This window comes from Cydia fagiglandana, chromosome 2 (assembly GCF_963556715.1).
Source record: "Cydia fagiglandana chromosome 2, ilCydFagi1.1, whole genome shotgun sequence".
Lineage (NCBI taxonomy): Eukaryota > Metazoa > Arthropoda > Insecta > Lepidoptera > Tortricidae > Cydia > Cydia fagiglandana.
The window spans coordinates 10,050,087-10,184,114 of NC_085933.1; the positions used below are offsets into that span (position 1 = coordinate 10,050,087).

A 134,028-nucleotide genomic window follows, 5' to 3' on the forward strand; every position below is an offset into this window, starting at 1 on the left:
ATCGACCGAATTGATTTCGCCATCGTGTCAAATCGTTTCAGTCATCCAACTGTGAAGGTAATGTATAAATAAAAAATATAAGTAACCAGAAATATAATCTATTCTATTATGCCTTTTGCATATGTAATCGAGAATCGAATCTACAATCACGGCTTAGGTCCGTAGTGGATGATTGTCATAAACTAAGTTGTCAATGTATGGGCCCCTTTTATTACCCGACTACGGCAACGCAAAAGGAGGGTTATGATATCCGTTTCAACCTAGCACGTTCATGATTTTAAGAGCCACTTTTAAATTAGAAGTCTTTGTATTGGATAAAAAAATATCATCAAGTTAGTTTGATTTATTATACTCTTAAGATAAAAAATGAATGAGGAATTTTCACTTTTTTTGGAAAATTTAACAAATAAAATTTGCTACATATTAATATAAATTCTTTTATTATATTCCATATTATGATAAAGAAGGTAAGACGTACGTTAGGAAACTGAATCTACCAGTTCAGACTCAGTTTCAAAGTTAACTCTACGTAAGTAAATATCTATAAGTATTTGTACCTACCTAAAAACTAAGTCTGAACTATCTGTCTGAACAGAGTTAACGAGTTTAGACTGAACTGTAAACTAAACCGTTTTTTGCATATTCCGTGCACATTCCGTACTGCTCACGAGTTCCTCTATCGCAAACATTTTTGTCGATACCTACTATTGCATTTCAAATAAAGTTGTAAACAAAATATGAATTTTTGATTCCAACTTCAATTGGATGTTAGTTGCGGCGCGTCCAGCTTTAGAGGGAATGCAATGTTTGTTTCAATTTCCAGGCATATGTTTACCACAGATTTAAAAGTGACATTCCATTTCCAACTGCAGCTGCAATACTGTTCATTTTCTATGGAAATTGACAATGACAGCGACGCGTTTCAATAGTAAAATGAACAGTATTGCAGCTGCAGTTGGAAATGGAATGTCACTCTTAGACTGAGCGTAACTTATTCAAATGGGCAGATGTTTGAGACAAATTAATACCAAACATGATTTAATTCAGTTGCTTGGGTTCTAAGTAATTTAATTTCCCACATACGAATTGCATTCAAGTTTGAAATTGAAAACTAGGGGTTAAGCTAGTTTTAATCCTACACTAGCTGAACAGATGTAATGAATAACGGTATTTTTTACACAAATTTAGTATGTATGCACGGCTAATAAAAGATTCGGATGGCCGAACAAAGGATCATTTTAACATGTATTCTAAAACAGTATTAGTTTTGATATATACATATTTTATTTAAAAGTAGGTATATATTAATGTATTAATTCATGAAAAAATATCTATTTTAGTAACTGAGCAGCTAAAATACAAATTAGGCGACTTTATCTCGAGATCATACACCATAGTTTACGCGAAAATTCGACGAGTTAGGTTGGGAAACTACTGATAATTGACCTATCCAAATAGCCTCAGCTATGCTTGTGTTGTAATCGTGACAATTTTACTTCGTTTATAAAAAAATACTCGTACCTATAAATAAATGCCAATAGGCGACTTATCAATCGCCTCAATACAAAAATACCCAAATAACGTTGTTCACGTTACATTTTTATTCGGCAGAGTCGGGCGCTAACCGATGAGCTCCATTTATGCCGTCAGAATAGCAGCTAACAGTGTTGGTTCGTATCTAGAACATTTTCCCTTGCCTACTGTTTATCCTCAATCGGCTGCGTGTCTGTGCAAATACGTGTCGATAGCGAGAGCGAGTAGATTTAATGGAAACCATTGTGATTTAATGTACCTATTTTATTGGGTTTTGTACCTATGTAGTCCTAAAGAGTTTAAGGGGGTATCAGCAGAAAAATAAGTACAACCAATAGGAAACCAAATCAAAATTTGCAGAATAAGCTTATTTGTTTCATGTTATTTAATACATTACAAAAGTAAAACAGTGTGTTTAACAGCCAACGAGAGCACGCTGACATTTATATCTTTCAGTTGACATAACATGTGAACATGGAAAGTTTGCATGTAAAACTAATTAAATATTTCGTTGGTGCTCGTTTGCGCTAGGCAGTGGACGCAGTCCTGCAACTATTTTCATTACAAGCCGTACCCGTTCAGCGGGGAATAAACTAGTTGTGTATTTAATAACGATTTCATTTGGTCGTGTAGTTTTTATAGGAGTTCTTTTGTTTTCCTTTGATTCTAACGATTACGCGACCATTCGGTATTATTTTTCCCCATGTGAATAACTAGCTTGTGCCCGCGACATATCGTTGATGTAAAATTTACATTTTAAAACTCAAACTTAAAACGGATGGTGTCTAGTCATTTTGAAGAATGTCAATAAGACAGCATAGGTATTTTTCGAAATATTTCGAAATCTATAAGTTTTTCCTAATAAATCTAGATATATTCCAATAAACCATCTTTGATGATTCATTTGAAGACAGTAAGTCAAATTTACCGGATGTACAATTTAATTTGAACCTTAAATTCGTTCTGCAGATGTGGACGTTTTCTCTTTTGAGCACGCTACAACCAATCGAGCAAAAATAAAATATTCGGCGAGTAGCGCGATCTGTCACACTAAGTAAGTCCAAGGGAAACTTCGCAACAAGCTGGTTACATGTTACCAAGATCACATTCCGTATTCATCAAACATCCATTCTAGTCTCAATAGACGTGCCGAAACTTGGTATCGCCGCGGGGTTCATCTTAGTTTCGGAGATGGGGTAGAACTTGTGAACTCCGGCCGGCGAACTTTAAACCACATGTACCAAACAAGCAAGGTCAGAAATAGATTATTATGCTTACTCACTAAACACACATCTCATCACATGACACGACACTTAGTTTGCACTTACTATAAGTAATTACATATTACTAACATGAAATGGATCTTTTGAATTTAACGATTTAAGACTGATTTGTTATGTAATTTTTTTATTTCTTTATGAAGCACAAGAGGATAAAAATCCCAACATCCTAAATTTTTCCCTAAAATAAGAAGTAAGCGGTTTTCACTTATTGACAGTATTAGTACCTAGAGGTAATTGCTATAACTGATCCAAATATTAGACTATCTATATACGTTAGACGGTCTCTGAGAAAAACTCATTTAATCGATTTGCAAGACCGAAGCAATCCGTAAGCAAAGTTTTGAACGGAGCACTAAAAAGTGACAATTTAAATCTGATTAGTTAATTCAAAAGTACCTATTTATTGTAAGCAATTTAAGGGTTATTACTTATTATTATTAACGAGATACTTGGTGTGTGCTAGTAATACGAGCAACAATTTAACCTGTACTCCTCAAACCGACCAACATTTATTCAGCGACTTTTAAAAATAACTTGCATTTTTAACACACTTTAAAGTTTATTCTAAGACGCAATGCATTGCGAATTTTGTTTTGTTTAAAGCATGACAAGCAACGTCATTACACTGATGGTGATGACAGCGAAAAATACGAAGTCGTCTTCATTATTTTTTAAAAGTCGCTGATCTTCGGTCAGTCATGTCATAGTAATATTTTTTGCTCTTGTTACAGGACACACACGGTATATGTGACTTATTAAATGGAATCTAAACCGAAACATTGGCTGTGCTCATAAATACAATGAAGCCAATTAGTGCCAATCATAGATCAGATATTGCGGTACCTATAATTGTCTGTTCATGCCAACGCATTCAAAATGAGCAGAATAATCAAATTTAATTGAAATAATTTCGCGAGTAGGTATCTACTGCGGTTCGATCAAATCATGTTTTGTCACTTAACAACTCCCTGCTTATATATTACCTACATCACAATAACAATGTATTATCAGACGATAAGATTCATGAGTGAGTAAATAGGTACTCGATGAAATAACACTCTCAGGTGAATCATCGTTTTTATCCAAACGTAAAAAGTATAAGTGAAATATTGGATGGATATATGAACAGAATTTTATTTCGAGATGAGATCGGGCGGGTGCTTTCTTGCTATATTCCCGAGTTTTTTATGAGACCACAGGTGCCCTTTATTGGGCACTGTGTTCCTTTTAATACTCCCTAATACCATTGATATTGTATATATATTTGATCTGTATGTGTGTAGACCTTTGCAGAAATGAACCTATTTATCTCTGGGAAACTTCAAATAATCCCAACAAGGGTTAAAATTCCCAGTTAAAACTAAAACTATTGCATAGTACTTAGGTACCTACGTATTTTCGCATTAAATCTAAAAAAATCTAAAGTTACTTCAGAGGTGTTAGTGTATCTAAATAACTTAAAAATTTCAGACAAATTATTGCACTCCTCGATAACGTACCTACGTATAACCGTGTAGTTAGTAGGTTAGGTAGTGTAGGTAGGTTAACTTATCCAATTCTTACAAATCTTGAGCTCACGGTTAAACTGGTTCTAAGTGATATTGTATAAATGACCCATTATTTTCATGTCACAAAAGAGTCGACCATACAATTTTTGCAAGTAATTCGGCCTCGAGCCATTCGGAGCATTTCACTGGCTATTCCCGCTGGAATAAAACATTCAGCCCTGGAGCTAAAGTATGTGGAAGTTTTCGGGACTTTCCATATTCGTTAATTGTTTTATTATCTTCTCGTGCGCCTACAATTTATTATAAATTTTACAACTTAGATATGCGAATTTAACAGCAATCCAGATAGCAAAAAATATTTCCTTAGTTTTTTGCCTTACATCAAAGAAAGGCATATTTGTCAAGAATGCGGTTTGTTAAAGGGTAATTCTCCTAATCTTCAGTATTATTAACTGATCTGAAACTGGGTCGAGAGGCCTGGAGAGCAGTGGTAGGAAGAATAACTCATAGGAGTTACGTCCCTCAGACATGAGGTCACGACCACGAAGAAGAAGAAGAAACTGGGTACGGTGTATTTGTTAATGAAGTCTCTTCCAGCATACGAGGAGGGGCGAGGGTCGGTGCCGGGTACCCGGGCGCGTCGGTCACGTCCCGGAGTGCGGAGCGATGTACCGCCACCGCCACTCCGCAAAAAGAACCCGCCACGCTGGATTTGAATAATACAATATGTTAAAAAACCCTGCACTTGTAACGGAGAAGGATTCTGGGTTTCTAATTCGCAAATGTGCCGTTTGCGATTCTGTTTCAGAAAACACTTTGCTCTTAAATCGAGCATTCCATATACTGAGATTTGAGTAATATTTTACATTATTGTAGAAAGTTTTATTAAATTTTAACCTGCTGATGGTTAACTTTTTTGGATGGGAACCCTAAAAAGGTACATATATCGCAATTTCGTGCATAAAAAGTGAAGTCAAGTTAGATTAAGAGCTTGCAAAGGGCTTACCTGTTCCTAATAGCGATGCTAAATGGACTTTGTTTAAAAAATGTAGAATAACAAAACGGTGCGTCCGACGGATGCTAATAAAAGCAAACTTTTAAGCAATAAAATAGAATAAAAACTTGTGTTGGTTTGAGTTATTAATTCATACAGAAGACTATACACAAGGTAAACATAATGCTTAGTGCCCTCCGCAAGTGCCTTCAGCAAGGTACATAGGAGGGACATTGACCAAATAAATATTTAGGTAGGTACAAGAAACATTTGTGAAAGCGACTTTAACCTATTTTAAGGAACCACAGCTTAATTTATAATTAGAGTGTAAGATAAACCTTAATTTTTGCAATTAAATTCCATATATATTTTGCGCCAATAGACATAAAGGTAATTTCTATTTATTTTTCATTTTACGCGCCCAAACATTGGCGTATTCAAGCTTCTCTAGTAAATAGCAAAAGTATAGTGTAAATTGAATTGAAAGCGGTAAGGTAGAAGTACTAGTGCTCGACGCTGCATAGTATTCGACATGGGCACTTTATGTCAAAGTGACAAGGATAAAATTTGAATACAGAAAAATTTTCGCCGGTTAAATTAAATTTAACCTATATTACTTTGACATAAAGTGCCCATGTCGAATACTAGTGCAGCGTCGAGCACTAGTACTTCTACCTTACATGCTACATAGAGCAATCTTTGCATAAACTTCTGCAGACTACGGCGTAGCGCTACGGAAAAAACCGCGTAGGTTTACGATAAATAACTCGCGATCCGATAAAGTCAATTTATTTTAATTATTAACGTAGATAAGCCGCATGACACACATGCAGCACCGCTTGGAATATAATTCTAGTATTTGTGTATTGAAAAATACTTACGTACCTAATTATAAGTACCGTCTAGATAAATATTAAAAAACCGGCCAAGTGCGAGTCGGACTCGCGTTCCAAGGTTTCCGTACATTACACCATTTTTAACACCCCCCCCCCCCCATAAGTGGCCATATATAAAATTCATTTGTTTATGTTACATGTTCGTCTTTGGGTCACAAACTTACATATGTGTACCAAATTTGAACTTAATGGGTCCAGTAGTTCCGGAGAAAATCGGCTGTGACAGACGGACAGACAGACAGACGCACGAGTGATCCTATAAGGGTTCCGTTTTTTCCTTTTGAGGTACGGAATCCTAAAAATATATACCTACTCAGTACTCACTAAAATAACTACAACCGTACCATTACAATAAAAAGCCCACAGAGGTACTTACACTGAATTCAATATCACGATTCTTATAATCAGACAATAAAACGAAGCGTTAGATGTGAAAGGGCGCCATAAATAAAGGGCTTGAGTAGAAAAATGTTCTTTATGAAGTGTCGCCGCAGTCGCGCCGGCCGGCGTTGATACCTACTTGATAGTCCTGCAATATTGGACCGGGCTGTCCGACTGTCACACAGTGTCGATATTATATTAAGGAATCAATCGATAGATGTAATTTTAAGTCTGGACAATGTGAGCGATACGAATCAAACAAGATTTAATTTTTATTTTGTTTGAAGTTAGTTAGGTATGGAATTCCTTGCCGGCGTCTATATTTCCGTGTTCTTATAACCCGGCAACCTTCAAATCAAGAGTGAACAGGCACCTTCTGGGCGAGCTCGCTCCATCGTAGGCCACGTCTACGCCTCGGCTAGTCTGTGGCCATGAGTAATAAAAAAAAAATAGGTTTGAATATTATGTGGAATTGTGAGAAAATTTGGTGAATGTAGTTTGTGGAACTCAACAAGACCTTACAGGATACGCACTCGTAGTCTGGCTTGTAAAGCCCCAGGGCTTGCGTGTTGCACAAGCCCAAGCCACTGTAGTTACCGGCTGCTACATTGTATGTTTCTATATACTTAAGTACGTTTGGTTTGTGGTTTTGTGTAGGTATTTAGATATTCTGATTCATTTTTATGATACTGACTTATTGGGTACATACTCGTGAAATTAGTATTTTGCAACACTAGTTGATAATATACATATATAATATTGAACAATAATTAGGAGGACCTTATTTCATATCATTAGTTTAATTTACGTATTTATTTTTACTTTATTGCACAAAAAATGCATACCTAGAATTACATTTTAAACCATATTATAATGAAAACGAGATTAAGGTCACAACATACATTCATGTTTCAATAAAACCACGACTATCGGAAACAACGAGCTCAAACTTGTGAAATGCAATATCGACATGGCAACAGTAATATTTCTGAGCATCCCTAGAAAAAACGAGCACGACGACAGAGGGTCGAAGTTGGTCGGCGAGGGAGAAGCTAATAAAATATGTAGATTTGATGACTTGTCACATTTTTTGCTACAAATCTGAGATTCAACGTTTTAGCCTCTTCGCTAAATCTTTCTTTTATAGAGCATTTAATAAGGAAATGTAAGAGCATAATAATGGTCAGCCTTTATGTTCTTGTCCGAGAGGGAATATTTTGTGCAATTTCTATACCTCCAATATGTTTTCGGTGAGGTTCTTAGCAATTTAACATTACTAGCTAATACTATTACGGTCACCCTCACTTAGTTGTCCCTGATACATCGTATGAAAAATAAATTTATTTTCAGGGAACTATTAAGGCCCAATGATACATAACTTACAGACTAACATATTTTCATAAAACAATAATTATCTTAAATAATAAAAATCATTTAGGTTTAGAGCCCAGGGTCCTCTTTTGTAACCTGTAATATCGAGAATTGGCGCCACCACTAGTTTTAATGTAAGCAACGGCCATCTGACTACCCAACTCAGACGGGATACTAAGCCTTATTGGGATTAGCCCGGTTTCCTTACAATGTTTTCCTTCACCGAATATCGTTGGTAAATATAACGAAATGCGCTCCGCATGATCGCACATGTTATCATTGTGGACAACACAATTCACTAATTTGCTACGCCTACGTTCTCCGAGAAATATTTACGAATAATTAATTGAAGACGTGACGACGTGACTTGTAAACCGTTATTGAGAGTTAAGTATAAGTAACTATAAATTTGAAATCACTCGTAGCTGAAAAACTAGCGGAACTATTTGATCTGAGTAGTTTGTATACAAATATTCGACCGGGCAATGTAATGAAGCCATAACCCCTTACTTTACAGAATAGGTACTACCTACACTACTTGACAGAATAGTTACTATATAGGTATTTTATTTACTGTTACGCTTCACTACTACTTAAGATTTGATTACCAATTAAGATCACAATTTTTATGATCTAGGTCAAACTATACAAGCATTAAGCATGTACACAAAGCGTACCTATTAGCTTATTGTACGAGGAAGGGTAGTCGGCAAACTATGTAATAGCATTTGTCGCATAATTGAATATGAATTCTGAATCTATTAAACGGAATACTAATTAGATTTAATGCCATTCAATGTGTTTCCTAACTAGTATATTCTGATTAGTTGAGTTGAGTGCATATACGTATCTATTTTGTCAACATAATAACTATTGTGTAATGCTTTGCAAGAACAATATAAAGATTGATGAGGCAGATGCACGAACATACTTTTGAAGCTACGGGTTGCGTGCTACGTTGTTTTTGAAAAGTTTAACGAAATTAAGTGTTTCCATTAAGGAAAAATGTTTTCGTAATCCTAATTCAGCGGCCTAAATACCTAATACAACCTACACTTAATACCTACATTATTACTGCCTACTTGCATACGGACAATTGATTTTACGATGTAATAGTTTCATTTTACGCAATAAGTAAATAATAAAATTGCCGTATTTTCTCATGTCCGTCTTGTCCGGCTTGTCCGCAGAATACAGACATAATACTCAAACAAAACCATAAACTATATTTTGGTGAATAAAGATGTAACGGTTGTTATTGACAACGCTCATGCGCTTTAAAAACTGTTAACAAGTAGGTAATTATTTCAATAATATCCGTTGTTATTGACAACGCGCATGCATAGTATTGTTTATTTGTGCCTAACCACTGTGGAAATTGAAGAAACTTCATGAAGTTTGACGTCTGTCTTTCAGGTGCGATTTAGGTGGTGGCATTATTGAGATTGATATAATAGCAAAAAAAGGTTTTAAAACAATGGAAAAAATATAATTTATTAGATTTGCCGTAAAAAGTGTCCGAATTTAAATAAAATATCTAATATTTATGATCTAAACATTAACGGGTTTTATTAAATACCTATGGGGTCAATTGAACCACTCCCCTACATTCTCTTTGATTCCCTATCATTACATAACCATAGGCGATTGGGTTTTCAAACAAACATTATCTAAGAACTTAAAATATAAGGTTTAGTATATTACTAAATATATTATGCGCATACCTACCTTTAATACTGTAAAAATGAAATAGTTGCAGGCTATCAAACATAAATTGTTTCAATTGTCCCTAGTCTTAGGTATACTTTTTTATAGTAAATAATGGTAAGTAATGGTAGTACAAATTAATTAGGTCTAAAACGCAGTGTGTGCTTTCCAAAGAGCAAAGCTTTACATGCCGTTTGTTCAGTATATAGACAAATCTACCTATGTATCTATGTACATAATATTATGAAAATGTCCTTACATAGATACACACACTTAACCAACCCGTATGCAGCGGAAAGCCACTCGCAGACGGCATAAATCGGCTGGAGACAGCAGGCGTGCTCCATCAGCGATTACTCAACACCAGGCGGGTATTTTGACAACCTAGCGACTTGCTCATCATTGAGTCATATTATATTATACGAGTATGTACCTACTATAATTTTTCTATGTCACTTTTATGGGTCAACTAAGCATGTAAAGTATCATGTATAATGAATATAATTTTATGATTGTTAACTACCTAAGTTCTATAATCTTACTACACATACGTATGTCAAATAAATATTCTAATTTTACTTACTTTTTAAAATAAAAAAATATCTGAATTAAAAAAAATATTTTGCAAACACGCATGAAGGGTAGTTTCACAAGTCAATACTTACATTATTCACCACATTTACAGTGAAAATTAGGTACATACCAACATATGTAAACACAACAGTCAATAAGTACACTCGTACCTGGGTAAACATAACATTTTAATAAACTTAAAATAAATAACTTCTTCAATATAACAGAGATGTTTAGTCTCGCATTAAATTTGGAGATTTAAAATGTCTCCAGTGTAGAGTAAATACTATTAGGTACTTATAATTGTTTGAGCTTAACACCGTGATACATAGTGAACTACATAGCTACTTATATATGATAATTACGTTCGCTTATTAAATTCTGCGTCTCCAAGTGGATAAAAAGAATTAACTCATATTAGGAAGGCTTTCCTTGCACAATCACGATAGCAAAGAACCCATCGGTATTTAACTACTGCTATTTATACTATGTAGGTAAAAGGCCTAGTAAGAAGCGAATCAATAGTTCAATCGTTGGCAAGCGCGTACCACTCTATCAGCGATTAGTTTTGGTCTAGTGGACCCGCTCCTTGCGTTATAACGGGCTATAGACGGATTGCGATTAACTATTTACTGCACGAATGTATAATGGAAATTGCCCCGTTGTTGTTAATTTATGTGTTGTTACGCTATGACAGCATAATTATTTATTAGGTGTCATATATTTTATCGTTATCCATGTACTTAGGTAAGTACACTAAGTACAAATAAAAATTAAGGGAGTACCTATAAAGGATTATATTTTATGGTTCGTGGAAATGATTAAGTATATTATTATTTTACAGGTGCTTTTGTAGTGTAGGTTACGTACTAAATACTTTCGAATCAGACTGGCAGTTTCGGTTGTTAGTTACACATTTTTTCATTTTTTTCGCATCCTATACCAGCTAGATGTATGTACAGGTATATTTAAGAATGCGTCGTTTCAAATGTTCAACTCAAATTAGTGGTACTTAAGTACAAGGAGTAACAAGCGAAAGCTTGGAAGTTACGAATGAGACCAATACGGTAAGCCCGGAAAGTCTATTTCTAGCGTAATGTCAGCTGGAATCCATCCTCGGCTCACCAACAAAGAATCAGCCGAGGTCCATTATGCTAATGAAAGTGACTCCCGTTTGTCTTAAAGTCGTAGCTCAATTTGCAAGGCGAGAGATAAACGCTGTTAAACTGTCGAAGTTCGTGACAAAGCCTGAATAATGCAGATTACACCGAGAAAAATACGGCCACAGTCAAATCTGCATATTTTATTGGTCCCTTTTCAATGTCCTTTTTACACCCCCCTGTAATCCGGAGCAGTTTCACTACACTCACAGTTCACGTAATCTAATCTCGGAAATAATCTTCACGAATTTGATTGGATGATACTACTTACTCAATACTTACTGAAGCGCAAATTTGATAAACAACTCTTTATTGGATAATTTCTCCTTGTTTGAACATTGGAACACAAGATTATTCTCATTAAATATCAAACACGTAGAATTTTTTTTAGTATAATATTGTGTCTACATGGATAGATATTGTGATTTATATTCCTTCTGTCTGCAGCCAGAACAGATTATCATCTGCAATCTGCAATTGTCTTTAGGCGGGCACGAAAGTGAGAATGAGAGGTGCTTCTTAGTAGATAGGATATTATGAAAAAAATATTACTAGGTATATAAATTTAGGTTACCGAAAATTTAGTAACTACAAACTTGATATTTTCTTCCTTTGAGATACTGGGCTCTCATCTGTAATTTGACAAATTTACAATCAAGAGGAACAATCATTAGTTTCTTAAGTTAAGCTTATAAAAAAGCTAACCCAGGGCGCCGCCAGCAGCTGGGCAAAACCCAAGTTGCCGGTGGCCAGGGCTGAGACCGAAACCCGGGCCGAACTAACTATATAAGCCGTGTCCAAGACGCTTGTACGTGTCATTGTCCCACTTATTTCATTAGATACATATTTGTGTTAAGAGATTTAAAGCGTCTGAAACGTAAAAAATAATTAATTGATTGGTACCTAGCTATATAAACGACGCATAAAAAACAATGCAGTCTGAAGGCTATGTATAAAAGTTTTATAAGTAAGTTCCGTTGTATTTGAGTCGGATAAAGTTGGCGTAGCTCTAAATATGCGTTAGCCTAATACAGAGCCTCAGTCTAAGGCATTGAGGCGCTTAGGAGCGAATTTACGGTTACGAGTTCCGGGCCCGTATTCCTAAATTGTATCGGAAAGGGCGTGATTTGTACCTACAAGAATATCTTCCTTGAGTAAACGGGTCGCTAACGTTTAACAATTTATTTAAAAGTGAGTTTAATGCGCTGATTCGCCAACTCACTATAATCAACAAGAAAGTACGGGCAATTTCCATCCTAATATATAACTATAAGTAGGTATGTATTTGTATTTAGATACCTACATACGTAAATTGTGTTGATACATTGGGAGTGAAAGGATTATGTAAATGTGTTTCGACCCGATACTTATTTAGGAGTGTACCTTTGATTTTACACAAATGTGCTTATGGCCGACCCCTTTTAATGTCTTTAGTTCGGTTTATTCACTTAAAGATTAAATTTATGTAGTTTGTAGCACAGGAAAATACGCACTCCATGCGTGACTGCCTTGCTTACTAAATAATCAGCAGTACGCGAGGTAGTACGTTATAAATTATAAGGTAATAATGAATTGTAAGGTCGCTCAAAACTTAATACCTTCTTAGTAAGCGCGTATTATGAATATTTTTTCCAAAACTTGTCTAAAACTAGTTATTTTTCAATTATAAATGGGTTTTTATCCGTCTATGGAGTGAACATTCTTAAGCTTAGGTAGGTACTTAGTTTATTTCTCTACGGTAGGAAAGTAAAATATCTACAATTACCTAGGTATATACTTTCTTCAGTTATATTTGCTTTAAATTGTTGACAACAAAACATGGTAAACAATAATTTAGTTAGATATGTAGTTTTATATTTGCAGTCGATTGTTCTAGCCATAACGAAATGCAATTCACAAGTCTAGGTAAAAAGCTATCTATAAAAGTGATAAAATGTTTAACACCTACAGGGTAAGCATAGGTTATATATTTATTTTTTCAGATTACAAAATCATCAATCTTTTCTATATGAATAAGTTATGACATTAGTTATATGTATATACATAATACAATATATATTACATCTACACTGCATGTAGTGCCATACATGGCACTAATCATAAACCTTCCCTTAATAAACCCCAAAGGAATCTAACATTGGTAAATGGCACTATTCATTGACGTACAACAAGCCTCAATTAGCTAATAATCGTTTGACTTCATCAGTCATTTAGACTCATGTATTCGTAAGAAAGGGATAAAACATAAATTAACCAATTGACCCCTGTTTCATGAATAAGGCGGAAACTATGGTATACTCTGTTGAAACGACACAGTTGCTCGCATTCAATAACTAAAAAGGAAGCAATGTGTTTATCCTCAAAGAGAAAAGCCAGTCCCGTTGAATACGTACAACATCCGTGATTTATATAGTTATTCTCGTGTAATATTCTCACTTTTCAACAATATCGGGATTTGACGTTTAAAAGGGGGTGGATTTAGAAAAGCCGTCAGATTTCGGGTCGCGGATTACTCTTGCGCGAGGGCGCTATGGAATTTGACTCTGGTTCTGTGTTTTATTGTTGTGATGGAAAACTTTGACTAAACGACTAAGTGAATATTATTTTGTGCTAATTTAAAACTGATTTTATTTTGAATAGTTATAGCCTGGATACGAAGGTAAGTTTTGACCCCCCATACAACGATAAGTACGTTAATAGATAATAGATTCGCCAAAGCCATCAAATTTTTATCCTCTTAAAGTTATCACTGGTGGCGCTATTTTTTTAATATTGCCTGACATGTGATTACATATCTAAAATGCCTTTATACTCGTAAGAGTGACATTTCATTTCCAACTGCAGCTGCAATACTGTTCATTTTACTATGGAAATGCGTCGCTGTCAATGAGCAGTATTGCAGCTTCAGTTGGAAATGGAATGTCACCTTAATGCTGTCATAACAACAATTGTCTCAAACAATCACCCGCTTAGACCGCGGGCCAGGAACAAATTTTCTGGACCAGTAACATCTCGGACGAAAGCTCCTAAATGTGTGATATGGTCGATGTGTGCCGAACCCTAATGGACGTTAGCTGCTGCTACGTTGGTAGGTTGAGGAACTGTAGCCACCTAAACATAAAAAAATGTCATCTGCTCTCGATAGTCGCGATTGAAACTGTGTCGTTATTGTGAATTGAAGAAATGGTTAGCCAGATTGTATCGCGGTGAAATGACCGTCAGCTGGTGGCATAAACATGTAATAAGTTTTTGGAAAAAATTTCATTTTTGGTACAAGCTTTTATAGCTGACTGTACTTTTCTTACGACAGACAACTAATACTCATCGAGACAATTCTAAAAACACAGAGTTTTTCATCACAGAGTTCCTATGGCCACCTCCTGTCTCCATCATCAGATCAGCTCGATGGTACCATAATATTACATTATCATCCGATTTATATATGCATGCAAAATTTCAGCTCAATCGGAAACCGGGAAGTGGATCAAATTTAACTTGCAAGATTTGATTACAGACAGACAACGGTCAGGTGAAAGTAAATAAAAGCTTGTAAAAAAATTCACCTTCACAATCCAAACTGACAAGTTTTTATTCGGAAATGTAAAAAATAGGTCTTCAAAGACTCATCTTTTTTCTAGCATTGTTCTCGATCCCGGAAGGAATCTGGGGTTCGGTCGGCAACCTAATTTTTGACGCAGGTGCCAGTTGGTTTTAAACGACTACCGTCTTTCAATTGTGACCGTGATCTGAGATTTTCTATAGCGTTCATACATGAAAAAACTTCCATAAAAGAAAGAAAAAAATTGGAAGAAAGAATATTTTTTTTGACATCCTAAAAACAAACCTAAGCGATAATTATTGTTATTCAAAGCGAGTGGTCTCCGGCTTAACTTGTGCTTAGAGCCCTACCATAAATATCAGGGAAACCATCGTATTTAAGGGATTGAGATTAAGCTCTGATGGAGGTTCAGCGGGTTATTCCAATTTATAAGTAGGTTAAAGACAACGCTGGTTACATAATCTCCAAAGGATTATATTGTATAATGTGTAAATTTTTAGTTAGTAACTTTAATATCGTTTAGATTATGGATACCCATTGATAGATATACATATCCGAATTCTACAAACGCAGAAAGTGACCACAGGTTGGTGTTAATCCAGTAATTTTGTCAAATTTTGTAATGTGGCTATTTTGATTTTGTGGCTAGTTGCTAAGAGCAGGAAGAAAATAATATAGTATAGATTGGACCTGAGGATCCGACCCTTTCCCCTCTCTTTTTGGGGGGTAGGCACGGTATGATCTTGTGGCTACCGGAACAAATCAGCTTTGTTTGACCTTAGGAACCATCGTGCCAAGCGGCATACCCTGAGACAAAAGTGCATACTCACTGCACTCACTTAGCCTACGAATGTAATTTCAAAAAATTATAAATTTTGAACGGCTTTATATCAGAAACTCCTAGATAAACATAGACATTTCTGGTCTCGTATTGTGGCAGTCTACTTTTAAAATGTCTTTAGAAGATACTATCAAAAACTAGTCCTTTAGGTTATAATCGCCCAACAACAAACATCTGAAAATTATGTGGTTTTTCGATTTTTGACAAAGTTGTGTTCGGCACTCGAGGTCATTGGTCCAACATCATAAATAAGTCTGCAAAAAATAGAACTACCGGATTTGAAGCAAACGCCTGAAACGCCAAATGTATAAAATTACTGTATTATGTACACTCTGCACGCTTACGTACGCTTCAAATTTCATAATGTCGGCGCGTAGATCATCTGTACGATTGTCGGCATATTCAGCGATGATAAAACGTATTCATAGCGTTTACGTTTTGACATCGCGTCGCGTCAGATGCAACAGGGCAGCGATTGGAGCGGTGGAGTGCGCAAGCGCGGGCGGGTCAGGGTGCGGGGGGGGCGGGCGCAGCCTCCACGCTCGTTCTTAATGAATCGCCGCTACCCGCGGCTCGCGCTGCGCTCGTAATTTCGTGCGCTCTCTTTAAAAAGTTACCTAGCAGCGCTTCTCGCCATCTCCCTCCCGCGCTGCCGTGTGCATTAAATAATAACCAGGGGCGGCTGCAGTGGCCGGTGACCGATGTTTCCCAGGTAAGATGCAAACATACTTTCCTTCGGAGTTTGTTGTTAATATACAGTTTGGCTAATCGTTTTGTTAATGCATACAAAAGTTCGTTTTCGCTTTGAAACTTTCATAAAATTGCATTATATTGCTCGATTCACTATAAAGTTCTTCCAAAAGTTATTCCTTGATCTGTTTTTAATTGCCTATGAGTACGTAAACTTAGCAGGTATTTATACTGTAGTTTACAACTTTTCATATTTTAAAGACAGTCAAGTTTGAATTTAATTTTATAAGATTAATTAACAAAAAGTCTTGAAGAAAATTGCAGTCATGATTTTTTTAATGAATGTTGAGTTGCTGCTTTTTATTAAGAGCAATAATAGGTATTTTGTTTTTGTATTACAATTGTTGTTTGTTGTTTTTTCTAGGACATGTGTGAAAACGTAAATTATATTTAGGCACGGCGTGGAAACCTTTGCAAGTTTATAGCGTTTATAAATCCACATGGGAAATGTCTGGCCGCCGCAATAGCCGATACGCGGCCATCCTATATCCGTCATTACGGAATCCGACGATGCATTTACTGAGCATCCCGAAACCATTTACGGGTTCAAATCATAATCATAGATTTCTATGAAGATCTAGTATGATCTTATTAATCACTGGGTAAATACGATCTCTTCGAACGAATCTCTTGAATTCGCTGCTAAGTAAAATTTTGAGGATTTTGAGTATACACTCATTTCAATTTCGTCCTGGTGTCCCTTTGTTCAAGATAACAATGGATCTGTCAATGTTACAGCCGCGATGAATAGCTGTCGATGGATAAAATTGTTCTCGCCGCAGAAAACAAATGAAGCGCTTTTTTGGTGCCAAATGTATCTTTCATACACGTACCTACTACTCTCGCTTTAGATTAAAAATTGGCACTCTATTTACTGACGATTAAAGTACGTCTTTTTAAATTAAATGTATCTAGCAGATAATAAATTACGGTGTCATTTACGGGTGAAACTTATTGAAATAAACACATTTTTCTGTAAATAAACTCCTAAACACCTATCAGCAACTCATTATTAGTAATTTAAATCGTATTGAAAGAGTAATATTATTCCGTGCATTTTAGTACGCAATCTTTAATTTAACGACAGTGAGCTTGCAATTATAAAGAAAAAATGTAACCTGCTACGCAACTTCTTATATTATTTTCATGTGGACCTAGACGTTCAGACCATTGTAACTGAAAACCCATGTAAGTACTATCAAATCTTGTTGGAGCTCACCGCTTCGATTTGTCCACAAATCGCAGTTTTCAGTTTTTCCGTGTCCCGCAAATTAAGCGACGCTTATTAAGAAAATAGTAAGATAATATTTGGAAACTCTTTAAAATATATCAAGAACAAACTAATGCAGAATAATAAGAAAAACTCCAATAAAATTAATCTAAATGGTATTGACTGTTATTACTCGTAGGTATATTGCGTATATGGTCAATTGTACGTATTCCCACAATTGACCCATTCACCTACTTAAATATCCATTTACCCAAACGACCAATGCACCCATCATTCAAACACCATAACACCCATACACCCAAACATCAAGTCGCCCTAACACTCATCGCAAAACACTTAACTACCCAAACACACATTTACCCAAACACACATTTACCCAAACACTCATTCACCCATTGACCGAATCCAAACACTCATTTAAGAAAGAAAATACATTTATTTAACTATAAAAATGACCTCCTACACCAATGATTTCGTAGGAAGGGGGCTGTTCATAAATTACGTCATCTATTTTTCAGGATTTTTGACCCCCCCTATAATCATCCAAAAATCATGCTTCGAATGACCCCATTTCCTCCTACGTCATGCTTCCATCACCATCATCCGGAGGGACGCATTTATGCGTTAGAGGGAGCAAGTGATATTGCTATCTCATTCTACCGCATGGCTGCGTCCCTTGGAGTGGTCGGCGTTGGCCGATCGTGTAGAGGAGCCATGATATACAGTGAAACCTGGTTAAGTGGGACCTGGATAAGTGAGAAATCTCGCTAGGACTCATGGTGCGGTCCCGACACTTTAGCACTGAATTACCTCTGTTAGCGAGATAAAACGAACCTCTATAACTGGGATTAGTAGTTGTGATTTTATAGTCACATTTACCTCTATAATTGAGACAGTGAGTGTATTTTACCTCTTTTACTGAGACTATATTTATAAGATTACATTTTCCTAATTGTTTTTTTAGAATTTTTTTTTTTTATTTTATTATGAATGGGCTTACTAATGGCCACAGACTAGCCGAGGCGTAGACGTGGCCTACGATGGAGCGAGCTCGCCCAGAAGGTGCCTGTTCACTCTTGATTTGAAGGTTGCCGGGTTATAAGAACACGGAAATATAGACGCCGGCAGGGAATTCCATTCCTTGGCAGTGCGCATAAGGAAAGTAGAAGCAAAGCGCTTCGTGCGAATTGGTGGAATATCTACCATGTAAGGATGGAAACCGGCCGTGCGTCTAAAAGTCCGATGGTAGAATGGGGACGGTGGTATAAGCTCGTGTAGCTCTTGGGCACACTCCCCGAAGTGCAGCCTGTAGAATACCGACAGGCTGGCGACTTTCCGCCGATGGGCCAAAGACTGAAGCTTAGCCGTTAGCTTCTTGTCGCCAATCATCCTCCTGGCTCTGCGCTCCACTGAGTCCAAAGCGGCGAGTTGGTATTTAGCTGAGCCATCCCACAGGTGGCTGCAATACTCCATACACGACCGGACTTGAGCTTTGTAAAGTGTTAGAAGCTGTCCAGGTGTGAAGTATCGCTTCACCTTATTTAGGACGCCCAGCTTTCTGGCTTTTCTTTTATTTTATACGAATTACCTCTGTGTGAGATAACGTAAATCTACGACCTCTCTAACTTGGACTTTATTGATCTATTTCCGTATTCTTACTAACTTTTAGTCTATCCAATCCTCTAATTGTGTCTAAACGACTTTAAGTTTCATTTAGTTACTTTATGTAGTTAAAACTATCGAAACGAAAGCTGAAATCTTGATAAGTAACAAAAATAAACAAATTTTCATTAATTAATTTCTAAGACGCAATGAAGTCAAACAATCTCTCACAATCTCTCTGCTTAGCCTTAAGGTGAGGTAGGCCCGGGGAAAATTTTCAGATTCTGTCAAATTACCCCATTTCACACACAAGCACACGTCACGCACACTACCTCACTTTACCGGGACAGGTCAGTGACCCATCCTATTTTTTTTAAGATGCAAATGAGAGTATTTTGAGTTTCGTCTTAACAACTAGCCTCCTTTGAGGAAGAGAAACTCTAAAAAAGTTCCATTGAAAGAAGGAAGACAAAACAATATATTTTATGTTGCTCTCCTTGTCTGTTCATGTCACATGTGACGTACTTAAATGTAAATTAACTAAATAATCGAATTCATTAGATACTCGAACTAAATAAACCGAATAAATACAGAAGTCGTCAAATGAAAAAAGTTATTTAGGTACTACTCTAATTAATAGGGCTTTCGATAAGGCACAAATCAATTCAATGACAATTTCATTAAAATCATATGTGTATTCCGATGATATTATTATTATATAACTTACCTTAGCTTAGCTTCAATTTGTATATATTTAGTTATACTACCTAGCTACTAAGCAAAATTTGCATGCTTCTTCAAGTGAAATATAGGGGAGAGCGGGGACAAAGGTAACTGCGGGTGGAAAGTAACTATTGCTCTGTAGGTTTATCTAATAGACAAAATACCACTCCGCTGCTATTAAGCGATAGACAGTGGTGCCCCCTTCACTCAGTCAGCGCATTCAGTCGAAACGAGCGCCACGTGCTATTAGGTTGTGTGAGAGGACGCAACGTGACGCAAAATTTTTCGAATCAAAAGTACTTTTTTTGACTTTTAGTTCTTTGATGTTTATGTTGTATTAAAATTCATACATTTTCTGAATATTTGCATATCCCCTAGAGTGGCATTGTCTGGCTAGGTCTCTATGGTGGCGGGGAGCCGGGAGATGGACAGATATAACAAGCCGTTGAATGGCGGCGCCTCAGATTTAACGGTGGCTTGAGGTTGAGTGGTGCGGCAAATTTAGAAAAATATACGTCAAGTGGCGGCGCCTCCATGGGTGGTCATCGCGAATTTGACGTGTGCTAGAAATTTGACCAATTCTCAAAAATAATATATGTATGATTGAATTGAATTCAGCATAAAATAGCTTTTTTGATTGTATAGGTACCAATGAATTTCATTATATTTATTTGAATTATGCTGGACTTGATCAAATCTCATATTACCAATTATTTTTTCTTTCATGTATAAAAATATGTATAATTAGGAAATAAAACAATTGATTGAAAAAAAGCAGTCTTTATGACAAAACATTACATTTAACACGATTCACACAGTTTATTTCACTTTTTATCACTGCGTATTCCATTTGTGTACCTTTGTAAGGACAATGTTGTTAGCAAATAAATTTCTGGTTTCTGAATGTTCGCGGCTCGACGGTCGGTGCGTACGAGGTCTGGTGGGGCGTGAACATCACGCCATTTCTAAAAAACATTATTTTACGCGGGAATTCAACCTTTAAGGAATACCATCCTTGTTTAATGAAGAATTCATCTTGCAAAAGTGAGCAAGCAAGGCATAGTTTTAATGGTTTTATTTTAGGCGCAAAATACGGCGTCGTACAGAGGCCGGGAGACGGTCTCTGCCACACACGGGCTTGTTGTGACGGAACCGTCTCCCGGTTCACCGCTAATTGGGGAGTGTCTGGCTCCCGGCCTCTGCCACGCAGGGGCATGTTTTAAAAATGGCCGCGCCATTTTTCCTACCGTTCAACCGGAGGCCCTGCCACCCGAAGGGATATTGATTAGATCGATTGCAATTTATTTTTCTCGCACACGTTGCGTTTCAAATTCAAAGATATCTTTCATGTTTTCAGAAAAATGCGGTCGGGTACAAAAGTAACAAAGCCATACAAAAGTAACATTTACATCCCATACAATAAACCTATTGGATCTATGCCATATTAGTAAACGATGTATGCCATATTTGTAAGTGAAAAAACTCTGACCCCTGAATTATCTGATTAGATAACATGTTTATAAGACAATAATTGATCTCATCACTTGAAATAAAAACAATTTCTAACGAGGAATTAATATTGATTTGTTTTCTTAAAATACTAATGTTTATGTAGTTGAAATGCAAATATTAAAGTGTGTGTGTGTGTGTGTTTTAGTATCAATAATAATTTACATGATTAGTAGGTACTTTTAGGGTTCCGTAACTCAAAAAGAAAAAACGGAACCCTTATAGGATCACTCGTGCGTAGGGGTCACAAAACCGTGCGTATTTTATAAAACCGGTTTTTCGGTTTTTGTGAGATTGCAAAACCGGGTTTTCGGTTTTTTCGGTGATTTCGATCTTACGTATAATTTGTAAAATAAGCAATTATTTTTAGGTTCAATGTTTTGATATTACGTCTTCCACGACATTTCTATTTACTTTACCAAGACCATATCAATAAATTAATCCAAATCCATCAATAAAGTTTTTAACTAAGCAGTAATTCTAAACCGGTTTGCCTAAGCAACCTATTATATGACAACGGTGTTGACATAGTCCTCCTTCTGGAAATACACCGCTGATGATGCCCAACTCGCTAAACGAGATAAAATACCGGGATTTGATTTGGTAGCGGCATTATAATACCATAAACAATTAATATAGAACTTCGACATGCGGCCGGTCTTCTCTTACTGCCCTGGTCAACGTGATTTCAAATAACATCGATGGCAACAATATCGCCACCACGATTATTCAAGTCGGCGGAACGCGGATATGCAGCATATATAATCCTCCACGTAGCTGCTGGCATACTCCACGCCTTCCTTACTTGGAACACCCATCCCTTTACATTTGAGACTTGAATAGCCACCATACCGGCTGGGGATAAAGGAAATCTGACGTCAACGAGAAGGCGATCATGGACTGGGCAGATAGGAACAAAACAACACTGTTTTAGTCGTTTCTCACAAAGGCAAAGGAACTTTCAAATCAGCTCGATGGAGAAGTGAACCCGGACCTATAGTTCGTTTTTTTAGCATTAGAAAGAACTCCACAGAAGCAAGCGTGCAGTTTTTATCAGGCTCTTTAATTGTTAATAATTATTGAATTATCTAATGTAGCATGGTCAATACATATAATTTACTTCAAATTATTACCGCTAAAAGTGCCGAATTTGGAACTACAAGCTTACTTCTGCGAAGTTCTTTCTAATGCTAAAAAAAACGGACTATAGTCTTCACAACAAGAGCAATAGACGGTACCCCAGTGGCCGCCGAGCTGTACGCGCTAGCGGATTTTCCACACTCTCAACACAGCCTAGTATTAGTTGTCATAGGTCTGAAAAGGTCTGAGTCGTATCCTGCCTAACACCACATCGCGGAAGTTTGCTTATGCTGATGATGCCCTTGTGACACAAAAAGACAGCTTGAAAATTGAACTAAATATCCTGGAAAAGGACCTGGATCTATTAGATGACTATTTCTCTCAGTGGCGTTTGTGCCCCTGCCCTTCCAAGACCGAGGTGTTCTGCGTTCACCAGTGCAACAAACTAGCCAACACGGAGCTGATATTAAAATTCAGAGGCAATCTTCTCCGACACAACTTTCTTCCTAAATATCTCCGAAGCATCCTGGATTGAAGCCTTAACTTCAAGGACCATCAAAGCAGTCTATCTGCAAAACTGGGCAAATAGATATAACGTTGGAGACTAAAAAGCTGTTCATTTATACAATTAGTGCGTATAATGTATTGTTTTTTTAATTTGCTCTTCAAAATAATGAAACTATGTTTACAAAAGTGTAAAATCGAAAAACTCGAAAAAGCCGGTTTTATTAAAGTAAAAACCCGGTTTTGACAATTGGCTGTAAACCCGGTTTTTCCGGTTTTTTCGATTTCGGTGAAACCGGGTTTGTGACGCCTACTCGTGCGTCTGTCTATACGTCTGTCACAGCCAATTTGCTCCAAAACTATTGGACAAATTAAGTTGAAATTTGGTACACATATGGAAGTCTGCTACCCAAAGACGGACATGTAATATAAACAAATGAATTTTAAGTATAGGGGGCTATTTTAAGGGGAATATGAGAAAATTAGAAAACCAAGTTTTGCAAACCATATCGTGTTACATATTAAAAGGGCTTATTTTGAGGATCTCAAATATATATTTTTTTATAATTTTATATAAAACAGTTTAGAAATTATTTAAGAAAATAGGCAAAAAATGACCGCCCCCCCCTTATCTCCGATAATATAGGGTCTAAAATTTTGAAAAAAAAAAATACACAACCTTCTACCTCTAGATGACAGGAAAACCTATTAGAAATCTAGAGTCAAGCGTGAGCCGGACTTAAGAAAGAAAACGCGGTTGGGCTGTTTTAAGGACACAGCCGTAATGGTTTACGTGAAACTAGCTGTGGACAGCTTTTTCGAAAGCCGATGGCCGAGCTACGCGTAGGGCCGTAGGCCCAAGCATCCCTCAGAGGCTTTTTAAAACGCACGGCCGAAGGCCGAGTTGCGGGAGGTTAGTGCTCAAACACAGAACAATTATAGTTAAATTGTCTGAATGCGAAGGTCGAAAGCCCTAAAGGCCCGGAGCCTCCGACAAGTGCAAGCTCCCCTGAAAGGAGATTGTCGATTTTGTTCTATCTTTTGCTAAGGGGTCATCCATTAATTACATTACACGTTTAGGGGGAGGGAGGGGTCAAGAAAATGTGACATATTGTGACATGGGGGAGGGGGGAGACACAAACTTTGTGACGTCACTTTAACTTCATCAGTAACCGAAAATTTATTTAAATTATTTTATTCGCTGTACATTTAAATAACAAGTTTTTAAAACGATAATCGTTTTTATTCGTTTAATTTTCTTTCCTTAGCAGTGTTGGGTTATAAAATTACTAATATTTCATCATCTCAGCCATAAGACGTCCACTGCTGAACATAGGCCTCCCCCTTGGACCTCCATACGTGCCGGTTGGAAGCGACCCGCATCCAGCGTCTTCCGGCGACCTTAACAAGATCGTCTGTCCATCTTGTGGGTGGACGTCCTACGCTGCGCTTGCTAGTCCGTGGTCTCCACTCGAGCACTTTTCGACCCCATCGGCCATCTTCTCTGCGTGCAATGTGGCCTGCTCATTGCCACTTCAGCTTGCTAATCCGGTGGGCTATGTCGGTGACTTTAGTTCGTCTACGGATCTCCTCATTTCTGATTCGATCACGTAGAGAAACTCCGAGCATAGCCCTCTCCATAGCTCGTTGAGCGACTTTGAGTTTTGAGATGAGGCCGATAGTGAAAGACCACGTTTCGGAGCCGTAAGTCATCATTTCTAATATTTATATCGTCAAAAATATTTTGATAAAATATTTATAATACTTAGGTGCTTACTTAATTCGATTTGGCGATTTCGTAGAAAAAATGTGACGTCACACTAGGGGGAGGGGTTTGCCAAATGTGACCAAGTTTTTTTTTTTTTTTATTATTATGAATGGCCTTACTCATGGCCACAGACTAGCCGAGGCGTAGACGTGGCCTACGATGGAGCGAGCTCGCCCAGAAGGTGCCTGTTCACTCTTGATTTGAAGGTTGCCGGGTTATAAGAACACGGAAATATAGACGCCGGCAAGGAATTCCATTCCTTGGCAGTGCGCATAAGGAAAGTAGAAGCAAAGCGCTTCGTGCGAATTGGTGGAATATCTACCAAGTAAGGATGGAAACCGGCCGTGCGTCTGAAATGTGACAAGGAGGGGGGGAGGGGTCAAAAAACCTAGAAATTCGTGTGACGTAATTAATGGATGACCCCTAAGCGATTGGGCCCAATACCTATACATTACTGGAAAAACGCGTAAGAAGTCTGCAACTAAGCGTGAGCAGGTTTTGATAATAAGAATTGTGGATAAGCTCTGTCAGGGCCACAACCGCAATTGTTTACGTGAAACGTGGTGCGGACAGCTAGTGCGAAGGTTGATGGCCAAGCTCTGCGTTGGGCCGAAGGCCTGACGCATCCGAGAGAGGTGCACCTCCACGCAAGGTCGAAGCATGACCTTTAGGAGGTTAGTGCTCAAACAGAACAAATAATTGGTTTAAGTACGAGTAGCTAAGTGAGAAGGCTGAACTGCCGTATATCGCGACCATCGAATTTCGCAAATTGCGGGGATTTTTCTATTACACCAATGAAACCGTAGGTAATTAGAGTGACAGAGAGAAATGCCAGCAATTTGCGAACTTCGAGCTTCGATTTCCGCGGTTATAGCCCTGTTATCTTGAATTAACAGAGATACACCTAACAATGAAAAAAAATGTAGGCACTATGCTTAACATAATACTTGAACAAAAAAAATGGGTAACTAACTATCCTAAGATAGCCAGCTGTGTGGACAAATTGAATAAACAGTTGGATGTACTTAAGAACTTCGCTTTGCTCGCTCGTTCAAAAATGTGTGCAGTACGGAACCCTTGGGACGTGAGTTCGACTCGCACTTGACCGGTTTTTATTTTGATTTGATATGTCATATTATATTAAATTACAGCCCACTGTGTCTTGTTACTTTTGACCCACAACGTGTTACTTTCTGCACGCCAACGGGGTGATTAGTAACAAAAAAGGATTTTTTAAAAACAAAATACACAATTATAATGTTAGTCAAGACGTTAATGTACAGATCATGCACTGACGTTATATATGATACATTAAACTCATCAAAATAATAAGGGTTAACCAGAAACTAAGGTCAAAGTACAAAGTGTTACGTTTCTCCCCGCTCTACCCTACGCATCCAAAATTACTGTCCACCTATGTTCATCACTATATGTATTTTTTGCAAATAAATATATGGTTATCTTTATCAATAAATTAAGTCCTGGCAGGGTGGAACTTTCATTTTGGCGGATTCTTTCTCTCTGCATCTGACTGTACCTATAGCTGTTACGGCAATTTTTTGGTAAACTTACGGTTATATGTTCAGACTCTGAATCTCTATAGTAATTTAAGACGAAAATATTTAAAATATATGGACATACCTCTGGTCCTTGAACTACGTCCAAAGAGAGGTATGGGAATGGGAACTGAGAATGACATCTCGCTTCGTGTGGTAGGGCACAGCACAGCGGATGTCATTCCAGATCTAGAGCAGAGCTCAACCTTACAGAAATCTGCAGCCAAATAACACTAGCACTAGACTCTACTCATAGTGTCCTTCCTGCCGGTGAGTATGGTTGCCAGTTATCAACGAGGGGTGCGGAGTGTTAGACTCGGCAACGCGCATGGAGTTGCAGGCGTCCAAAGGCTACGAAGATTGCTTATCATCAGACGGGCCGGGCCGTATGCTTGTTTGTTAGCGACGAGGTATAAAAAATAAAATTAAATATGCACAGAATATCATTGAATTAAAAACTTTGTTTTATTTTATAGTAAATTAGTATAACACTCGATACACAGGCAATCACAATCCAGGCCGCAGCGATTTTGGGCTGTAAGCCTCGTAGGCCAGTAGGTATATATCGGCCTCACAAGCCGCAAAAACTCGCTAGGACTGAGTCTAGACCGTAGCCGTTTATTTATTCTTGATTTCATGAAGGTTTGCAGAACAGTACGTAACCGCATTATACATCTATCTTAGACGGACCTCACAGCAACAAAACAGGTTTACCACTGCACGATTTTCAAGTAGTACACGAAATATTTACATAATGTTCCGTATTAATAGGTAATATTTGAAGATCAAAAGTTCTGTAACATAAATACAAGATCACAACATTGTCTTCACAGTTCATTGACGTTGACGTACAAAAGTACGTCAAATAGGTATGCAATATTAATACCAGCATAATGAAAATTAATTCCAATCAGTAAGTATGAGTCTTCAAACTTTTTTCATTCTAAGCCGGGTTTCAAGGAGCAAATTACTTAAATGATATTGGAATCGTATTGTTTTAAGATAGTTTACTGCCTTTTTCAACCATTATGCCCCAACAAATCAAATCTAAGATGAGACTCGAGCTCCATCTGATGATAATTATTTACCCTGTTTTTTTAAATAGTATTTGTCTACTGGTATACTTTTTCGTATATGTATATGATTTAATGTCGAAATAAATGCCAAAATCAACTGTCATTTTAATTAAATTTGCGATACGTGTGCTTTGATCCGAGCCCAGCGGGCATCTGATCAAAGAAGTTGCGTGCACGGAACCGCTGATATCATATTTTGGAACTTATTTATTGAATGTGAAATTAAAAAAAAAAGTAATCCTGGTAGTCGCTCAAGCATACAATTGCGCGTTATTAGAAGCAGTTTTCATATTTTTATCTTTTGTGCACAAATTGTTACGAATCTTGAAAGTCCGTTTTAGACCTATGTTCGTGATCGTTTTCTATCGAGCAAAAGTCAAAAACTTAGGATTCTAATCACTCTAATCAGTAGAAAAAGCCCTCAAGTTTGCTAATTGAATGTATGGCAGCTGTATCGTGATCCAAAAAAGAGCTACGGCTTTTAAAAAACTCCGTTTTCTGAACTCACTGCACCTTAAGGTTGACTGGTAGAGAATGCCTTATGGCATTAAGTCCGCCTTTTGTACTATAAGATTTTTCTTTTGTGTAATAAAGATTAAATAAATAAATAAATAAATAAAGTCCGTATCAAATTTAATTGAAAAACAAAATGTATTCCTTGGATAATCATTCAAAATAAATTCAAATAAATATTTAAACCGCACTAAAATATTTAGTGACAAGGATTATTTTACCTAAACATTTAAAGATAATTACAAAATATGTACCTTATTAACCACCACTATAACTGAGATATATCCTCTATTTACACCTCTATTAATGGGACCCTCTGTAAATGCGACAGAAATTTATTTGTACCTGGCTAACAGAGAGCCTGGGTAAGTGGAATACCTCTTTAAGTGAGACAAATCTGCTCGTTCCTTGAAGTCTCACTTATCCAGGTTTCACTGTAGATGGTTTACGTTAAGTATTGATTGGTTATTCGAATAATTTTATTAGTTTATAACTTTGCAGCTAGTTTTCATGTCGAATTAACTACTTGATTTTAGTATTTTAGTACAAATCAAAGATATCTATCTATAATACAGTTTAAGTAAAGGCTTAAGTGACAAATGATTCGCACCGTCGTCTCCGGCGATGTACCGCTTACCTATACAGTACAATTTTCCATTTGCCCGTAGCAATGCTATACCTATGTACGTAGCTAAGCTTTATGGTATGCATTAAGTACGTTCACATGTAAGCGGTGTTGTGGCGAAGCGCAGATGCAAATATTGCCAGTATCGTGCGTTCGTCGGAAGCAGTTTGATACAACGAAGCACAATTTCCTTTGCCGCCGCCGCCCGCGTTCTGCAAACTGTTGATAGCGAAGCTATAAGCGGTACTAAAGTAAGATTTAAAAGCATTCGGATGCAGACAATGAGAACCCGCGATTACAAATTATATGGATGATACAATCAACGAGGAATAAAGTGGAAATATTAAGTTTTATATTTAATATATTTATTCCAGTAAGTTAACCTTTTGAATTACAGATCTGATAATGGAAAATATTAACCAACACATGAATGCGTGATGCGTGAATCACGTCTTTTACGTAACTACAAAGCCAAAAACACGGTTAAAATTTTAGCACTATATGCAAGTAGGTACCCTTAGAGCATTAAATAGGAGACGCCTTTCATATTCGATCCCCTTTGCCAAAGTACTCCTCACAAACACGCGTGTGCGTGCGAACGTGTGCGTGCGTACGTGTGCGTGTGTGTGTATGTGTGTGTGTATGTGTGTGTGTGTGTGTGTGTGTGTGTGTGTGTGTGTGTGTGTGTGTGTGTGTGTGTGTGTGGCGTGTACGAGCCGGCTCATTGGTACGAGCCGGGGTTTGAACCCGCGACCTCCAGATTGCAAGTCGCACGCTCTCACGGCTAGGCCACCAGCGTTTTGAGATAAAAAGTACTCTGAATTAGAAAGTACTTCTCAAAATTACCGCAAGGCTTTCTTTGAAAACAAGCAGGCAGTCCTCTTGAGTCTAGAGTGCTATTGAGTTGCTTCCTTTTGCCAACTTTTAAGTGATGGTTTTTAATGATAAATATTTAATTTTAATTTTAATTGAGTGGACGGTTTCGTGCGATCGACCACTTTTCTCTTCATATTGTCCGAAAGGTCAAAAAAAGTTAACTACCTACATAGTGAAATCATCCATAGATTTAATGCTCAGTAAAAGGGGTTTAGCACACAAACCACTGCTTCCAGTAATATTTCTTTTATTACAGCGACATACAGGATTAATTATAAGATTACAAAAGAACAAATCCAACATAACCTCGGGCAATGAAGCGCCGCCAAAATCTGACAGTTCTCCCTCAACAAAATTGTATCTATGGTCACATAGATACAATAACCAAAAAGTATAAAGTCAGCTGCATACTACATGTGAACATGTGATTATTATCAGTATAAAGTAACATACAGGATATCAACTATTGTGATGCTTACAACTCGGCCGTCCTTTTATTTATAGTGAGTCCTCTCACTAAAAACAATTGTACATTAATAACAACAGCAATATATCATAACAATTTTATCGATATCAAACAAACATTCATAAGAACAGTTTTTGTAAACTTCTGACTATAGACTTTTATTAGTCGATCACACAACCAATGACTAGTTGCATATATTAACCTTATTGAGAAATCAGTCTTCACACTTCACAATCTTCACATGCTATAACCTGAGATCATATAAACACTAAACAGTAATTTAATACAACCAGCACCTGGTAGTATTGATAGCCTTCTTTCAATAAACTTTCAATACATATGAACTAACTTACAGTCTTGGTCTGGTCTAGACATCTGCCAAAGTATAAGCCAACATTAACATTCAATCTGCCCTCAAGGCCTGCTCTAAACAGTATGGCAAAGTATAAAACGTCATAAACAATGACAGTCTACCCTTATAAGGCCTGCTCTAAATAGTTTAGCAAAACATAATTCATCATAAACAATCACAGTATTAAGACCATTTAGGCCTGCTCTAAATAGTTTGGCAAAACATAATTCATCATAAACAATCACAGTATTAAGACCTGCTTTAAATGATTTGCAAAACATAATTCATCAAAACAATCAGTCTGCCATTTAGGCCTGCTCTAAATAGTTTGGCAAAACATAATTCATCATAAACAATCACAGTATTAAGACCTGCTTTAAGTGATTTGCAAAACATAATTCATCAAAACAATCAGTCTGCCATTTAGGCCTGCTCTAAATAGTTTGGCAAAACATAATTCATCATAAACAATCACAGTATTAAGACCTGCTTTAAATGATTTGCAAAACATAATTCATCAAAACAATCAGTCTGCCATTTAGGCCTGCTCTAAATAGTTTGGCAAAGTATAATTTATCATAAACAATCACAGTCTGCCATTTAGGCTTACTCTATAGTTTGACAAAGTATAATTCATCATAAACATTCACAGTCTGCCCTTAAGGCCTGCTCTAGATATCATTCCAAAGTATAAATTGTTATGGCCTGCTCTAGACTTGAGTTGTCTAGACAGTCTGCCATCACGGCCTGCTCTAGAAGACAGTCTGCTATCAAAGCCTGTTCTAGACAGTCTGCACATTCATACCTAATTAATTATTTGAATTAATTTGTTTTGGCCTGCTCTAGAAGACAGGCTGTTATCAAAGCTTGCTCTAGACAGTCTGCACATTCATACCTAATTAATTATTTGAATTAATTTGTTTTGGCCTGCTCTAGAAGACAGGCTGTTATCAAAGCTTGCTCTAGACAGTCTGCACATTCATACCTAATTAATTATTTGAATTAATTTGTTTTGGCCTGCTCTAGAAGACAGGCTGTTATCAAAGCTTGCTCTAGACAGTCTGCACACTTCCGACAAAATTGTAGTTTATGACCGCAGGTGGTCGGGCCTTTAACTCATCTTGCGTCGAGTTCGACTCGCCTCTGCTCTTCAAAGGCTTGCACTTTTTATTCACTGTAAACCTCTACTTCTGCCGATCTTGTGCCGAAATCTCCCAGTGCGATGGTTCAATATAGCACCTCTATACAGGTGAAAACAATTAACCAATTTCTATGTGGGCATTTGAATTCACAATCCCGCTTTCTGAGTTGAAATCGTCCATAGATTTAATGCTCAGTAAAAGGGGTTTAGCACACAAACCACTGCTTCCAGTAATATTTCTTTTATTACAGCGACATACAGGATTAATTATAAGATTACAAAAGAACAAATCCAACATAACCTCGGGCAATGAAGCGCCGCCAAAATCTGACAGTTCTCCCTCAACAAACATGACCATAGATACAATAACCAAAAAGTATAAAGTCAGGTGCATACTACATGTGAACATGTGATTATTACCAGTATAAAGTAACATACAGGATATCAACTATTGTGATGCTTACAATAGCAGTAATACTAATATATATAACTGTCGTGATTAAAGAAGTTTTTATAACTGAGAAAGTCAAGAAGAATCAACATTGCTGAAGCGGACTGTCAGGATTCCAATAGAATTCTTTAATTCAATCCCGAAGATAAACATCGACGACGAGGTATTTTAATGAGTTTTTTCATGCAGAACAAAAAAAAATAGACGAGACATAACATGAATAAGTCAAATTCCTTCACGAGCGACACCGCATGTAGAGGGCGGTATTTTCCAATAAAAAGTTCAATAAATGTACAACGCGACGGGTATTAGCGCCGCAAAATTCCTCGTCGCGTAATAATAACATAAAGATTTTCAATACGTGTCCCAATAACAGTGCCGGGGATCGAGATGGCACTGCGGCCTCTGTTGCCTCCGCGCCGGCTTCGATACTCCGCCTGCGGCACTCGTCCGCGACACTTATCAGCTCGGTTCATCTATTTATACTTCAGCATACTGAGTATCTCGAATAACCGTTTAAACATGAAGCTTTATTAAGATATAGAGCAGAGGTGGAGCCTTCATTTTTCGTTGACGCTGGCGATAATAATTTTGGTTTATAATTATACTTTAACTAGTAGGTACATTTAACTTTGTCCATTAAGTGTTAATAAGTAGGTAGGTATGCTTTGGCTGTTGATGGTGGCCTATTGTATCGTGAAATACTATTTACAGTTCTTCTCAATTAATAAAATTAAGTAAGTACAGATATTTTTTCCTGAGTCATGGTTGTTTTCTATGTATTTAAGTATTTATACATATATAATACATACATATATCGTAGTCTGAGTACCCACAACACAAGCTTTCTTGAGCTTACCGTGGGGCTTAGACAATTTGTGTAAAGATGTCCTATAATATTTATTTATGTTCATTATTATTAAGTACACAGTAAATATTATACTTGTTACTACAGATGAAACTTTTAAATATGAAATAGAAACTTTTAAAAATTATTTACGAGACAAGGAAATTCGAAACGAGTGGCATTAAATTAAAACACGACCGAAGTTGAAGTGACATGAGTTGCGAATTACCTATTCGCACGTGTATCGTACAACTTTTTACAGTACATAAATTTAAATACATATGGCCCTTTAAACTTTTGACATCGCACGAAAAGTGCTATTTTACGCACTAGTGCGGGAAAATAGTACCATATGTACTGTAAAGATCTTTTTCAATGTCGACTTAACATTTCCTGTACAGTTCAGTCAGTTCATGAAACGTGACATTAAGATGTAATATTTTCAGAGCTGTCCTGTAAATAATTCGAGTACCAGGAAATCTTTTCTGTGGCCGTTAAGTAAGTACATAGGGTAGTAGGTGACGTTAGTAAGCTGCTTTCGCCTTCCGCTTTTGGTGTTATGGGAGAAATTTCATCAAGCCGCAAAACCAACCAAGTATCCTGTAATTTTGAACACAGCTCTGTTAATCTTATAAGTTAATGTAAGTACTTATTCAAACTTTTCCCGGATAGAGGAATCTGTCTCGGTTACTGACTGCTTACAGTTCGGGATTTCAATCCCTTTGCCGAATTCCTAACATTCCGCCGTGACCCCACTCAAATTAACTCATTATTTTCTAAAATAGTTTCGAGTATTCATTAACAACATTGAAATATCTACGGTAACTATTTTGTGTTTAAGGGAAATTTAATTACAGGATTACGATGATGTTGAGGTACCGATAAGGATTATGCGATCGACAACACAAACGCAATTCTTCCTATTCGCGATTCTACACAATATTTTTTCGACGCAACCGCAGTTTACTACATTCGTGATTCGATACAGGCGTTATTTTAACGCAATCGGGATTCTTCCTATTCGTGATTCTATACAATATTTTTTCGACGCAACCGCAGTTTACTACATTCGTAATTGCACTCAGTTGTTATTTTTACACAATAATACCTATAGCGTTACCTCTTTATAAATTCATATTTTTAACTCGGCCGCAATCAAGAGGCGCTGGTAGGTGGGTAGGTAGTCTAGCGGTGGGAGCGGGCGACTTTCAACCAGGGACTGAAAAGGTACCTTTAAAAATGGTTTTGACCGGTCTTTTAAAGGTACCCGACCGTTAAAGTAGCATTTCGGTATCGATATCAATCGGTACCCGTATCCAAACGAGCTTCTGTTCAAACGGTACCGTTAAATAAAAGTACCTTTTCTCAAACATGCAATGAAATATTGATGTTATAGTAGAAGAGCCGGCCGCAAATTTTCTAACCGACTTGATACCACGATGAAATGCACAATGGTTTCCCATAAAAGTGATGCTAAGTCCGAATTCGATAGTCTGCCACGGCGGAACTTGCCGAAAGTACGAAAAAGAAGGCCACTTCCGGTGCGAAAAAAGGGGACTGATTTAACCCATCTGATACCGAAATAATAGTTATGGCAGCAGTTAGAAATTTACATGTAGACACATAAAAGCGAAGTCTGCCAGTATTTTTTTTGCCGGAAGTGCTTGGCAGACGCTCTCAAAGGTGGCCAGCGGGACCCCTAATTTAACCCATCTGATACCACCATGAAACCAATTCCAGTCGGTAGGTATGAACCCTCATGTCAGGAATATATAAGTCTGCCAAGGCTTTTCCTGCCGAAACACCTTGGCAGACGAGATTATGTAAGCAAGGTCGGCATCGGTTACCCTACACTAACCCATCTGATACCACCATGAAACCAATTCCAGTCGGTAGGTACGAACTCCCATTTTAGGAATATATAAGTCTGCCAAGGTTTTTCCTGCCGAAACACCTTGGCAGACGAGATTATAAACAAGATGACCATCGGTTACCGTACACTAACCCATCTGATACCGCCATGAAACCAATTCCAGTCGGTAGGTATGAACCCTCATTTCAGGAATATATAAGTCTGCCAAGGCTTTTCCTGCCGTAACACCATGGCAGACGAGATTATGTAAGCAAGGTCGGCATCGGTTACCCTACACTAACCCATCTGATACCACCATGAAACCAATTCCAGTTGGTAGGTATGAACCCCCATTTTAGAAATATATAAGTCTGCCAAGGTTTTTCCTGCCGAAACACCTTGGCAGACGAGATTATAAGCAAGATGACCATCGGTTACCGTACAGTAACCCATCTGATACCACCATGAAACCAATTCTAGTCGGTAGGTATGAACCCTCATTTCAGGAATTTATAAGTCTACCAAGGCCTTTCCTGCCGAAACACCTTGACAGACGAGATTATGTAAGCAGCATCCACATACGAGGGATCCGTATTTTGGGATTATACAGATTACGGACATTATTAATAGCTGTAGGCTTATTTATTACTTTATGCTTATACATATTTGTATATTATTATGTTATTAATAAAATATATTTATAATTTATTAAACCTAAACTTAATACATTGGGAATTCATTACCTGCTTACGGCAGTAGTAGGGATAAGTGGGTGAGTTCTGGCTCACTGAGCCAGGCCAACAGTCCCTCCCCCTTTTTTCCCTTGTTGAGGCCCTGCAACCTTGCCTTGAACCCAAACTAATGTCATTGTAGCTCGAATCTAACCTAATCTATTTTTATTGCTTTTAGAATATTTCAATTATCTACTTTTGCAAAGTTAAAGGTTGAAATCTCTATTTCGCAAAATGGAATTTTAATGTGACTTTAATGTATGTGCAGTCTACTTAGTAATTGGGTTTAAAGATATAAAAACACACATTTTATTTCCTATCCTAAGTATCCTATCCTAAGTTTATTCAAATAATATTCTGAACATATATAGTAATTAGACTGGTCATATTTTTCATAAAATCGATTTCGACTGGCAAAGCATATAACTTTTTGGCAACCGGGTTTTTTAACCTAATTAGACCCCGGTGAATCCGGTTGCTCGATCGAAATCTTGACCGGAAGTGAGATATTTGACATTAAAGGTCCCTTTTTTTCGTTTTTCGTAAATAACTCTTAAACGGTGGCACATAGCAAAAAATGCTCTATTACATAAGTATTCTGCATAAAATTTCCTACAAGAAAGATCCAGTACAATTTTTCGCTAGGATCAATATTCAAAGAGATTTTAACGCGGGAAATTTAATTATAATCACTTCTAAGGTCCCGTTTTTTAGGTTTTCGTAAATAACCCATAAACGGTGGCCAATATCAAAAAATGTTGTTAGACGTTAATAATCTACACAAAATTTTGAACAAAAAAGATTCAGTATACTTTTCGCAGGGATCAATATTTAAAAAGATAATAAAGAGGGAAAGTTAATTATAATAAATTCTAAGGTTCCTTGCTTTTATTTTTTCGTTAATAATTTGAAAAGTATGACTCATAGCAAAAAAAAATCTGATACATAAATAATAAACGTAAAATTTCCTACAAGAAACATGCAGAACACTTTTCGCTAAGATAAATATTTAAAAAGACAAAGCAGCGGGTAAGTTAATTATAATCAATTTTAAAGTCCCTTTTTAGTTTTTTGTAAATAACTCGTAAACGGTGTCCCATAGCGAAATAGGTTTTTAAAAATAAATTATTTACATAAAATTTCCTCCAAAAAACATCTAGAACACTTTTCTCTAGGATCAATATTTCAAGCGATATTGAAGGAAGAAAGTTAATTACAATCAGTTCACAGGTCACTTTTTTTTAGTTTTTCGTAAATAACTCGTAAACGGTGGCCCGTTGCAAAACAATATTCTACATAAATATTAAACATAAAATTGTCCACAAAAAAGGTTCTGTACACTTTTTCGCTACGATCAATATTTAAAGAGATATTAAAGGAGGTAAGTTAATTATAATCAATTTCCAGGTCCCTATTTTTAGGATTTCGCAAATGACTCGTAAAATAAGGCTCATAGCAAAATAAGTTCTTAATGTTCTTGTAAATAAATAATCGATATAAAATTTTATATGGAACACTTTTCTCTTTTTAGGGTTCCGTACCTCAAAATGAATAAAAACCGGCCAAGCGCGAGTCGGACTCGCGTTGCAAGGGTTCCGTACATTACCCAATTTTTAACAGTGTATTTTATATATGTTAAACGCGAGTGAATTGCCTTTAAAAAACCTGTAGGGATCGGTTCAAAAACTAAGTAATGTCCGACTCGCGCTTGACTGCATAATTCTAATAGGTTTTCCTGTCATCTATAGATTCTATTTTGTATATCTTTTCAAAATTTTAGACCCAGTAGTATCGGAGATAAAGCCCCCTTCCCCAAAATAAAACATTAAAATACAAAAAAATACCCCCCCCCCTTTATCTCCGAAACTACAGGGTCTAAATTTTGAAAATAAAATAAAATAAAATAGTTCTTTCCCTATATAGACGTAAACCTAAAAATAGGGACCTGGAAATTGATTATAATTAACTTACCCCCTTTAATACCTCTTTAAATATTGATCGTAGCGAAAAAGTGTACAGAACCTTTTTTGTGGACAATTTTATGTTTAATATTTATGTAGAATATTGTTTTGCAACGGGCCACCGTTTACGATTTATTTACGAAAAACTAAAAAAAAAGTGACCTGTGAACTGATTGTAATTAACTTTCTTCCTTTAATATCGCTTGAAATATTGATCCTAGAGAAAAGTGTTCTAGATGTTTTTTGGAGGAAATTTTATGTAGATAATTTATTCTTAAAAACCTATTTCGCTATGGGACACCGTTTACGAGTTATTTACAAAAAACTAAAAAGGGACTTTAAAATTGATTATAATTAACTTACCCGCTGCTTTGTCTTTTTAAATATTGATCCTAGCGAAAAGTGTACTGCATTATTCTTGTAGGAAATTTTACGTTTATTATTTATGTATAAGATTTTTTTTGCTATGAGTCATACATACTTTTCAAATTATTAACGAAAAAATAAAAACAAGGAACCTTAGAATTTAGTATAATTAACTTTCCCTCTTTATTATCTTTTTAAATATTGATCCCTGCAAAAAGTGTACTCAATCTTTTTTGTTCAAAATTTTGTGTAGATTATTAACGTTTAACAACATTTTTTGATATTGGCCACCGTTTATGAGTTATTTACGAAAACCTAAAAAACGGGACCTTAGAAGTGATTATAATTAAATTTCCCGCGTTAAAATCTCTTTTAATATTGATCCTAGCGAAAAATTGTACTGAATCTTTCTTGTAGGTAATTTTATGCATATTACTTATGTAATAGAAATTTTTTTGCTATGCACCACCGTTTAAGAGTTATTTACGAAAAACGAAAAAAAACGGACCTTTAATGTCAAATATCTCACTTCCGGTCAAGATTTCGATCGAGCAACCGGATCGGATTCAGCGGGGTCTAATTAGGTTAAAAAACCCGGTTTCCAAAAAGTAATATGATTTGCCAGTCGCATCAAGAAGGAGAGCGATTTTGAATTTTTTTGCTAGTCTAAATATCATTACTTATTCTGTGTACAGTGGAGAAAACGAATGAAATCATGCAATTTGATTTTTCTATTTTTAAATAAAGAGTAACTAAACAGTATTTTCCACAGTTGTTGGTAATGATACCATCTCTTACAATTTCTCTTCATGAACATTTTATGATACCAAACCTTCCAGTTTTCGCCCGAATTAATCAAAAAATTCACCAACTCCATTTACACCAACCAAATAGAAAACGGGTCCGTGTCCGAATTCGCGATCTCGAGTCCGGGTCCGCGTCCGGGTCCAGGTTCAGGTAGAAGTCGAATTCAAAATCTTGCTTGTTTTGCCAGTGGGGTAACTTGCTTAATAATCAATTAGAAAAAGACAAGTCGTTGAGGAGTTCCGTTCTGATCACCATCAGCTACCACTTCATCAAATGCCACTGTTCTTAATGTAAATCCTTGTTTGCCTGATGAAAATACAAGAGTCACTATACAATGCCATTAAGATTTGTAGAGTTCCCTCGATTCCTTATGGATCCCATCATCAGAACTTGAGCTTCACGAAAATATGACTTAAAAATCTAACGTGCTTAACAAACATAACGAAGAGGACAAATCCCCAAACATGAGCTATGCGTCGTTGAAGAGTTCCATTCTGATCATCATCAGCAGTTTCACTTCATCAAATGTCACAATTCTGAATGTAAATGCTTGGTTTGTTTAAAATACACCAGTATCACTATATGTTAGGGTGGTTCAAAAAACATTTTTTTTCCTAAGGGGCACCCCCTTATTTTGTTACACTTATTATGTTGATAAATTGAGATTATAGTTGAGATAAATTAAGAAACTTGGTGTATAAGTTTCTTAATTTATCTCAACTATACTTTGTTTTTTTTTAGCATTAGAAATTAGGTAAACAATCTTGATGTGTTTTAATTGAAAAACACATTTTAAAAATAAGTTACGGCAAATATGTAACAATTATTAATCTAGTACGATCATTTATATTCGTCTGCTTTCATAAGTAACAGTTTTTGAATTTTGAAAAGCGTTTTTCAATTAAAAGACATGCTAAGATCGCTTACCTTCTTGCAAGTTCTTTCTAATGCTAAAAAAACGAACTATACATTATACAAGGTGGTGCTTAGCCACGTTGAAATTTTGTATGTCGTATGAAACCCAACAAAAAGAGTAATTATGATTCAGAATTTTATTTAAAATATCTGGTTTCACACTATTTGCACATGTGATGTATAAGTTTTGAAATAGAAAAACATTTTCTTTCAAAATAATATCTTTTAAATCACACATTCAAATAATGTGAAAACTACTACTTACATAAAAATCAAAAAAATAGTAACTTATTTATTTTTTTGATTTCATACAATTTGAAAAATTTCAGTGTTTGAGCACCCCCTTGTAGTTAAGATTGTAAGATGCTTGGCGTATTTTGTCAACATAATAAGTGTAACAAAATGAGGGGGTGCCGCTTCTTCTAGCTAGAGTTTGAATTTTTCCCATACAAACGTGAACCACCCTTACAAGATTTGAAGAGTGCCCTCGATTCCTCATAAATCTCACCATCAGAACTGGGTTTTGACAAAGACGGAACCAATCTGTATGTATATACTTACAAGTTACAACTCAACTAAAAAAATAATTTTCAAAATCGATCCCAAAATGACGGAGATATCAAACATTAAAAAACCGAATTAATACCTCCTTTTTAGGGTTCCGTAGCCAAATGGCAAAAAACGGAACCCTTATAGATTTGTCATGTCTGTCTGTCTGTCCGTCCGTATGTCACAGCCACTTTTTTCCGAAACTATAAGAACTGTTGAAACTTGGTAAGTAGATGTATTCTGTGAACCGCATTAAGATTTCAACACAAAAATAGAAAAAAAAGACAATACATTTTGGGGGTCCCCCATACTTAGAACTGAAACTTAAAATGTCTTTTTCATTAAACCCATACGTGTGGGGTATCTATGGATAGGTCTTCAAAAATGATACAATACAATACAATACTTTTTATTGCACGCCTCACATACACTTAGTTTACAATAAATGGACAATAACATAAAAAAAGACAATAGAGGTAACAACAGGCGGTCTTATCGCTTATGATATTGAGGTTTCTAATATCATTTATTTCTAAACTGAATAGTTTGCGCGAGAGAAGTGGTAAAATGTGTGCACCCTCCCCCTTTAACTTCTAAAATAAATTTAACTTCGCACTGAATGATGACATCGTACGGGGCTTAAAGCCCCCGTAACGCAGTGAACGTGTTAAAGTCACATTAAAATTCCATTTTGCGAAATAGAGATTTCAACCTTTAACTTTGCAAAAGTAGATAATTGAAATATTCTAAAAGCAATAAAAATTGATTAGGTTAGATTCGAGCTACAATGACATTAGTTTGGGTTCAAGGCAAGGTTGCAAGGCCTCAACAAGGGAAAAAAGGGGGAGGGACTGTTGGCCTGGCTCAGTGAGCCAGAACTCACCCACTTATCCCTACTACTGCCGTAAGCAGGTAATGAATTCCCAATATTAAGTTTAGGTTTAATAAATTATAAATATATTTTATTAATAACATAATAATATACAAATATGTATAAGCATAAAGTAATAAATAAGCCTACAGCTATTAATAATGTCCGTAATCTGTATAATCCCAAAATACGGATCCCTCGTATGTGGATGCTGCTTACATAATCTCGTCTGTCAAGGTGTTTCGGCAGGAAAGGCCTTGGCAGACTTATAAATTCCTGAAATGAGGGGTCATACCTACCGACTAGAATTGGTTTCATGGTGGTATCAGATGGGTTACTGTACGGTAACCGATGGTCATCTTGCTTATAATCTCGTCTGCCAAGGTGTTTCGGCAGGAAAAACCTTGGCAGACTTATATATGTCTAAAATGGGGGTTCATACCTACCAACTGGAATTGGTTTCATGGTGGTATCAGATGGGTTAGTGTAGGGTAACCGATGCCGACCTTGCTTACATAATCTCGTCTGCCATGGTGTTACGGCAGGAAAAGCCTTGGCAGACTTATATATTCCTGAAATGAGGGTTCATACCTACCGACTGGAATTGGTTTCATGGCGGTATCAGATGGGTTAGTGTACGGTAACCGATGGTCATCTTGTTTATAATCTCGTCTGCCAAGGTGTTTCGGCAGGAAAAACCTTGGCAGACTTATATATTCCTAAAATGGGGGTTCGTACCTACCGACTGGAATTGGTTTCATGGTGGTATCAGATGGGTTAGTGTAGGGTAACCGATGCCGACCTTGCTTACATAATCTCGTCTGCCAAGGTGTTTCGGCAGGAAAAGCCTTGGCAGACTTATATATTCCTGACATGAGGGTTCATACCTACCGACTGGAATTGGTTTCATGGTGGTATCAGATGGGTTAAATGAGGGGTCCCGCTGGCCACCTTTGAGAGCGTCTGCCAAGCACTTCCGGCAAAAAAAATACTGGCAGACTTCGCTTTTATGTGTCTACATGTAAATTTCTAACTGCTGCCATAACTATTATTTCGGTATCAGATGGGTTAAATCAGCCCCCTTTTTTCGCACCGGAAGTGGCCTTCTTTTTCGTACTTTCGGCAAGTTCCGCCGTGGCAGACTATCGAATTCGGACTTAGCATCACTTTTATGGGAAACCATTGTGCATTTCATCGTGGTATCAAGTCGGTTAGAAAATTTGCGGCCGGCTCTTCTACTATTATGTTCCTTATAATAGGCTGCGAAGTATGACGTTTCAGGTGCGGCTAGGACAATAGGTCGTTAATGGAATTTCATACACATCTTGCAGGCCTAGGCCGGCAAAGTCCTCTTTTTTAATTTTCATTTTACAGATATTTGTGACACAGCATCGTGGCATTCATCCATTAAAAAAAACCAGAGGCAGTATTTGCTTTATGGTTCGTAATGATACTCTGCCACTACGCCTATAAAAAAAAAAAAAAAACAAAAAACAATGTTTGCTATAATTTGCAGTTTTATTTGTATAAAATCAACATGAACTTAATAAATAGTACATTCTATAATTTTAAATTATAAATTTAACTACACAAATAAAAACATTTAAAATATTTCATCTAAACGTTAGCGGTAAAAAGGTCTACTCAAACACGCGTAGTTATATTTTAAATTGTTATGGAGGTAAAGTTGAAAAATATTCATTCTGTTTTATTGGATTTATGGTGCATTGTTGATTTTTTGACTTTAATATGAGTTCCGACGAAATAATGAAATTAACATTAATTGTAGGTGTTGGAATTGGCAGCGTAAGCAGAATTGATTTTAAATAAGTTGCTGCCTCTGCCGCCAAGTCAAAGACGAAGTATATGTATGGTTGCTTATGGCAATTTTATTATTTGAGAAACTAAGAAAAATGGCTTACAGTTTATTAGAAACAGTTTTGTGGCATATTTTAAATGAATGTAACTACAAATTCGTCAACACTGTGGAAATTATGCTTATTTACTCCATGCATAAAGCAACGATGTATGTGACACATGATATCAACATGAAAGACTATGTAAACTTATGTGACGAAAACGACAGTCAGACGGATACAAGGCGAAAAAATCAAAGATTCATGAAAATATAAGGATAGTAAAAATACACGACTCGTGTAAAACATTTATTTATTTAACACTGATTTAAACTTTCACGATTATTAAACATTATCAAACTGCACAACGGGACTTAATCGCGTATTTAAGTTTTAAGATTTACCTCCGACGTTTCGAGGACGGCGTTGTCCCCGTGGTCTCGGAGAAGACTGGCTCAAGTTGACATCAACATCTTCTAGCCGCGCGAGTTTTTCGAACTACCCGCACTTGGTCTTGTTTATCAGTTTGAACGTTTTGCGCACTAGGGATGTCACTCTGTCGACACACAACACTAACGATATTCGATTTATCGACTGTCGATATTCGTTTCCGCTTACATTTACTAATGACTGGATTCCATGTGGATGAGATCTTAAAACCCTCGTCCCGATTAAAATTGCAATGTTTTTTGATTTCAATGGATTCCAGTGGCTTGGAGTCAGGACCAAACCACTGGATTGAGCTGCATAACCCTAAAATCCTCTCCACGGATCGCCATTTCTACAGTAGAAAAGTGCGGGAAGCCATTGAAATCAAAAAACATTGCAATTTTTAATCGGGACGAGGGTTTTAAGATCTCATCCACATGGAATCCAGTCATTAGTAAATGTAAGCGGAAACGAATATCGACAGTCGATAAATCGAATATCGTTAGTGTTGTGTGTCGACAGAGTGACATCCCTAGTGCGCAAAACGTTCAAACTGATAAACAAGACCAAGTGCGGGTAGTTCGAAAAACTCGCGCGGCTAGAAGATGTTGATGTCAACTTGAGCCAGTCTTCTCCGAGACCACGGGGACAACGCCGTCCTCGAAACGTCGGAGGTAAATCTTAAAACTTAAATACGCGATTAAGTCCCGTTGTGCAGTTTGATAATATTTATTTATTTTATTTTTTATTTTATTTATTTCATTGCATGTTTGAGAAAAGCACTATACATACCTCGGCGGGCCTTTCGTCCCGGCCTCTGTAGTAATGTACTATTGCGAGTTTTTTTATAGGTATCTGACCGTTAAAGTAGCATTCCATATTGATCTCAATACTTTAGGTAAGTATACATATAAGCTTTAGTCCAAACGGTACCGTTAAATATAGGCTAAAGTCCAAACGGTACCATTAAATACAGGCTTAAGTCCAAACGGTACCCTTCAAAAAAAACCTTTTCGCGTTTGATCTGACACCCCAATTCAAACCGGTCACTCGCTAGAGCGGGAGGGAACGCGTGTCTCCCTCCCAATTTTCACTAGGTACACGGATCCCGATATGATTGTTTGTGAATTATATTGTCATCATCATCGTCATCATCATCATCATCATTGACATAAAAGTCATCATGGGTGTCGTTTCATAGGTTTCAGGGAGTGCAGAATTCGAAAACGATGACTGTTTAGGAATCCAAGATGTCTGTCATTAAAAGTCGTCATGGGTGTCGTTTTATAGGTTTTAGATAGGGAATGCTCCCGGTACTGAGTTTGTATGGCGAGAACCGGGAATTCCCGGTTCCGGTACTGTGTTTGTATAGAATACCGGTACCGGGAGCACTCCCTAGTTTTAGGGAGTGCGGAATTCGAAAATGATGACTGTTTTGGAGTCCAAGATGTCTTCCGTGCACTTTGACATAAAGTGTTCAATTCTCGCGACGAGAAGGGGTTGGAAACCGGTATTTGCTCCATACGAAAATACCGGTATTATTATGTTCTTTTGAGTTCTTTGGTTTATTATTTCATTTTTGATATCGGTACCGAAACGCTACCTTAACGGTCGACCCACCTTTAAAAGACCGGTCAAAACCGTTTTTAAAGGTATCTTTTCAGTCCCTGGTTGAAAGTTACTCGCTTCCACCGCTAGACTACCTACCCACCTGCCAGCGCCTCTTGATTACGGCCGAGTTAAAAATATGAATTTATTAAGATGAAACGCTATAGGTATTATTGTGTAAAAATAACAACTGAGTGCAATTACGAATGTAGTAAACTGCGGTTGCGTCGAAAAAATATTGTGTAGAATCACGAATAGGAAGAATCCCGATTGCGTTAAAATAACGCCTGTATGGAATCACGAATGTAGTAAACTGCGGTTGCGTCGAAAAAATATTGTGTAGAATCGCGAATAGGAAGAATTGCGTTTGTGTTGTCGATCGCATAATTCATTGAAAATAGTACATATAATATTTTTTGTAGGTACATAATAAATCGATGAACACGAAAGTGTCACGTTGTGGACAAATCTTCATGATAACGTTGTGGACGGATCTCCATGGTAACGTTACGGCAATTTTTCATCAACGTTTTCTTACTCGGAGTAATTAACAATGGAGCCGCCATTAGCAGGCGTTCCCCTCTGTCGAAAATAGGCGGCCAATGGTCAACCACATGTCAACCATATGTATGGACTGACGTTTATCTGACATGACGTACCTATACATTTGATGTGCCCCTCCCCCGCAAAAGACGGCAGACTATTTTGTACCGAAAATTTTAGACATGGCGTCTCCGTTGTTAATTACTCCGAGTTTTCTTATGACGTTATCACGCAAAATTATCGTCCGTAAACCGTATTTACAGACAACCATATTTTTTGGTACATTATATTTTATACGTAATTAATTTTGTTTTCCTCTTTGGCATTATGGTAAAAATCTCCGAGTCATATTTCTTCCTGGTTTAATATTTATTTTACAAGGGGCAGAGTTTACAAAGACCAAGTAAAAAAAAGTAAATAACATCTTGAGCGTTGCGAGAGTTCTAGGCATGAGGTTTAGGCATACTTTGGTACCGAGTGGAACACAATTTTTTCGGTACACCAACGCGAGGAAAATACTAATTACGACAACATTATAAATCAAATCCAAATGAACGCTATTAAATATTTATCATTAAATTGTTACCCAAATATCGCTTCTACTATCCAATATGAGGATTTTTTTTGCGTCAAATTATTTTGCCCCTCTTGTGGACAAAATGCAATTTTCTCATCAGTTTCTGAAGAAAAAAGAGAGCCGAGGAGGTGTGTTGAAAAAGTATTTCAAGCTGAAAATTATTGATTACAAATAATTTACTTATCCAGTTACTAGAAACATGGGTATATTGGGTATACATGAGATAAAAAAAGGATAATATATAGGAGATAATTTGTAGGTACATAGCTACAACTACACAATACATGTAATAATTGTATATCATACATACCTAAATTCTTCATCGTCCAACCGTATGTATTCTCGCGTTCCCTTGGGTCGTAGACCAACATTCTATTTGGGTCACTCGTTCACAATAGCTAGTTATTAATTGAATAAAGGAGGATATAAAATGTTGTTTTTCTATTTAAAAGGTTTTTTTTGCATTTTTATTTAAGTAAATATAAACCCCGGCTGTGATTGGGCCTACGTGCCACAAGTGCCACAACCCTGATCAAGGCTGGCCACACTACGGTTTGTCTGCGTCAGAGTTCGGACAATTGATCGCAAAAATAAATATTGTATGGAACATGATACATTTTTAACAGTTTTGAACCGCAGTTTTTGAGTATAATCTGGAAATTTTATAAAGGATACTGTGTACATACTATGAGTTTAATAGATCTTGTCCTATTTTGAAATATAAATGACTTTTTTTATTATTATTATGAATGGGCTTACTCATGGCCACAGACTAGCCGAGGCGTAGACGTGGCCTACGATGGAGCGAGCTTGCCCAGAAGGTGCCTGTTCACTCTTGATTTGAAGGTTTTGATGGTTTTGCGATGATTTGTCTGATCACTGGCCTGCGCCTTTTGCTGTCAACAACCCCCCATTCGTAGGAAACTGCACAGCTGCCACATATGTTCCAATACACTGTTTTGTTTTACATTTTTAAACAACAAAATATGAATAAAAAAAAGATTAGCTGTCACGACTTTTCCCTTCACATTATTTATAAAAGTGCTCTCCTACTTTTCGTAAAGCGCTTGTTCACCTTTTTAATTTTTCTTTGGTAGTGACAGACCAATCTTTCTTTTCAAAAGGCGACAAAGGGATTTAGTAATTAAATTCGTAAAGGATTCGCCGGTAACGAGCAAAGTTCTTAGACTCAATGAATGTAATTTTGAAAAGAAATCCTAACTTCTTCAATTTATGGATTGCAATACTGGATTTACCCATTTCATAAATTTATAATTTTAAAAGTATTAGTTTTTACGGTTATACAGGTTTTACTTAAAGCAAGAAAAGTCTTGAACTTCCTCGTTCTGTTCGTAACACATAAGTATTTTACATAAAATAAGGTACCAACGTTCCATACATTTCCAGATAAACACTAAAACTGCGCTGATCCAACACGGGATTTTATCTTGTGAAAATGCAAATTCGGCTTCTCAAAATAACGTAGAATCTGAAAACTTTATTGTTATAATAAAGTCCCACACAGTTTGCTTAGCCTCAAAAATATTTAAGGGCACCATAATAATATTAATAATGAATTCAAATCTCAGAAAGTAAGTTAACCGCGATTTTGGCTAGTGTAATTTATTTAATCCAAGTTGTTCGTTTATTAAGCAGGGGGTAGATTAACACCGGGAGCTTAACGTAAGATGTGACTTCTCTCCCCGCTCTCCCCCCAGGGCCAGGGGTTCGCGTGACGCAGACAGATAAGCTAATAGTAATTACTTATTGTGATTTACAAACTGGTTCTTAGCAAATTTTATACCTAAATTTCAGAGGGCAATTGTGAATAATGAGTAAACGTCGTCCACCACAATGGCCCCAATTAACCGGACAATTTAACTTTTTAATTGCGAATTAAGAAACCGGGGAGTGCTAAGGCTGAACACGGTCTGTAGATTTTATTGCCATTTTTTGCTTAGTAATTTCGTTCAGTTTTGAGTGACTTTAGCGTTGATATTGAGAAATGTACAAAAATATGTAGATAAATTATTGCATAAACATATCAATCCTTATCAGAGTTACTTACACTGGAGCAAGAATAAGTAAGTTTAATAGAGTGCTCACTCTATACATCAGTTTCCGTACATAATAAGCTGTGTGGAAGATATTGTAAAACGTATTGCTCGACTTGGCGGGGGCACTGCCGTGCCCCCAGATTATTAATAAGTTTAAAACTCGCTTAAAAGCTTAAATCTTATTACAAATAAGTTTTCGCAAATCCCGCTTAAAACTTATTATAAATGGGTTCTTAACTATATAGGGTCAGGTGGAGTATCTATTTCATTCCTATTCCATTTAAAAAGAAGTCTTCACACAAAGCTTTTATGAACTTTTTTTCAAATGTAATAGGATTTAATTACAACAACTAAGACCAATGCCGACAAATGACGCCGGATAGTCGGCTTTCCCGACTAGTCGGCGACGATAAAAAGTAAAAAGAAAAAAGCATTCATTTTAGTATATCTACAATCCACAATCCAATCCATAAAACCATAAGAATAAATACCCACTTACAGTCTTCATTCTGTGGCGACAATCATGATATAAACCACGTTGCGTATTTATTTATAATTATTTGAAAAACTAAATCATCACCGAGTATCTTGCGCCAGTAAAAGTTGTCAGGGTCGCGGTGTAGGGTTAGAACCGGTGGTAGTTTATGGCATTACTTCATCTAGTGCATTATTTACGCCTAAATTGAAGCACGCTTAAAATGCATCACGCATACAATTCTGTGGCCCTAGTGAAAAAGGGTACAAGTCTCACACAGATTAGGTGTAAAAGGGCATAAGTGTTACGTGGAACTTACATCCTTTTGCTCCTGCGCTGCCTGAGACTTGTACCCTTATTCACTAGGGCCACAGAATTATAATAGGTACCTACAAAAACAAGACACCCAAACGCGCTAAAGCTAGTTTCAAGTTCTTTATTTGCATTCATGTTGTACATATAGGTATTAAATAACAAATGAGTTGTTTCAAACATGAGCCCTGCAAGGGCATAGCAATTACTTAACCTAACTTATACCTAATACAAATAAAAATGTAAAATTGTAATCTTAGTAGAATAGTAAAGTAGTATAGTACATTTCGATGCTAGTGCGGAAGGTATGTCATTACTGAAGAATGACATTTCCGCACGTGTATCGAACGACGTTTTTTAATACAGTTGCGAAAAAATAAGAAAAACATTGTTAATCGTACACTAAACAAAAGTGGTAACAGTGACAGCTCGGTTAGACGTCGTCTTTAAGTATATTATATCTATGGGCGTTTGGCAGCTATTCCGTTCCATTCAGTCAACTTATTAAGAACGGAATTTTCAATATTGAATATTAATAAAAAATAAACGTGTTATAATGATGAAGAGGTAAGTAATTAAATATGAAATATGTAATATTTTTCGTATTCTTACATTAACGGTAGGTTTTTATGCTGATTACGACGTTTAAAGGAAACTAATATTAACACTCACCAATAAGTAGTCGTGAATTGGAACAAGTATAAATTTAAAAAAATTGGAAAAGTAAAAAGCACTAGTTCGAGATAACCACACGCACGCTAAACAGCTACGTAAAGTAGCACTTTTTGAGCAACTGTATTAAAAAATACTTAATAGGTACTTCGAAACATAAACGAACTCGAGTAACAAACCTACAACTTTATTTTCAATTTGCCAGACATTCGGCGCGATTCGGGAAATGAATTAGAGATGCACTAGATAAGATATAGTAAAGATATGTGACGTTCCACGGCGAAAGGTACCATTACCCCGACTGAATATTGGAGCGGCGTTAATAATAAGCGTTAGCGCCAGCTGCCATAAGGTACCTTTTGCCGTGGAACGTCACATATCTTTACTATTTCATATCTAGTGAACATTGAGATGGTATTTGGGGTTGATTAAATGTACCATTCTAAATCGGTGGATCATAAAGAGAGAAACTAGATGCAATTATTCTCATATAAAAGGTCTGAACTACTTTGGGGTGTTTGTAGAGAAAATGCGCATGGCGATTTATATACTTGAATTTATTATCGCAAATTTGTACGGTATAGTGCGTTCCTATGAAAAGTTCTATAAGGCATTAGGTGCCTAGAAGTCAACTATTTGTGTTTGAATGTAAACTCAATAAGTAATATTTAAACTGTGGTAATGCAAATGTGAAATGCAAACTATGCCTTTTATTGCTCGAACTATTACCAGAATTTGATGAATCTTTAAACAATAACAAAACTAACGCACATACCATCCTGGGAACATGTATGTAATCTCCTCGTCGAACCAGGAAAAACCCAGGAAAACCTTGGCTCGACCCTTAATAATCAAGATTGTAATGTCTAGATACATTGGTGCTTACACGTTTCAGTTGTCTAACAATAACAATTAACAATCTACTCGTAATTTCCAAGACAGTATACACAGCATAATTGCGGATGACAGTTTAACATGCACATGTTAAAATTAGTCTGTAATACTCAACTGCATAATACAATATCAGTACATATTTCCATTGACAATTCGTTCACATCAAATTATCTGCGGGAACTTGAATCCCTGACTCTATAGATGTATTTAACCGTATGTATTCACAATAATGAGAGTCGAACTCATTGTATATAATTATAGAATTCGCCTTTTAATTCTTGCAATATAGCTAACAGATATCGGGGTAATGTGACATTATTAACCCTTGACTACACGTTAAGATTAGTCTGTAATACTCAACTGCATAATACAATATCAGTACATATTTCCATAGACAATTCATTTAAATATATCCAATCATCTGTGGGAACTTGAATCCCTGATTCTATAAATGTAATTATCCATATTTATTAGGTAACAATAATGAGAGTCGAACTCATTATATACAATTATAGAATGTCACCTTTAAATACTCGTAATATAGTTTGGCAGGCCTAATGTTAGGTACTTAACTGGATTATTCTGCCCAACCGGAACCACTGATTCTAGATCTAATTTTATACATAATTAAATATAATTTACTTTACAAAGTTAGATAACACTTGGCGGTATTTCATAGCAAGGGCAAATCTAATGGTCGCGCCGTCCTCTTTGGTGTCTCGAATCTCAGTGTCCGTCCTTCATCCCCTGTTCTTAGCGAAAAACCTTTACAATACTAGCTTATCTCTACTTAAACTAGGGTCGACTTTATTAACAGTGAATAAAATACATTCTCGCTACAAGTGTCTGCACATCCCGTTTGTCGCGACGTCCCGTCCGAAGTTGCTCGCTCAGGGTCCATTTTGTTTTGTTGTCTTCCTCTCGCACATGGAGCCAGCGTTGCTCAATCTCGCGCCCGCATAAGAATGTCAAGTGCCTCGTAGGCGACGCAAGCGCAGGCCAGGGGTTGTTTCGCACATGTTCACTGAAACATTAGAATTGACCAAAGTAGATACCGCTGCGTATCGTATTGTAGACCTTAGGGTCATGTGTTGAGGTTCTAGATTAGTTTACCGTTGTGTACAGTGACGGCCCTTTATCTCTCCCAGTGAAAGCTAGTATAAACGTTGTATTGCGCTGTTTTTTTGTAGTTTCTTCGAAACTATAAATTATCCTTGCACTTGTTTCTATGGTTTCGCTTAAACTTATTGTTATTTATTTTATCCTGCTGTTTTTGTCCGTCTAACTATTTTAAATTTATTGCTTCCTCATGATGGGGTGACGCTACAAAATTATTAACACTTAATTTGTATCTGATACCAATATACCACCTCAACAATCAACATCTAACGGCGCGATATCTTAAAGTTCGAATCGCGCCGATTGGTTTAGCGTAAGATCGTGCGAGTCCGAACAAGCAATACAACAATCGCCATAGACAATACGAATTTGTAAGCTACAAGTAAGCAAACCTACGCAATTGCACGTCATTAGAATTGAAAACATTACAAATAAGAATAAATAAATAGTCATAAATATTCGGAAAGCTAAGTGATACTTGTGGGATAAATCGAGCGCAGCAGGCGCAATTTAATCCCGGTTCATTTCTTTCGGTGTCCCCGGGAAAGTTACCTGTTTCGACGAGCGACTTTCCCGACTTATCCATACAGAAACTTGAGACTACCAAACATAAACAAGACCGCGTTAGCCGCTCAGTCAGCCGGTCAAAGAAGGTTGTGCGCGTTCGTACTTAAGTTGTACAAACTTATTACATTAGGTACCTATGTATAATTTAATTTAAGATGAAGTGAAGCGTTTATAAGTAGGTATTTTTTACCTACCTAGCTCAAATAAAAACCGGCTAAAAATTTCAACGTCTAAATTCTCGTATAGTAAACGTGTTAACTGTTAATAAAAGCGTACGCGGCTAACCCTGCTGTACCCTAAGCATAATAGCGCGAAACCCCCTTGGACAGTTTTTTAATCCATACTAAAGGCTATCCCTTCAAAGCTCAAATACGAGTAGGTACATATCATAACTAGAATAATTATATATATTTTATCAGCAATGAGCTACATTTATTGAATGTGACCACTTTAGCTTCGCACTAAATGGAATTAGGGAATGAACACAGACAATGTAAATATGACAATGAGAGGGCTGGATGGAACTCATATCGGCAGAGTGCCACCGGTGAGATAACGGAATGACGTCTTTGTGAACGGGTGTAAAATTAAGCAACGGAATGTAGATCCGGAGCCGGTGGTATCGAGGGTTATAGACGTCAGTCGTTAAGCGGTTGCTCAATTTGCTTGTCGGTATACTCAAAAGTTCATTCTCATGCGAAAAATACGATTAGAATGCATCTTCTGAAATTATGTTTGGTTACCTTACCTTCTGTAAATGCGCTTTTTATTTAACCTCTAACCGCCCAGATGTCGGATGTATTGATTAAGACTAATAAGACTCTTCTATTCTAAATAAGACATTTTTATAGGTTTTTCGCGTTAGTTACTACCTATGGATTAAACGAAGGCCAATCCTGGAGTACCTTAAAAGCTATCTACCGATTTGTCCTTCATGTGTACCATTTCCCTAACTAACTATAGTTAGGGAAAATTAATGGTTTCGGAGAAATCTTCAATTTTCTTTAACTGATTAATTGATTATGGAAGATCACATCCTTCTCATCATCCTCACGGTATCTTTTATGGAATAAATAAAAACAAAATTATAAATTCTGTAACGCTTTTCATTTTACAGCCAATTAATCGCATCTTACTGGTTTGGGTTCAGTTTCTATTGTTCCCGGTGCACGGCTGAGTAAGTAGGTACTTACGTTTGTGATTTTGTTCCATATTTCATTCGATTCGCCTTGTTACTTACTTTACAATCGTAATGTTCGTTGAAATAAAATCAAAAAAATACTAGACTAGTTATTGGAAAACACATTGGCCACAAAGTAAACACCATTCAATTTTATTACGTCGAATAGTCTCCCCTTTGAAAATCCCCCGGTGGCAATCCCGTAAATCTCTATTTGTCGCAACTAAAACAGGTCACGGCGGAAGGCTATTACGTTCCCTAAATGCTGCCGAACTCCCTGTAGAGCGCTCAAATCCACTCCGAACGGGCTGGTGTCAAACGCAGGCCAGGGTTGTTTGTATTGTTTATTGTCGCGGCGGTCGTTCGTACGCCAAAGACGCCGTCGCAGGCACGGTAGCATGTTTCAATGGAATCGAACAGTCCTACCGCGCAACTAAGTATTATATCCTTGCCCACGAACGATACTTATCCTCACTTAACGTCTCCTTTACCTTTTCCCGTCGGAGCTTTACATACTATTCAATAGACGTCGCCTTCACGGTGCTTACTCGCATAAGTTGAGTCGATTATTTATCTCTTTACTCGACGCAAGCAATGCCAATAAGAAATAAACTTAAAATCCTTTCTATCCAATTTGTTTTTGTATGAGTAATGAGAAAAGGGGCTCAACTTAATGTAAAATAATTCGTTTGAATTAAATGTTGTTAGAGTCTGTGCGGAAAGAGAAGAATCGTGGAATGTATTGGGCGGATTGGGCCCTATACATTCCATGACTCTTCTCTTTCCGCACAGACTATATAAATATTACCTTCAATCGGTATATACCTAGTTTTTGTTTTGCTAAAGTGAAACAGGTTCGTTGCCTAGGCAAAATACCAAAAAGAGTTAACCGAATGCGGCAACTCTTGGAGCTGTATCGTGACAGAGCAGCAATCATTCGTGTTTTATCTCAGTTTGCCCACGCTGCGCCGCGGAAACTGCTGCAATAAAAAACTACATACAATGTGTTTGCATATGTATATATTATATGTATGGCCTACCCACAAACATGTGACGGCCACACCTGTATTTTAGTATCATTTAGATGACGAGCTCCGTCACTTCCCGTGGGATTTGCTACAACACAGTTCACGCATCCGTCGGATTATGAAATTACGGTGTTTGGAAACCATTTCGAATAAATATGAATTACTTGCACTGGGAATAGGAGGCCTTCTCGGAGCTTAAAAGTCTCAACTTAATTTGATATTGTTATAATACGGGCTGCAAAAAAGCTACCCATACCATATTACTAATTCTACGCAGACGAAGTCGCGGACAAAAGCTAGTACTATAAATGCGAAAGTAGCACTGTCTGTCTATCTGGTCTGTTACCACTTCGCGCTTAAATGCTGAACCGATTCAGATGAAATTTGATATGGATCAAGTTTGCGGCCCGGGGAAGGACATAAAATAGTTTTCATCTAAAACGGTTTAGCGGCTTAAACGTGAAGAGGTAACAGACAGAGTTACTTTAGCGTAATATCTATTAGCAGGGATTTCTTGCTGAATATAAAATGATATGGTTTTATTCATTTACAATACCTAGGTACCTAGTTTGTTACCTACAAATTATATGTTTTTAACAAGTTATTTTTTTTTGTTTCAGAATACATAAAGAAGAGAAGCAGGACAAATGACAGCAAGTGATAAACAATATAAACTGTTAACAATATATCATGTTCATATTTGAGATACGTTAGAGATAATATAATATTTATTAATCTTAAAGATAAAGATTGTTCTGACAATAATAACGAGATGTGAAGAATAGTTGAAGTAGGTTTTTATATGAAATGTTCTGTGAAGATTATTGACATGATGGCGGGGTGCTCCGCTCGAGCGAGATCCGTCGCCATGGAAACCGGGGGCCTGCCGCTGGTTTCCACTTTCGCCTTGTTGACCATCGTCGCAGGTGAGTATATTTTAATCCGGATCTCTGTATACTAAGAAATATACAGTTTATAAGTTGACTCTTCACTCAAATTAAATGTATATTTCTTGTTGAACAACGAGTATGAAATTTGACAATTAGACAACTTTACCATCGCTCATATTATCTAGGTCTATCTGTGACTAGGTGCCTAAGGCCGTGGCCTAACCTTTGGTCTACTTAACTACAGTAACAAATACCAATCCGAGTAATTAATTAATAAATCGAGAGTATTATCTTGATATTTTATTGAGCAATCCTAGGTTAATCAACCAAATATCAAGATAATGGAATATTTTAATTTTTAACAAGCAGAAACGTCTGCGAACGATGCTATTGAGCTTAGAATAAATTTAAAAGTGGAAATATAGTGGAGATATTTGTTCCTGAATCATGGTTGTTTTCTATGTATTTAAGTAAATATTTATATATTACATATATCGTTGTCTGAGTACCCACAACACAAGCCTTCTTGAGCTTACCGTGGGGCTTAGTCAATTTGTGTAAAAATGTCCTATAATAATATTTATTTATTTATTTAAAAATTACTGTCTTGGGTGAGACTTGAATCCAGAGGCCGTGAGATCAAGTCTCACCCAAGACAGTAATTTTTCCACTTTTAAATTTATTCTAAGCTAAATAGGAATATGTTTGATAAGAATAAGAAAATAACCACCTTAGTTAAACATTAAAATAACTTTTGTTACATGTAATGCAATCTACACGCTTTATCTAAAATAAAATAAAACCGGCTAATTGAGAGTCGGACTCGCCCACCGAGGCATCCGCGCAAATTAAACTTTTTTTTTTGAATTTATACTTTTCAAATTTTTGTCTGTGCATGTAGGTACCTAGTATACTTAAGACGATATTACTTAACAAATTTCATAGTTCTAAGTCAACGGAGAGTACCCTATAAATTTTGATTCCCTTAAGAGTGTCCATAGTCTAATAAAACATGGTCTTCTCTTCCCAGAGTGACACAGGCCTACGTCACAATATAGCGCCGCTACATATAGCGCTATCGCATATTATCATATAGCGCTGTCGCATGATGACGTAGGCTTGTGTCAGTCAGGTGACCTAGAAAAGACGGGAAGAGAGTACCAGGCGGAGTATATTATTATACCATGAGAGTGTCGAAATATACGTTTTTCGCAGCATGCATTTTGACGGACGGACGGACAACAAAGTGATCCTATAAGGGTCTCGTTTTTTCATTTTGAGGTACGGAACCCTAAAAAACAAAGAATCGCGTATACTCTAAACTGTAGGTACGTATGAATTTAGAATCATAATTAGAAATAATTCTGAAGTCCGGCAAAAGGGAAATAGTTGCTAATGACCAGTTAGTGACGAGCGTGCCTCAATAACTTAATAATATGTCTCGGCGCTAATTGCGCATCCGAAGGAAAGCATAATATCCTGTGCGCGGCCGTTTCCGTTCTTTGAGGGGCTTAATTCGCTCTTCTGCTTCTAAGTAAACTAACACAAATAGGTACCATTAGTGTAGATCAGAATTGGTCGTATGTAGAAATCTATGCAGCCTGTCACAGTTTCTTAAGCCAAAATATTTCATTTCATTCTGCGGAAGTATGCCTTAATCTGCTTTAACCCCCCTTTTTAGGGTTCCGTACCCAAAGGGTAAAACGGGACCCTATTACTAAGACTTCGCTGTCCGTCCGTCCGTCCGTCCGTCTGTCACCAGGCTGTATCTCACGAACCGTGATAGCTAGACAGTTGAAATTTTCACAGATTATGTATTTCTGTTGCCGCTATAACAACAAATACTAAAAACAGAATAAAATAAATATTTAAATTGGGGCTCCCATACAACAAACGTGATTTTTGACCAAAGTTAAGCAACGTCGGGAGGGGTCAGTACTTGGATGGGTGACCGTTTTAGATTTTGCTTTTTTTGTTTTTTTTTTTTTGCATTATGGTACGGAACCCTTCGTGCGCGAGTCCGACTCGCACTTGCCCGGATTTTTTTTATTCTGCGGAAGTATGCCTTAATCTGCTTTAACCCCCCTTTTTAATGAATTACATAAGTACAAAATAGAAGTCTGAAATTTTGATATAATATGTAGGTAACTAGTTCCAGGGGATAAATCGGACCGCACACGTGTTGTGAACCGAGAAATTTGTTGCACTTTAACGATGAGAAGAAGCTTACGTCTACAGTGCACTCGTATGAAACAAAGGGCATTACAACAATCATAGACTAAGTTCACTTACAGCCTTCCATTTCTATGTAAGCCGCTGCTCCAGATTCCGACGCGCATCAGCTCTGACGTGGAGCACGTCTGATATAAGTTAAACTAAAAATACAAAAGCCTTTTCTTTTTAATTTCATTAACAGAGTTTTTTCTTGTCTAAGCGTTTAAAGCTTTTCATACAGGGGATTTAAAGTTTTACTTACAGTTCACCCGTTGTTCAAGTTTTCTTGTTAAGCAAAGAGAATTTGAAATAGAGGCGGATTGTCAAAGTAAATGTAGCCACAGTAATGGTATGGTGGTATTCCAAAGGTATGGTGCAATCTTTTCGAGCGATGGCGCCATAACCTTTAGGTTGCACCATACCTTACACTAAAGTGTAGTGTCGAGTAGATGGCACTAATTTAAATATTAACAAATTAACACATATAAGTGAAAGAATTAGGATCAAAGTCAAATGGCGTTCTAGCAGTTTTAGTCTTGTATCGAAAGATGGCAGTAAATGTACTGTGGCTACATAATTTACCGTGACAGTAACTCTATACACTCTATTCTCTTTGTTGTTAAGTATTGATATTTTAAGTATTTTGCGTGAATGTAGCTGAAATGTAGAGTAACCCAAGACTAAAATAGTATACTGTACCTACCCCTATTGCTATATGTACAGCACCATTGACACCCCAGGAGTTGCAAGCCGCTTACCATCAAGTGAGGTATTCCAACCCGGTCCTCCCCCCACCTTTAAGCGCCACAGATTTTATACCTACTAAAATTATTTTAAACGAGTCACTCACGTGTTATTAAGTCGAATCATCATCATCATCTCAGCCATAAGACGTCCACTGCTGCATAGGCCTCCCCCTTGGACCTCCATACGTGCCGGATGGGGGGTGAATGCCATAATCGCCACGCTTGGCAGGCGGGTTGGCGATCGCAGTCGAGTACACCGAATTTGAGGGACGCAGCTGCCCGTCCACCGGTGGTTTTGGACGTAGTTTAAGGACATACTCGGGTCCATTAAGTCGAATAGCTCGACATATTTCTATCCAATTTTAATGTTTGAGTCTCACGGGGTTTTTATATTTAAAAAGCCACAGCTTTTAATATGAGCCTCGAACTAAGTATTTGATTATTGCTTATTACATGTACATGTATAAAATAGATATATTAATAAAGATAAGTAAATACAAAGCTAGATTTTGAGTCAACCAATCTATTCGTAACTGCAGTAGGTAAATTCAGAGCAATTCGCGTTTGTGGAATCCGCATTGGATTACATTGAGCTAATCAAAGGATTAATTGGAGGGATCGCATTTGATCATGCGATGAATTTAATACGATTCTATCAGTATGTAATTATTAACATCAATGGATGTCGTTTATGTATGCAAGAGTATTTAAATATTTAAGAGCGGATAACGATAACTCCTTATTTAATCTGTTAATACCTATTCTACTTCTACTTTTACGATTGTAAAATATTAAAAATACATAAATAGATTACCAGGGTCAACTTGAAAAGTAGTCTGGTACATAACTGCAACTTTGCAACACAAATAATTTTATTTATATAAGTATTAGGTGCGTCCCTTACTTTAGTTTTAATCTTACCTAAAAATAATAAACAGTGATTCCAATTTATATTAGAACCATCCACATTCTATGATTGAAACTCCACTAGTAGGCTAAATAGCGCACTAATTAAATTCTGTCACTTCAGAGGTGACAGGTATCAAGTTCTTGGATGAAAGGAACGTATTTGCAGCAATGTTACTGAAGTTACTGACGTTATAGCTTAAACCTTTAGGACCAACCTCGAATGATAGTCATATCGGATACTTATTTAATAGTAGAGATGTCGCAGTCGGATCGTATAATCCGCCGTATTACATTACGGCTAGCCGTTTTCAAAAACAGGGGCGTTTTGAAATGCGGCGGTTTAACGATTAGCCGTATTGAATGCGGCTGAATGAGAATCCGCCGGAATGTATTCGGCGCCATACGTTCTTCAACACGGCTAGCCGTAATGTAATACAGCGAGTCATTAGCCGCCGCTTTGACAGTTTTTAGTTCCCATTTTTAACACTCGTGGCGCTGCCCGACAAACGCTGGGGTGTCCATCAAATCTGGAGTTTGTCGGACTGTGTCTTTTCAAAAAAAAATTTCCTTCGCAACTGAACTAGACGGAGCCCCGCTTCGCGGGGCTCCTATTTCTGAGCGGTTTGCCCTTCGGGCATCTGAAGCTACCTAACGAACCTAACCTACCTACCTATTGATTAAGTGAGACGTCCGTGAAAACATTACACTTTGGGGAAAAAAGCGTAGGTAGGTAATTAGGTTAGGTTCGTTAGGTAACTTCAGATGCCCGAAGGGCAAACCGCCCAGAAATAGGAGCCCCGCTTGCGGGGCTCCGTCTATTTAAGTTGTGAAGGAAATGTTTTGGAAAAGAAACACATGTAGTGCGGTGGGACCATGGTAGAAATAAATTAAATTGCAAACATTGTCAAACTCCGGTTACGTAGGCGACCGAAAGAACTGGTCACTCTACAATGTACGATGCGGCTAAACGTGGGCCGCCTTATTGAAGAACGTATCGCAGTGACAATCCGGCTAATCGTCGCACCGCCGAATTTCAAAACGCCCCTGTTTTTGAAAACGGCTAGCCGTAATGTAATACGGCGGATTATACGATCTGACTACGACAGAGATACCGACACGAAAGAAATCTTAAACTTAGTTTCAATCAGGTATTGTTCTAATTAGGTAAGTGTTGATTAAGTAGCTAATCAATAGTTAAACGTTTTTGACTTTATTTATTTGATAGTATTGTATCGCTAAAAAGTAGGTAATAAAATATAAGCCGTTAAAACTTGAAATAAGAGACACATAAAATAAATACATTGTTTCGGCAGACGCGTGTTTAATAAGTATTTATCGAGCACAAAGAGGTTGATATGAGTATTAAATGGAAATATTGTTGTGGTAATATCTCATCGCTACGGTTTTACGTTTGACTGATTCAAACCTTTAGTGGCTGTTTGGGTAATTTTTCAATGAAATCAAGCCGGCCGAGCGGCTGGGTACCCCCAAATGGGAATTAATAAATGCGGGCAGGATAATGACACTCTGTCGACCGCAGCTCAATTTTATATTGATGCGACGCGAAAAGCAAAATGTAATTAAATTTATACACCTGCCTACCCATTATTATACAGTTGGTTTGAAAAATGCGGCCCACATATTTCGTGTTACACAAATTAAAAATATGTAGGTTGTATTTTACATGGATTCGTCGAAAATTGCCGTGAAATATACGAAAATAGCAAATGGAAAATTATAAGTAGGTAATAAGCCTATACGTATATAAAATATATACCTACTTACATAATTATCAGTGGGATAATTTGCAACTTATTTAATTGCAATTGTTAACAGTTAACAGTTTCAAATACCGTGCTGGACCGTAGGCTACTATGGCTACATTCGATAACCGCTATAGCTGACACCCACCTAAAATATTGTTAGGTAGGTATTTACCTAGTAGAAAGCAAATACGAAAATCAATTTTATTTGACTGCCGCGTGGCTCTCGGCTTTAAGCGAAACGTTAACTTCCAATCCAACTGACCTAAGCATTAGCTAAATTGAACGAAAATATTACGTGTTCTAAAATCCCCTGATTCCCTCTCGGTGCCATTAATCGTTTTGATGTCGCAGTATGGGACATTTAGTGTGACCCTTTTTAACCAACCTTTCTCGGTCCCAGTATGGTTCTAATCGTTGGAATGCCAAACGCCGAAAACGAATCGGGCGTGGTATATCACGGGGCTTAGCCAGCACCGGCAGACGCTAAAGCCTGCGTCCTGCTATGTCGAAAGCTTATTGGAAAAGCGTACCGTGGCGTGCAAGCCACGGAGTATTAATTAAAGACTAAATAGTAACGGTAACTTATTTAAGATTGACTTGTTTTGTGGAGCAGCGTTAAAAGTAAATGGTCAATATACATAATCAATTCAATCAATTATGGAAATTACTTATTTATGTAAATTCCAAAAGCCTCGCAAGACAGTAAGTAAAGTGAGCTGCGAAATTGCATGGAGAAATAATGAATGAATTCATTGAAAATTCGTCATGCACTTTTACGGCTGATTGTACAGTACCCAGTATTACTGAGTATCTAGTGCCAGTACTGGGCACTAAGTAAATTTACTGATTTGTGACTTTATGTGCAGTAGGCTCAGAGAAAGGAACTTTTGACAGAAAACCCGTTGCGCTTTTTTTAATCACAATACGGGTGCCAAATATATAATTAGCAATCTTAAGGCCTTTCCCTATTCATCGATTTGAATCCTGAGTTTTCCACTTTCACTTAATAATAGAAAAAAAAACACGAACACATAAAAATACACAAAAACTACACATATGAAAATTATTTCTAAAAATGAGCATTATTATGCTTGAGGGAACCATCATGTGATCACCGAGGCTTTCTATACAAAACGAAGTATCGGACGCTTCGGCCCGGACCCAGACTGTTTTAGCGTGAGTCATCCTTTATGAGTTACGTTAAACTCATTTACTTACTGCACACTCATAAAAAGAGGCGTAGCGATACGAATGCTTTGTGTAGGGGTGAACGGATTCAAATATGTACAATACCTATACCTAACTGAGACGATGAAATTCTCACTGTCTTTAAAACTGTCATATTAAATTTTTCAAATATGTTTAGAAAGCCACTACAGATTTTGAAATCTAAAGTCAGTACAGAAAGAGGCCAAAAATAATTAAATGTTTTTAAGTCGTGGAAGTAGCCGGCCTAGCCAAGGTGACAATCGCTATCGCTTCGAAAACGAAACGCTTTGTGTCTCTCCATCACTCTTCCGTATTAGTGGGACAGTGACGTGACAGTAGCATTTCGATCGCTACGGAGCGTAATAAGTGATTGGCATGTTGGCTACGCGGCTAGTTGACACAGGTAGGTATGTAAATCGTTCGCCACATTTTACAGTGGCGCATTTACATTCTGGTTCTAGTTTCCTATCCAATAATGTTAGATCGATTGATATCCATTCCTGTATCGTCAGCAATATCCTCACTCTGTTTGTGCTAGACTGACCCAATTTAAACCAATCCGAAAGGCCAATCTGACCTGCGATTCTTGTTTGTATTTGCTTTACACTGAAAATATAGCTGATTTCACTGTTTTCGTTTTGCAAATGAACCAAATGGCAATCGGAAATGACTACCGGTGTGGCTTTTTAAATTAGTGTAGATTTATGTAACAATTTAAAATTGAATCACAAATTAGTATGTGTAATCAATTTGAGTATTAAACAAATAGGAAATTTATTTTAATCAAAATTAAGCATTTGTCAAGTACCTGGTTGATTCTTAAATTGTGTCCAAAAAAAAATTTTTTTTCATAAACGTTTTTTATTTTTCACATATTATTACATATATCAAAAGTACTTACAAAAAGCAATTTTTGATTCATATGGTCAAGCTTAATACCCTCAGGAAAGGTAAATAAAATGAGTACATAAACACGGTTGTGACAAAGTGTCCCTCAGTCGTGACATTTCGGCATTTTGGTGGCCAACTCGGCTATTTTGATTTATATAGTTATTTTAACATAGCCTAAGTCAGTCCTATGACTACAATAAACCTAATGACAGCTCAGACGTTAAAATCCGTCAAATTATAAAGGCTGTAGAGCGTGAGAAAGAATTCGATACACATCATACATACATACAAGCGAAAAACATTTTTTTTGCTTTGGAAGTCGGGGAATAATAGCAAATGATCTGTAGCTAATAAAAATGCAGTTCTGAAAAGTGCATGTGCCTCTAAATTTATCAAACGAATTAAGAATGACACGACCACGTGTCTATATGTCACGAACATGAACTCAAAAGTCCGTGGCAGTGACAGATTTTTGAGGCCACGGTCGTGATAATTTGGAACATGTTCGATATTACATAAACATTTCCTTTGATTTTGCAAATGTTAAATAATTAGCTTAATCTGCAATGTATGAGATATATCTTATGTTACAAACAATAACGTGAAACTGCAACTTACTTTTAAAACTCTAACACGGCGGTGACGCGTTAAGAGCCAACAGGAGTGGTCATTTCTCCATACAAACGTACTCCTCGTTTTCCTCCGTGGTTTTTGAAGCTAGAGCAATGATTTTTTCAACACAGATTAATATTGTCAATATCTGTGTCGGACCGTTTTGCTTTTTTTGATATTTTTGTTTTTTAAGGCGCTAGAGCCCTTCAAAAATGGCCATGATGGCCTAATTGACTATGCCGCAATGAGAGGCGTGGTATTCAAAACTGATATCAATTAGCCAAAAAAGCAAAACGGTCCGACACAGATAATTTCATAATCATTTAGATTTCCAAATTTGGTTACGATTGGTTAAGTTTTGGAGGAGGAAAAAGAGGACTACGAAACCTCGATTTTTGTCATTTTTACGCAGGATTTTTCGCCTCAGCTGCAGTTGTCCCTATCGCACTAATTTTAGGGGCGGAGTCAAGTTTCTAAATACGTACACAGCCAGAAAAGTGATGGGAAATAGTCGACATTTAATGTCGATAATCTAGTGATGTAAAAAGTTATCGATAAACCGTCTTGTGTGAAAATATCTAGATTAGATCCTCCTAAGACACAAGGGGTTTTGCGTTGAGAGGGAACACATTTTTGTAGTTACATAGGTACAATCTATTTTGAACTTTTTGATTCTAATATTTCAAATTAGAAATCAAAATCAAAAATATTTTATTGCATGGTTATGGGTTTACAAAAATTTTAGGTATAGTCACGCTCCGTAATTGTCGAGCAATTTAAGGTCCTAGCTAGGGAATGCAATCTCGCACCAAGATTGGCGATTCGAGATCTCGCACGAAAAATCCGAATCGAGATTGGGTGTTTCGAGATCTCGACAGTCAGATTTTCGGGATCGAGATTAATATCTCGACGAGATCGAATTTGACAAAGTAACTAAAAATGTGTTATTTTAATCAATCATCTCTAAGAATTCCATACATATAGACATCGTAAAATCGGGCGTATCGAGATATTCCTAGGAATATAATGAAACGCCGACATTTCATGATCTGCCTAGCGAACACCAGCCATTTTGCGCAAACCTCAAGTGTGATATTCTGATATTCCTATAGTCTATAGGCAAATTAAACAAAAGTCGTCTCCTTCACGATTTTCGTCGACAACTCTTCTAAATACCTAAAACTGGTATGGACGTGTTCCTCGTGGTCTCCAGAATATGAATAAACCCGTTTTTATTTTATTGGGGGGGGGGGGGGGGACGTGTCGAAAAAAAGGAAGGAAAAAGTGGGCGGCCGACCAGCATTGATATTTGTTCACGTCTTTAGTCCTATGGGACCGATCGGTTCGTGTGAGATGTCGTTTGAAAGAGTATTAAACGTGCAATTATTGTTTTATAATAACCGTAGTCATGACTGTAGTCATTTACAAAATATTTAAAATATATGATTTTTTACCGTGCATGGATGGCATAAGTACTGACAAAACATGCGTCTAACTCAATAAATTATAACTTTACCGCAATTAATGTTATTATAAAATATACGAAAAATTTCATTAGCTTTCCAAAAACATAAGTTTTATTGCTGTATGATATTATACTTATAACAAAGTAATGATGAATTTTATCCCGTCACGTAAATGGCGGGCGACCGACCTCAACTGATCATTATTTCTCGGATTCTATTTTACTGATCAATTGGTGATGCATACCATTAGAAAGAATATTAAACATACTATAATTGGTTTCTAATAACCGTAGTCATAACTGTAGTCATTTACAAAATCATTGAAAATACAGTGAAACCTAGATAAGTGGGATCTCAAGGGACGAGCAAATTTGTCTCACTTAAAGAGGTTTTCCACTTACCCAGGCTCCCAGTTAGCCAGGTACAAATAAATTTCTGTCTCATTTACAGAGGGTTCCATTAATAGAGGTGAGAATAGAGAATATTTCAGTTATAGAGGTGGTTAATAAGGTATTTAGTAATTATCTTTAAAAATAAATAAGGTAAAATAATCCTTGTCCCTAAATATTTTTTAAGTCTGTTTAAATATTTAGTTGAATTTATTTTGAATGATTTTCCAAAGGATAGGATTTCAAAATTTACGAGAAAATTTAAGAGAAAACTAAATTTAAGATACGGACTTCATTGCGTATTAAAAATTTAATAATTGAATTTTTTTTTGTTACTTATCAAAATTTCAGCTTTCGTTTCGATAGTTTTAACTACTTACATAAATAAACTAAATCAAACTTGAAGTTGTTTAGACACAATTAGGCAAATGCGGAATTTGTGGATAGACTTACAGTTAGTAAGAATATGGAAATTGTTAAATGAAGTCCAAGTTAGAGAGGTCATAGATTAACGTTATCTCAGATACAGAAGTCAATTCCCTATAAAATTCTAAAAAACAATTACGAAAATGTAATCTTATAAATATAGTCTCAGTAAACGAGGTAAAATACACTCTCTGTCTCAATTATAGAGGTAAATGTGACTATAAAATCACAATAACGAATCCCAGTTATAGAGGTTTGTTTTATCTCAGTTACAGAGGTAATTCAGTGCTAAAGTGTCGGGACCGCACCATGAGTCCCAGCTATAGAGGTTTCTCACTTATCCAGGTCCCACTTAACCAGGTTTCGCTGTATATGATTTCTCGATCAATTATTTTACAGTGCGCCCGCTATGAAGCTAGGAATATCAAAGAATGCATTGCTTTGATGGATCTGCCGTCTCTTTCATAAGGAAGATCGTGATATGCCTGGGTTAATATTAGATCAGGAAATGGTGGCGTTTCATGATACGCCTAGGATTACGATTTTACGAAATGCCGCCGACATACTACTTATTTAAGGTACCTCATGTTATATTTTGAAAATAACAACGACAAATTAAATTGACATTTAACATAAAATCAATTTTAATTTTTACTTTACTTCTATGAAATGCTATCGATGTTAAACCACTATTTTACCTTTACTTAGAAACTGCGTAACAATAATAGAGCTAAAGCCGGACACATAATAGCACTGCCTGAACAACATGAATCTAAGGTCATATATTACTTAAAACAAAGTATTTCACTTTCAGTCTTGTTCGAGATCTCGAAAATTATAATCGAGATCTCGACCGAGATTGCATATATCGAGATTTCCTGTCAACTAGGTTAAATTTCGAAAATACGTACGAGATCTAGCGAGATCTCGAAATTGCGAGATCTAGATTGCATTCCCTAGTCCTAGCTGAATTGGTTGTTTCATACACTTACTCTTACTCTATAGAATGTCCAATCCTGCCTTACAAAGACGTTAATATTTATATTTGTCATGTCTATACTTCGTTTCTGAGCATTATTGAAAAAAAAAATAGTTACTTGATACTACTAGTAGGTATTAACCACTAAGTACATAAATAGGGTAATTCGCCAGTAACAGGCCACTATTAGGGTTCCGTACCCAAAGGGTAAAACGGGACCCTATTACTAAGACTTCGCTGTCTGTCCGTCCGTCCGTCCGTCTGTCACCAGGCTGTATCTCACGAACCGTGATAGCTAGACAGTTGAAATTTTCACAGATGATAGATGATGTATTTCTGTTGCCGCTATAACAACAAATACTAAAAACAGAATAAAATAAAGATTTAAATGGGGCTCCCATACAACAAACGTGATTTTTGACCAAAGTTAAGGAACGTCGGGAGTGGTCAGTACTTGGATGGGTGACCGTTTTTTTTTGCTTTTTTTTTGTTTTTTTTTTGTGCATTATGGTACGGAACCCTTCGTGCGCGAGTCCGACTCGTACTTGCCCGGTTTTTTTAGTAACTGGCCACGCCAAACCAAATATGAATTCTATTCACCTATAAATAGAATTCATTTTAGTATAAGGTGGCCAGTTATTGAAATCTTATACCTACTAAAATGAATTCTGTATAGAGGTGAATAGAATTCATTTTTAGTTTAGGGCGGCCAGTTACTGGCGAATTACCCTATTCGATATCGAGCTGGGTAAGTAAAAAAGTTCAATCGCAATAGGGTAATTCGTCAGTGGCCACCCCAAACCAAAAATGAATTATATTCACCTATAAATAGAATTAATTTTAGTATAAAGTGGCGAGTTATTGAAGTTATTGAAACCTTATACTAAAATGAATTCTGTTTATAGGTGAATAGGATTCATTTTTAGTTTAGGGCGGCCAGTTATTAAAAGTGCCCAGTTACTGGCGAATTACCTACTTAGTACTTAGTAGTAGCAGTAACAAAAAGTGGCAATGCAAATTGCAATCAGTGAGGTGCGCGCCAGCGCGAGTACGGGCGCACCGCACGCGTCTGTGTGCGTGCATTACACATACAAATACAGTCTCTCACGCCGCGGTTACGCCCCGTCAGAGCGACGGGTATATTCAGCTTGAAATCTCAAAATTGACTTTTAGCTCAGCTCCCGTTTCGTCTTAAGGTTGACCGTTTTTTCAAATGAACACAAATAAATAATTTTCGACAAAACTTCTCCCTTCAGCCATTTGTAAACCTGACAACCACACAGTGTTGCTGTTCTAAAAAAACTTTAATAAGGCTGCCAGTAGTAAAGATAATTTTCTACCGAGTACCGCATGTTTATATTACCACGCGCGGTGGTGACGCGAAAACTATTCACAAAATGTATGTTGTTTAAAATTATATAAAATCGTTATATAACCATACAATTTTTAAACAGTGTTGTAGAACAAGGATTAGTGTTTTATATTTGATATAAATTATTGCAAAATCACTTCATATTTTTTCAAAAAAAAAATCAAATATCACAAAATCTCGGGAAGTCACACTACACGGTCCGTGACATTTCGCACTTGTACTTTTTTTTTAAATATGTTTCTAATACTCTTAGGACAATACATGTAGGTTGACCTAAAAGTAGAGGTAAAATGCTAAGTATATTGATATAGAGTTTATTTATTTTCATAAAAATACATGCTATTCTTACGTGTTACACAAAAAATGCATAAGAATATATTAACTCGTGCATTTGCTTTCAGAAAGCATCAGTATAATGTCATTTTAAACTGTTTTATGAAATCGGATTTTATTTGTTAACATGTTGCATTAAAATCCGATTTCATAAAACAGTTTAAAATGACATTATACTGATGCTTTCTGAAAGCAAATGCACGAGTTAATATAAAAAATACCGAAATTACTTATAGTAGGTGTGCCTATAGTAATCGAAGAGTTCCCTCAATTTATTCAGAATTCCACTATCATTATTCTAACTTGATAACAATGGGGCAAACTATGAAGTTATAAAGTTTTACAAGCAAAAGAATAATTTGCAAAATGGGTCCTATCGTCTTCAAGAAATCGAGGAACATATAAGAACACAAAAAAACTAATCTCTATGTCCCGATTTGCAATTTTTCGTTTTTCTTACAGAAAAGATAAACAGTTAAATTTAGAACAAAATGGCCAGACATACTCCCAAGACAAGTGTACTGTATAGGTTATCATTTAACTGAGGCTAGCTACAGAGTGGTTGAAGGCTTAGCTGCATGTGTTATATTAACTAGTTTTAAACCCAAGACTCAGCTAGCTTCTACTATAAAATCACCGCCCAATGCTTTACTAACGGCTCGAGATAAGTGGTGGACCTATAGAAAATTTCATGAAAAGTGTAGGTAGATTATACTATGACAGTTTTATCATAACTTTAACCATTTTTATAAAAACAAATATAGGTACACTGGAAATTCGGGTACAAATGTAGCGAAAAACCACTTGACGAGTTTTTTTACTTCTATTTTCATACATACTTTAGCTACTCATACATCCGTGGCGTGTTGGGATGGGAAATGGGCCCGTAGGTACTTTTACCTAAAAACTCGTACCTACGACAAAAATTTACGTTCACTAAACTTTTCAATAATAATGGAATGAAATCATTGTTCACAGGTCAGCTGCAAGTATCGGGGTATAATGAGAAGGAGCCGGAGTTCCTGTCACCCTTGGAAAATTTAACGGTAGCACAGGGCAGGGAGGTCTACTTCACATGTACTGTTAACAGGCTGGGCAAGTATAAAGTAAGTTTAGATCAATACTACTAGAAGTATGGCTCCACAAGGCGCTCAGCAAACGCCTAAGACAGGCCACAGGTGAGCAGTTTTCTCGCGCAAAGATTGGCCATAGCAATCCAGCGTGGGAAGGCTGCCTGCGTGATGGGCAACTTACCAAGGACGCAAAATTTTGATAGCTACCTATTTAAGTATTTTAAACGTTTTGGCTTTAGTTATTTTACTTGTAGTTAATTTTAGTTTTAAAACACAATTTACACAATTTTAGTGTTTTTGTTTTTAATTATTATTTTATAACACTTATTATAGGTAGGTACAATAAATGAGTTCAATTTCAGTATTAGAACAAATTATTTTCAGATAATATTTTAATTTGTTTTTATTTCAAGTAGAAACACTACTATATGAATCAGAAAGAAGTGCATATACTTACTTGGAAAAATTCGACCTATGCCGAATGGCACAGCCGCCTGCCGCGATAGCAGAGGTCACTAGTTCGATTCCAGCCTGGGATACTGGAGGCCTTGGTCACTTTTTCTTAGTATGACATTTATTTCAGTTTATAAGTTTAGATCATTTTGACAAACAACACGATAAAGCATAAATATGTTATTAGACGATCTTGAAATCTGTTATTCTCTTTGGACCAAATGTATTAAGATGAAAGTCAAACTCCATTCAAACGTAGTCCATACCTCATTTTCCTCTCTGGATATTTACATTATAGAAAATATTTTTATAAAATCATATGTTTATCTGCCTGTGAAGCCGATGGTCCCGGGTTCGAATCCCGGTAAGGGCATTTATTTGTGTGATGACACAGATATTTGTTCCTGAGTCATGGTTGTTTTCTATGTATTTAAGTATTTATATATCGTTGTCTGAGTACCCACAACACAAGCCTTCTTGAGCTTACTGTGGGACTGGGTCAATCTGTGTAAAAATGTCTTATAATATTTATTTATTTATTTATTTATTAAAGTAAATATTCCTCAATTACAATGAACGTGGTTGACAGTTACTTTTTTACTTTTTACAATCTTGGAATCAGGATTTACCTTAGGGCCAATTACTCAACTGGCTAGAATAAAGCATGGTCATATATCATTAATTAGTTATTGATGTAATATTCTTTTAAGCGCATTAATAGTCTGTTGTTTTATCCTTTGAATTTTAATTTGTAGAAATGAAAGTGAGCGAGAATTATGTACAAGTAGGTCGGTACCTAAAACGATGACAAACTTAAATTAGGTTGTAATGTTAACATTGTCTTTTTTCCACTTTTTTCCATGTAAAAATATACTCAACTGATGTAGGGATATGTTCAGAAACTTCAAAACAAACTCGACTGAAAGTTTCCTAGCATTTCTGTTTTGAAAGCGTGCTGTACATGTATACGTTTTATCCCAAACGAAAGTAGGTAACTTTCTGAATTCAAAACGTGTCAGGTGGTTCTCAGGATAAAATTAAATTACAAATTTTTAAAGGACAGCTTTTAGTACCTACTGCGTGCGTGGCCCAAGACTTTGCCGTTAAAGTAAAACCTACGTTTTTTATTATTATTATGAATGGGCTTACTCATGGCAACAGCCTAACCGAGGCGTAGACGTGGCCTACGATGGAGCGAGCTCGCCCAGAAGGTGCCTGGCCGCGTAGCCAAGATGCAGATCGCTTACGCTCCGTAGCGATCGAAACGCAACTGTCACTGTCGCACTAATATAGATGAGTGATAGAGAGACATTATACTTTTCGTTGTCGAAGCGATAGCGATTGTAACCTTGGCTACGCCGGCTGTTCACTCTTGATTTGAAGTTTTACAATTTTCCATTTTTTATATTCATACTAGGGACATATTTAACCAGAGTATGTGATTCCATTCATTTGCCTATTGTACGTCTTTCTTTCTAAATTTCAATACTTATGCAACAGAAACCTGTCAAAATTATAATTATAAGAATCGTGTTAACATGAGACATTGTAGGTTTCTTTAGTTTTATTTATTTTAAGTATCTTTTGTACTTTATATCAAACGTTTTTAGGTGGCGTGGATAAAGTCAGACACAAAGACGATCTTAGCGATACACACACACATGGTGACGCTGAACCCACGGTTGTCCGTCACCCATAACGGTCACAACACCTGGAAGCTGTACATAAGCAACGTGGATCCGGAGGACTCTGGCACTTACATGTGTCAAGTTAACACGGACCCTATGATGAGCCAGGTATGTGACAATTTAATATTTTTATGTCTAGACCAAACTCCACTTAGCAATAAACCTCTATACCTAAACCACATGAAGGATATGGTGGAAACGTTCGCTGTCAATGCCTACCCATGTCTCGATACGGCTCAGTTGGTAGAGCGGCGGGCTGGTATCCTGGAGTCGCGAGTTGGAGTCTCACCCGAGATGTTGAATTTTTCCGCAAACTATTTGTAAGGACTATCGTAATTTTGACATTTCTGGCAGAAATGAACTGCCAACTTTACTGCAGCTGTGCTGCAGCGCTGGAATACTGACGACTACATTACTGCTGCAAATATCAAAATTGATTTTCCAACAGTAATACTCATATATACTAATATTTTGTACATATATGCTACCTAACCTAACCGCCTAGTTTCTAGTGTCCTCACTACCATTGACCTGACAACGGGTCTTAGGTATACTATGGCCACGTATACATTCTTGGAAACGAGTGTACCTGATCGATTCTACTCATACTAAATAGAAGTAAAAAAATATAACGTACTAAAGTTATCGCTGCACAAACTATCAAAAATCAAAAAACTTTGAAATACCAGGACCCTAACCTCGAGTTAATGTGAGAACTTAGCTTCGCTACGCTCTCGCTCGTACCGGAAGGTAATTAATGCAACAGTTCCATTTGATTATTAGAGCGTCGAATAGCTTATCAGATGAATGGTAATTATAATCAGTTTCCGATCCAGTACGCGAGCAGGATGCTGGCGATCCATGCCACGGCTAATATTAAAATTTATGCAATCGATCTGGTCGCCGGCTTGCATTTTGTACTGCGCCAAAACGACGTCACGGTGCTAGTCGCCGGCTAGAAGCCTCGATTGTTGTTAGTTTTTTACTTCACTCTTCTCGATTTTTTTCATGAGTTTCATTGGTCAGCAAAAATTACTAATAATAATTAGGTAGGTATGTGGGATGTTGACTCGACGATCATTGTTCCGATAGTCGTGTCAGCGAACGGTCTCATAGCGAAGAGTCTCGACCAACACCTAGAGAGACTCTCGCTGGGTGGCTGGATCAAGGGTCAGATGCAGAAGGCGGTAATTTTGGACACGGCGCGTATAGTACGTCGGTTCCTCACTCTCTCTCTCTCTCCGGCGGCACCCTAGGTTAGGTTTTTTATAATGAGTTTATATGTATTTTTTATTTATTTATTTATTTATTTAATCTTTATTGCACATAAGGAAATACACTGTACAAAAGGCGAACTTAATGCCATAAGGCATTCTCTACCAGTCAACCTTTAGGCAAAGCAGATAAGTTGTAGGCGGTGCAAAAAGTAGGTAGTAGATGATACAATTAGGTACCTGTACGAACACAATACAATCATAATAAATACACTAATATAAACATACATAAATATAAATAATATTGATACAAATACATATACCTACTTACATATACATATACATACATACATACATATGAAATCAGATGAACTTACAAAACAGAAACATTCAAGATTTTCCAGTACTGCCAGCAAAGTGCTCACTTAAGGATTTTTTAAAAGCAAATCTGTTCGGACACTGTTTAATTTTGACAGGGAGACTATTCCAAAGGCGAGCTGCCTGAATTGAGAAGGAATCGGACATATAACCAGTTCGGTGAGATGGTATAGACAGAGAAAGATTGCCAGAAGAGCGAAGCTGACGGACACGAGAGACACCATAGTAGTGGAAGAAAGATTTTAGATATTCGGGGGACTGAGGGTCGTTAAGAACAGAAAAAAGGGTGCAGAGCATGCGAATTTTGCGACGAATACGAATAGGAAACCAGCCAAGTTTAGAGCGGAATGAGGAGACATGATCGTATTTACGGAGACAGAAAACAAAACGAATGCAATTATTCATTAAACGATCTAATTTATCCAGGAGCTCTTCATTTAAGTCCGGATAACACACATCACCATAGTCGATTATTGGCAGTATTAAAGTTTGTACGAGCAATATTTTTGTTTTAATTGGTAAAAAGTGTTTAAGCCTGTTGAGTGCATGAAGAGAACCAGTAACTTTACGGCTAATTTCAGCTACCTGTGTCCTCCAGCTCAGGGTACTATCCAGAAAGACACCCAAGTCTTTTACACTTTGGCTGTAGGGAATAGGCGTGCCATTAAAGTATACAGGAGGTGTAATATCGACTTTAAGGAGCTGTCGGGCGCCGCCTATGACAATGGCCTGACACTTGGAGGGGTTAACGAATAGACCGAACTTCTCAGACCAATGTTGGATGTGTCTGAGATCCAGATTTAGCTTATTAATGGTGGCAGTAAGGTCGGCAATGTTACACTGGTCATAGAGTTGCAGGTCGTCGGCGTAGAGATGGTACGAGCAGCGAAGGTCTGGAGTGATAAAATTGACAAATATAGAAAATAATAGGGGTGAAAGAATACCTCCTTGTGGTACACCTGTGGCTAAGTTACACCATTCCGACAAAATGCGGTCGACACGTACTGCTTGCTGACGTCCACACAGATATGCCGAGAACCATTTTAAGGCACACGGCGACACATTGAGGTGCTCAAGTAGGGCAAGGAGGATCTCATGGTCGACAGTGTTGAAAGCATTTGAGAAGTCAACGAGGACAAGTACTGTGACCATTTGACTCTCCATGCCCCGCCTGATGTCCTCTGTCACTTTGAGCAGTGCGGTACAGGTGCTATGTCCCGGTCGAAAACCAGACTGAAAGGGGCTCAGAAGTTTGTGTGAGAAAATAAACATTGACAGCTGTTTATGAGCCACCGCTTCAGCGATTTTCGACAAAAAAGGGAGTATAGAAATAGGTCGGAACTGACTAACCAACGAAGGATTATTTGTTTTAGGCAGAGGTATGACAAATGCTTTGCGCCAAAGCGACGGAAATTCACCGTTAGAGAGAGAGAAGTTAATAATATCAGTCAGCATGGGAAGCACGCAGTCAAGGACAGACACTATCATATACCGACCGATGTCGTCGCAACCAACAGCTTTTGACTTAATGGACTTAATAATGGTCCTAACCTCCGATTGAGTAGTGGGTGAGAAAGAAAACGAGACAGTGTCAATTGAAGGTAGGGCCAAAATTTCGAAAATGGTATTGATTTTAGCATTACTATCAACGGATCGGGCAGACGAGAAATGCTTGTTAAGGTCAGAAAGGGAGAAAGACATACCGTCAAACTGGTTAACGGGCTTGCCAAGACCGAGGGATTTTAAGAACTTCCAAACGTCGGCCATGGAAGAGGAGGTGACATTTTATTGTTTTGTAAGTGTTTTTATATTTTACTTTTATATTCATGTTATAAATGACCTAGCCTAAGAAGAATGATAAATAAAGAACATTAGGTATTTACTATAAAAATAAGCCCCGAATAAATAATACTCGGATACTGGACATTACCAACATAAACGTTAACCCAAAATTAAATAGTAAATTACTTTTCTGACGGTCAGCGGTACCTACCTAACTGGCGGTAACTCACCGCCGACGTTACGTCGGTAAACCCCGTTTGCAGAGGACGTTTTCTTTACTAGAGAAAATATTTAGAAGTTTACAGAACACCACACATGAGGCCTACAAATATATTTAGAAACATTTTCACTTTACTTAGGTACAGTATCTTTAATAGTAACTTTACTTGCTTTAATATTACCATGTGGTTAAATTTTTCAATTTATTTAATATAATATCAGTTAAAGCGTAATAACGGTACTGTTATAAAAATATTTTTTAGCTTAATTTAATAAATAAGTTAGTTCATATATATCTATGTTACTTTATTTTGTAAACGTAAGTAGGTAAGGTTACGTAGGTAATATATGGAGATATACCGATCAGGGATAATCCAAAAGGTCAAAAATAATTATTTAAAACGGCTCTAGGATATCGCTTTGAGGGCCGTATAGAATAGTTGTGCTGCTCACGGGTCGGTCCGGAATTTCGTCAAGTCGAGCTATGCACGCGCTTGCCAAAGAGCCGGCTGGAATGCCACCGCGACATCTTCATGCGACAGAGACAACTTTCCAAATGCCCTCGGTGACAACTGTAACGTGCTCGAATACTCTCCGTGCGGAAATTTGCTATTGTTTTGGTAGAATTCTAAGCGTCACATTGTTATGTGTTAAATTAAACGCTCATATACATAATATTCGTTGAATCCTACTAATTACAACTCACTTAAATCCCTCTTAAGTCATTATATACAGAAGCTCGAGGCAAAATATTTCATACTTCACATTTCATATATATAATTCAAGACGAAAATGGCTTCTTTAAACCCTGCTTGCAATTCAACCGCGCGGTAATTAATTTGTTTCATTATACTAAAGAGAAACATAAATATGAAAACCCATATTAAGTGTAGGATATTACTAGCGAATTGCTCACCTTGCCTTGTCACGTCTGTGTGTTGACTTAGGTTCGATATTACAGCGGGGAGTAAAGGCCTTTTTCTATTTGCATACCGGGTGTTACACTTCTGAAGTAAGAAGACAAATTTGAGGAATTTACCAGAGAACTTTGTACAGTACCTACTGTGAGAATTCGTTACATAATAGTGAATTGAAAAATATGTAATTTATTTAAGCAGCTATTTAATGGGTAATCTTTACAAAATAAATGATAATTAAGTAGGTATAGGTACACACAATAGTGTAGGTACGATTAAATTTAATAATTTCCCATTTTCCAATGGAAGCTTTCATTCGGAGCAAGGATTCGTAGACGTAGAAAAGTTTGATACCTAAAATTCGAATGGGTACCTACCTACGGTTTATGGTAACATTCCATTTCTAACCGCAGCGGCACTACCGGTACTGAACGCGTCGCTGTCATTGTCAATTTCCATAGTAAAATGAACAGTAATGCAGCTGTCGTTGGAAATGGACTGTCACCTTTATTCTCAGATTTTACAACTGTTCAAGAATCAACATTTGATGTGTAATAATTTACAATTGTCACTTACATAAATTCGATCTATTTTTACATAAATACCTGTCTTTGTAAATATTACTCGTCGCAGCATGTTTTGTATATTAAGTAATATATTTATGTTAAAATCCCAATATAAAATTTAACAAGTTTCTTAGAAATTTGCTTTTAGTTAAGGCCTACCCTTAACTAAAATCAAGTAGAAGCAGTGTCTCACCAGCTATGCGAGTATTATCTGTTCAGATGTCGGGGTAATCTTTCATGGCGACCGGTTGGGGCGATTAAATAAATATTGACCTACTAATTGTTTTTGCGGCATTGATGGCGAGCCCTGTTGACAGAGGCGGTGATGGACGAGCTTATTTTTTCATTCTAACCCTTTTCCCGTCCCCGAGTTGACGCGCCGACATGTTGAAATTATGCACAAACCAAAAACATTAGGTACCTCGTAACTTTTTAGGCACCGTTTTAATAATCGCGATTGATTCGGCACTAAAACGAACATATTGTTAAAACTGCATTTAATTTAAAAACGCCACTCGTCATTTATATTTCAAATAGTTAATTAGGGCTGTTTATGCGAAGAGCACTTATATGAGCTTACTATCAAACCTTATATTATTATTTGGTTATTAAAAAATAATATAAGTTAAACACATAATGTCAGAGAAAAAAATTACGTATTCATATTTAATTTCTGAATTCAATGTCCAATGAAACTTGACATTTTGGTTGCACTTTTGATGTTTGAGTTTGATAGGCAATCTTGTACAACAACACTGTTAACTGTCCATCGGTGGACCTTATTACAAAAAGCATGAGGTCCACCGATAAACAGTGTGAGCGATGTTACGTTATAGAGAGTATTAAGAGGCCTTTCGGGTCCTCAGTTATACATTTTTGTCATGATCAGACTAATTATGAAGAATCTTTTTTTCTGATCATTGTTGATAAAGTTGATCCCTGATAGGGTGACTGCTATAGTTATTGGGAGATTAATTGGCCACTCTTAACAAGGCGGCAAGAAACAAGGTAATAGAACTCGAATGAATTAGACTGTCGACCTTGCTTAGAGTGGCCAATTACTAATGAAGGGGCCAACCCAAGTCACTCTACTAATGTTTGATATGCCACTTTGCTATCTAATACGCTCAGTTTCTTTTGTACACATCACCATTAACTACCCCTACCCATGTACCTACTCTACAGCATACTTTCTTGCAAACAAGTTGACCAGTATAGCAAGAGCCCTCATCAAACCGCGTTTTGCCCTTGTAGCTTGATAACTCCTTGATCATGTTAGAACTAAAAAACCGGGCAAGTGCGAGTCGGACTCGCGCACGAAGGGTTCCGTACCATAATGCAAAAAAAACGAAAAAAAAGCAAAAAAAAAAACGGTCACCCATCCAAGTACTGACCACTCCCGACGTTGCTTAACTTTGGTCAAAAATCACGTTTGTTGTATGGGAGCCCCATTTAAATCTTTATTTTATTCTGTTTTTAGTATTTGTTGTTATAGCGGCAACAGAAATACATCATCTGTGAAAATTTCAACTGTCTAGCTATCACGGTTCGTGAGATACAACCTGGTGACAGACGGACGGACGGACGGACGGACAGCGAAGTCTTAGTAATAGGGTCCCGTTTTACCCTTTGGGTACGGAACCCTAAAAATATAATATCTAGACTAATCTCCGCTTTTACCTAATTTAATTGAAATTGAAACAAATGTACCTACCAAATTTGTCGCGGAACAATCACCTATCAAAGAACTTTAAAATACCGAGAGATCTGATACCCCTAGCTTCGATGTTGAATGTTAGAATTTAGTTTCGCTTAAAATTTTAGTTCGATAAAATCCTATGCCAATTATTGTAACGAAACAATTTCGTTAGAGTAATTGCTAATCAATACAGCTAAGTTCTTAAGTCGATCAGGCTTAACAAGAATTATTTATAGGTTCTAAAAGGCTCACAAAATTTAACGCTTTATTCATAAGTAGGAACGGATCTGTTGGCACCAGAGGGTATTTTCAATATGGGTAATTTTGCCGGGAACACAAATAATTTAAGAGCTTTATTGCATGCTCGGGGATTAACTCTATATGAGCACCGAATGAAAAACGAGCGAGCAGCCGAATTGCTCCCGGCGGTTACAATCAAAACCTCTTGATATTTTATCTTAATTACTTCAGGATCTTTTCGAGAGTAAATCCCTACCCTTATGTCGTCCATCGTCGCGTAGCTTTATGGGCGGATTACTTTTATGACCGGGATTAAAGTCCCGTTTGCGAAATGTTTACATCGCAGAACTCGAAGCCGCTAGCGGTTCATGATAGATACTCGTAAATGTTCCACTTATTATCTATATTTTTCAGCTCCACGATTTCTCCCGGACTTGTAAACAACGGCAAATTTTAAATCGCTAACATTCTTTGTACGACCTCTTTGAAAACAAAACTGTAATACAACAGAGTACTTTGAGGATTCTTCGGTAAAGTATTGAATTATTAACGTATCTTTACGCTGTAAAATTAATCTTTAATAATATCTACATAAAGGTGGATTTTTTTCTTATAAGAAAAGGCGTTTGAAAGAAGCAACTGTATTGTATTGTATTTTAATTCGGACAAATTAGGTCCGCAAATAGCAAAACAAACTACGTAAGACCAGCGCTGATTTCACAGAAGCATTTCTCTGCGGTTTAACCGACTTCGATTCCAATAAGAAGGAGGTGTTGTACGCGCTTGTGGTTTTTTCTTATGTACCTGTGTTCACTGATTGTTTCAAGCCTCGTGGTCCGATTTGAGTAATTCTTTTTTTGTTTGAAACGAGGTATGTCTAAGATGGTCCCATATTAATTTAGTTTTGATCTGATAATGGGATCCACGAGGAATTGAGGGAACTCTTCAATTTTTAAAGCCACATGTATTAGGTGATTTGGCTGTTTTCTTAAGCAATATACGAGTAGGTATGCGGAACTTAACTTACATTACTGGATGTATTTTGATTTTGGATGTAGATTGTAGGTGATTAGGAACAGGCAGACTACTATTTATTGTCTAGTGTTTAAGTTTTACGACGAAAAATGTATTTTCTTACTTATTCCTGATTTGAATACGACAATCATGTTGTCGTTAAACAGATTATAAATCTTAATTGTTACACATTGTATGATTGTTCACCTGTTCAATTTTAGTTATTAGTAGCCATGCACGGTTTCGCCGTACGTAGCGCGTAGTCGCTACAAACGGTCCCCGAATGTCCGGTTCTTGGTCCTGAGTGTGTTAAATAATTATGAATTTGGGAGCATGAATTAAGAAATATTGGAATTGAATAATGAAGCCATTTCTCCGCTAAGTAGCTCACAGGCAGCCCCTACGATATGAATCCCCTTCGCTAAGGAGCTCCATTCTTGGCACCGTAAACACATTCTTCGACACATAGTTGCCTCCTGATGTTGCAACTAACGCCGTAACAAACACTTTACTCGGGCGCTCCAGGAATTTGTCAGACTGCTCGAAGGAATCCAGCTCGGAGCTGTAAAATGTTACCCCGCTGCGCCCACCGTACCTCCAACATAAATATCTGGCCTTTACTTTAATAACATAAAGCCAAACCATGGCTTTAAAGCGGCCGCCTAAAACCCAGAGCCGCTTCCTAAATATTGTGGCAAGGTTTAGCTCCGTACCAACGGGATTTATTATACTCAAAGGATTATGCTTAAGCTTGTATTGTGTATATTATTGAGTTACTATTTCAAAGGTTTTTTCATATTATGTATATTATTTATTGATAATCTAGATATCAGGATATTTTTTGACAATTATACTTAGTTGCAGTCTTTAGAGATTTAAGGTATGGTGATGGGGTAAGACTATCACTTGTATGAATCCTCATACTGTTTGTCTTGCCCCCAGCAAAATAAACTATGTTAGGGCCAGTTGCAATAACCACAATTAACAGACTGATCAACTTCATGTAGCAGAGAACTATGAAACTTTCCATAGAATAAAATTTACCGAAAGTTAAAATGGTGAGAGACAGGTCGGTGCAACCGACCCTTAGTCTTATACCATCTTACCTTACATTGAAGCTAACTTTCAACAATTCTTCTTCTTCTTCTTCTACCTAGCGTTATCCCGGCCTTTGCCAGGGTCCGCTTTCCTACTTGCTTTCCTCCACTTTGCGCGATCCTGGGCGTCGTCTCGTGTGAGCCCGTTCACGCTCATATCTGCTTTCACGACTAACGCCTAACGCTTTGCTAACTTTCAACAATTATTTATTCACCTTTCTTATAGATTTCGTTGGTCACTCATAATACATTTTATATTAGAACGTCCGGAAAGAAATGAAAGAGATTTCTGGGTTTTACTACAAAGGAATCAAATCATGTCAATCACTTATGAAAATGGACGTGTAATACGGCGATGCCGATAATGAATAGAGTAAGAAATTAATACACATTTTCACTTCATTTTAGAAAATATTACCAAGAAATCAAAAGCATCAAAAATCCAGGTTCATCTGAACGGCGTGTTGAAATTAAGTAGGTAATTAGGGCAAGTATTCGTAGGTAAAGTTAGGTTGGTAACTTAATATACAGTCATGTGAATAAGGCTATGTAATTATTATATGTAAATACCTATAAAAAGTTATGTTTCAACCATTTATCTTTCCGTCGGTCGGGGACGAGCACTGTAAGCCTGAAAATAAGTAATTAGACGCATCGTGTTTCGGAAACGAATCGTCATTACCAGGAAAAACGGCCCTAGCGCTTTGGTGAGTAATGCGGCGTCATACCTACATAACATCGTTTACAATTTTAAACATAGACTAACGCTGGCAAACAGTAGGGTTTTGCTTAGGACAGACATGACATGCAAACATGCAAACCTTAAATGATAATTAGGTATGATAAATCATAGTTAACACTGAAAGTTATTAGAAACGGCCACTTAAGGCCACTTGGTCCATTCATTAACCGGGGTTAACCGCGGTTAAACCTGGTGTTACCACAGTTACAAAGTACACTTTGACACTGGGTTAACGGTATAACCGGTTGTCCACGGATTAGTGGGTTGGTGCAAGTGGCGCTTAGAAAAGAGGCATATACCAATATGTAAAAATTATAACTCTAACACAACTTCCAATAAAGGACGTTTCCTCAAATGCAGGCTAGATGGCGCTGGCGTGGAGATACATCGTGCAAGCGTTTGTCTTTCATAGAATAGTTTTTTTAGTTCGTAGTTTTATTTTTCTATACTTGACAGATTAGATTTCGATAAGCGACACGGTTTTTAAGCGAAGTATCATTGCTCTATGTATTTTCCTTCGGAAGCGAAAAATATGTGTTGTGTAAATATGTTGTGTGTGACTCCAGTTAAGAATGTAAATAATGAAAGATATTTCGATTAGTTGAAATTATCCCGCAGTTGAAATTGTCCCTCTGCATCTATCAAATCATAGCATATTACGTTAACAGTTTTAAGGCAACAAATACATTTGATGAAACCAGTAGTAACTAAGTTTTCTAATGGTACCTACACACAAACTTTACTGGAAGCTGGATTGAAATAAACAGACAAATAGGCAAGCGTTTTTGCACGTCCGAGTTGCTTTCCATCTTGTTGTTCCCTCCGTCTTTCGTGTTGACCTAACTCAAGTGAAATATTTTTGTAGGATAACAAATGCCTCGCTTACCTGTTGATGCCTACGCGGCATACGGCCGACCGAGGCGCGCGGCGTGACGAGGAAAAGAAACGTGACTTGCAAACGCCCCGTGATTACTTACTTTAATCAAACCTGACACCGGAGCCGTGAATGAAATATTAACGATAGAAAAATCGGTTGGACATGTTATATGTAGGTACATATCATATTTTAATCTGTCAGGTGGATGCATTTTTCTGACAAAATAGTCGTTTCGTTGGTCCAATCACTGGTGATATCATGTGCTTAAACACTGGGATCTGTACACTTTTATTAGGAGTCGAATTTATTGAAAAATAACAATTTTACTATTGAGGTATTCCTATACTAAACATTGCTCATTTTGTATGCAAGCCGTAATATCGCCATTACGGCTGAACCGTTTTTTACAGTTTAGTTCAGTGCCGAATTTGGCTTTTAGGTATTGGGTAGTTTAGTCACTTTAGGTACCTATATCATTTTCTCGAATGAAGAAGGCCCCCCGAATAAAATGGTGTGTCCTTTTACTTTTGTTGTCCGTGGACATATAAGTATAACGGATATTTTATGTACCTAACCTCAACATTTTACAATAGATAACTTAGACTAAAATACTACGTCCTATTTCATCAATAATTGCGTCCATCTTGTATCTTGACTTATTAATACATATAAAGTCATGTATTAAAAGATACCCGTTCTATTAAATCTGTGGGACTGGCTGACTATATTTGAAATACATAATGCGGAAGCAATATTCTCGATGTCATATCATGTGCCGGGCAGAAAATATGTATCCTATTTATTTATACATGCGCTCGGCTGGACTTTTATCAAAGTAGTTCTGATGATGCGTACTTATCGAATTTTTTGGACCTTCCTCGTTTGAGATGTTAATATAACTAATGCCAATAAATATACCACAAAAATTGGGCCAGGGGCTCTTAAATAAGATATGTTTGATAGGTCAAAAGATACGGCATTATTTGTGGTGGTTTGATACGTATAATTTATGCATATTTCTTAACATCTACAGGTATGTACGTTTATAATCCATCTTTGGAGTAAAAACATTTCTTTTTTCCAATCAGGTTTTCATGCGAAATTTCAACATTCTATATCAGCATCTTCAGGTGCCGCATTGAGTTAGAAATTTTGGAAAACTGGAACCTCTGAAAGTTCGTTTGTTCGTGAAAGTGAAGTTCGGAACTGTCTGTCACCTTTTGCGATTAACTGATAGGCTGATATCGTCCGGCGAATTGGTATTCTGGAGGCCCCTTAAGTAGGTAGGTACCTATAGACCATTGATTTACGATACAGGAACGAACAAAAAAATTATCTATCGCCATATGCAGGGATTAACACGCAATTTAATACGGTTATTGATTATGCGATTAATAAGACAAAAATACTTACCTATTAAACACATTGTTCGGCACTGTGTTTAAGTTTACGTCGGTACGATATAATAATCATTGTAAAAATAAAGTGGCGAGTTTACCTGCGCCTGACAAATACTTGGGCCAGCCTGTCGTTCCGCGCGCCCCTGGAATTTTGTCAAAGTCACTCCGCCGCGCACCCTGGAATGTGAACAATATGTCTTCATGCAACATTCACGGACCCCTACCCGTACATTATTAGCCGGAGGGACAACCGTCTTATAAACTATAGGATTCCTGCTACATACCTATTGGAAAAAAATACCTTACTATCACGTTCGTTTGTTCGTATACATAGAGTACCTAGGTAAATACATGCATACGAGTATAGCAGAAGGCTTAAAGATATCCCCCTTATTCTTAAACGTTTACTAAAGTTGACAAGCCGATAATAATCGTTTGTCCCTTTCCATCATACCAATACGTCGGAAAGGGACAAACGCTTATTTAATTATCGGCTTGCCAACTTTAGTATATAACAAACGTTTATGAATAAGGGGGAAAGAGGTATCTAATCCGTTATCAATATAAAAGAACGATTACCTTCTCCTGGAAATGTTGTTATAGCTCACTGAAATAAGTTGTTATGGGTATACATATTACCTACGTTAATAAACGAAATGTTCCCTGTACGAGACTCATTCACATTTTTCTGTTTTTACCTCTACTCTAGCTAGACAATATCATTGTTATAGAGAAAACAGGTTTTAGAGGCATTTCTGGTTCAGTCATGCCACATTAAATGTTAAGTTAGTTGTTTCCCGCGGGCGCGCTGTAACGATGTTTTCCTTTGTCCGCATTGCTGCGCAACTATCTCGTTAATGTTCTCAATTAATATTGTATTCGAGTCGCGTTCGACTTCTAATACGCTTGGTTACATGCCTTTATGGTATTTTGCAGCCGGTATCTAATTGAGTGGAAGCCAAGTTATGGTTACAATTTGTAACAATTTGCTTTGGTGAACTTTGGCCTGCGCCTTAGTTTCCGAGCTGCATTTCTACAAAGATATTTATTAACAATGGGGTTTTAAAATACTCGAGACTTGCTTTGGCGTGTTTTGTTTTATTATTTTGATTACATTTGGTTAGTTAAATTTGGCGCTGGACTTGATATTTTACCGATGTGATACTTATACACACACACAGTCACATAATAAATGTATGATTTTGCACATTTGAATTTAACTTTGGTAGTGGTGAATTTATTTTAGTATCCCATTGATCACAAACGCAACGTCACGATATAGATATATTAAATTCACTATATGCGGTATAATCCGTTACAAATAACATTATTTCAACACTTTCATGAGTAAGTATCGTGGTAATCAAAGATAATATTGAGACCGTTAATATGCTCATATACCTGTAAATAAAAAAACACAAAACTATCACCCACAAGTCCTACGATGACAGCATGGTTGCATTTTTATCGCCTGTCACTGTCGCACTTACTCACTTGTTAGAGTGTGAGAGGCACAGTGACAGGCGATAAAAATGCGACCGTGCTACCGCCGCTGCAACCTAAAGGGGCCCACTGATTAACAGTCCGCCGGACGGTATCGGCCTGTCAGTTGTTCGAAACTGTCAAATTTTTGTTTTAACTGACAGGCCAATACCGTTCGGCGAACTGTTAATCAGTGGGTCCCCAATAGTTATTTGTTTTATAAGGGGGCAAAGTTGTTGTTTAACCGCTCGTGCTAATATTGATACCCGAGCAAGCGAAAGATTCCAAAATTGAACCACGAGCGTGCGAGTGGTTCGAAAAATGGAATCTTGAGCGTTGCGAGGGTTTCAAAGCACGAAGGTTAAACAATATTTGCCCCCGAGTGAAACACAACATTTTTCACCACGCCAGCCTGAAGCAAATATTAAATGTAAAATATCAAACAAAATCAAATCCAAATGAATGGTATTAAATAGTTATCATCCAAAATCATAATTTAAAAGTAAATTCTACCAGCAAACATAAGAAAACAACTCAAAATTTGCATTTGATTACTTTGCCTCACATGTGAATAAAATGCAACTTTGCTATCAGGTTTTGAAGTGCAAAGTAAGCCTTTCCAAGCTGGTGTGGTGAAAATAGTATTTTAGGTAGACAAAGACCTATACAAACTTATGCACTGGTATCTAAAATGTTTGTAATACCATAAGTAAAATGACGTAACCATAATTTTTCTATAATACCTACGAGGCCGAATAAAATAAAAGGAAACAACCGTAGTAAAGCGTTACCCTACCACCCTTAATAATGTGGGAAGGAGCAGAAAACAACGTGCGGCTATACAGTCCCGTAAACAGGGTCGGGGCTCGGGTCAGTCAGGTGAGCCCGACTGCTCGATTCGGGAAATGAATAAGAGATACACTAGATATGAAATAGTGAAGATATGTGACGTTCCACGGCAAAAGGTACCTTATGGCGGCTGGCGCATACGTCGCATAGCGCCGCAATAATATTGGAGCGACGTTAATAATCGTAAGCGCCAACCGCCATAAGGTACCTTTATCCGTGGGACATCACATATCTTTACTATATCGTATCTAGTTAATCTCTAATTCACTTTCCGAATCGCGCCGCGACTCCCGGTATTACGTTACATTATCAACGTTATATTGGGTATTATGAAGGTAACGGGAGATCACGACTTTGTAACTCGTCTGATTTACGTTTTCATAAAAATGCTGCTGGTGGTGGCCGGTTATACCTACTTACGGCTCGATTCGGAAAATGAAATAGATCTCTACTAGACGTCAACAAGTTACGATATGGATAATTTAAAGATATTTGTAAGATAGATATGTCAAATTTGACGTTTCCGCGATTCCAGAGACCGAATTCGACAAGTTATGACTTAGATATCCAAGTCACATCTAGTCGATATCTAATGTAAATCTAGTTGATCTCTATATCGTTTCTAGATCTTGTGATTATCTCGTTTCCCGAATACGCGTGTTAGTTACAAGCGTTGAAGTTTTTGCAAGTAGGTTTATTAGTGTTAATTATTAATTACACAATAATTATTATAACGTAAGAAAAAGCAACATGATAATTTTGATTTTAGGTGGAGAGCTAAAATGTAATGAGTTAATGACTAAATTATGCAACGAAATATCTAGTTATATTAGATTAGGTTGCGATCCTAGGTCTGGGGTTGCGATCCTAGGTCTGGTTCGTACCTGGTCCAGCGTATATCGTTGGCTATTCAGCGCGGGAACGCCGCTGGTATTTTGGGGACGTTTGTGCCGGGTACTTACCGGATTAGGATATAGGTTTATGGCTTGTTATTGTGTTGTGTACCAATTTTCTTTTAAATTTGACGATGCGTGTTGCGGATGACATATGTGAAAGTATACATTTTATTTTGACGAAACCTGAGGTGGATGAGCTATCTGTATAGTGACGAAGCCTGCGCTGTGGATCTGAAGGTACTGCTATTATTATGTTTTGGAAAAAATACTTGTATTTTGCAATAAACATTCGGACGTAAAAGTTAGTGATTACGAATCGTTATATTAGATATATAATAAGTGTATTTTTTATTGCTTCCTACGAATTTTTTAATGGCAATTATTGAAGAAATCGAAACAAAACATGGGGAACATAATGTTATAGGGTATTTTAAGAAGAGCAGAAGCAAATATAAACAACCCAACTAACATTAGGCGCTAAATTTAAGGGTTAGAAGAGATTTATATAAGCGCCTATTTACTCTTTAGGTGTTGGTAGTGCTCTAAAAATAGGAGTTATAGCCGGCTATAACCCCGTTTTAACCCCGGATTGGGCACAAATTTTATCACCATAAGATTTATAACAGTGCTACAGTAGGGTTAGCGGATAAAAAAAGAGACACAAGAGCGGTATAGTGGAGCTACAATAGTGTTAATTAATTCTTTAGGAGCTAGATGGGTTGCATATTGGTGACTACAAACTGTTGTAGTAGAAGAGCGCTAAAGTAGTGTTGTAATAGCGTTGATTAAGTACTTAGGATTTAAAAGGGTGCCAAATAAGCGAGTACTAACTATTTGAGTAGTAGTGTAGGGCCATATAGATGATACTTTCAGCTTTAGAATGGTATATTAGCATTTAAAGTCAATATTTGTAACACTCAAGAAGGTAATTGCACATTTTTTCCTTAGCCCTATCTGTTTTGGTTGCAGATGTTTCCATTTTGTATTATTATTCGTAAGCTTGCTCTGTGACAGCTTGAAGTGAAATGTAATGGCGGATAATTAAAAGCAAATAATTGTTTTAGTTCACTGATGCAGGAGTTATATGCGGATTTATGATGGCGAAATTAATTATACTGTCAAAAACTATACGTATTACTAACAAAATTTTAATGGGCCTCTGATCCTTTACATATTTATCTGATAATAATATTTTTTTATTTGTGGTCCACCGTATTTTATTTTCGAAAAATTTCTCAATATACGTGAAGTCCGGTTTTAAATATAACAATACTATCATTAGGTCAATATTGAGTAAAAGTATCGATTTTTATGAAGTATTTACGTTCTAATTAATAGTTTTTGTTTTGCTTATTTATTCATCGATCATCTTAACATGGCGCTATAGGCTTAGGTTCTAAGTAAGACTCTAATAACAGTATAAGATGTACTAAGGTATTGAATAACGCTCGTCTGCGACTACATGATCGATAATGGTGACTCATAACTTCTCTTTTCGACTGTAAGTGAAACAAGAGAGTTAAGTAGCGATTATGATACACGGAGCTATAAAAGACTTTTTATCTCCTGTTTAGAACCTTAAGTGAAAATTGCAGCTGCTTATTACTCATATAGATATTAAGGTGGTAGAATTCACTTTGAGCTATAACACTAGCGGCTTAAGATGCATTGTAGCGGCCAAAACGGCTACTGTGGATCTTAAAGCTATACATGGACCTCTTAAAAACCTTGATGTCACCAGAGCCTGTAAGCTTAGAATATGTAGCTATTCTACAGCCGTTCTATGTCTTTAGGTGATGAAATAAGTGCTAAGTGTCGCTTAATTGTTTGTTGGGAAGTGACGTTATACTTAGTATTTTTCAAACTTGATGGCTACGCTGACAGATGTCATTTCAATTCAATTTTATATCATCGGGTGACAAGCAAGTCACTAAGTACTATCAAAAAATTTAAGTAACAATGCGCTTTATTACACTTGTAACATGGTTTATTGTCCAATAATTTCAATGGTGTTAGTTAGTGACTTTTGCTTGTCACCCGACCCGAGATGATACCTGTCACCCTTCCCATCGGGTTTGAAAAATACTACGCATAACGTCACTTGTTTTATATTAGCTTCTATTATTGGTGGGCTTGATTTAAAATGCAGCATTAAGGTGATGGGCTCGTCATGCTAATGCCCAATAGATGACACCCTGCTGTCCCCTGTATTGACAGTGAATTAAGTTTCAAGATGACATGTACTGAGACCGCGTCGAGCGCCAGTACCACCACCTTATTTAAACTTCAAACGGTTTTTTCAATTGGTTGTTTTAGATGGGTCACTTGTCTGTGGTGATTCCCCCGGACATCACAGACGACGGGGGCTCCGAGGCGAGCGCGCTGGAGGGCGGCGCGGTCGAGCTGCGCTGCACGGCCACAGGGGTGCCGGAGCCCACCATATCGTGGAAGCGGACGGGAGGGCGCAACATCGTGTTCAGGGACGACAATGGGAAGCAGATCAAAGGTTACTTTTAACACCGTTATGGTAACATGCCATTTCTGACCGCAACTGCACTACTGGTCATTTTACGATGGAAGTTGACATTAACACCGACGCGTTCGGTACAAGTAGTTAGTGCAGCTGCGGTCACCCTTAGACCGGTACCTTTAGACTAATCAAGCTACCCTTCACAAACAGACACACACGCACACACACAAACACACACACACGCATCAGTTTTCAGCCGCGTGAGAAGTAAAATATTGCAATTCTTGTTTGCAACACGTATGTGATTCCACTAAAGTTGTAAGCGCCCAATGGCTGCGGTGGCCGCTTAGCTAAGCATCGTGATAAGAATCACTTACGCTAGCATAGCGCAATGCTGAAAGCTAAACATATATACTTATAGGTATAATTTGACGGGATCTCGATAACATATCGATTGAAGAAGTGAAAAGCTCCCGACGCGGCGGTCGTTCACGAATTTCTGTAAAATGTGCTGGAATAAGCAACATATCGTGGCGCCACATGAAAATGTAATTTGCTATCTGAAAGAAGCGAAATTGTTCTAGTCTTCAGTTGAATTCAAAAAATAGATGGCTTGAACACACAGATTGCAGACAATGCGACACGAATAAAAATACTAATGCTGGTTGTATCAAAGTTTTTATTACATAAATCATTCATAAATAACATAATATATGTATATATTTTGACGACCTGTCTGGCCTAGTGGGTAGTGACCCTGCCTGCTAAGCCGATGGTCCTGGGTTCGAATCCCAGTAAGGGCATTTATTTGTGTGATGAACACTAATATTTGTTCCTGAGTCATGGGTGTTTTCTATGTATATAAGTATGTATTTATCTATATAAGTATATATATCGTCGCCTAGCACCCATGGTACAAGCTTTGCTTAGTTTGGGGCTAGGTTGATCTGTGTAAGACGTCCCCAATATTTATTTATTTATTATATATACTAATGCTTCGGCTATGGAGTTATTAATGCACTATAAGCTTACAGTGGACAGAACACCTGCTTCAAATTAATGACAATAACAATAATCGACGTCCGCCTTAAAAGCATATAAAAAGAAAGAAAGACATAAAACGTCAATTTTCCTTTGAATTTTATTCGCATCGGCGAGATCCAACTAAGTGGTAAAAAAGAAACAAGACTTATTTTGCATTCAAAGCCCGCCTCGAGCGGGCGCAGGTGCCGCCATGGTTAAAACATTGGAGTTTTATGGGATTTATTAAGATATCGCTCTTAGCTTAGTTATTGGAAACAATTTCATATAAATGTGTACTTACATGTTATGCGTGACTACGTACCTAAACAGATACGAACAACGTAAAACGTCATTAAACGTATTATTTTCTTTTGTATCCTTAAATATTTCTAAGAGATTGTCCGGCCTTTTAACGCATTTCAAAAGTGGCACTCGAGGTCGTCGTCGTGATAAAATTAATTTCCGTGGAAAAAACCTTGTTCAAAGAACTCAATTACTACTTAAACAAAATAATGTTGCAATTCGGGTCCCCGCCAGGAAATTAAATGAACGGATTAGTTAGAGTTGGCTTGACAAAAGGTTGTTATCTCTTATAGTTATAATGATAAACCCTTACGATCCATCCGACGCTGTAGGTGAAAAGACAAGAGTTTAAAGCAATTATAGGACTACCTACTCATTTCAACACATACACACGCCGTTGTCATTTTAATCGCATACAATCCTCCAGTGTAATTTATACTTTAAAATTAGAAGGGCAAGGTACAGAGTTGAGAACCCTTAAAGGGGTATTTAAAACCTTTTGTAGGCGTAGTATCGCGAATTTGACCCGTTTTATTTAAGCCATTAAGCGTAAACAAAAGACAGCCAGGGCTCGGTAAACAGAGGGCGGTTGTAATAGTTAACAGAGTGGTGGAGGCTGTACCTTGTATTAATTGGACATGTTATACACGCTCTGCTGAGTAAATATTGGCGATTTGGTTAAACAGAAGCTCTTATTGTTTTTCTTTCTTTTCTTTGGGAGTCTCATTTCTTTTGTTCTAAAGCTGTATTACGGAAGCTTTTGCTAAGTTTTTGCTTTGTTCCTTGTAGAGCTTTTATTAAGTACTTATTTAATAATGGATTAAGTGAATACATATAGATGTTACTTTTTTTTACGTTTGTGTTTAAAAACAAATTTGGAATAATCTGTGTTTTCAAATGTGTATTAGGATATACTATATAAATATTATACTAACCCCCTTATTTATAAAATTTTACGGGCCTGATTTAGTTAAATTATGTTTTATCACTTTCTTACAAATACATAAGTCAAAATGACAGATAAGGACAAACGATTATTAGCTAAATGAAGTTTGTCGCGCGTTTATGGATAAGGGGATAATATAATAAATAGTATAACTTAAAATTTGGACCAACCGCCCTTAAAACACGTTTTATGTTATCTTCCAAGTTAACTACGTTTTGTTTTATTCATGCTGATGCTATTCATTTTCTTGGTAAAATAACTTTAACTACATAGTTTAAATTTCATCACCAACAAATATTTTAACATAAACAATAAAATTATACCCACCCAGTTAAGTACTAAAATATAATAAAAATGCCATTCGGCTCGATTCGGGAAATGAATTAGACATTCACTAGATATGAAATAGTAAAGATATGTGACGTTCCACGGTAAAAGGTACCTTATGGCGGGCTGGCGCTTACGCTATTATTAACGTCGCTCTAATTTTCAGTCGGGGCAATGGTACCTTTTGCCGTGGAACGTCACATAACTTTACTATTTCATATCTAGTGCATCTCCAAATCATTTCCCGAATCGCCCCGATTGTTATGACATGTGAACCAGTTTTGCCACTATGTTTTGCCTGTAGTTTCATTTTATTTAATTTTATATACCACTGCAGGTGTGTATGAGTCAAAAATATTTTCTACACACATGTTGGTAATTAGTGCCGTGTAGTTGTAGCTAGTATGATTAGTTAATTACGTGTCTTCGCTTCTGGCGAGACCACGCGCTGAAGCCTGAAGTCGACTTAATTAAAGCACGGGCGAGTTATAAAACGTAACAAGTACATTATTAAACCCGTTACTCAAATCTTAAGACAGTTTCAGGGAGGGCGCGTTAGTTTATTTTAGTTATCTACTTACTATTAGCTGGTTGCGATGAAGATATCTATTGATGAGTCTTATGAGGGTATGCAGGGGCCCTTTATACACTACGTATGTTTTTTGTTGATTTAGTGTTTTACAAATAAGTAAGGTACAGGGGGCCAATTTCGATTGCGGGATAATTTCAACTAATCGAAATATCCTCCATGTTATTATTAACTTGAGTGCTATATATGTCCAGATCGAAAAATATGTGGTGTGTGACTATGGTTAATAATGTAAAACATGGAAGATATTTCGATTAGTTGGATAATTCCAACTAATGCCCGCAGGCGAAATTGCCCCCCTGCACCTTAGCAAAAATGTATTTCATGAATTTAAATTTTATAGTTTTATTTCGAAGTCTAAACACAGAACAGCTTAAAATAAGAAAATTAAAACTTTACACCTAACTAAGTACCTACTTATCTAGGCCACTTCTTTGAAATAAATCTGGGCCAAATAATACCAAGTATAAAGACGAATGATCTCTCTTGTACCATTTGGATTCTTATTATCACTTTCCACCGATTCATTCAATCATCCGCCACTCACAGGCGCAGTTCATTAGTTCGCTGGCTTGTTCAAAAGGTTGCCTTTGTCGTCTGCCCGCGCCGCGCAACTTCAAATGTGTTTAAACGTAGAAAATTCCGCTCCGATACAATCGGAAAACAATTAGTTTGCGCAGTATAACCCGTAATTTGGCAAATCGCAGCCGACTGGAGTAACAAGTTGCCAACGACATGTCGCAGGCCGACTTTATAACCCCTTAATAAAACACAATTTCATACAATGCCCGCTTTTGATACTGTACGCGTTACGTAGTCGCAGTATTTTATGTTTACGCTCAAGATTTAGGGGCGGGGGTCGTAAGCCTTAAGTAATAAAGTTATAAATTATTTCCATTTAATTTAATTTGACAGCTGATATTAAATGGTGAACTTGTAAGCGTATTGTTAGCTATGGCGTATATACCGATTAACTCTAACGCTACGTCTTACGTAGGCGAACAACGCGCGAACGCGGCGCGGCGCGGCGCGGCGAAAGCGGCCGCCGCCGCGCCGCGCCGCGCCGCGCCGCCTGACATTCGCGTGCAAATCGCGCCGCACCGCGTTCGCAACGAGATCGCTTACGTAGGACACTTCTATGGGCATCAAAGGATTGATTTCGCCGCGCCGCGCCGCGCCGCGTTCGCGTGTTGTTCGCCTACGTAAGACGTAGCGTAAGCACGGCAATAAAGATTAAGATGTTTCAAGAGTACTTATACATAACTACTTATCTTTGTCGACACTGAGAATGTGTATTGAAAACATAGGTATAGCCAATGATGATTCGTAATATAAAGAGTTGTGAGTACTGCGCCATTTCATCGCATCGATTTCCGTTGGCAGGGCGTTCAATCTTAAATCCTGCCATCTAAATGGCCATGTATGGTATTACTCTCGTGACACGGTCTGGCTACGGAATAAACTCCCGGTCAAGGATTTTTCATCCTGACCTTACTGTAATTTGGGATTCTCTAAGATGTTCACCCTTAGCTAAGCAGCATTCTTAGCCTATTAGTGCTATTTGCCATGTCAGTGCTCACCCACAAGCGGCTATGCATTGTACGCTGACGACGTGGAATAAAAAAATAACTTACTTACTTACTTGGTTGGCGCGGTGACCCAAAATGAGTCTTGGCCTCCAACACAAGAGCACGCCAGTTTGATCGGTCCAGAGCGGATTCCGCCAGCTTTCGCGGCGACGCCGAGCTCACGGAGATCTGCCTCCACTCTATCTGCTCAACGGTATTTAGGATCACCAACAGGACGGCGCCCAGTTGGTCGACCCAAGTAGGCCCTTTGAAACGAAAAAAAAAGGTGAACATAAATCCCAACAGTACCCAATCAAAGTGTCTAAGAAAAAATATGTTGTGTGCAGTAATGGACGTCTTCAAGGGGTCGACGCTGGCGCTGAAGGGACTGCAGCGCAGCGATATAGGCACGTACCTCTGCATCGCAGCCAACTCCGTCCCGCCCACGAAGAGTCGCCGCTACGAGGTCTCTGTGCATTGTAAGTAAACATTTCAGATAAAATTTTTGAATATCATGACGTCATGAGTATTTAATACTCGCCCACAAGGTTACCCAACCAATTGTGTACTTGGCTTCGTAAGCAAGTTGACGCAGCTATAGGTTAGGTTAGGTGTACGTACAGTCGAGTTCACAAAAATTGTCGATACGATACTCATGATCGTGATCGACAAACTGATACAAATGTGGACCTAGATTAAAGGATGACTGACTTTAGACCGGGACGTGTCCGGGCCGGAGCTTCGGCGCATTGTTTTCTATGGAAAGCATCACGTGATCGCCTGTCATGTCATATAAAAGTAAGCGCCGGCAGCTGCGGTCCGGACACGGCTTGGTCTAACATGATTGATTCTTAATACAGCATACATTTTGTATACGAATGATGCAGTGCTGTGCAGATAATATCTAAGACACCATTATATTCAAGTACCTTCATATTTCAGATTCACTATAATAGTATTGAACTTGTGCTGCTTCTATCTTATGACTAACAATGAAGAAACCTTTTAACTATATAACTTCTTATCTATTTCTGAAACACTTTAATAGTATTAAACTTGTCCACCTTCTATTTTATGACTTTAACAATGAGACCTTTACCTGAACCTTACGTTTATAACTACCGAGTTCATTTTTAGGGTTCCGTACCCAAAGGGTAAAACGGGACCCTATTACTAAGACTTCGCTGTCCGTCCGTCCGTTTGTCTGTCACCAGGCTGTATCTCACGAACCGTGATAGATAGACAGTTGAAATTTTCACAGATGATGTATTTCTGTTGCCGCTATAACAACAAATACTAAAAACAGAATAAAATAAAGATTTAAGTGGGGCTCCCATACAGCAAACGTGATTTTTGACAAAAGTTAAGCAACGTCGGGCGTGGTCAGTACTTGGATGGGTGACCGTTTTCTTTTTGCATTTTTTTCCGTTTTTTTTTTGCTTTATGGTACGGAACCCTTCGTGCACGAGTCCGACTCGCACTTGCCCGGTTTTTTATTATTGCCTTTATTATTTATGATAGTTAAGCCGAGCGTGGAAGTGGAACACCCAGTTGTGATGCGGGCCGCCGACAAACAAGTGACGCTGCAGTGCCTCGTCGAGGCCTCGCCCAAGTCGCTCAACACTTGGCAGCGGGACAACTCGCCAATCGGTAAGAACTTATTTAATAAGTTCTTATTTAGTTAATAATCATAACTCATACTGGCTGTATATTATGGCTCCTCTACACGATGGGCCAACGCCGGCCACTCCAAGGGACGCATTTATGCGTTAGAGGGAGCAAGTGATATAGCTATCTCATTCTACCGCATGGTTGCGTCACTTGTAGTGTCCGGCGCTGGCCCATCGTGTAGAGGAGCCATTAGAAACACGTTCAATTAGCATATCTCATTCTCACTCATCCTGATGAAACACACTCGAAGAGCTGACAACTGATTGTAAGTATCGATAGTGCATATTCATTAGGTGTAGTTAGTACGTGTTATTAAATAGCATAAAATTAATTTTCTTCGTGTTCTCATTCATTTAGGAATACTTAGTCAGGATCCCATGACATTTTAAATACCTGTCTCATGCAAACTCTCTGTTATTACTTATTTAGCAATGGAACATGAGTTCTATATAACAATAGTAATAATACCTATAGATCTGTCACCCGAAATGCAGGTGACACAGGATCACAGGATCCTCTGCCTCTGGCTTGCCTTAGCCGGTCGTCTAGAGTGGAATAGGTTATATGTTTAAAGTCCAGTCCTCTCTACCCTCATACCGGTGTTACCCTTGAGCCATCCTAGATGTCGGTTTTTGTGGGGCCCAACTTGTGGGGGCAGGGCAAGTCACCGTCTGCCGGAAATAAAATTGCATACCGTTTATTTAGGTAAACGTCCGGTTTTATAAGTATCCCATAGCCCAATACGTAGTCCATCTCTTTCAACCAATACCTAGTAGGGTGGGTCACTCGTGTATGGAGAAAAAAAAAGTATTAGTTATCCTTCGGGCACAGTTACAAAAAGTTGCGTAATAATGCCAATAAACAGTATTTCAAATTATTTTGTAATCGGAATTCATTTTCTGCCTCCGGATCGATTTCAAAGTTTTCATATAAATATTGTTATATTTTGTATGGTCCGCGGAGTATATTTATGTATCGTCTCTTTATTCAAACTTTAGCTAATAAGTTATACCATTTTTAGCTCGAAATAGCATGGTAAAGATTCAGAGCCAATAAATAAATAAAAAGTATTCAAAAAGAAACACTTTTTTTTCATAATGTCCATACATTTAACAAAAACTTTGACTAAAATCCGGAGGCAGTAAAATTAAAGCTAAAAATAAAATAAAAATACGTGCAATAATTAAATACCAAATGGCACCTTTTTTTAACTGTGCCCCCTATGTAATAAAAAAAAAGTAAAAATGACCCACCCTAATACCTAGCCTAGTTCATTTTTGATTCCATCAGCTCTGAATAATCCTTACACTACAGAGCACCCTTGTGACGCGCGCAAGGGCAGCATCGGCTCTGAGTCCCCCTTACATCGCATTATAATGTCAAAAGAGCCTGTACGTGTTGGCTTCGCGCATGCCTCCCAAATGTCCGGAACACCATTCTTCCGTGATGGGTAAAAACATACAAATAATACCTATAAAGCCATTTTTTATTTGGTCTTAATCTACATTACTTAAAGAATAATTATTTTAATGGAATACTTGGGCACTACCTACAATTCAGTTTGAATAATATATTTGCCAACATAGAATTCTTCAGTAAACATGTAGGAAAACTGGTTGCTTCTCTACATTGAAGCACAAAACTTTATTCAAACAAGTATCTTTCGAATGTTTGCTGCTGGGATGTTAGCAAAGTTTATACGTTTTAATGCTTCTTGTTACGGCATAAAGTTAAAATACTCATGATATTTCTCGCTTTATATAAAATACAATACACAATACAAATCCTCTTTATTGCACAACCTCAATAAAACATTTACAGAGAGACATAGGTACAAAACACAAGAAGATAGAAGCAACAAAAAGCGGTCTTATCGCTGAAAGGCGATCTCTTCCAGACAACCTTTAGTAGTGGAGAAATGTTATTATTTTAAACTATATTACTTACTTCCATTTTTTAAATTTGCAAAAAATAATCAAGGTAAACTGGTATGCTTTCGGGATTAAGCCCGCCTTTTGCACGATAAGTATTTTTATAGATAAAGATTAAATAAACAAATAAATGAATCTAAAAATATTTTAAATCGACTATCTTTTGTTTTAAGGTGGCAAGCTAATGAACAGTTCGAAGTATATAATATCGGAGGAGACCATAAGCGAGTACGCGCTGCGGATGAACCTGACTGTTACGCGGCTCAAAAAGGGCGACTTCGGGGAATACTCGTGCGCCGCAGCTAACGCGTTCGGGCGTGCTGAGGGAGTCATCACTCTCAAAGGTAAGCCACGAGACAGACGCACACACACACACTGGTGTTCCCGTAACACTTATTGGTGCTCCCGAAATGCAATCAGAGTCGTCTCATTAGGCATCTCGCTCGATTACTTACGGTCGTATCAAAACAAGATAAAAACCATGGACAGGAAACCCCTTCATTTGATTAATCTTTTCCATAGGGTCACCCAGATGTTATCATTGTGTTAGCCTATCAATATGGAAACACTTATAATATGGCGCAATAGTCAGTTTAAAGCAACTTCATCGATTTTTAAATACACTTGATAATATGGATTAAGTGTTTTGAATATGGTGAGCGCTTACTCAAAATCAACATATTTGATTTGGTAACCCTTTCGAGTTACTCAAAATCAACATTTTTGATTTGGTAACACTTTCGAGTAGTTCCGGGCGGAGAAATCTAAAAAAAACTATTGAATACCCCATCAAAACCATGCATCAAGTCTTCTTATTTCGTTTATTTGGAATTAGCCCCGGGAATCGACGTAGACAAAACTCTACGAAGACAATACGCTACGGGCTACGGTGAACCGCTACGAGCGTACCCTAGTGATACGAGTACATTTATTATAAACAGGAGCAGAATTTCAATGTTAACTAGCGGGTGTCTGCGAAATAACCCAATATAATACAGGATGGGCTAATGAGTAATGACCGACAGATTTTAACCACGGACAGATGTGACCTTCCCCGACAAAGGTACCTTATGGCGGCTGGCGCTTACGTCACATAGCGCCGCAATAACATTAGAGCCGCGTTAATAATAGCGTAAGCGCCAACCGCCATAAGGTACCTTTACCATGGGACGTCACATATATCCACATTGGTCTAATTTTTAATTTTTTTTAGTTTCCTCAATTCGTCATGAAACTCTGAAGCAGAACTGTATTTGGACAAAAATGGGACCATTGTGAAACTATATTATACCTTCAAATAATAATCAAATCCGGCCAAGTGCGAGTCGGACTCATCCACCGAGGAGAGGATTCCGTACAAATTTAACTTTTTTTAATTTTATTTTTAGCAAATTTGTAGTTTTCAGATGTAGTGTAAGACGATATTACTTGCCAAATTTTATAGTTCTAGGTCAACGGAAAGTACCCTATAAATTTTGATTCTCTTGAGAGTGTCGAAACATACGTTTTTTGTGGTATAAACCAAAGAATTATATGACAAAGAACAACTCTCAATCTTCAAAAGTGTGACCAAAAATGAAATGCAAGTGTGTGCGTAAATTGTCTATGTGAGATCAAAAATAGTGATGTCATGTTACAACATATTAATAATCTGTCGATGTTTGATTGCTTTATCGACTACTTTTTCAAATGTGTTATTTTAAACACTAAAATTCTATGACATTAACTATGACGTATAAATAATACTTGCACTGCGTTTGCCATAAAAATCGTTGCAGACTTATCTTAATGTAACTCTTACTGTGTTGGAAAGTGAAGTTATCATGACACGCTAAACATGAACACCTTCAAAAAAGTATAACAATCGTTATTATTTGAAGTCGGTTATAAAAGATAATATCCTAATGATGTCTTGTGAAGAAATAATTATATAGCTATTAATATACCGACAAGTTATCGATACTGTCATATGAACATTTTGTCAACACCTAGCGTAAACTAACAGTTTATGTTTTTACACAAAATATTCTAAATTATTGACTAATATGATAAAATATTAGCACGGAACGGAAGAAAAACTTATAATGAACTGTATAAACCGGCTTCTTACACTTTTTACGCTGTTAATTTGACAAAATATCGCTATGAAAATTTCGCTCGGAATATCATAAATCCTCTGAAATGAGTATTTACTTGGATTATTTGGCCCTGTGACACTGCAATCCGGCACACTACAAGACACCATCTTCACTGAATTACTTTATTTAATACTTTTCGTCCTAATCCGTGTATATTTTTCAATTTGAAAATTACCGTGATACGCTCTTGGCCGTCCGCGGCCGTCGTCAAACTCAAAAGTGGTTACGTTTTCTCATTGGTAGTCTGACTCTTTCGCACTTATGGGATGTTCATATACGTGATGGCTTCCCTTTCGCACACTTAAGCTGTCTGTCAAGCGCAAGCGAATCATCTATGGTATAAACCGTATGGCCGTATCTTTTTTTTAATTTAAACTTAGAAGTTTGTTTTTTTTCACAGATTCAAGGGACTGTAGACTTGAGTACATATATGGTTTTAATTCACAATTCGATACCTCCACGCGTTCCCGAGATAAAGGGTCTTGACAGACAGACAGACTGACGAGCGGACGGACGGACAACAAAAAGAACCTATAAGCGTTACGTTTTTTCTTTCCCAGTTTCGGTACGGAACCCTAAAAATATTAATTTTAAATTGTACGGATGTGGGTAATGTTAAAAGGTTAACCTTGTAAGTTTACCTTGGTAAATAATATAATCAGTCAAACTCATACAAAAAAAAACCAACCAAACCCAAACCAAAAAACAAAATTGTCATTACAAATCGACAAGATGACTGGTGTCACACATAGTTACCAAGTCCTAATTTGTGTGTAAGAATAACAAAACACTTGACTCTTTCAGTGTATTTTCAGTATAAGCAAAATAAATCGAATCCTGAAACTCAGTCATTGGACTAACATCGGAGTGACAGTACTGCTTCAGTATCGGCGAACATTCGACCGAAATGTTCCCATGTTTCTTTTTTTCAAATTCGGACTTCGAGCCGTACTATATGTCTATATGTTAGCCTAGCGATCCCTAGCTGGTTCTTAGTTCGTAATAAAAACATCATTTAGAGGCCTACGATGTATGGTCTACTTAGCTTTCGTAAATTAAATTACATTTTTCGACAGGGCTTATTATTTATTATTATACATTTTTATTTTAAATAAAAAATATAGATTTTAGTAATAATGGTCAATCAGCTGACTATATAGTCTGTCTGTTCGTCCGACAATTGCATAGCTGACTGACTCTTATTTCTAAAGTCTATATTTTAGTAAAATAAAATGTAGAGAAAATAAATTACGGTATCTTATCTAAACTTCAAGTACGGATTAGCGATGAAATATTGCGTCTCGTTTGATAAGCCTTTCGACAACTATTAATACAGGTCTTTATATTAAAAAAAAATATTTTTTTTAATTTAGTCACCCGTTTCTGACATATAAAGTACCTACACAAATTTTGATTTCGTAATATGTTTTAAATGTTGTCGAAGTTTTGTTTGTAGGAACTCATGATCCGAGGTGATCCTCTTCGTCACATTTTACATTTTAAACAGAGCATTTTACAAACAGATATTTTAACATTACCTACCTTTCTATTTTCAACAGAGACGCCGCAGCGTACGACTACAACAACAACGACAACAACAACGACGACAACGACAACACCAGCGCCGACGACATCCCCGAGCACGACGACGCGGCAGCCCAAGCGTCACCACAAGAACCAGAACGTCATCGTCGACGACATACGCCAGGCGGACCTCGGCAACGCCATCAATTTCTACAACACCAACGCGTACGCTCCGCCCAACAACTCGCTCAACGAACACGCGCAGAGGACAGAGAGGAAGAAAGCTCGTCCCTCCGGCCCTCCATACGTTCTGTACAACAGCGAAACCACGCGTTTGAAGCCCTCACTCGCGCTTGCGCTACTTATCAAACTATTTGTATAAAAATAATTATTTTTACCTTAGCAGCATAGTGATAAAATATGGCTGTTGAATTTTGTATTACATATTTTGAGGTTGTTAGAATGTTTGCCCATTAACATCGTTATTTAGACGTTATCGGTCAGGCTTAATGTTAAATGCCTTGATTGTAAATGAAGACAATAAATAATGCGAGGTTGAATTTTTGTTCTACCTTTATAATATTTCCTTAATACTGGATTTTTGATGATAATGTTCGCAAGTGTATGTATCATTTAAGACGTCATATCAGTCAAACGTTAGGTTTTTATACACGTTTGACAACACATTTTGAGTAGTAGTCAATGTTTTAATATAAAGGGAAGTGATAATTTCGTAAATCGACAATATAAATTTATCTAAAGTTTTTAAAATCTTATTTGGAAATGACTGCAAGTGGTGAATGTTACATTACTCATGTTGTAATAATATAAGGTTAACCGTTAATATGATAATAATTAGCGCTATTTTCGTAATACGAGTATGACAATACGATTATAAAGACAATATTTAGCTGTAGAATAAGGATGTATAGAGACCAACTTACTCGTTTAAACGAACGTAACATGCATGTATATGTACGTAGGTGTAATGTAGTTACTAAATACAATATATATGTAGTCGATCTTTGGGTTATGTACGGCTGAATGGACTAACAGATCGATATCGAACCACTCGGAGTATTTTTTGTAATGTGACGTAGAATATGTACAATATTCTTTATTCATCATTTTTCTTAGGCTAGGGTTTTTATAATATGAATATAAAAGTAAAATATAAAAACACTTACAAAACAATAAAAAATACATATAAACACATTATAAAAAACCTAACCTAGAGTGCCGCCAGCAGCGGGGCAAGGCCCAAGCTACCGGTGGTCAGGGCTGCAGAGAGAGGAACCGACGTACTATCCGCGCCGTGTCCAAGATCACCGCCTTCTGCATGTACAATATTTATTATTAGGTACCTATACGCATAAAAGTATTGGACAAAAACAAATTTATTCATGGTTTGGTTCTCCCCGTTATTAAAGTTTTATAATAGATGACATTAGTTATATTGTTAAACATATTTTATTATGATTACATGATAATAGGATTCATAAGATTTGTGTTACTCATTAAGGAGTAATAAAGGTTAGCTAAAGTATCTGAAAGTAATATAATAAATTTACGTCTTCCGAATAGTGTATTTAAAATATAAATTCGGCTCATTCAAATTTATACATCTAAGTTTAATAATCGTAGAAAGAGAAGTTCCTTTTGGACTTCTTAAAGTATGTAGAAATAACTAATGAGGATGAATTTATTGTAGAAATAGAAGGCGTGTACATGAACTTTTGATAAGGGAAAACTAAATAAGCGTAACGTCGATATTTACCACACATCTAAAGTAGGTCGTAAGTATATAGTTACCTACACATTCACCACGTAATAAAAATAAATAAGACGACTTTGCGTAAAAATATCTAACTGCACAGGCATAAATTTGGACAATTTGAATGACGAAATAAAAAAAAACCCTTCGACATTTTAGTATTTTATGGATTGTTTAATGATTTTGAATACTAATAAGGAAAATTCTCCATCTAAATCCGGAAACAAGTGACTTATTGAGTGAAGTAAACTATTCTCGTTACAATAACCTTAATAAATAGTTAAATATCTGTGTCGAGGGTCGCTTATTTTTAACACGTTTACCGTCTCCATACAAAATGATGTGAAAAAGTCACACGATAAATTGTGCTTTCACTGTGAAATTGTGAACCCATAGTGGAAACACGGGCTCCTGAAAAAAAGCTTCATGACGGATATTAGGGGGCATTCGGACTGGGAAAGTGTTAAGAAGTGTGTGTTTATAGGTACCTCTTGCGTTGAATGATGGTCCATATTGGATATGGAATATTGTTCTTTTATGTCTCGTTTTGTTAGGCTTAATTAAAAAAAAATATTTACCGTCATTTTATTACTTAAATATTACACATCTAATTAAACTAAGATGCTAAAACTTCCTAGTTTAGTAAGTATATAAAAAGTATTCATAGAACATTAGTTGGTAACACCTTGTGAAATTTAGTGCTAACCACCAATTGTTTGTTAACCCATAATTGTTAACCTATACTGTTGGGAACCTATAATTGGCTCTATGTTATTTACATATAATCTTGTATTATAATTATTGTGCAATTGACAGCTGTTAGTTCTCCGAATAATAAAAACTGTAAATAAATTTCAATCAAAATATGTCTACAAACAATTTACCTGACAGCTAATCGATATTTTATTGAAATGAACTAACATAAGGACCATTAAGGATGACTCACGTTAGACTGGGCCGTGTCCGGGCCGGCGCATCGTTTTCTACGGCAAGCCTCACGTGATCGCCTGTTATGTCATAGAAAAGTAAGCGCCGTAAGCTCCGGTCCGTACACGGCCCGGTCTAACGTGCGTCATCCTTTAATCGACGCGAGAGGTATAAAAATGCTGCACATCCGGTTGTTTTTTTAATTGGTATAATAAGTTTCGTTAGTTCCATATTTTAGCCTAATCATGATAAGCTGAGTGGGAAACAATAAATCTATTTTAAGATCCGATAAAAACGAAAAACATTGTTAGGTAGGTATATTTTTCTTGCAATTCAACAAGGGTGACCTACATAAAATATCTCATTGTAACCAAGAAATATTGCTACTCATGGTGAAAACAATATTTACATTAGGAATTACTTATCTCATCTGACTTGATATCAAATGCATATCTTGCAAAATGTATGATGAAGTACCAACTTCACAAACAAACAGCTTTATGGCATTAATAATTTACTGTACATTCTATTTAATACAATAAGCTCTAATAATAAACATAAAACATGTTTCGCTTGTAAAATAGTCATAATGACAATTACCGTTTAATTTTATTCTAATGACAATAAATTTTGACAATCATTATTGTACTTACTCGTAACTAATATACAAATATCATGTTAAACCAATGACATTATGAATGCGAATCTATTTATCAGTGTTAACTTTAAGATGTTGATATCATTTTATGATCTTTTAAAATAAAAATATACCTAATCGATGAGTGTTCATTGATAAGTCGTAAAAAGAATAGAGTTAGAACAAGATAAGTCTGCAACGGTTTCAATAGCACACGCAGTGCAAGTGTTATTATAAACGTCAAAATTCTACTTTTCTTCACTTACACTATGTGTGCTATCAAAATCGTTGCTGAGTTATCTTGGTCTAACTCTAACTGAAACAAGTAATTCACAAGCAATCCCTCAAAAAACGGCGGCAACGGGTGAACGGGTACTAACGTTTACTTATGAGGGGGTTTAGGGGGGGGGGGCGCAAAATTGTAGTTTTTATTGCAACTGCAACAAAATGGTGGCAACCTCGAAAAGCTTTTTGTGACTGGCAAAGGCTTGGACGGCGGACGCAGTCCAATACGTTGTTGGTTTGACCAAATCCGCACCGCCAGTGGCGGATTTGCAGTCTTTGCCGCCCTAGGCCCCAAGCCTTGTAGCCGCCCCTTTCTCAGCATCAGCACCCATCATATTGACTACATTTAAATCAGGCAACGAAAAGATATATTATAGAGGGAAATGCATGGTTGGGACACATTTATTACTTAGTAACTTTTTTGGACTCGTTAATAGGAGGTGAACATATCAAAAATAGGGGGGCTTTGATTTAAATGTCACATTTTTCGGTTTTTCGCTTATTATATCTCAGAAATTATACGTCCTTGTGACATGATCATAGGAACATAGGTTTTACGAAAAAAATAAGCAAATATTTATTCATTTTAAGTGACAGTTTTACCAATAACACTGACTTTTTATGTACCTACAAAAACATTCAAAAAATCAAAAAAATTAATATAAGGAAAACATTTTTTTTTTGCCTATTTTCTTGAATAACTGCTAAACTATTTATCCTAAAATTATAAAAAAAATATTTGAGATTCTTACAATGAGCTCTTTGATTTGATATGTAACACGATATAGTTTGAAAAACTTTATTTTTAAATTATCTCATTTACCACCCAAAAATGGCCTCCATATTTAAAATTCATTTATTTACGTTACACGTCCATCTTTGGGTCACAAACTTACATATGTGTGCCAAATTTCAACTTAATGCGATTCGCGCACAAGTGTGGAGGGCCCTCCAGTTATCGTAAAAATTGTAGCTTGTAGCAAATTTAACCAACTTTCATTTTGTATAATGATCAATTGATCATGTCGTTAGAACGCATAGTTTCCGAGATATAAGCGAAAAACTGAAAAATGTGACTTCAAACTTCTCTCTTCCCACGGCTCAAGGGCTACGGCCGGGGACTTTTGATATTTTCACCTCCTAGATAGTCCAAATAAAGTTAGGTACAAAGTCAAAAATTGTGTTTCAAGCATTTCCCTCTATAGGTACCTATTTGTGAGAATTCGTTGCCTGGCCTAATTTTGAGTAATTTTTTTTTATCATCAGCGAACTTTTTGTCACAATTTGCCGCCCCTAATATCTCGCCGCCCTAGGCCCGGGCCTACTGTGCCTTATGGGAAATCCGCCACTGCGCACCGCTCTTGACTCCACAGTTCACATGGCTTGCCAAAGACAGAAACAGATGGAGATAGATCATAAGAGAGAAAGTGATGCAAAAGGGAGGTAACGGCCCTCAATATTGAGGAATACGACACAAGGAGGAGGATTGGCATGCATCATAGTTCTATAGCTCCTGATACTTTGTAGCAATGGCTCTGGCGTTTTTACCGTAAACACAAATAGGTAAGTACTATAGATGTTTACAAAATAATATTGTTAGAGTCAGACCAAGAATAGTCTGCAGCGGATTTGATAACCCACGCAGTGAAAGTGTTATTTTAAACGTCAAACTTCTATGAAATTATGACGTATAAATGACACTTGCAGTTGCACTGCGTGGGCTATTCAATCCGCTGCAGACTTTTTTGGTCCGATTCTATTACCGATGTTATTGTTTCATTCATAAATAAAACCCATTTTTATAGAAATTGGTAAGTAGAGTTTGTAAAATAATATAATCGGCATAATGTAATATGATGGTCGCGCTTTTATCGTCTGTGATCGTGTGACACATGACACGACAGGCGATAAATACGAAATCATCAATCACCCCAGAAAACGTTAAATTACTAAATAAATAATAATATCGATGTGGATCAGTTATAGTATTTTTTTTCGAAATCGAAGGGTAGGGTGATATCTGTCAAAAAGCAATCACAATACAACTTAAAATATGCAATGAAAATTTTAAATTGAGACTATGAAACTGTTTTTTACGATTCTCCATAAGATTTGTAAGGGGCATAAGTATAATCGATATAATCGATGTTATTGCTGATGATTTATATTTTTAATTTTAAACCTCACAATTCTCTACCTTCCTTCACAAATGAAAGCGATTGAAACGATTTGACACGAGGGGAAAATCGATTCGGTCGATAAGTTGAATCAAACTCTATTGCAATTGTGTTCCTATTTATATAATGAAATTCAACGATATTTAAATTTTTATTTTATATAACATAGGTATATTATAAGGTAATGATATTGGTGATTTGTGTCTATTATAACGGGAAATTATCCTTAGCTACGAAGATATATTATAATGATATCTTTTGTCCTATTGGTATTGAAGTTATTTTTGATAAAAAAAAGAATTGATCTGAAACGTTAATGGCATGAAATGAAAAAATAATGTCACCATACCCTTCGTGTTCGACAAAAACCTATAATAAATATTGTAACTTTCTAATTTCTAATGTGCTGAAGCTGTTGAAATAAGTATTCTTGTGGCGGTATCTTCTGAACGTCCATTTTGAGCCTGAAGAGTAAAGTTGTCCTTTTCGATAAATATCAAATATTGCTTTTAGCAAACGTTTGAGGATTAGCGATATTTACCTCTCCAGAAGAAAATTGAACGTTTTGACGGCTATTACCTATGTTAGATAGTGGCTAAATAAGTATGTAGAGCATTAACTCATAACGTTTATTACTATTGAAAGATTCGCGAAGTTTGATGATCTCCATTAACCAACATTAACCCGACTAACTACCTAATTTTCCAGTCATTAGCAAAGCGACCCTAAAAATACCGCAACTTACATTTAAAATGTTCAAAACAAAGGGTGAGACAAAGGGTTAAGAGTCGTCGGTACGTCATAATACCGCGGGACGCAAGACAAATCCGAGGTCGTGCCGCCGCCGCGCCCGGAGGGAGCATTATCTCCCGCCCGGTGTTCCCGCCCCACAGACAAAACATCCTCCAGACTGAGCATAGTCGCGCTACCCCCTCTGCCACGCATACGGTAGTTTTACTCCATGTTCGAGTCGAAAGTGTCTTTGTGTGACGTCCGTGTCTTTGAACGGACCAATCACGGCACGGGACTTTGCTCACCTCGTCCCGCGCACCCCCGCATTTTTGGCATCATCGGTTGCATGAAATAATTGCTCTAAACTCGGTCTAGAGGATTCCTAGTCTATGCCCCGCCCGATCTGATTTTCCCTCACATCGTATTACTGTATTCGCAACACATTATTGAGTTTCCTTTTGTGTTGATACGGTTTCATAGCGGTTTAAATAGACACGAAGCTCTTTAAACTTGAACATTTTTTTTTTCTATGTTTTGATTACCGACGATAAGGGTTACATTCCATTTCCAACGACAGCTGCACTACTGTCAATTTTACTATGGAAAAAGATAATGACAGCGGCAGCGACGCGTTCAGTACTAGGAGTGCAGCTGCGGTTAGAAATGGAATGATACCTTAAATGAGAATGTAACATGTAACTATTCCCATATATTCCCACTTTGGTCATATAGAGTGGCGGCAGAAGGGAATGGTTATCATCAGGGATATACCCTGAATGTTATGAATTTATAATTTTACAGATTTGTTTCAAAATAAGCGATCAAAATCAAATAAGTATCATGTTAAACTCATTTTTCTTAGACCTAGACACGCATAGCGATAAATTTTCATATTGCACGAGAACGCAATATTACGAGGTACAGTAAGTGTGTAATATTTCATGTCTGCGGCCACGCGCCGCTGCCTACTTGATAATACAGTTATTCCGCGTCCTACTGAGATATTGTCTTCGGAACAACGTGATCATTCATAGGTACCAGCTTTATTAACTTTTTACAGCACTTTATTAATATAATACCTACTGAAATACTTAATTCTGCGTTTTAGCATCCGAGCAAATTGAACTTTAGATACCTACTTGTTACAACATATTTTTCCCCCTCACGAGACAATTATTATTTTCAAGCATACGTTTTGTTTATTTATTTTCATCGTTGATTCATTTAGGGATAGAAATGTAAAAAAATATCTAATATCTTCCTACTGCTTAATCAACTGCTTGTTTAAGTAATGATTAATTATTTGCCTCTAGGAAGGAATAGGATATGTTTAGTTAAAAATAAGATATTTTTAATTATGAACACTTTGACTGACTTCATAAATCGTCATTGGAATCTGCAAATTCGGCGTGGCTCTTGAGAAGAAATTAAAAAGACCTCTTACTGGTTCCTGATTATCTCCGTCCGAACGTATTTTATGTGTGAGTACATAACATCTGAAACAAGTTGAACAGATTTATCTGAAAGTAATTTTCAGTGCGCAGCTGGCGCTGCGGTATGAGAGATTCAGCTGATCAATATTCCGGAAGTTGCTTCCAAGAACTGTGAAATATGTCAGTCTCTCACTCAATCCCAGGAGTTATTTATAACAGCAGTATTATAAAAGAGCACGCTTCCCAATTTTATGTTCGCCCATTTAAGAAGCTCTTAACAATTTGATTGCGATCATGCGTCAAGGCATTTGTTACTTCTTGCTTCACATTCATGGTTCTTATACCTACATTAAGTGCTGGTTGGTGTCGCAGTACAGATGTAGTGGATAATTGTATTCCATAGTATTTTCTCGGAAACTTCAGTCAACCTTTTTGTACCGAGACTGACTGAAATAGCAAAACACGTTCGTTCACGTTTTCATGTGAAAATACGTTGGAAAATAATCATGCACACATCTGTATTTTGCTAGCTGTTTTAACTTTGGTACTAAATAAACAATTAAAATTAATATTCTTATTGCACTAATATGTAGAGTGAAAACATCAAAGAAACTTTTATACTGCGATAAATCGCGAAAACTTGACTTTTTCTTAAATTTCGGCTGATGTCATGCCGCTGCATGCTATGAGACAGCCAAATTTTTTTTTGCAGTTTCTGCATTAGTCCCATAATAAAAGTTGTTCAGTATGACATATAAGGTTACTACGCAGAGTATGGCTGGTGGTTAAAATTCCACCTTTCCACCAATATAACCTATACGGTATAATAGGTAGTCTTATACGTTACGTTTTACGTTAAAGCCGGTGCTTTCATAGATCAGTGCTAAAAAGTTCGCTTAAGTTAGCAAATCAATCATACGACGTGACAAATTGTTATTAATTCATGAACGTGGAATAAATAAACACAAGTCTTACTCGTGGATATTTTTATCAAATTTAAGGAAAACGTTTATAACGTTGGATGTTCTCAATGCCTTAAATAGAATGTAGAAAATTAATTTAATTTTGTTTGGCATAGTCTGGATTTCTTAACGTATTTAAACATAAAAAGGTATTATTAGAGTCGTTTTATTTGTCGGCGGTGAATTGCCTGTAGGTGCTTACGATTGTATTCGGGCATTTTTATCTTGTACTTGTAGATTAGAAAAAAACTGTGTCTGATAATAATGTAACATTAGCAATAAGGTTTTTTCAATAAATAATTCTTATTCTTATAATAGGTAAGTACGTCGCCCGCACGTTACTTTTGGACTCTTGTGTTAACTCTGTTTTTAACCGACTTCAAAAAAAGAGGAGTTTCTAGTTTACGTAGGTATTTGGGTCGCTACCGTTCTTCAATACACCAATAGGGCAGAAGCTCACGAAGCTTCACGACAGTAGTAGTAAATAGTTTCCCTTCTTCCGTCTCTCTTTTGCAGTTGGGTAAAAATCCAATTTATTCCCATCGAACCTAAACAGAGTCGAATTTCAAGCTGAAAGTGGATGCAGCGCAAAGTTTGCGGCGCGGTTAGCAGGAGCGCAGCGGCTGAAGTTGATGATAATTGACATCGAATCAGCTGCAAGTGATTAACTGCTAGTGCTGCGGTTGGACGATTTATCACTCAGCCAACGTATAAAGTAGAATCTAGCTTATATTTACCGCTTTTCTGAATCTGGTACTGGTTGTGTTTATAAAAATATAACCAAATACAAGTAGAATATTTAGTGTGCATTCAAAAAACTCGATACCCAGCAACATGACTTCGGATTTGTATTATCCTATATCCTGATGGGGACCACGGATGGTGAGCAGCAGTGGCTTAGAGTCATCACTCGTTTTGTTCATCATCATCATCATTCATCGCTCCAAACTAGTAATTAACCCTCTGCAACTGTGGTGAATTTTTTAGAGAGATGCTACTGATGTGGTGTATATCAGACGTTATTTTCGATAATTCATTAAAAATAATCTAATGGAAAAATGTTAACTATTGTCTTATATAACGATCATTCCATTTATAATTTAATAAATTCAATTATAAAATTTTATTTCATTTAATTGTAAAATAAGTTTAAAATGTAATACATAAAAAATATATAACAAACTATAATGACATCACAGTTTCTTACAATTTGTACTTAGGCTAGCAAAAAAATTAAAAAAATCTTAACAATCAACAACTTCAAGTAACTTAAATAATTTTCCTTCTTTTGAACATTGTATTTATACCTAAAAAAACAATGAAAATCTAAAGACAAAATAAGGCACTAATCAGTCCGTAAGTTAGTACTTATTTTAATGGATTTTCCTCGATCAGCCATGTAAAATATAATTATTTATGTGGTGCGGTCTCTCAGACACTATAGAAACATTCATATTTTTGTGAGGTGACGTCTGACAGACACCATAATTACTATGAACAAAGTACATATTTTTATGAGGTGAGGTCTGTCAGACCCAGGTCTTATTGCTGTGCTCACGTCTGTGGGACACCCACAGCTCATATCTTCCGGTGCAAGCACCACGTTGCCGCTCGGGCATCACTCTCCGATGCCGCGAGTCGTTTGAGGAAGGTAACGATCGAGACAGAGATATATCGACCCGTACGCGGACATATAAACAAATAAATTATTTGGCGTGTCTGATAGACCGCATATTATCAGTCGTAGAGGGTTAAATAAGTAAGCAGGTAATAAAGTAACGTTCGGGTGGCAATTGCAGCTACATTACTATTGAGACATTACTGGCTGCGGCCTTGACGCGGGTGCTGCAACTGTCAAATTTAATAATAATAAAATGTAAATGTAAAAACCTCAAATTTTAGTGAAGCATTAATATACTTAATTGTTTAAAGATTCTAATAATAGTTAATAAATTGTCACTCGTAATTTACTCTTTAAAACATACATTAACTAAAATCATGCCTTTCTTTAGTTAGCGTTTGTATGTCTAAGTTTGTGTTTTTAACTTAACCTACATTGAACGTATTCGACAGTGACAGCACCCACGTCAAGACCGTAGTAGTAATACAGTTGCAGTTGCCATTCGAATGTCACCTATTTGCCTATAGGCAGGATGGACGCTTTTGGCGACCCGACCGTAGAGCTGGCCTTTAACCTTTTCGTCGGCGAAAAGGTTAATTTTTTTAATTTTAAACTTACGAGTACGAAATTATTGATACGTACTATTAAGTGTATTCTAAACCCATCTCTTGATCAATGGATGTATTAGTCTAACAATCTACCTGTTACGCGCCCGGCAATTCCCGAAGGGCTCAAAAAGAATGCTCGCACCGATAAGTATCTACTTATATTTACGGAAAGAAGATGAATCAATGTCTGGTTCATTATTAATGTGAATAAAACACCCGTGCAAACACATTTATGTAAGCGAATCTTTTGTTTTCAGAACATCATTTGCCTTTCAAGTAATTTCAAGATTTTAAATGAGATAAGATTTTTTTTTCTACTATTTCAAGAAATTTCAAATCGTCTGTCTGAAGTCCGAGCGAGGCCAGAAATAGTTAGCGGCTGAGCGGCCTTTATCCAGCGGCTCAGTGTATTGTGAAAAGTCGTTAAGTCGACGAGTTTCCGTGTCGTATTCTCTCAATACAGAATTACGGTATGATAATAGAGCAAGTCGGTCACATGAATCACAGGGCTCTTCCCGGGCCAGTCTTTGTATTCAGTTTGGCGGATGACGATAACCTTAATGTAAGCGCCGTCACGGCTGGTGGTCCGAATTCCGAAGAAGGATCGCCTTTGTCGTGGCCCCTTCCACACGCTCCATTCTTTTCTCTTTATACCGTTTCTTTACTTGAGTAATTCGATGACAATAAACATTTATTGTCTCGTCTATTTGACAGACGATGGAGAAATATCGAGTCAGTGAGTTCGTTATATTAAATCTCGGTTTCCTTCAGTTGTTGGCATAACACATAACGAGTCTAACCTGTCTAACCATTGTTGACATGACGCTTTTGGCGTGACGTGACCTTTAAAATAAGGATAAGAAAATGATCTCACTGAAACCAAACGCAACTGGTAAAAACGTCTAAAAAGCCGTCGGACGAAGTTAATAATGTAATTCCTGAGGGAGCACTCGCAACGGGAGACATCCGCATTCGTTTTTGTACGTTTCGTTTTGCTACAGTGAAAGGATTTTACGACTTCCTCTTTTAATAATTAACTTTAAGCTAAGCTTCTCTTGCCTTGAATGAAACTCGTGACTAATATCTTAATAATGCAAATGTCAAAATGTGATAAAAGTGTTCAGGGAATGATAGCCAAGTATTCTAGCAAACTTTTTATGGGTTTTTAGGTACAGTCTAAATAGACTGAACTATCTCCATTTATGTAAGTTGCTAAGTGGTTAGCTAAAAGAGATCCCTTACCTAGGTACTAAATGATACGTGGTTGTGTTTCCACATTGTATAATATCTGTATTTGTTTTATACAATAAAGTGTTTTATTACTGCATACCTCTTAAAGCAAAATCAAACTTAAAACTACAATTAATTCGGTCTAAACGGAAACGTCGAATAAGATTTTACATTCTCACGACATTTTCATATCTAAATGATCTAATTGCATACTTGATAATGTCTTGTACTTTGATTGAAATAAATAAATGTCCAGGTATATAGGTATACATTAAGCCTCGTAGTGTTGAACAGCTTAATCCCAGATGACAGGCCGTCAACAGGCCTCGGTCACAACTATTTAGCCAAAGTTTCATCATTAGATTAGTTCACCAATTTATTTAAACTCCTCTTGGTTTCGTTTTACTATTAATTTATTTGTTTTCAGGCGAGATATCGGAAGCGGATGTGTAGGTTATGAATTAGTTGTCAAAACATAAATGTAACGATTTTTCTTATGTACAAACTTTTAAAAAATCTAAATGAATACTTCGTTAGGCCAAACATTCAAAGTAAACAAACAGTATTGCATTTAATAATTTTTCAATAAAAACTATGCGGGAGTTACCAAAAGCAGGCCAATCAACACAACGAGCCGCCCGTCGGCCGTCAAAAGAATTCGCTGCTGGGGCGCCCACATTTGTATTCAGTTTGGCAGACTACGATAACTTTAATCCGGGTAAAGTGTCACCTTGAGTAGCTTACAGAAAAAGAACCTTTGTCTGGAGCGGGGTGCTGTGAACTTCTTATTTTTTCGTCAGGTTTTTTTCCATTGTCATGGGATAATGTAAAATCCAGTAAAGGGCAGGATTTTCGTAGGATTGCGCTGAACCTAGGCTGCAGCCGTGAGCAGTGTCTCGATTTGATGGATTGTGATCGACTGCCTCGTTGATCATGTGTTACATTTATTTTGGTCATTTAATCTTCCTTTACAACGGCTCGGTCAGAAAATTGAAATATTGGGTAAGTATGTTATTTTATTTGGTCATGAAAAATATCCAAAAACTTTTCCCGGAATTGAGTCAAGAACATTATTTTATAGAACATAATTATGCGCTACATATAATATATATTTTATTTGTAACTAACTATAATCACATAATCAAAAGATAACATTTATTCCAGAATACGAATACGAATTTCAATGAAACGTAAATGATACCTACTGTTCCTTTATAAGAGTAGAAATGTACGTGACAAATCTTCTAGTTTCGAGTTCGGATTGAAAACTACGATAGACTCCGGCCAGACGTGCCTGGAATGGGTTATTAGATTCGTATTTAGGAAAAGTGCAACGGTTTTATACGTATTATATTGAGAATGTCACCGAAGAATTCTGGCCCGGGCCCTTGTACTAGAACGGAGTCACGTCGGAATACACTCTATTTCACGTAGCGTCATCACATTTACAATTCGACCACCCTCATACATTTTATAGTCAGAGAGATCACCGCATCCGACAAAAACGAGAACTTTTTGCTCAAGTAGCACGACATTTATAGGTAATATATATTTATCTATTAAGCCTTGTTTGATTAATTAAAATCAAAACTATAACAACTTAAAATGATGATGCCACTTGAAGGGTTAAAGTTTTCTGATAATTTCGAAATTACAAAAGATGTTGTAGTTATTAATACTTCTTTGATAGGAAAGTTAACTATTTCATTTAAATGCACTTTCGGAAAGTCTGCTATCAGCCATCTGCCGAGCAACTAAGCTAAGCCACTTATCTACTTATCCAGCATTAGGTAGCAAGTTATCGTACAAATGAAAAGGTTTTTTACGAAGTAAGTGTTCCACTGATGCGAGGCCGCCAAACTCAGAAAACCTTTGAAAAAATGTAAGCTGATTTACCGTGGCTGGCCAGGGGCTCTCGTGACCGCTCGACCGGCAAATAAAGGCGACCAGACAAATGCTCGCAAATTGACTCAACGTTTTTCAACGTATTCCATATTTTTTACATAAGAAGCGCCCTATTTAGCAAGACCTTACCAGTCTTTCTGTACTTTACCTTACCTTAGTTAAATTATACCCATATTTTTAAAATTTGTAGTTAAAGTGAATTACTCCTATTGGTAGATTTAACTACCTTTAATTTCCTAAAACTCTTAGATTTAGGTATTCTGGAATTAGAGAGAGTTATGCTTTCACCATCATAATCTAAAAATTATAACGACTAATGCAATGTAAAAAGCTTAACAAAATCGACGATCCGCTTTTCGCCTAATATTTTCTTAAATGATTATCATAAAATATTCAGAATTTTTACCATGAGCCCTTCATTTGATTTGTAGTTTGTAAAGCTTTTTTTTTCAAATATTTTATTTACGTTACGTTCATATTTGGGCCAAATTTTTTGTACACGCTTTTATTTCTGAATCACAAGCTTTTATCATTATTACCTTTGGTCGTCATTATCAGTTGAGCTCGACGTAGTCACCTATATGTATTATAATATATATATATATTGATGTATACAGTTGATAATGTATACCTATATGTACCTATATATTATCAACTGTCTAACACAACAAATGGGGAACCCAAACCACATAGTTACCACCAACAACACCTAAATATGAACGATGCAAATTAAATAAAAGTCACAATTAGGTACTCACTAGAGTCTGTGCGAAAAGAGAAAAGTCATAGTATGAATTAGTTCCCATACATTCCACGACTCTTATCTTTCCGCACACACTCTATATTATACAACTCTCGATGAACATACAAACCAATACAGCTGATTCTTAATGAATTGAGGAAGGGCTTTAATAAAAACCACTTCATTTTCGAGATTGAGGGTATTAAGCTGCTACAACGACCAAATAAAGCTAAGATTACAAGTTAACCTCATGTTAGTCCGAAACCCCAATGATAAAGCATCTTAGGAAAATCGAGCCCGAGGAGGGTACACTAATCCCTCTTTAGCAAAAACGCTTCGTTCCAAAAAGTGATGGGTGGCTCACGAGGGATGGATCTTCATTACCCCGCCGTGTTGTCAGTTAAGCCAAAGGGTCGAAGGATTACTTACAGCTTAGTTAAACTTAAAAATTGTCTCCCTACATCTGGAGACACAGTTTCCCGCCATACATATGAAATTTCTACTGGAAACGATTATGAGAAAGTACCTAACTTCAACATAAATTACGGCGGTCATGATTGCTTTGGCTGTCCCGGTGTAACTTACATATTCCACCCTCTCCAATATTGGAGACGAGTTTCTTAAACTTTACGATATTATTTTTCTATACAATAGCGTCATAAAAAGATTCATGGGAATACCTTTTACGTATTTACCTTTCAAAATTTATATTCCCTGTGGGTTCAAGCCCGAAACCGACCGCAATAATACACAATAGGCAATCGAATTATCATATCATTACAGGGTAAGTACATAGATAAACGAAACTTCCAAATGCGAGTAGATTTTCGCGCCCTTAAATTTTTACGGCTCTTTAAAGAGGATATGTGTACTCACTTAAATCAATCTTCAATCTTTCTTTGCCGTATCCGGCAATGGCGACTCCATTAACATTTCTTATCTGGATAATGAAATGCCCTAATGTGGCTCGCAAAACCAAACTTTGTCTTGAAGATGCGGTCACAAGATGCGCAATATAGTTGTCCAGTCGAATTGTAGGAGGGCTTAGGTCGCGTCCTGCGGACAAGACGCTTAGCATCTAGGTAGGTCTTCCAGACGCTGCTAGTCAAATCGATCTACGTACTTACCGAAATATATATCCATCAAACGACACTAAGTAGATAATTGTTTTTATTTTTGTTTAATCTGAGAGCAAGAAATCGTTTTAGTAATTAACATAATCATTTACTTTTTGAATTTGGTTGGAGGAAAATAGGTTTTTTTTGCTACCTTGACTTTACTTATCGTAGAAAAGAGTCGGTAAGATTGTCAAAAATGCCTTTTGGAATAGAAAGTTATACAGGGTGGCCAAAAATAAGTAAATTACCGTTGCCAGGGAGGTTTTGGAATTATACTGAGCAATTTTTACTATGAGACCAACGCCGAAATCGTGAAAAAATATTTACCCTCCCATAAAAAATGAACTAGCCAAAATATATGAAACAGCCAACATTTTTTTTCGCGATTTCGGGGTTGGTCCCATAGTAAAAGGTGCTCAGTATAATCTCAAAACCTTCTTGGCCATTGAATGTACTTATTTTTTGGGCAGCCTGTATACATTTTTTTTAATAGGTAGCTTTTGAGCTAATATGATAATGATATTATTTGTTAGATTTTTTAACCGACATCCAAATCTCAAAAGGAGGAGGTTATTAATTCGGTTGTATGTTTCTTTATGTTTTAATCTGACTTAGGTATTGCATTAACACTTTGTCCGCAAAGGCATTCTCATGTGAACCAAATATTCTACAAAATGTTTATTTAAAGTACTTACTTATGGTAGGTATAAATCGTATTCCATATTTTGCATTAATATTTTATTACGTATATAAAAAGCGCAGATTGAGTATTCTACGCACACACAACAAATCGATTTTTTCCAGCGACCCTCAACAGGTTGACAGACGAAATGTACCTAATCCATAATTCTAATTGCAAAACGCACTTACCCGTAAATTCCTGTTTTAAAATACTGGAATTGCTATATTTATGACTCCAATCACCACCAATACAGATTCCAACATTTTTCAAGTTTGACTTAGCCTTCTATAATGTTAAGCAACACAATCGTTTTGTTTAATTCCTCTTATCGGATCTGGGTCCTCGGATAGATTACATTGTGATGGAAGATAACTTGATATATGGGCCTCCACCAGTATTATGCAGCCTGAGGTCCCCGCTGTCCAATAAATACTATATTCATGTCCATGATTGATGATTGGCGCTATACTGTTTATCTATACGCTTTAGGTTTAATAAAATAGCTCGTAATGCTACTACCTAACTATTGTGTGTCTTTATGAAGAAACCTGAATATTAATGACAAAACTTTGGTGAGACACATATTAAATATACTTATAAAAAACACAGAAACATGTCGAGCGTTTTTCGATTTAAAATATGTGAGTGACGCGTTTTTATTGTCAATGATTCTATTCATCATCGATTCTATGTTTAAACGCTATCAGCCTGGGTAATACTAGAGTTAATATCATCTCATGTAATTGAAACCAATTTAACCAAAAATCATCAAAAAATTTCAAACACACAGGAAAATAAGCATCACATTTCTATAGCGACATTTACGGCTCATTGTCAACCATTCTCATGCCTTCGTTGGCGTGTAATTGAATAAGACGATCGCTATCACCAGCCTTGACGAAAAGAATTTAATAAATGCGAAATAAAAGCCTTCCAAGTACATCTTTGCCATACGAACGACATATCACAAGCAACGGGTCGGATTCAACGGTCGTTTTCGACCGTGCCAATAGTTTTTTATTTAAATAAAATTCCAATATTTTAAACGCTTACTGCTCAATGCTTCGACAGAGAGGATATTATTTTGCGCTCCGTGAACAAGCACAGTCAAACTATTTCACGCGGCAGGCGAACTTTTTATGTAATTCGTAATAAAAATACGGTGTAGTTGTGAATGAAATGCTTTGATTGAAGGGACTTCTGAAATTTTTGAATTTAAAAATAAAAAGATTGTTGTCGAATCTCGGCTTTATATTTATGCGTTTGTTGAAAGCATACATGTGTAAGATATAAAAAAGTTATACCTACTTAAACGGCTTAGTTGTCGTAATACAATAGAATCAATAACTTAATTCAGACTACGAGTAATAACAGGTCCTTAACTATTAGATACGTATTTTTTTTTGCAATTCACCCATTAAACTAAATTCAAAATACAATAAAGTTTATTTTCAAGTACAAGTTCTTCTTCTACGTGTACCTAGCGTTATCCCGGCCTTGGCGGCCTTTGTCAGGCTCCGCTTTCCTACTTGCTTACCTCCACTTTGCGCGATCCTGGGCGTTGTCTCGTGTGAGCCCGTTCACGCTCATATCTGATTTCACGAAATCAAGCCATCGTGTTTTTGGTCTGCCTTGGGGTCGGGGGCCGGTTACAAGTACAGGTTATATACAAAAATATAAATATAATTATCCATCTAAGATCAAACTATGCTGAGCCTGTATCTTGGCCATCTGCGAGTGTGGTTTATAAATTAAATGATAAAACTAATGCATACCTACATAAAATTTACTCATTTAAATATAAGTATAATTATCCATCTAAGACCAAACTAGGCTGAGCCTATATCTTGGCCATCTGCGAGTGTGGTTTATAAATTAAATGATAAAACTAATGCATACCTACATAAAATTTACTCATTTAAATATAAATATAATTATCCATCTAAGACCAAACTAGGCTGAGCCTGTATCTTGGCCATCTGCGAGTGTGGTTTATAAATTAAATGATAAAACTAATGCATACCTACATAAAATTTACTCATCTAAATATAAGTATAATTATCCATCTAAGACCAAACTAGGCTGAGCCTGTATCTTGGCCATCTGCGAGTGTGGTTTATAAATTAAATGATAAAACTAATGCATACCTACATAAAATTTACTCATTTAAATATAAATATAATTATCCATCTAAGACCAAACTAGGCTGAGCCTGTATCTTGGCCATCTGCGACTGTGGTTTATAAATTAAATGATAAAACTAATGCATACCTACATAAAATTTACTCATTTAAATATAAATATAAATATCCATCTAAGACCAAACTAGGCTGAGCCTGTATCTTGGCCATCTGCGACTGTGGTTTATAAATTTAATGATAAAACTAATGTATACATAAAATTTACTCATTTATTGTTGCGTTGTGTTTTGTAAAGATCTCATCTCTTAAGAGCGTTTAGTCACAAAATACCACGCTTTTCCACGCGCTTAAGTATGCAATAAATCAACGCTATTACAGTTTTAGTGCTGCACATTCAGATGTGCCCAAATGTAACAAAATGTGATAATAGCGCGGGGAAGGTATACAAGATAACTCAATATATTGTATTGCTTATTTTAAGCCCATTTTGTTTACATACATAGGGAATAAAATAATGATTCTAGCGCCATATAAAATATTGCCTGACTATTCTTTAAATTAAATTAGCACTAGCACTTCTGCACTTGTATTCCATCCTTAGCTTAGCTATTTATTAAATAAATATCCGTATACTACAAATCTAGCTATATGAAACACACATTTGTTATACATAAAATCAAATATACAGTAGGTAAAACATACAATAGACAAACGGTATAAATGAGACCTACGGTTTGGAAGTGTTCAATATTAAAATGTAAAAAATATTTACGGTCGAGCAGGCGGACTTTTACGCGATTTACAGTACAGTTAACTCTAGTGAAGTGCGAAGAAAAATATATGAAGAAGTCGAGATTAAAGCGTTCGAGTTTTCTCCTGCACAATTTACTGTCACTCTGGTGCATTATGAGATAGCAAATGTGTTTGACTCTTAGTGAAACTTGCTGTGAGGTGTTTGATTTGCTATAACTGCGCGGTCGTTTGTTTCACCAATGCTTAAGTTTCAAATTAAGGTTAAATAATATATACCTACATACTCAGACAACGACATATATAACACATAAATACATAGAAAACACCCACGACTCAGGAACAAATTTAATAAGCCGGTGCCTATTTGTGCTCATCACACAAATAAATATAATGCCCTTATAAAGTGTGATTCAAGATTTAATAAAGTTTCCTCGATATTTTATTTACTTTCCTAAAAACCTAAACGATTTCAAATAAATATGAAACGTAAAAGCCCATTTTAATTGCTTCATTCCTCCTTGTAATAAAGAAGGGTCGGATGTTTTTTTTTATATATATTAATAGTTAACAAATGCTCTTGTTAAAGTTTCTGACCTCGAAAGCCCACCGAGTTATATTCTAGTAATTGGAAAAGCGTGAAATTTACGGCTATTATTTTTAAGGTACGTATGCATCATCAAATTTCAGTTTCATGGGTCAAGCTTACAAATCTAATGTAAATCAAGCTATGAAAGAATTTTATTTATGAGTATAAATGTATGTATACTAAAAGAAAAAATGTATATGTAACTAATTATTTTAATCGTACATAGACTTATGAATTCGTTAGTAAATATGAGCAATAATTTTTTCGATTAAACATTTTCAAATGAATCACAGAGACGTCATTTCCAGTCCGGCCGGGCCGTCGAAGTAAAACAAAACTGGCAATAAATCTATGAAAGTGATAATAGAAAAGCGTTGACACGAGGCCGTGTGTATGTTTTGTAATGGCGGCATAGGTGCCAGAGCCCATTTCGTTTCACACAGTTATCGTTTTAGGTTCATCTCTCGCTTGGCATTTGTTTTTGAAGCTCCGTAGTCAATAATCCATAACTAAGGGGCCCCATGATTAACAGTCCGTCGGACGGTATCGGCCTGTCAGTTGTTCGGAACTGCCAATATTTTGTTCTGACAGGCCGATACCGTCCGGCGGACTGTTAATCAGTGGGGCCCTGTATGTATACATAAGAGTGACTGCCTATGTACATACATGCTAATTTGAACGTACTCTGACGTGAGATGTACGAGATGAGAGAGATGTCAAATGTCCTTACTGCTGCGTTTACCCCGTAAAACAATGTAGTATTTTGCGATTATCCGTGATGTAAAATGGGTGTGCGTGCGCAAACGCATAAAACTTCTCGCATATACTCCTTGTAGCTACATAATATCTGTAATATGCGCTGTGAATGCCTATTAGAATCTTTATATCATGAAACTATCGAATCTAACCGATTTTTCAGGCCGCGGGTGCGATAGTATAAAACGGTCACGTATTTCTTAGCGTCAGTGGCTTGGCGAGGACAGGTTCTTTAACAATATCATAATCCATCAGTTGCTGAGAGCATCAAAACAAGTCGTCATAGGTCCTGTACTTCTACTTTATTGAATTGCGGTTGAAAAGGGTTCAATAGTGTTTAATTTTACTTTATTCATTACGTATGTACTTGAAATTTATTATAATATTCCATGTAAGTGGAAAATGTTCAATCGATAGCTTCTGAGTATGTTTTGGTTATATTCCGAAAACTATTTAGTTACTAAACGTAATAAACATTCTTTCTACTGCGCATACAGTCGAATGTGCTTATTAATATAGGTGGGTATTCGTGCGAACGGGATTAGATGGAATTAATATTAACCTACATTTGATACGAACAGGCATCTACTATTTTTATTTTCTCGAGTAAGTTAAATAAGAACGCTTTCTGAAGAAGTTAACATTAAACTGTGTCCGATAAATTCGAAACAATTTTCATCGTCTAGGAATTCTACGGTTCTATTTTCTTATTGCATGAAGAACGTAATTGATTTTAATTTCGCTGGCACTACTTTGAAACGCAACCAAGCGTTAATGAAAAATAATTTTCCTGGCTCCGTAGTTTCAGAGTGCGCTACTAAGCCTGACGGGAAGTAATGCTAGCAGATAATGCACCTCTTTAAACATTCTCTTTTACTGTGACGTTGACTCAAACCTAGATGAGTTAGATGACTACCATTTTTTTAAACAAGTATTAATAAAGTTATGTGTAGTTATGTATCCAAAAAAATTGATATGTTGGTACTATAGAAAATAGAATGATAACATGACCAATAAAAACAATTATGCACCTAGTTAAGTACTTGCAATTGCACTGATATATTTACGCAGGCAGCAGGCGCGAAATTTCTATGAAATTATTGACAGTTCATTAGAGATATTGCGCCAGCTTTTATGAATCAATCTGGATAGTGATTGAAATAATTTTCGCCTATTAATTCTAGGAAACGAGACTCCATCACGTACTACTTTTAAACAAATAATCATTATATGAAATACATATTATTATATTGAATGAAAGAATCGTTCCGACGTTGAATAGACTAACGAAGTATTTTTGTTTCAATTCATATTTCGGATTAAAATTCGATATTGCCCCAAAAAAATATTTATTGTGCAATATTTATCTGCTTGTGCCACGCGCTCTGTTAAGATTGACTTATTTGAACAGATTTCTTTAAAACATCCAGACCATCAAGAATAAAACCGGGCCAGTGCATGTCGGACCACCCATAATGAGAGTTCCGTACCTTCATATAATAGAAAAAGCCATATAATAGGCCTTCATATAATAGGTACAAGCAAAAGAGCGTATCTTAGTAGCACTTACGTGCGTTGTTTCAATGGGATCTTTGTTTAAATCATATTTAAAATAACTTTCGCGGAAAGTATTAATTGAGCTTTATTTTCTAAATTTTAAGTATTTTTCTCAACTATTTTGCAATTTTTGCATGCCCGGTTCAAAAGTTAGAGAGGGGGAGGACAATAATTTTGTGTTTCGGAGCGATTATTTCCAAAAGTCTTCCGTGAATCAAAATACTTTCTTAACAACCTTAATGTTACTCGTATATTTAAAGCCCTAAAAAATTATGTACTTCACGTTTATTTTACTTATAGTTACAGTTACCATTTATTTTTACTTTTAGTTACATTTACCTACATTTTAGCAAATTTTACTTCTTACCTAAGTACCCACCTAGTGGCTCACAAAATACACCTGTGTTGCCGTTAAATTAAATCTTATAGTTTCCGAATAAAATGATATTATGCAGACTGACAGATAGACATGACGAAATTTTAAGGGTTTTTATTATTTTGCATTGGAATCCTATAAATGCGCCGCTAGAAAGATCAAGCCGTTTTGAGTTTTTATTTAGCTATTATGAATTTTCCTTCCATTCTAATATTTATTATAAATACACAGTGTAATTATTAAGTACCTATTATTTACTTACCTAAAATAAACTAACAACTTATATGTATTTGAAAGATCTGAGGTAATTCATTATTTAATTCCATTTAAATAGATACTAGTCAAGTTTCAATAAATATTAAGTATTTGTTAAATTACTTAGTTTATATTTATTTGGAAATAAATTTTATGAAACACTATCCCTCGTACCGAGGTGTTCAGTTTAGGGCAGATTGATGAGTCGGCTTGACATCGTCATTAGGTCCGGGCCAAAGCCGCCGTTTTTCCCTCGACCGCCGAGATAATTGGACCGAATGTTTTCCTCCGCTCTCTCTAATGACTGGCAGTTCTGTTTACGAACGGGACACGCTGCCTTTTATTGAGTCTTTTGCCGGCGATCGCTTTCAAACCTATAACGGTTCACGTGAAAAGAATAATGGGAAACAAAAAGTAATTTTTTAATTAGTAAGAGTAGGTATGTACCAAATATTTTAAAACTAGTTTGTTTCCCAAAAAACAATAATTTTATAAAGATGACAGACGGGGTAGGTACAGCCTAAATCGCATTATTTTTTTTTCATGTATTTAAGTGCCTCTTTTTGTATAAAGCTGCACCAGAATGTAAAACTGTTAGAGAAATTTAAGTCAGATTTTCAATCCTAGTAGTTCACATTTCATAAAAAACCCTAATATTTTTTCTAGAATTTAGCGTCGAGTCACGTCGAGGACGGATGTGCGGCGCTATCGATATTTTCGTGTCCATCGGCGCGTCAGTTTGGCCGCTGCGGTAGATTGATCACCGACTCTAGATCTTTTCAGATACAAGCAACCTAAAATATCTCTATTTATTTTCGCACGATTGGGAAAATTACTTTTGTTTATTTTTATATAACTACCAATAATATTTATAGTTCTAAATTGTATAATTGTAAATAACCTTTGACTAATAGAGACAAGCTGTAAGGTAAGGACTAGTAAAATATAGTTTTATATTTTATACTGAAAAACAATGGATCAAAATTTAATGACTTAATGATTAGTTACGTATAGTAAAATAATCTAGGATATGTGTGTAGATTTCATCTTTATTTGTACAACAATTAAGTAGCGGATGCCCTAACCAACAATGAATGTATGTAAGTACCTACATACAAGAAGAATTTGTACTGCAGAAATTTGATGCCCGTCCTCCCATCCTTGTAATGGAATATCCCAGACCTATTGTTCGACCATTACTGTTGAATTTCTAGATATTGAAATCTTAACATTATGTAGATATAACCTATGAGAAGAGACTTCATTCTGACTACCTACATCCCTACTGAAGATAACCTATTGTGCCAAGCTTACAAGTAGTCCGTGCGTCCTGATTCTGACATAACGAAACATGTGTCCGATACATTTCATTAGCTGGCACGCAGAACCGCTGTGCTTGCGGCTGTGTCTTATTTCGTTATCCGCCACGAAACGTAATCGAAATACGATTAGCTAAATGTGTAGTATCGAGGGTCTTTCCTAAGAACGTGTTACCTCGACACTGAGTCTTAAGACGAAATCACCTTTCATAGAAACATAGTCCTCATTTTCCTCTCTGGATTAACATTAGGTATTGAAAATATTTTGACACAATTCACAATTTTGGAAAAACGATTCAACTTACCTTTAATTTGTTTACACAATAATATTATGGTTTATGGTTTAAGAATGTATTTCTCCAACAGAATTATAATTAACTTACATCAGAGAAATACAAACAAATATTATGTACATTATTTACAAAATAATATTATTATTTATAGTGTTTAATATTTGTCACCAATATGTTGTAAATGTGTATCACGTTTTGTGAATTTATCTAATTATAGTAACTAATAAACACAGTTTTACTTGTTGGAACCCATTGACTTCAGTCAAAGTTTTGCGACTTCTGACATATGGATATGACATGGTAAATCCCACAGGAGCGCGCAATTCCACAGTACCGGCATCGCTGGCGGCCGGACTGTCAGAAACGTTTTCAAAGAATTATCGTCGCATGACAGCACTGCTAGCGCGGACAAAAATGTAACAAAATGCTGCCAATTTCAATGATCCCCTTTGTTTTTTTCCAGCGAACTTTCTATTTGTTCACTACGGATATATTGGATAGATAGTCAAAACTTTTTTTAACCATATAATTTGACCTACTTTTTTATTTTAATTCAAAGGCTTTATTATATCGCGTAAAGTATAGGCCAGTTAGCTGTGCGAAAATTACAATCATTATTCGCGCTTCAAGCTAGCATCAGTCTCAAACTGTAATATAAAATATTCATGCAACTGGTACCTACCGTTGGCAAAGAAGTTAAGTAGGCACCAAGTCACGTTGTTGGCCAGTGTGATCCCCATTCGTCCGCATATAAGGGCGACGGAGCTGGCTATGACATTATTAAACTCAGGCGCATCTTTGCTCGACTGACGCTAAAAAACTACGTGACCGCGTTGCACAATCAAAATTGCTCTGAAAAATCGCTTGTCCCTAAATTCACGGAAGATTCTGGGCGAATCGAGGAAAAAATAAAGGCGGAATTCGCGTAGGCCACTTTAGAGTGTCCCGAATAAATTATCTTGATAGAAACTTTTAGTTTGAGTGTTATACAGTGCGGACCAAGCCACTCGTTTCTTAAGGATTCCATAAAAATTCAAACCTTTTGTAGGAAAGTCAGATACAAGTTACTCTTGGTCGCAGTTTAGTATTTTAAGTTTACCGAATTGACACACAATAACAACAAGCAGTTTACACATAAATTGGTAATAACGTTAATATTTATCTATTGCATGTGACGTCATCATTAGGGTAACATTCCATTTCCAACGACAGATGCACTACTGTCAATTTTACTATGGAAATTGACAATGACAGCGACGCGTTCAGTACCGGTAGTGCAGCTGCGGTTAGAAATGGAATGTTACCATTAGTGAAAATCATTGAAAGGACTAAATAATAGGAATAGAATAGACGGGTGAAATTGAAGATTTTTGTACAGTTTAATTGGTCCTAAAATCATCAACAATTGTGGAATGAATACTATGATGAGTAATTTTCGTTACACAGGAGGACTTAATTAAACTGACCAAATTGAAGCTTTTATACTCAATGACTTTCAACTCGATAAAAATCTAACATTGGACAGTTGCACCCTAACTTTCACATTTAGGTAGATTGATGAGGCCTCGTTTAAATAAATTTGGTACTTTCAAATAGATAAACAACGCTTTTGTTTCATCCAACAAGGTGACCCATGTGTATTATGTAAGTACACGGTACACGTAGGTATTGGAGTCGTGACAGAGACTAAACTGGATAATTAATCGTAATGAACATACGTTTACTCAGTAATAGAACTTAACAATTTTCATACGTAGAGGAATAGCTAATCCCCGTAGACACGCTAAATGAATATTTATTATGTATTAATAGTGACTTAATAAAGCTCACAACGAATTTACTAAACGGGTAATTCATATTGTCGGGCATCGTCAATATTATAATGAAACTGGCATATACCTAGGCCAATTCGAGTTTTAGTTATGCGATCTGTTACCAATATGATACTAATCCGTCAGTGTCAAAAGTGATGTCTTAGGTTTATGGTAACATTCCATTTCTAACCGCAGCTGCACTACCGGTACTGAAAGCGTCGCTGTCATTGTCAATTTCCATAGTAAAATGAACAGTAATTGAAATTGAAAATTGTTATAGGCCCCTTTCATTCACGCCGAATTGTAAATAGGTACTTGCCTATTAGCCAGGACCTAAAGTTTGGAGTAGCCAAATGAATAACTTTTTAACTTGGTTGCGCTTCAATCTTTAGCTTTACTCGGATGAGTACGGTGAATCTGATTTGCAATATAAGCATTGTCGCTAGTGTGATAAGTTTAGTAGAATGTCACGACGTGACGAAATTAAAATCGATTCTATCACTATCCCACTCTACCCACCTAAATGTTAGATATGCATGAGCTGAAAACGTACACTCGAGTCGATATTGAATAGCCAGGAATAGGGTCGTGGTCGCGGTACAAAAACTGGAAGCGCATTAATTCAATTGCAACACGAAAAATGCATTAGCGCCCCGAGGCGTCCATTCGTCATTGTCCTGCAATGTCCCTTTGTGAACGATTTTTACTTATTTTACTCGCGGCGTAATGTATGTGGTTAGTTCGTTGGTGTGACCGCTTTAATAATTTACCACTTTTACTGAATTTGATGTAGCTCGTAGCCCTGTTTGCTGCTTACTCACCATAGAAGCAATGACTACAAACGGTAGTCTAGTCATTACTAGACTACCGTTCCAACAATCGTACAAACGGTAGTCTAGTCATTACTAGACTACCGTTTGGAGTTATTGCTGTTCATTGACAATTAATTAATTGTTATTTTTATAAATAAGTTTGTGTACACTACAATAAGATATTTTATGTATTTAAGCAGTATAACCTTTTTTAAATGGAATTTCTTAGGGCATTTATAATAGGGGGCAACTTCAACGCATCTTTACGAAAAATAAAAATTGGGACCAAGTAACTACATAGTATACCCACACGCTATTAAATAAAAAGGGCCCAAGTGCGAGTCGGACTCGCCTATGAAGGGTTCCGTAGCAGCCAGTAACATAATATGTAAAATTGCGGTTTACGGTTTATGACGTATTAATAAAAACTACTTACTAGATCTCGTTCAAACCAATTTTCGGTGGAAGTTTTCATGGTAATGTGCATCATATATTTTTGTTTTAGTTTTATCATTCTCTTATTTTAGAAGTTAAGGGGGGGGGGGTTAAACACAAATTTTACCACTTTGGAAGTGTCTCTCGCGCAAACTATTCAGTTTAGGAAAAAATATATTAGAAACCACAGTATCGTTTTTGAAATCCTATCCTCCACACGTATGGGTTTGATGAAAACAAAAATTTCTATTTTCAGTTCTAAGTATGGGTATCCCCCAAAATATATTGTTTTTTTTTTCTATTTTTGTGTGAAAATCTTAATGCGGTTCACAGAATACATCTACTTACCAAGTTTCAACAGTATAGTTCTTATAGTTTCGGAAAAAAGTAGCTGTAACATACACGGACAGACAGACAGACAGACACGACGAATCCATAAGGGTTCCGTTTTTTGCCATTTGGCTACGGAACCCTAAAAATTGCCTTAGTGATAGACTGATGGTCATTAAAAAAAGATTAGGGGTAATAAAAGTTATTTCATTTTACCGAATATATTAAGGTGTTTCATGATCTCGCATATAGAGTTTCAATCGACACTCTTATGTGTTGAATCCCAACAAAAACATAAATGTGAAATGATAGCCAAGTTTAATATTAAGAATATGTGTCGTTGTTGACTCGCCGACAATAGAATTGAGATCTATATGGTACCAAGTTCTGTGCTGTGTAGAAAATCCTGAAATCATAAAGAATTTGACTTGGCTAGTTTTTACCAATTTCAGAAGAAAAACTTAAGACGAAAATTTAGAAGAAAATTTTAGAAGAAAAACATAGACTAATATAACAGCCTATACGTAAAAACAAAATAAACTATTTATGCAAGTTTCGCTTACCGAATATGGTAAGCTCATAATTGTTCCTTTTCGCTTTCAAACTGACCTCTCGATCTTTTCAAACTTCCAGGAAAGCATTTATAAAAAAAAAAATACTACGCTGGGTTCAGATACGTTTAGATAAATAAACAGGAGCTGATTTAATAGGGACATTTATTTCAAATACTTATACTTCAAAAATTACACATTTATTGTCAAAGTCAACGTAACTTTAGGATTAGAATCTGAGACAAATATTTGAAACAATAAGAATACAACATGTGAAAGTTCATCTATAAGTAGTTAGTATTTTAGTACTCGCTATGATAACTTACGTTACATAATATATTATATAGTTAGGTGTGTATCCCTCAAACTTAAACTGTGTAATACTAAGCCATAATTATATATGCACTATTTATCAAGATATAAAATATTATTCTTAATCGTATTCTTTCACATTTTATATACGTATACGTGAGTACTACAAATGATTGTAGTACTCACGTATTGGTACAAGTTTTCTCCCTAGTGGGAACATAGTTCAGAGCTGGAAACCGCTACCGACTTTTAGGATGTTTTTGTATTGGGTCTTCAAAACGGCTGGGAAACATGAATTACGTCATCAAAATGACTCCCGGCTCGTTTTCAATACTGCATGCATATTGTACCCAAACTATGTACCTATTTTACATATGCGTGTGGGGTACCAAAGCAGTAAATAATTATACTACATTTAGTACATACGCTGTATTCAACAAGTGTCAAAAGTGAGGTTTCTACAAACAAAAACGTCACTTTTGACACTTGTTTGACATTGACATATCCAATCTATATCGTTTCCGTATATATTATTTGACGTATCTCAAAGTTCAAATATGACTGTACCTATATTGAATGTGATACCATTATGATTTCATTTGATACCCAACATGTGTAAGCGCAAGGCATAAATAGTTAATTTGGATGCAATATGCAGTAATCGCAACGAGGTGGGAGTCATGTTGATCACGTCATTCCGTAGATTGGCTGCGCCAGCACTGTTTCTCGGCAGCTTTGTTGATCCCATACCATGCCCGACAACATACTAAAAATTGGCAGCGGTCTCAGAACTATCTTTTCAACCGTTTCCCATAAGGCATATGACTATAAAGCTCGTGGGATGCCCTGCGAGTCGTATCAAGGTCGTATCATAAACAAATCGAATTTTAACAAAATTGTGATATCAGAATCGGCTGGTTGCAAAATGTGAAGTAGGAGATACCTAATACGCACTGTCGAAGCAACTCTTGCATAAATGTAAAGGGGCCCACTGATTAACAGTCCGCCGGACGGTATCGGCCTGTCAGTCAGAACAAAATTTGGACAGTTCCGAACAACTGACAGGCCGATACCGTCCGGCGGACTGTTAATCAGTGGGCCCCTTAAGGATACGCACCTTTTAAATACTTTAAATTGAGAAAAAAATTTACCCTTCAGGATCACATTCCATATTATTATTTAACAATACCTTTTATCATTCTTAGTTGGAATAACTACTACATGATTATTTTCATATAAATATTCAATGTTGTAAATTTATTTTACAAGGAAGATTCAAGAGTTGTAAGGAGATGCACAAATTCGAACCTCCACCAATAGGATTACCGATATACATTCATATAACGGGTGTGGCCTATAACAGGAGCAATAAACTAAACTGAAGGCTGTCTGTAACTCTCTGTCCGCAAACTGACCAATATTTAATGTTTTGCGACTTTTACACTGATGAGATGATAACGTCCATTTAAAATATTTCATTTGAAAAGTTTTTGAACAAACGTTTTATCGGATGATCCATACAATCATCAAAAAAATCAATGATTTACTTGTGTTACAGGAAACACCCGTATATAATAATACCTAAAAAGATTTATTCTTCTTTTAACTTTAGTTTTTACTTATAAATATAAAATTATATACACAAAAAAAATTACCTTAAAATAAATAAGGGACCCTTACCATGTTAGTTGGATATACGTACTAGGAAAGTACTACAAGAAATACAGAAAGAAACAGTGATATTCAGTTTATTGTTAGAAAAGCTACACCCGCCTATTCCGTAGCATATATACATAGTATGTTCATGAGATCTTGATATATTTTTATTTGCTGTAATAATGTAGTAAAAATAATAGTTTTCACCAGTGTGCACTTACATTTGTGGATTTTAAAGTAGCTTAATGACTAGACCAAAATTAATATTGTATTAAGCAAAAACGATAGCACAAATCTTAGAAATAAATAAAAAGTGCAAAAGTTCTCGGGCGAGACTCGAACTCGCGTCGCTGGATCACGATACTCTGCCAATCGAGCTACCGAGACTCCACTCGATGACAGCGAATAATGTTTGCTCTCTAAGGCGCATATGAGTGATATAGTGGAAATACTACTTTTCATTTATTTCTAACTAATAAAATCTGCTGCTAAAATGCTGCTGACTGCTGATAAAATCGGCCCTTTTTGAAGTATTTGGATATCGTAGCAGCAACCTTTATGAATTAATTATGGATGCTAAATGAGTTGCCTACATCTAAAGGTTATGTTGTGAGTGTTTTATTTTCAAAGTTCTGTGTATTGTCCACAAGAAAAAGAAAACATTGATGAAATAAACATATAGGTACTAGTAAACCATATTATAAAGAAACTTAATCACTAAACCTAAATATATCTAAACTTAAATATAAATATAAACTAAACATTTATAAACATCTACCTACTGTAAGACACAGGCTGCTCCCGACGCAAAGGTGGCCATCACGTTCGCTGCATTGCCGCGTTGGAATACGATGGATAAGGGAAACTGTTTTTTTTCAGCATTGAGAAACTAAAGCTTTGATGTAATAACGTAATTTCAATCGACATTTTTTTATCTTTCAACATTCGATAATTCATTAAGTTACGTTTTTTACAATAATGTTTTATTGTACTAGTAAACCTTAATGATGACATATTGTGAGACAACATTTTTAAATATATGCAAATACAGATTCGAGATAAAGTATTCATCTTTCAAACTTTGCTTTATGAATTTTTATCGTCCTAAATATATTTACGTTCACTCCAAAAACCCAGAAATATGATTAGCTGAGTTTCCAACGTAAAGCGATATTTTTAATGCTTTAGATGGACATCTAAAATAATAAAAAATAAAGTCTTTTAGGTACGCTATTTAAAAATGTTCATTCTGTTGTCAAGTATTTTACAATTCTGGTAACCAGTGGTACGTGTTATTATACTACTTCTTATACAGTGTATTTTCTGTAACATGAGCAATAAATTAAACTGTAGGCTGTACTCCTCAAACTGACCAACATTTGTTCAGCAACTTTTGAAAATAACGCATGCTTTGATTATTATTACACTTTCAAGTTTATTCTAAGACGCAATGTATTGTAAATTTTGTTATGTTAAAAGCGTGACAAGTAACGTCAAACACACTGATGTCAGCGTACATTGAAGGCAATATTTATTTTGTATGAAAAAGAGGAAGTCTAAAGGATTCATAATTTTTAAAAGTTGCTGGACAAATGTTGGTCAGTTTGAGGAGTACAGCCTACAGTTTAATTTATTGCTCCTGTTACAGGAAGCATCCTGTATATTCTTGTAGCATTTGACTTTTTCAAGATTTTATTATTCATATGGTAGCAAGTTGTTACGTACA

The 134,028-nt window shown here is 36.6% G+C and overlaps 1 protein-coding gene across 1 annotated transcript; it reads left to right on the plus strand.

Annotated features, from left to right (window-relative positions):
- The first annotated feature begins 16,290 nt into the window (after positions 1 to 16,290).
- Positions 16,291 to 102,079, plus strand: LOC134675716 (lachesin-like). Its single transcript, XM_063534028.1, has 9 exons — positions 16,291 to 16,518; positions 54,866 to 55,171; positions 69,426 to 69,553; positions 71,584 to 71,769; positions 89,350 to 89,539; positions 94,607 to 94,738; positions 95,781 to 95,909; positions 98,035 to 98,205; positions 101,559 to 102,079. Exons 2-9 carry the CDS (start codon positions 55,048 to 55,050, stop codon positions 101,903 to 101,905), a joined length of 1,407 nt encoding a protein of 468 aa, XP_063390098.1. The 5' UTR covers positions 16,291 to 16,518; positions 54,866 to 55,047; the 3' UTR covers positions 101,906 to 102,079.
- The last annotated feature ends 31,949 nt before the right edge of the window (positions 102,080 to 134,028 follow it).

Bases quoted from the DNA above. Each gene is read 5' to 3' on its own strand.
- LOC134675716 (XM_063534028.1), top strand. From the start codon at position 55,048: ATGAAATGTTCTGTGAAGATTATTGACATGATGGCGGGGTGCTCCGCT. The intron at 69,554-71,583 runs GTAAGTTTAGAT...AAACGTTTTTAG, and splicing joins ACAGGCTGGGCAAGTATAAA to GTGGCGTGGATAAAGTCAGA. The intron at 94,739-95,780 runs GTAAGTAAACAT...TATTTATGATAG, and splicing joins CTACGAGGTCTCTGTGCATT to TTAAGCCGAGCGTGGAAGTG.